This window comes from Molossus molossus, unplaced genomic scaffold, assembly GCF_014108415.1.
Source record: "Molossus molossus isolate mMolMol1 unplaced genomic scaffold, mMolMol1.p scaffold_m16_p_21, whole genome shotgun sequence".
Taxonomy (NCBI): Eukaryota; Metazoa; Chordata; class Mammalia; order Chiroptera; family Molossidae; genus Molossus; species Molossus molossus.
Genome location: NW_023425357.1, coordinates 14,511,113 through 14,655,291, shown reverse-complemented (window position 1 = coordinate 14,655,291; position 144,179 = coordinate 14,511,113). Strand labels below are relative to the sequence as shown.

The 144,179-nt window shown below is 40.7% G+C and overlaps 5 protein-coding genes across 8 annotated transcripts; 2 read left to right on the top strand and 3 right to left on the bottom strand.

Moving 5' to 3' along the window:
- Positions 1–2,207: 2,207 nt before the first annotated feature.
- Positions 2,208–11,450, bottom strand: LOC118638599 (zinc finger protein 569). Its single transcript, XM_036274643.1, has 4 exons — positions 11,418–11,450; positions 8,059–8,185; positions 7,646–7,741; positions 2,208–4,529 (listed from the first exon to the last, which is right to left on the bottom strand). Exons 2-4 carry the CDS (start codon positions 8,090–8,092, stop codon positions 2,704–2,706), a joined length of 1,956 nt encoding a protein of 651 aa, XP_036130536.1. The 5' UTR covers positions 8,093–8,185; positions 11,418–11,450; the 3' UTR covers positions 2,208–2,703.
- A 25,217-nt stretch (positions 11,451–36,667) lies between these two features.
- LOC118638947 (syncytin-1-like) lies at positions 36,668–38,315 on the bottom strand. Its single transcript, XM_036275086.1, has one exon. It carries the CDS (start codon positions 38,313–38,315, stop codon positions 36,723–36,725), a length of 1,593 nt encoding a protein of 530 aa, XP_036130979.1. The 3' UTR covers positions 36,668–36,722.
- Positions 38,316–50,679: 12,364 nt separating this feature from the next.
- On the top strand, positions 50,680–66,014 carry LOC118638610 (zinc finger protein 570). The gene is made up of 5 exons (XM_036274661.1): positions 50,680–50,799; positions 51,409–51,578; positions 55,200–55,326; positions 55,650–55,745; positions 64,581–66,014. Exons 2-5 carry the CDS (start codon positions 51,474–51,476, stop codon positions 65,936–65,938), a joined length of 1,686 nt encoding a protein of 561 aa, XP_036130554.1. The 5' UTR covers positions 50,680–50,799; positions 51,409–51,473; the 3' UTR covers positions 65,939–66,014.
- A 9,310-nt stretch (positions 66,015–75,324) lies between these two features.
- LOC118638598 (zinc finger protein 420-like) lies at positions 75,325–95,091 on the bottom strand. The gene is given in 6 exon segments (XM_036274642.1): positions 75,325–75,451; positions 75,453–77,215; positions 82,190–82,316; positions 86,660–86,748; positions 93,110–93,160; positions 94,968–95,091. Coding segments are annotated over 4 exon segments (1,959 nt in total). The 5' UTR covers positions 86,669–86,748; positions 93,110–93,160; positions 94,968–95,091; the 3' UTR covers positions 75,325–75,391.
- Positions 95,092–102,029: 6,938 nt separating this feature from the next.
- ZNF180 (zinc finger protein 180) lies at positions 102,030–126,130 on the top strand. 4 transcript variants are annotated; one of them, XM_036274639.1, is made up of 5 exons: positions 102,030–102,247; positions 105,138–105,219; positions 113,358–113,432; positions 118,836–118,959; positions 125,996–126,130. In XM_036274639.1, exons 2-5 carry the CDS (start codon positions 105,169–105,171, stop codon positions 126,061–126,063), a joined length of 318 nt encoding a protein of 105 aa, XP_036130532.1. In that variant the 5' UTR covers positions 102,030–102,247; positions 105,138–105,168; the 3' UTR covers positions 126,064–126,130. The 4 variants fall into 4 exon arrangements, with proteins under 4 accessions (XP_036130532.1, XP_036130533.1, XP_036130530.1 ...); XM_036274640.1 differs by lacking the exon at positions 125,996–126,130 and adding an exon at positions 122,596–122,731; XM_036274637.1 differs by lacking the exon at positions 125,996–126,130 and adding an exon at positions 120,083–121,930.
- The last annotated feature ends 18,049 nt before the right edge of the window (positions 126,131–144,179 follow it).

The following is a 144,179-nucleotide window of genomic DNA, read 5'->3' as shown; positions in this document are numbered from 1 at the left end:
AACCAAAATAAAAGACTCAATGCATGTGCTCAAGAGCAGAATGAGAAGACAAAAGAAAGTATCAGTGAACTTGAACACAGAACAAGAGAAATTACCCAATATGAACAACAGAGATGAAAAGTATGCTGAGTCCTACAAAGAAACAGGAAAGATTGTGAGGCTGAAAAAGCACTCAAAGAAATAATGGCAGCAAATTCCCCAATTTTGGCACTAAACATAAGCCTACAGATTCAAGAGGCAGAGCAAACACCAAACAGGATAAACACAATGAGATACGTGCCAAGAAACATCATAATCAAACTTCAGAAAGACAAGAAAAATTTTTTGAAAGAAATGACACATTACCTATAGAGGAATAATGATACTGTACTATAGTTATGCAAAATGTTACCATTAGGAAAAACTGGATGTAGGGTACACAGATTAAATAGTACTATGGGGTATTATTTCTTTAACTTCATATAAATCTATACTTATTTCTAAATAACAAGATTTTTGAAAGTCCTTGTAGAAAAAAATAGACAAAATATATAAAAGGGCTATTCACAGAAAAGGAAATTTGAGTACCAAAAATATTTGAAAGGCTTCAATATACAATGGCTGTGGTAGTGACCTTTCACACTCACTGGGCCCTTAACTGACAAATATTAAATCACAAGCATCTGCATCCCCATTTAAGGATCCAGAAACCAAAGAAACCTTTGTTGAGATACGCTGAAATTGCTTCTGCTCTGATGTGGGCAATGATCCTTGGGCTTGACATTTTAGAACCTTAATCACATTTTATAGTATGAATGGATGGTCTCTTCCCCTCAATTTGAAACCAGCCCAAATGCAGGCAAATTTTTTCCACTGAATGGAGAGTCAATTATCCCAAATACTGAATATTTCTTTTGTTATTTTACTACTTTCAACTAGGGAAAAATAGTGTTTAAAATAAAAATTGAATTGTTAAAAAAGCTGGCCTCAAACAAATGCAATATAGTGCTGAGTTTTATCATCCTAATTAACATTATGAGGACACAGTAAGCAAAACATTATCTTAATTTAGGTTTGGTTTGTGTATTAGCAAAGATAATTCTCTATAAATGTTAGCATTTGATTAAAAAAATGAGAATCCATTTAAGAATTGTTTCTATGGGTCCAGGTTTCTTGCACCAACTCGATTCTTTTTTAGAAAACTAGGTAATAAAGAAAGGCAAGAAATAATACAAAAGCAACATAATTTTGACAATCAGATTTGTTACCACTGTAATTTTCATTCATCAAGAAATATTACAGGTAAATATAACTGCTCCTTCAAAACATTTTCCACTTCCCAAAAGTGAAATCCACAGTAATATATGGATCCATGGTCAACACACACTACTGTTCTTCCCATTATTTTATTTATACAAAAATATCAAGTTTTAGTGTACACTTTGCTTTTTATTAATATTATATATTGTGATCTATCCATGTAACTATGTCAAATTTGTATTCTGTAAATACTGTATTCTATCACAGAAATAATCACATATCAATCTATCTACTAATAGAAATTTATGCTATGTCTAATTCACAGTAATACAAACCATAATACAGTGAACTTATATATCTTTGTGCATATATGTAGGTGCTCTAAAGACAATACACCAAAATAGAATAAAGTGAGCACATATATCTCTTTGTGCACATGTGTGGGTGCCTCTGAAACCAATATACCAAAATAGGATTGATCCATATTTATGTGTGTGTGTGTTTAATCCTGTTACTCTAAAGTAATAAATATATTCCATTTGCATCAGTTTTAGAATTCTGCCTTTTATATTGTTTGTTAATTTATTTGCATTTTATTTTTATATATGGTATAGAGAGCTAACGGCTTTTATTAATATGAATCTTCCATTTATTAAATAGGTCATCCTTTCTCCAATAATTTCCATAGCAGTATCATACAGAAAATCTGCGTATCTTTCCTCCAATCCTCAATTTGTTTCCACCAATTTATTTACTCATCAAGAACATACTGTTTAAATGACACAGTTTTAAATAAAGTATATGATATCTAGTATATTTTTATTTTTCACACTTTTTCCAGCTCTTTGTAATCCTTTATATTCCAATATAAAATTTGAAATCAGTTTGTAAAATTCTTAAACTATAACTAATGAAAACTCTGAGTGGAAGTATTTTATAAGTAATTTAGAGATATGTGAAAACAGTTATTTTACAATGCTAAGTCTTTTCAGTGTTACCTTTCTAAATCTTTAAGGTGTTATTTTATGCTCTTCAAAATGTTTTATAATTTTACACATATAGTAATTCATTGTTGTAGCTATTCTTGGATATTTTATTTCAACACGTTTTCTAATTATTTCTCATATAAAAGGTTATATTTATAGTTTCTCTTTACCCAGTCTTTTTCTTGATAATACATTAGCTAGGAGCCCAAATATCATGTTGATAAGCTGACAGATTTTAATGAGAATGATAAATACATATTATCAATAGATAAGATGTCTACTAAAGGTTTTTGATAATCAGCTTTTTCATTATACAATTTGTAACCTTGGTAAGAATTCTCATGTTTCACAAATGTGTGACTTCTTCAAAAGGCTTTCCCATATTCATAGTTTTCTGTTCTAGAATCGATTATATAATCTGAAAGGAAGTATTAATTCCTTCTGAAGGTTTTTTTTATTCACAACAATCATGGGGTTTCTATTTCAAATGAGTATGAATTTTCTGGTGTCTAACAAGATGTGACTTTTGGCTGAAAGCCTTACCACACTCATTACAATGATAAGGCTTCTCACCTGTGTGTTTTCTCATATGAAGTGTAAGAGATGAGATCTGAGAGAAGGCTTTTCCACATTTACTACAGTCAAAGGGTTTCTCACCTGTATGACCTCGTATATGTATAGTAAGGGATGAGCTCTGGGAGAAGGCTTTTCCACACTTATTACATTCATAGGGTTTTTCACCAGTATGACCTCTCATGTGCACAATGAGGGAAGTTCTTTGAGAGAAAGCTTTTCCACATTCATTACATACATAGGGCTTCTCACCTGTATGACTTCTCATATGTAAATTAAGCAATGAGCACTGAGAGAAGGATTTCCCACATTTATCACATTCATAAGGCTTTTCCCCTGTGTGGCTTCTCAGATGAAGAGTAAGGGATGCAATTTGAGAAAAGGCTTTACCACATTTATTACAATCATAAGGTTTCTCTCCAGTGTGAACTTTCTGATGTGTAATAAAGTTTTGCTTTTGGCTAAAGGCTTTACCACATTCATTACATTCATAGGGTTTCTCTCCAGAGTGAATTTTTTCATGAGCAATGAGATTTGATTTCTGGCTAAAGGCTTTGCCACATTCTTTACATGTATAGGGCTTTTCTCCAGTATGAATTCTCTGGTGTCTAACGAGATTTGACATCTGAATAAATGCTTTTCCACATTCATTACATTCATAAGGTTTCTCTCTAGTGTGAATCTTCTGGTGTGTAATGAAATTTTTCTTGTGGCTGAAGGCTTTTCTACATTCCTTACATTCATAGGGTTTCTCACCAGTATGACTTCTCATATGTACAGTAAGGGCTGAACTTTGACAGAAGGATTTTCCACATTCATTACATTCATAGGGTTTCTCACCTGTATGAATTCTCACATGTATAATAAGCATGGAAAACTGAGAGAAGGCTTTTCCACATTTATCACATTTATAAGGTTTTTCTCCTGTATGACTTCTCATATGTAGAGCAAGGGATGCAATTCGAGGGAAAGCTTTACCACATTCATTACATGCATAAGGTTTCTCCCCAGTATGAACTTTCTGATGTGCAATGAGGCTTTGCTTCTGGCTGAATGCTTTTCCACACTCATCACACTCATAAGGTTTCTCTCCAGTATGAATTTTGTCATGATCAATAAGATTTGATTTCTGGCTGAAGAATTTCCCACATTCCTTACATGCATACGGTTTCTCTCCAGTATGAATTCTTTGATGTCTAATGAGATTTGACACTTTAATGAAGGCTTTCCCACATTCAATACATTCATAAGACTGTTCCCTACTGTGAATTTTCTGATGTTTTAGGAGTTTTTCCTTATGGCTGAAGGCTTTTCTACATTTGTTACATTCATAGGGTTTCTCTCCAGTATGAATTCGCAGGTGTCTGATGAGATCCAAGGTTTGACTAAACCCTTTTCCACAATGATTACACTTAAAGGGGATTACTACAAGATGTGATGAGTTATTGCCAGATGACTTTATAAGTTCATTATAGTCACAGTATTCCTTTTTGATAAGGATTCTCTCATTATTATGACAATCAAAATTATGTTCTAAACATTTCCCAAATAAGTTATAGTCATAGAAGTTGTGAATAGAAGGAAAAAAGTCTGAGTCTGGAGAAAATGCATAAGAAATTTTCTTATGACATTCACTGACTTTTTCTTCAGTCAATGTTTTGATGAACTTATCTCCAAGTTGTGTCAAGAGTCTGTTCTGTATATTCTGGTCATCAGTTCTCCACATTTCTCCTAAAACAGATTACAAATAAATGTTACTTCTAAATTTTTCCAATATTATGTCAAGAAAATTTCAAAATGTATGCTATTATAGGATTGATTCTTGGCTTAAGCCCTAGTTTTCCATTATTAAGTAAATTCCAGGAAAATATACTTTCTATTTCCTAAGCTTTAGAAAATTTTAGGAAGGTAAGTATGAGTAGAGGCAGATATTTATTAATACAAACACCCTCGACTGCTTTTAAATGGGCTCTTTAAATTGGATTAAATTGTTTGATAAATAAAAGAAAATGCAGAATTTTCAAATAAAGTAAGAAATGATAGAGAAAAAAACAAAGACAGGAAGCTAAAATTCATAAAACTATTTTGCAGGATTCTATTGAAGTACATTCTTACAAAATATTTGACAAATATTTTCTGGAAAATGTAAATGACCAAAATGACTATAAAATATAGAAAACCTATTAGTCCAATTTCCACAAAACAAACAGAAAAACATAAAAAGAAATCCCCTAAAAAAAAAAAAATAGAGCCCTGGCGGGTTTTGCTCAACAGTTAGAGCGTTGGCCTGTGGACCAGAGAGTCCTGGGTTCGATTCCCGTTAAGGGCACGTACCTCGGTTGCAGTCTGTCCCCGGCCCTGGTTGGGGTTGTGTGGGTGGCGACCACTTGATGTGTTTCTCTCACATCAATGTCTCTCTCTCTCTCTTCTTCCCTCTCTCCCTCCCGTTCTATCTGAAGATAAATGCAAAAAAGTGTCCTCGGGTGAGAATAAAAAAAAAAATAGAAAAGAACAGATTGACATGGAATTTAAACAAACATTTAAGGGACAACTCTCATGCTATACAAAATGTTATAAAAGAAAAAAGAAGAATTTCCCTTTGTGTGTGTGTGTGCGCACAATATTAATACCAAAACCTGATAAAGTCAACCAAAAAAGCAAATTATACACCGATTTAACTTATGAATATCAATATTAAAATTCTACATGAAATATCAAAATGACTCAGAAGGAAAATAAAGGGATCCAGAAGCACATTTAATATAAAATATGTCATAGCTGAGATCTTCATCCAGGAATATTTGTATGTTTCAACGTAGAAATATTTTTTCAATAAAAAATTCATTTACTATATGTAAATATGTCAAAAGTGAAAAATCAAGTAATGATTTCCAAAGATATTACAGAGATGATAAAACTCAGCATCCATTTTCCATTAAAAAACGCTTTATAAAATGGGACTAGACAGACACCTTATTTAACTTGAGAAATAAAGCTCAGTACAATCTAAACAAAAGCACCATACTTAATGGGGTAAATCCTATAGCAAACACATTAAAGTCAGGAAGAAGATGAGTACTATATCACTATTACTACAGTGCTGGACAGTAATAAATAGAGAAAGAAATCAGAGGTATAAAAAGTTGGAAAAGAAAGGTAAGATTAACATTATTTGTCAACAATAAAACAATTGTTCTGCAGAAGCAAGTCAGTTGACGTCATACCTGAAGAAACCTGAAACACTAATTCGAAAGAATATATGCACCCCTATGTTCATTGCAGCATTATTTATAATAGCCAAAGTGGAAACAGCCAAAGTGGCCATCAGTGGATGATTAGATAAAAAAAAGATGTGGTATATTCACACAATGGAATACTGCTTGGCCGTATAAAAGAAGGAAATCTTACCTTTTGTGACAGCATGAATGAACCTGGAGGTTATTATGCTATGTGAAATAAGCCAGTCAGAGACAAACAAATACCATATGATTTCATTTATATGTGGAATATAGTGAACAAAGTAATTTAACATACAAAATATAAACAGAAGCTTAGATACATAGACCAGACTGACAGCGGTCAGAGGGAATGGGGTTTGGAGGGCTGTAGGGCTTAGTGAAAAAAATGTGAAGGGATTAACCAAAATATTTATTTCCTCTCTCTCTCTAAAAAATAAAACCTTTTTTTTTTAAACAATTTTTTTAATTATTATTTTTTAATCCTCACCTGAGGACATTTTTTCATTTCTTGTTCAGATAGAGTGGGAGGGAGGGAGGGAGGGAGAGGGAGAGAGAGAGAGAGAAACATCGATGTGAAAGGAACACATCGAGTGGCTGCCACCCGCACGACCCAACGAGGGCCAGGGACAAACTGCAACCTAAGTACGTGCCCTTAGCGGGAACCGAACCTGGGCCTCTCTGGATCGCAGGCCGATGTTCTCACCGCTGAGCCAAACTGGCCAGGGCCTTTTTTTTTTTAAAAAAAAAGATGCTTGCCTTTACTCATAATAAAGGAAATGCAAATTCAAACTACCAGAAGTTATTTTTCACCTACCAATTTGGCAAATATTTATTAAATGCCAATAGCCTGTGTTGGTAGAAATATAAATAGTTAAAATCTCCTTAGTGGGTAAATACAAGACTTGGCAATATCTATCAAATAGAAATACATGTATGTGTATGAATATATATGTGGGTATGCATGTATATATATGTATATACATATTACACATACACACAGAAATACGAATATATACACATGACAAATGTAGCAGAAAATGTGAGCTAACAGAATAGTATTGTCTTAAAAACTTTTCTTGAAGTAAAATGTAGCCATTACTGAAGTATGAGAACAAAAGCTAACGATACAGTGGAAGTATAATTATGGGTACAAAATATGATGCTAAGGCATTTACAATGGAAGGAACAAAAAAATTTAGAAAAAGGACTATAAATGTTAACAGGTTTATTTGAACTATAATTCCATGAATATCAGAAAGCAAAAAGAAAGGATCCTGTGTAAAAAGGTGGGCAGAGACACTGAAGATGTCAAAAACAGAATGATTATGAAAGTAAAGCTGGAAATGTGTTAGGAAATATTGATATCTAACACACAGGTAAAAAGGCCAACTGGTCCTTTAAATTCCTTGGAAAGAAGTTCTGAGGAAAGAAGAATCTTATCTAGAAATGACTCCTTCAGCTTATAAAGAATTAACACCAATTGTCACTATAAATGTCTAGTCATTAGGGAAATATCTTTGAAGAACATTTCAGAGAAATCAACTATTCACATACTAACCATTAAAAGGGCCTGGCCCCTCCTCACCTGTCTGGTTCCCTCCCACTAACCTGAACAGTGTCTCTTTAACACTTCTTCCTCCACCACCCATGGTTCCTTTTCTTGCTCCAACTTATAAATCACATCAGGTTTGGTGAATGGAAAGCCTGTCAAAGGATAATTACATAAGATTTAGGCATAAATACTAGAACAAAGAATCATTTAAGAATTTAGGCTGGCACAGGGAAAGCATGCTTTCTAAAGGACAAGAAATGTGTGGTTTCCGGGGACTCTGCCCCCTGAATCATAACCAAAAAGGACCCTTTGTTTTGAAAGCTGCAGCATGCACATACACGTAAGTAAAAACATCTAAAGACCAAATTCGCTCTAACACTTAAAGGTCCCACACACTTCAGAAAACTGGGGGAAGGAGGGGAAGCAACTTTACTCCCAGAATTTGGGTTATACAGGAAACTACCCTTACCCACTGTGATTAAGTTGTTATAGTTTTCTAGCATCACATTCCGGTACAGGTTCCTTTGAGCAGGATCCAATTGCTGCCACTCTTCCTGGGTGAAGTCAATAGCCACATCTCTGAATGTCACCGTTCCCTGTAACAACAAACTCCTAACTCAATCTGAAGTCATTCATTTTAGATGATGTGGACAAAACATATTGAACTATCTTGTCATGATATGCACAGATAAGAGGTTATGAAAAATTTACCTGTTTTTTTAATTTCTAAAAGAAAAAAAAAATCACACTAGCAACAATCTATCAGTTTATGTTCATTTACTGAATTTGTAAGCACCTATCTTTAATAACCACCATGGGTTAAAGAGATCTTGGGCACCAATTTATATTAAGTGTGGAAGATGGGAGAATATAAAACTTTATTCAAGTTAACTGGTTTGGGAACTCACTAGATGCTTGTGATTCAATAAGACAGAAAAAAAAAAAATGAAAACAGGATTTGGATGGAAACAGAAGAGGGGAGAGAGGATATGCAAAGTTTGTGATATGGTAGAACATCCAACTAGAGATATACATTTATATATTGTTGGACATATTTTCATTAGATCAGAAGTCTACAATGAAATGAGGATTGCTCATTAGTTGTCTGCAGCCATGAAAATGGGCTATGATTGCTCAGAGTTCACATACATTGAAAAATGAGGGCTACAGACAGAATCATACAAATACCACCAAAGAAAAAATTCCATTAATAAATTTTTTTTAATGTTCTGAACTAGAACTATAAGCAGAACTAGGAGAAAACATTATCAAGAAAGCTTTGCCCTGGCCAGTTTGGCTTAGCGGTTGGAGCACCGGCCTGTGGACTAGAGAGTCCCAGGTTCAATTCCTGCTGGGGGCACACAAAAAAAGAGAAAGCTTTAGAATAAGTTTCAGAAATGAGCTATTGGTGACAAATTTCTTAAAAGTAATGTGATTTAAATATTAGAAATATATTATATTTTTCTTAGTTAAAAACTGAAGTGCCTAAAGGAATATAAACATAAGGCAAAAATCTTCAACAGCACTAGAACAAAGGAAGCTTATTTACATATTTCCTGCCCTTTGAGGAATATCTATGAGAGACAGGTGAAATAGAAAGAAATCACCAGGAGTTAATTCACAATCACTATTTCTAAGAATTTATTTCTAGGTCTTAAAGTATTCTATGAACATAAACATTCACTAACACTAAGGGTTCAGAGTAGGCTGTGGGACTAAAGAAATAATATTCTGGAACACTTTTCTGTTAAAGAGCGAGGCCTTTGAAATAAACAGGTTTAAGAAACCAAAGTCATTTATGGCTGAGTGACGTCCCTCATATACTTCCCCCTCTCCCACAACAACAATGTAGCATCCATCCATGGACAAAAGTGCCTTTGTGGGAATTTTGGGATCCAGCAATATATACCAAGGGACTCCTGAGGATTCTCACCCACCCATGTATTGGATAACGGGTATGCAGACCTTCATCCCAGCTGTAGACCCTACAGTAGCTCATGAACCAACTTTAGTCCCTCTTGGCTATGATCCAGGAGCTCCTGGAAAAAACTGTCTCAGACAATCACCCATGGATGACAGGTCTCCAGCAGTAAAGTTCCAGCAAACCACTGGAGCAAAACATGAGTTTTGATTAATCAGAAATGGTAAAAGAAACAGTTTGACTTTACTCCCACCACCTCTGTGGCACAGATTAGAAATATGAGAGATCCTCCTGGCCTGTGAGCTCATCCATAGAGGAAAGTGAGAGAGTGTGAGTGAGCATTTGGCTTCCTAGCTGCGCAGGATAGTGCCAAAGAAGCTCATTTCTCTTTTGTCTCACCCATAGTACTGAATTCTAAGCTACACGATGAGGGAAGGAAGAGTCTGAGAGAGTGGAATAAATCTCTTATGAACATTAACAGGACACAGATCCTACTAACTGCATTGCAGAGCCAATCAAGAAGCCTGTCCATGAGCTTCTGGGTATGCTTTGCCTATAGATTCCCCCAAATGCTCCATGGGCACCATAGAACTCTTCAGCCCTCACCTGCGCGCGCGCACACACACACACACACACACACACACCCTTGTGGCTGTCTCCCTGTGCAAGCTCCCGATGATGGTAGTAAGAGTGAGCTTTGGCAGATGACTACTATGCATGTGCAGAGTCAGCCTGAATCTACAGGCTAGTGAGAGACCACAAGCGTGAGCTTTAGCACTATCTTTGGGGGAAAAAAAGAGAGGCTCTCAGCAAGTATCCTGCCTAGTGTGTTGCAGGATCAAGAAAAGGCATACAAACTTATGAATTCTGCCACAAGAGGGCGAAGAAGAGTGGAGTAGGTATAGTCACAGAAGCTTGGAGAAAGCCTCAGAATCCCTAGCAGAGTTGAAAGTTATTTCTCTCCTGACAGTAGTTAATAAAGACTGAAGGAGGTCACTGTTTTCTTCAATGCAAAACTTCAAAGAACATGAAAATTCAAGGGAACATAATACCACAAAAGGATCACAATAATTTTTGAGTTACTGATCCCAAAGACATGGACCCCCTCCCACCAAAAATACAAAATAGAGGTTTTAAGGAAACTCAAAGAGCTATATAAGAAAACACAAAAACACAATTCAACAATATCAGGAAAACAAAACATGAACAAAATAAGAAGTTAAATAAAGATGTAAAAAAAGAACCAAGCAAATTCTGGAGCTGAAGAATACAATGAATAAAATGAAGAATTCAATAGCAAAATGCAACAGCAAAATGGATCAAGTGGAAGAAAGAATCTGTAAGTTAGAAGACAGGAAGTGTGAATTATTGAGTCAGAGGATAAGAAAGAATGAAAAAAATGAAGACAACCTCTGTGAATTATAGGATATCATCAAATAAAACTATATTCACATTATGGGAATCTCAGAATTAGGAGAGAGAGGGGAAAGGAGTAGAAATATTATTTAAAGAAATAATGCCTGAGAACTTCCCAAATATAGGAAGAGATTTTGATATCCAAGTTCATGAAGCTCATAGGTTACCAAACAAACTCAATTTAAAGAATCCTCTCTAAGACACATAGATAAAAATAAAAAATAGAAGAGAATCTTAAAAGCAGCAAGATAAAAGAAACTTGTAACTTATAAAGAACCCCCATTAGGATAACAGTAGGTGGTTGTTTTTTTGTTTTTTAGCAGAAACCTCACAAGCCAGGAGAGAATAGGATGTTATATTCAAAGTACTGAAAGGAAGAAAAAAACAACCCTGCAAACCAAGAATATCTACTATCCACCAAAGTTGTTCTTCAGAAATGGAGAGAGACTCTTCCAACAAAAGATGAAAGAGTTCCTCGCCTTTAGACCTACCTTAGAAGAAATGCTGAAAGTTCTTCAAGCTGAAATGAAAGGATGCTAATTAGTAACATAAAACATAAAAAATATACACACACTGGTGAAGGTAAGTATATAGTAAAATTCAGAAAACTGATACTGAAATATGGTGAGGGTGTTAAGCATTTAACTCTGATATAAAGGTTAAATAATAAGTATTAAAAATAACTATAGCTAAAAAGTAAAGAGGAAGATATAAAAAAGCGGCAGCATCTACCATGTTCATGAATTGGAAGAATCAACATCATTAAAATGTCCATGCTACCCAAAGCAATCTACAGATTCAATGCAATCCCTATTAAAATACCAATGGCATATTTCACAGATCTAGAACAAAATTTCCAGAAAAAGAGCTAAATAAAATGGAGGCAAGCAACTTACCAGACATTGAGTTCAAAGTAATGGTTATAAGGATGCTCAAGAAACTTAGAACTACAAGAAACTTAATGGAAGCTATAAGGAACATAGTAGGAACTACATCAGCATGAAAATAGAACATAGAAAACATAAATAAGAATGAGTCAGAAATGAAGAATCCATATCTGACATCAAGAATACACTAGAATGAATTAAAAGTAGGCTAAATGAAGCAGAGGATTGAATCAGCAATTTGGAAGACAAGGTAAACCAAAACATTCAATCAAAGTAACAAAAAGAAAAAACTAAGAAAAGAGGATAGTTTAAGGGAACTTTGGGACAACATAAAATATAACAATATCCACATCAAAGGGGTACCAAATGGAGAAGAAAGTGGGCAAGGGATAGAAAATCTCTTTGAAGAAATAACAACAGAAAACTTCCCTAATTTGGTAAAGAAAAAAGTCACACAAGTTCAGAAAGCACAGAGAGTCCCACCCAATAAAGACAAACTCAAAAAGACCCACACCAAGACACATCATAATTAAAATGGCAAAGGTTTAATTAAAAAGACAAAGAGACAATCATAAAGGCAGGAAGAGACAAATAGTCAGTCATATTCAAGGGAGTTCTCATAAGGCTGTCAGCTGATTTTTCAACAGAAATATTTCAGGCCAGAAGAGACTGGCATGAAGTATTCAGAGTAATGAAAAACAAGGACCTGAAACCAAGACTACTCTATTCAGCAAGGCAATTGTTTAAAATGGAAGGCAAAATAAATAACTTCTCACACACAAAAAAAAGGAAAAGGAGTTCATTGCCACCAAATGAGCATTGCAAGAATTGTTAAAGGGACTGCTTTAAGGAGAGAAAGAAAGAGAGAGGGGAGAACATAGATATAAAGAAAAATGGCTATAAATAAGTATCCATCAATAATAACCTTCAATGTAAATGCATTAAATGCTCCAATCAAAGACATAGGGTAGCTGAATAAGAAAACATGACCCATATATACGATGTCTATAAGAGACCCACCCCCGAATAAAAGACTCACACAGGATGAAAGTGAAGGGATGAAAAAAATATTCCATGAAAATGGAAATTTTAAAAAGCTGGTGTAGCAATACACATATCTGACAAAATAGACTTCAAAACAAAGGCCATAACAGGGGACAAAGAAGGTCACTACATAATAAAAGGATCAATTTAGCAAGATGACATACCCTTGAAAACATATATGCACTCAACATAGGAGCACCTAAATATATTAAAAAAAAACTCTTGGTAGACTTTAAGGGACAAATCAGCAACAATACAGTAATAGTAGGGGACATTATCACCCCATTATCATCTCTGGTTAGATCTTCCACATACAAAAATCAACAAGGAAACAGTGACCTAAACAACAATCTGGATCAGATGGATTTCATTCATATTTACAGAGTATTTCATTCCAAAGCAGAGATTATGCATTCCTCTCAAGTGAATATAAAATATTATAAAAGATAGACTATATATGTTAGAACACAAAAGAAGTCTGAACAAATTCAAGAAGACAGAAATCATACAAAGCATCTTCTCTGACCACAATGGTATGAAAGTAGAAATCAACTACAATTTTTAAAAAACATTAAAAGACTAAATCACATGGAGGGTAAATATTGTGTTATTAAACAATGAATGGGTTACCAAGGAGATAAAAGAAGAAATAAAAAATTTCCTGGAAATGAAAATAAACATATAACAACCCCAAATCTATGGGATACAGTGAAAGTAGTCCTGAGCACAAAGTTCATGGCATTACAGGCCTACCTCAAGAAACAAAAAAACTCTCCCTGGCCAGTTTGGCTCAGCGGTTGGAGCGTCAGCCTGCAGACCAGAGAGTCCTAGGTTCGATTTCCGCTAGGGGCATGTACCAAAAATATACATATATAAAAATAAAGAGTCCATATCTCTTAAAAAAAAGAAACAAAAAACTCAAGTAAACAATCTAACCCTACACCTAAAAGAATAAGAAAGAAAGAAAAAAAAGAAAGAAGGAAAGAAAGGCCCTGAGTAAGTAGAAGGAAGGAATTAATAAAGATCAGAGCAGAAATAAATGACATAGAGTCTAAAAAGAATAAAAAATATCAATGAAACCAAGAGTTGGTTCTTTGAAAAGATAAACAAGATTGATGAACCTTTAGCCAGGCTAACCAAGAAAAATAAAAGAAAGAGGACCCAAATAAATAAAATCAGAACTGAAAGAGGAAAAGTAACAACTGACATGACAGAAATACAAAGGACTGAAAGAAAATACTATGAACAATTATATGCCAACAAATTGGACAACATGGGTGAAAAGGACAAATTCCTAGAAACATACAATCTTCTAAAACTCAATCAGGAAGAATCAGAAAACCTGAATAGAATGATGACAACTAATAAAATTAAAGCAATAATAAAATAATAGTAATAACTACCAGCAAATAAAAGTCCTGGACCAATGGCTTCACAGGCAAATTTTACCAAACATTCAAAGAAGAACTAGTACATATCTTCCTCAAACTATTCCAAAAAATTCAAAAGTAGGAAAGGATCCCTAACTCTTTTGATGAAGCCAGTATTATCCTAACCTATACACACCATACACAAGAATAAACTCTAAATGAATTAAAGCCTTAAATGTCAGCCCAGCTGGTGTGGCTCAGTGGCTGATCATTAATTCATGCAACAAGAAGTTGCTGGATGATTCCTGCTCAGGGCATATGCCCAGGTTGTGGGCCAAATCCCCAGTGGGGGACATGCAGGAGGCGGCCTATCGATGTTCTCTCTCATCAATATTTCTATCTCTCTCTCCTTTTCCCTTCCTCTCTCTCTAAAATCAATAAAGAAAAAAAAATTTTTTTAAAAAGACTTAAATGTCAGACTTAAAACCATAAAAATCATAGAAAAAACATAGGCAGTAAAGTCTCAAAATTTTCTCATAGAAATATATTCTCTAATATATTGCCTTGGGCAAGTTACACAAAAGAAAAAATAAACAAATGGGACTATATTAAACTAAAAAGTCTTTGCAGAGCAAAGAAAACCATCAACAAAATAAAAAGACAAAGCACTGAATGGAAGAAGATATTTATCAATGATACATCTGATAAGGGCTTAATATCCAAAATTTATAAGGCACTTATAAAATTCAACTAAAAAAACACACAAAATAACAATCCAATTAAGAAATGGGCAAAGGACCCGAACAGACACTTCTCCAAAGAAGACATACAGATGGCCAAGAGACATATGAAAGGACATTCAAGGTGACTAATCATCAGAGAAATGCAAAATAAAGCTACGATTAGATATCACCTCATACCTATCAGAATGGCTATCATCAATAAATCAACAAACAACAAATGTTGGCAAGGATGTGAAGAAAAGGAAACCCTCGTGCACTGGAGGTGGGAATGCAGATTGGTGTAGCCACGGTGGAAAGTAGTATGGAGTTACCTCAAAAAATTAAAAATGGAACTATCTTATGACCCAGCAATCACACTTCTGAGACTATATCCAAAGAAACTTGAAACACTAATTTGAAAAAATATATGCACCCCTATGTTCATTGCAGCAGTATTTACAATAGCCAAGATTTGAAAGCAGCCCAAGTACCCATTAGTAAATGAGTGGATAAAAAAAAGCTGTTGCACTTTTACACAATGGAACACAATTCAGCCTTTAAAAAGGAAATCTTACCTTTTGTAACAGTATGGCTGGACCTGGAGAGTATTATGCTAAGTGAAATAACTCAGTCAGAGAAAGACAAGTACCGTACAAGTTCACTTACAGGTGGAATGTAAGGAACAAAATAAACTAACAAAGTAGAGACAGACTCATGGATACAGAGAACAGACTGACAGCTGTCAGAGGTGGGTGAGAAAGGTGAGGGATCAAGCAAAGAAAAAAAAGGACTCATGGACACAGACAACAGTATGGTGACTACCAGAGGGAAGGGGAAGTGGGGGGAGGTAGAGGAGGGTAATGGGGGCATAAATGGTGGTGAAGGGAGACTTGACTTGGGGTGATAAACACATAATACAATATACAGATGATGTAGTACAGAACTGGATACCTATATAATTTTATTAACCTAGGTCAATTTAATAAATTCAATTAAAAATTTTAAATAACTAAAATAACTGAAACATCTTTGATTTTAAAGTCTTCTGAGCTCTACAGGGGTTGGCAAAAGTAGGTTTATAGTTGTTCATACAATATGAACATTATATAAAAAATAATACAATAATAATACAGGAATAAACTGTTTCACATACTCACAGTAGTAAACCTACCTTTGCCCACCCCTGCATATTCAAATCATAGATTTTGTAGGAAAACAACAAAACGGGCATGATGTTGAATGCTATTTTTTGTGTGTGGTAAACCACACAGCAAATTCACCATTTTAACCATTTTATTTTTATTTTTTGAATTTATCTTCAGATAGAGCAGGAGGGAGAAAGGGAGGAAGAGAGAGAGAAACATTGATGTGAGACACATCGACTGGTTGCCACCCACACGACCCCAACTGGGGCCAGGGACGAACTGCAACCAAGGTACATACCCTTAGCAGGAACTCAACCCGGGACTCTCTGGTCCACGGGCTGACACTGTAATCGATGAGTCAAACTGGCCAGGGCCATTTAAACCATTTTAAAGTGTACAGTTTAATGGCATTAAGAACATTCACATTATTGTAAAATCATCACCACTATTCATCTCCAGAACATTTTCAGCATCCCAAACTGAAATTCTCTATCCTTTAAACAATAACTCCCTCTTCCCTCCTCCCTCTAGCCCCTGGTAACCACCATTCTACTTTCTGTTTCTGTAAATTTGTGAAGGCCATTTTTATTTGTGCTAAATATTGATATCCACTATTAATAGTAACAACACAAGAAGATGAGAAAGATCTGGTACTGGAGGCAAACACTTTCTGCCGTTTTCCAGTTTGTTATATGGACTAAATTATCTAACTTCTCTGAGCATCAATTTCCTCACTTCTTAAATGGCTCTAGTAATTTAGTGGGCTATTGGGAAGATAGGATAATGTATGTAAAGTAATAATAGGCACTCAAATAATTTTATATATAGAATGTTCTCAAAATATTAACTCATTTTTTGGTTAGATAATTTTTTAAATATGTTTTTATTGATTATTTTTTTTAAGATAGAGGAAGGGAGAGATAGAAACATCAGTATGAGAAACATCAATGGTTGCCTCCTGCACGCCCCCTATTGGGGATGAAGCCTGCAACCCAGGCTTGTGCCCTGACCCGGAATCGAACCAGGACCTCTCATTCCAGGGGATGCTGCTCAATCCACTGAGCAACACTGGCTGGGTTAGACAATTTTTAAATGACTCTTACAGAAGCCAGTTAAAAAAATAGTTAATATTAGGGTATTGTGGATTCAAATCTGTGCAATTCCCAGGTATTTTACAATATGCTATAAATGATTTTTTTTTTTTTACTTGAAAAGTAGAAATAGCAAATTACTGCATTTACAAACCAAAGATGTAAACAGTATTTTGATATACTTGCATAAAAAATGTTTTAGCTATTGCCAGTAGAAAAGTAAATAGTGATTTAATTCATGGATTTTATTTTTGGTCAGTTTTTTAAAAATCATTTGTTATTTTTCCTATTCAAATTATCCTGTTTGTAAATAATCCATGTTGTGTCGTCCAATTCACTAGTTGTCAGTTCCATCTTTGATCATATAGAGGGGGAAAGGTTTAACATAAGTCAGCCAAAATTTTGTTAGCTCTGGTTAAGATTTATAAAACAGGTCTTCAGTATAAAACACCTAGACAGAGTTAAATTGTGATAATTTTGTCAAATTCCTATATGGTTAAGTTACATATTTAACTAATTTTTAAAAAGTTAATCTATATTTTATTTTATTTTATTATTTTGAAATCCTCTTACCAAGTGTATTTTATTTATTGATTTTTCAAAAGAGAGGGCAGGAGAGAGAAAAAGCATTGATGTGTGAGAGAAATATTGATCAGTTGCCTCCTGTAAACACCCTGAAAAAGAAACAAACGCGCACCCTAGGTATGTGCCCTGACTGGGAATTGAACCCACAACCTTTTTGCTTTATGGGACAATGCTCAATGAACTGAGCCACTCTGCTGGGCCATATTTAACTATTTTTTATTTATCCACTGACAAATATTTACTGAGCATTTTCTTACTATAAAGCATTAGGGATTTTAAAAAGTCTAAACTTTGGTCTCTTCCCTCAGTGTTTACAATTCCCTTGAAAAAGGAGGCCACCTGTGCATGAAAGTTTAAGACTTTTGCTAAGAAATGTTCATTTTTATCCTCATGTACAATATAAATTATATACTGAATTTCTGCTCTGGTTTGCTTTACCTATAATAATGAAATTCAAAATTGAAGCTGAACTAGAATCTCTCTGAATGAACACTTTCCTACATAATCATGTTTTAACTCTTTCCTGGTTTTAATCTTCCAAATCTATTTCCTATGAAAATATGTTATCCATATACAATTTTCCAATGTATTGTCTGGATTACTGCAATCCTCTTAAACTACACTGTAGAATAAAGCATGGAACAAATACACTATTTAAAATTTACCTGGGACTCGGTCATTTCCTCCTCTTTCTGGAATGGACAGGGCCTGAGAAGGCAGAGCTGGAGAAGAAAATAAACGCCATTAGACCAGGCTTGCTCTGTGGTTTCAGAAACATGCACCCACAAGGTTAAGGTAATGCTGTAGCGAAATGATATTTGAGTCCATCAGAAAGGTCATGAATATTCATACCACAGATGTGCTAATAAGTACAAGGATGACTGGTATGATCACGTAAAGCTTAAGCATAAGGTGGAAAGGAATAAGACTGCATATGTGGAATAGGAGATGGAAAGGAATAGCAGGTGGAAATGAATAGGAGATGCCCCATGAATTATCTATAGCTCTGTATTAGAGAATAAACAGTTCACATGGAGCTAGCTAGTTTAATGAAAGCACATAACCAAAAAAATTATAAAACTGATGAAAACATAATGTATTTTAGTGTACTGAGACATTTAAAGACAAATATGTACCAACTAACTGGGAATTTAACCACAATGGCAATTAAATGGGAATTTAACCAAAATAGTGACATAATTATATTTCGAGGAAGAAGTAGTGTGTGAGAGTGAAGTGTATCAGAGATATTGGTGGTGAAGAGTTAAATTTTTATTTTCTATAGTAAAAAAACAAAACAAAACAAAAAAACCCAAATCTGAAAAGTGTCAAATAATATCAGGATAAACATATTATTTAGAAAAATGGAATGAAAACAAGAAGTTACACTTGCAATTAGTGGTTCTCTCTGGGAACAGGAATTAGGAATGGGTAGAAAAGAAACAAGGTATTGTTTTTCTTATTATTACAAGTCTAATAGCACTATTTGATTTTGTTAAAACAAATCCACATATTCTTTTCCCCAAAATACAAATTTAATCAAGAAAACATACATCATTGCAATCGATTCAAGCAATACTGCAGTGTATAGGGAACAACACAAGATGTCCTCACCCACCCCCATGCACAGTCCCTTTCCCAGTTTTAATTTGAGTAAGGAAAATGTATCTATTTTACTATTCTGCTTTATTTCTTTTTACTTTTTCTTTGTTTGGGCTTGTTTTAATTGATTTTTGTTACTTATTTAGGTGATTTTTTTCCTAAAGGATCTTTTAAAAGAAACTTTAGGAAATTCTCTCTCTCTCTCTCTCTCTCTTTCTCTCTCTCTCTCTCTCTCACACACACACACACAAACACACACACACACAAACTCAAACACATTCCTGCACCTCCCCACTTCCACCCAGGTGTGTTTTCCTTGCCTCTCTCTCCCCTAAGCTCCAAAGGCCCTTCTTTAGCCTCCATAACTTGTTTCGCAAGCCCATTTTTTCCTATGGTTCACTTCTTCTACCTCTGTGACTTTTTCTTTTTTTTTTGCATTTATCTTCAGATAGAGCAGAAGGGAGAGAGGAAGAGAGAGAGAAACATCGATGTTAGAGACATCGACTGGTTGCCACCCACACAACTGGGGCTGGGGACAAACTGCAACTGAGGTACATGCCCTTACCAGGAACCGAACCTGGGTCTCTCTGGTCTGTGGGCCAATGCTCTAACCGCTGAGCCAAAGCGGCCAGGACTATGACTTTCTAAATAAATTTTCTCTTATAGTCTAAAAAAAAAAGAAAAGAAGAGAAAATAAAGATTAAAAAAAAAAAAGGAACTTTAGGCCAGATGAATTATAGTGGGAAAGAACAGTGACCTGGGAGCAAAGAGATTTGCCTTCTAGCCCTCTCTACCAGATAAGCATAGTGACACTGGGAACCCCACTTTCTTCGAAGCATTCTAATCCATTTGTAAGAGGACAGCAGAATAATATGGTATCTCAGTAACTCTCTGATACCAGCATTGTGAAATTCTGTCAAAAAAATTTGATACTTTGCAAAGGATGGAGAACCAACATATTCCTAAAGGCCAGATGTGGCAGAAAATATTACTACCTAAAAATACCCAATGTTCCCCCCATCCCCTGCCTTATTCCTTGGAAACTAGACCCTTGTTTTATCACAGTGGCAATATACCTTCTCCCAAGGGTGTATCATGATTGAGGGTAATCCTATTCCCCTTTGCCAATTACTCGCTTTCCCAGCATCCCTCCACAGCTTTGTTAACACGACACATTGTTGGCCAATAGGAGTTAAGATAATGCCTACTGAGGGTGTGGGTGGTAATGGAAAATTTTCTGGCTTTAAAAAAATATGTAAGAGCTGTCCAACTACAGAAACAAGGTTCAGATAATTCCTAAGATCTACTTTTGATCATTTAAAGATGCAATTAAACGTCCTCTATTGGGGGGAAGTGGACACTGTTTTAAAAAATTACTTAGGTCAGTTCCTTTCTTCCATATCACCTTCAGTGAGGTCATGTCATACATTTGTAGTACAGTTAAATACATTTCTCATATTCTGCATTCCATTTTCTATCTCCATACTCATTGATCTCTGTGCTAGAAATTTGATTAGAATTGTGTTCAATCTTTAGTTCAAATTGAAGAGAAATGAAAACAAGTCTTCCAATGCATGAATGTGGTATATTTATTTTATTTCTTTCATCACAGTTTCTTTCCATTTTTGGTACACAGTGCCTGCACATGTTTTGTGAAACAATTATTTAATTTGGGGGGATGCTAACAATATGACTTCTTAAATCTTATTTCAAATTTCAATTGTTCATTTCTGGAATATAAAAATGACTTATCATTATGGGAGCTTTCGTAGATTCTTTGGGGTGTTCTACTTAATTAATCATGTTGTCTAGAAAAGTGTATTTTTAAACATATCCTCACCCAAGGATATTTTTCTATTTATCTTCAGATAGTGTGGGACGGAGGGAGGGAGAAACATTGATGGGAAAGAGACACATCAACTGGCTGCCTCCTGCACGGCCCCAACCAGGGACAGGGCCAAACCGCAACTGAGGTATGTACCCTTGACCAGAATTGAAGTCGCGACTCATTGGTCCACGGGCTGACACTCTAACTGCTGAGCCAAACCAGCCAGGGCTAGAAAAGTGTATTTTTCTTCCTAATGTATAGTTTTTATGTCTTTTTTTTTTTTACTTTATTGCACTGGCCAGTACTAACAAAATGATGGTGAATAATGAGTAGTGACAGAGGATATCCTTGCCTTTTTCCTAATCTTAGGGGTAAAGCATTCATTATCTCATTATTAACTACACTGTAAGCTCTATATTTTGTTTGTTTTTAAGATGGCTTTTATTAAAGGATGTTCCCTTCTAGTCTTAGTTTGGTGAGAATTATTTTGTATGAAATGTTGAATTTTGTCAAGAGATTTTTCTGTATCTACTGAGATGACACGGTTATTCTTTAGTCTTTTATTATGGTGAATTACCATAACTAATTTTCAAATAATGAACTTGAAATTCATTTTACATTCCCAATATGAACCCACTTGGTCATGATATGTTATCCCCTTTGTATAACGCTAGATTCAATTTTTTAAATTCATTGTTGAGAATTTTTGTTTCTAAGTCCATGAGAAATCTTGGCCAGAAATCTGTAGTTTTCTTATGTCTTTGATTTCGGTATCAGGGTAAGACTGGCCTCATAAAATGATTTGGAAATTGTTCTTCCATTTTCAGGAAGAACTTATAAAAGATTGCTGTAATTTCTTCCTTAGATGTTTGCTATTTCAACTACGAAAGAATATGGGCATGGAATCTCCTTTTCAGATGCTTTTTTAAAAATTGAGATAAAATTGACATATATTAGTTTAAGGTATACAACATAATTTGATATTTGTGTACATTAGAAAATAATCTAATTAACATGTTACCTTACATGGTTACAAATTTTTTTTCTTGTAATGAGAACTTTTACATTCTACTCTATTAGCAACTTCCAAATATGTAGTAAAATGTTATTAAATATAGTCACTATGCTGTACATTAGATCTCCACGACTTATTTTATAACTGGAAATTTATATTCTGAAACTCTTCATCTATTTCTTTCACTACCAGCCTCAGCAGATCCCTTCCCCACTGGCAACCACACATCTGTTCTCTGTATTTATGAGTTTGGTATTTTTGTTGGGCATTTTTGCTTTTTTTTTTTTAAGATTTCACATATACGTATAGTATTTTTCTCTGTCTGAATTATTTAACTTAGCATAATGCTTTCAAGTTCCATCCATGTTGTTGCAAATGGCAAGATTTCATTCTTTATTATGGATGAATAATATCACAATGTGTACATAAACATTTTAAAAATTCACTCATTCATCAGTAGACACTTAGATGTTTCCAAATCTTAGCTGTTGTAAATAATGCTGCAATAAACATGAGCTGTAGATATCTTTTTGAGTTACTGTCTTTGTTTTCTTTGGATAAACAGCCAGAAATGGAATTGCTGGATCATGTAGTAGTTCTATTTTCAAGCTGTTGAGAAACTTCCCTATTGTTCTCCACAGTGGCTGTACCAATTTACATTTCTACCAATAGTGCACAAGGGCCCCCTTTTCTCCACATCTTTGCTAACACTTACTTGTTTTCTTGACTTTTTGATAATAGCCGTTCCAACAGGTGTGATATCTTTTTTTTCCTTCTAATTTTCTTTATTTATTTATAGAGAGGAAGGAAGGAGGAGAGAGAAATATCAATGAGAGAGAACATCGATTGGCTGCCTCCTGTATGTCCCCCACTAGGGATCAGGCCCACAACCTGGGCATGTGCCCTAACCAGGAATCAAACCAGCGACCTCTTGGTGCATGGGTTGATGCTCAACCAGTGAGCCACACCGGCCAGGCTCATTTACCTTTTAGAACAAAGTTTTGTTTGTCTGAAAGTCTTTATTCTTCATTTTTGAAGAATGTTTTTGCTTGGTATTGAATCCTGGATTGACAGCTATTTTTCTTTCAGAGAACTTGAAAATTTGTCTCTATTAAATGTGGTAAGAATTCTGCTGTATGTGATTCTTATCCTTGTTCTTGAGTAGTAATATTTCTTTTTCTCTTACTGCCTCCAAGATTTTTTTCCTTATCTTTGTTTTTCAGCAGTTTAAACATGACATACTTAAGTGTGGGTTTTGTTTGTACTTACCTACTTGGTGGTCTCTGAGTTTTTTGGATCTGTGGTTTGATGTCATTAATTTTAAAAGAGCCTCAGCTATTATTTATTTAAACAATTTTTTCTTCCTCATTCTCTCTCCTCTGGGATTCCATTCAATACATACAGGAGATTTTTGATATTGTGCATACCTCTTGGATGCTCTATTCTGGTATTTCTCCCCCTTCTCCCCCTTTTTCCTCATTGTATTTCAGTATAGCTAATTTCTATTTATCTATATTCAAGTTCACAGATTCTTGCCCCAGCTGTGTCCAATCTACCAATGAGTATGTCATACACATTATTCATCTGTTGCTGTGATTTTTATTTCTATCATTTTTATTTTATTCTCTTATAGTTTCCACCTCTCCCCTGAAATTCCCCATCTGATCCATCATAGTTATTTTAAATTCCTATAGAGTTATTCCAACATCTATGCCATATCAAAGTCTTGTTCTAATTATTGCTTTGTCTCTTTTAGGTGTTTTGTGTTTTTTTTCCTTGCCTATCCACATCATAACTGGACATCTTGGGTATTAGAGCAGAAATAAATTTAAGTATTTCTTATGCTTAGAGATGAGCATGCCTTTCCTTCTGCTATGTGTTTAATGCAGGGGGTTATGCTAATACAGTCAGCAGTTGGGCAAGGTTTGAGGTTTGGTTTGTCATTGGTATGGTTAACCTTGGTGCATCACATACTTTCAACTCCTCTAAAGGTACCTATGTTTAAGTTATGGGTTGGTTTGCCAGTCTTTACACAAAGTATGTTCCCCCCTTGGTTTTAGGTATTCCATTTGTGCTGCTCCCAAAAGAGAATCTCTCCTGCAGGTCTCCCAGGTGTATTCCACTATTATTTTCATTTGATACTTGTTAGTCTAGTGGGGGGATTCTCTATCTCCTCTATCTTCCCTATGAGCTCCTGGTGGGATTCCTGAAGGAAAAGCCTAAAAGAGATGAAAAACTCCCCAAATTTGCAACTCCCTCAGTGGTTTTACACTCTTGTTAGCCTACTTTCAACCTTTAACAATTTTTTTAAAGATTAGCTTTATCTTCTCACTGGCCTATATGGTGTCTGGAGGTGTCCATCTCAGATGAGTAACGGCTCAAGTCCTATTTCTCCCAGGAGGCATCTGTTTTTCCTCACATTTCAGGTTACCTAGTTGCTCTGTGACCTACGTTCTCTGATGGGTTCAAACAAAGTTGTTAATTTGCAGTTTGTCTAGTTTTTTCCTTGTTGTAAGAATGGAAGCAAAGCTCTTTCCAATTCTCTATGTCCCTGAGCAGTAACCCAAAGTCCTCCCCATTACAATAAATTTTTGAGAAGTGCCATGTTTAGAAAGCACACAGCAAAAGTCCCTCAGCTTATTTTGGGATGAAGCTCAAAAACACCTGCAACATGAAGTTAGGATTAAGATGATATGTTAAAGTTAAGTAAATTAGTTATGTTGGAGTGAAAATGAGGTGGAGAAGTGTTATAAGCAAAGCAGCAGCAACTGGCAAGGCTTTGGGGGGGGGGGAAGAATATAGTATACTGAAGGAATTTAAAGTTAAGCAAACTAACTGGGGAAAACTTTAAAAATAAATTCTCAGCCCTGGCCGGTTTGGCTCAGCGGTTAGAGCGTTGGCCTGCGGTCTGGAGAGACCCGGGTTCGGTTCCCACTAAGGGCACGTACTTCGGTTGCAGTTTGTCCCCGGCCCTGGTTGGTCGTGCGGGTGGCAGCCACTCGATGTGTCCCTTCACGTCGATGTTTCTCTCTCTCTCTCCCTTCTTCTCTCTCCCTCCCACTCTATCTGTACAAAAAATGGAAAAATGCCCTCGGGTGAGGATAAAAATAAATAAATAAAAATAAATAAAATAAAAATAAATTCTCAGACTAGATGTTCTATTCATAGGAAATGTTATTTTTCATCCCCCTTTACAAAGAACTTACTGTGAAGTATATGAATTTATTCAGTTTCTAAGCTACTGTGCATAATACCCTCCTGAAATGAGCTATGATACAATTAAAATATACCTAACAACTTGGGCACTACTACTACTACATAATCATCATCATTAATATAATTATCATCTCTGCCTGCTTGAATCTAAATTTTGCCAAAAACCCAAAAATCACTGAGAGCCCTATCAAAGCAATTGTCTAGATAGCCTGAGCAAACTTGCACAGAGATATGGCTCCAGAGTAGATATTGAATATTTTCTATCACCACCCCAACTCTTCCTTAGTCTTTTTCACCATTTTCATGTGTCCATGGATTCCAGGTCCTACCACTCCATTTGGTAACACACGTTTAAATCAGAGGGAGGGGGCACATTTATAACTGTGTGCTTTTCTTTAAAAGAGCACCCATTACCTTAAAAGTCACTGCGTATCATTTTTTCCTGCCTGGAAACCATCTCCTGATAGTGGATCAACTCTTTCACTTGATCATACCTTCTTGTTCTTAAAGAAGTCTAATTAAGAACTACTTTAACCCTTGATTGGGATATCCCTCTATCTGAATCTATAAACTATATTACATGAGCATACTCAACTTGTGGCATTTATCACTCTGCAATAATATATGTTCATTTGTGTGTCTCCCTAAATCTATAAACCACTTATGGCATGGATTGCTTATATGGTTTCTTTATGGCCTGGCACAATAACTTGAATATGAAAGGGTTCAGTAGAGGTTTGTTCAATGAATTTAAAGTTAAAGTAACTATAATTAATATGTTGAAGGCTCTAAAGGAAAAATTAGGAGAATAAATGGGTAATAAAAGCAGAAAGAAAAAAAGAAATGTTAGCAATTAAAAATACATTAATAGAGCACTGACTGGTTTGGCATCAATGTGTGGACCAAAGGGTCATGGGTTTGATTCCTAGTCAAGGGCACATACCTGGGTTGTGGGTTTGATCCCTGGGCCCGGTCAGGGTCATGTGAGAGGCAACCAATCGATGTGTCTCTCTCACATCAGTGTTTCTCTCCCTCCCGCAGTCTCTTCCACTCTATCTAAAAATCAATGGAAGAACATTCTCTGGTGAGGATTAACAACAAAAACTAAAAAACATTAACAGAAATGAAGAATGCAATGGCCTCATTGGTAGACTCAACATGGTTGAGGAAACAATCAGTGAACTTTCAGATAGGTCAATAGCTCTGGCCCGTTTGGCTCAGAGGTTAGAGCGTCGGCCTGCGGACCAGAGAGACCCGGGTTCAGTTCCGCTAAGGGCACATACCTCGGTTGCAGTTTGTCCCCAGCCCTGGTTGGGTCGTGTGGGTGGCAACCACTCAATGTGTCCCTTTCACGTCGATGTTTCTCTCTCTCTCTGTTCCTCTCTCTCCCTCCCACTCTATCTGAACAAAAAACGAAAAAATGTCCTCAGGTGAGGATAAAAAAAAAAATTTGAAAAAAAAAAAAAAAGATAGGTCAATAGTGACTTACCAAACTGAAATGCAAAAAGAAAAAAACAATAAAAAGCAAAGTAGAAGAGAACATTCAAACTATGGGATAATATAACATATCTATAACTGGAATACCAAAAGGAGACCAAAGCAAGATCAGAAGAAATATTTTAAGTAATAATGGTGATGAATTTTCCAAATTAATGACAAACATCAGATAATACATCCATGATGCTCAGAGAACAGCAAGCAAAGTAAAAAGACAAAAAAAAACAAACAAAAAAAACACATCTAAGCATATCATACTAAAACTGAAGAAAATTAAAAAAAAAAAAAAGAGAGAGAAATCTTTAAAGAAACAAGAGAAAAATAACACCTTACCTATAAAGTGACAAGATTAATTACAACAGAATTTTCATCAGAAACCATATAAACAAAAAGAAAATGGAGTAAAATATTGGGAGTGTTAAAAAAACAACAACCCACCAATCTAAAATTCCCTTTCAGGGAAATTATCCTACAAAAGTAAAGGAGAAATAAAGACTTTTTCAAATGAACAAAAACTGAGGGAATTCATCACCAGTAGACTTTAACTTACAAGAAATGTTAAAAGTAAAGAAAAACTATATAGGTCAGATATTTGAATCTACATAAAGAAAGGACGAGCATCAGAGAAAGAGTGACGAAGGTAAAATAAAATCCTCTGGTTCAAACAAAAGCCATGTAAGAGCCTTGTTAAGAAAATCCATTCAATGTGTTGATGGTCAAAAACTGGTCCTAAATAAATAACATGCTTAAAAATAGAAAAGTCAGCATGGTGAAAATGTCAGTTTTCCCAATATTATCTAGAAAGTTAATATAATTCCAATCACAATTCCCAAAAGGGTTTTCATTCAACATGTCAAGCCATTCTTCAAATGTATTTAAAATGAAAGGGCTTAAAAATGTGAGAGGAAAAAAGACATAAATATTAAGCTACAATTTATCTAAGATGGGTGGCATTAATATAGACACAAAACATTTTTTTGCTTATATAAAAAATGGAATATAACCCCCAAAACTTTAAAAAAAAAAAATTATAAAGTCATTAATAGGAGCAGAGAAGAAACAAGGTGATAGATAGACAATATAATAAAAACAAGAGTGTACTTTATTTTGTATATACTTTAATATACTTTGTTTTGTATATTTGACTTTCCAACCATCTAAATGTTTTCTGTAATTATAAAACAAATATAAAAACAAAATCTATGTCTGGCCCAGTGTGGCTCACTGGTTGAGCATTGACCCATGCACCAAGAGGTTGCTGATTCAATTCCCAGTCAGGGCACATGCCCAGGTTATGGGCCCAATCCCCAGTGGGGGGCATGCAGGAGACAGCCAATTGATGTTCTTTCTCATCGATGTTTCTATCTCTCTCTCCTTCTCACCTTCCTCTTTCTCTAAAATCAATAACAAAAAAATATTAAAAACAAAAGAACAAAAGTTAAACCTAAAAATCAAAAGCAAAATAAAACATGCCCTGGCTGGGTGACTCAACTGGTTGGAGCATCATCCAGTACACCAAAAAAGGTTGCAGGTTTGATCTCCGGTCAGGGCACTCATGGGAAGCAACTGATTGCTGTTTCTCTCTCTCACATTGATCATTGATGTTTCTCTCCCTCTCTCCCATGCCTTCCTCTCTCTCTAAAATCAATAAAAACATATCCTCGGGTGAAGATTTTAAAATAAAAAGCAAAGTAAAATAAGTGAATCTAACAATATATCATGTTTGTGGCTTAACCACATAGAGAAATTAGTTGTCATTACTTTAAAACACAATAATTGGACTATAATTCCCTTGAAGGATACAACTTAAGGACAAAAAAAAATCTATAAAGAAATATAAAATTATTTGTAGTTGAAATATTTTAAATATTGATAGTATTGCTCTAAAACTATCTTATTTATATATATGTCCATAGATGGATGGATGGATAAATCAGCTAATAAAAAACACAAAAATAAAACCAAAGAAAATGTCTTGTAATTCTAAATATTTTCAATTGGAAGTAACAGTTTGAACTCATGAAGCCTATACTGTTAAGAATCTATTTCCTTATACAACCTTAATGAACCTTGAAAACATGCCAAGTGAAAGAAGTCACAAAAGACCACATATTGTATGATTTCATTTATAGAAAATGCCTGGAATAGACAAATTTATAGAAATTAAAAGCAGATTAGTACCAGATTAAACTGGAAGGAGGAAGGACAGTATGAGATTAAATACTACTGGGTATTTTTCTTAGGGAGCACAACAATGCTCTAAAATTACAATATGGTGCCCTGGCTGGTTTGGCTCAGCGGTTAGAGCATCAGCCTGTGGTCCAGAGGGACCCGGGCTCGGTTCCTGCGAAGGGCGCATTCCTCGGCTGTTTGTCCCCGGCTCTGGTTGGTCGTGCGCGTGGCAGCCACTTAATGTGTCCCTTTCACATCGATGTTTCTCTCTCTCTCTCTCTCTCTCTTTCTCTCCTCTCTCTCTCTCTCTCTCTCCCTCCCTCTCTCCCTCCCACTCTATCTGAACAAAAAATGGAAAAATGTCCTCAGGTGAGGATAATAAATAAATAAATAAATAAAATCACAATATGGTAATGGGTGCACAACCCTGTGAGTATACTTCTTTTAAAAAACACTGAATTGGTCCAGTGGGTGTGGCTCAGTGCACCAAGTGTTGTCCCATGGATTGAGAGGTCCCAGTTAGATTCCGAGTCAGGGCACATGCCCAGGTTGCAGGTTCAATCCCCAATAGGGGGTCTGTAGGAGACAGCTGATGGATGTTTTTCTCTCACATCGATGTTTCTCTCTCTCCCCCTTCTTCTCTCTCAAAACAACAACAACAACAACAAAAAATATGTTGAAAACAAAACATGGAATTATAGACTTTAAATGTATAAAATGTATGGCATGTGAATTATATTTAAATTAAGCTGTTAAAAAACTAAAAGAATATATTTCCTAGCTCTGTCTACCCCCCCCAAAAAAAAAGATCTAGAAACAATGACCATTTCAGTGGCAATAAGCATTGTAACTGTGGTCTCAAATAACATTTCCTAATAAAAGAAATCAGGTCACCATATACAAATGCCTGATTCCATGCCTAGGGACAGAAATATTCAAAATAATCCTGAAATAATCTGTCACACCAGAAATGCAGTATACTATCAAAGACTTCTAGGGATGTGTTAAAATACTCAGAAGCCATCTTGAAGAGATAGCCAAAGATGGGAATATCTGAGCTTCAAAAAGAAACTAATTACAATGGTTTGAAACATGTAAAATGTGTTAAGATCTATGTATATAATATTAACAACAACCATAACTCATTGGGAGAGGCTAGGGAACCAATTTAATAGCCTAAAAACCTAAAAGAAGGGATCAATTTATTCTGTCTTTCCTATATAAACTGTACCTCAAAGTAACAAAAGTTGATGAGGAAATTTTTTTCTTTAGAAAAATATTTCAGACAGTAAATGAATAAGGAGTGATAAAATTCATACATTACCATTTTGCAACCACTACTGAAGTATAGCTTATAGTCACCCATGTTTTCTAAAACCAGTATGGGGATGGAAATAGGGATTTTTCTATTTTAAAAACATTTTGATGATTGAAGGGAAAATATGCTTCCATATCTTCACCTCACTTCTAGTATTCCCACCCCATTAGGAACTTCCATTACTTATTCTACCAATTTTTCACTGTCCCTTACCCTCTTCCTAATCTCACTTTTCTACTTACTGGGCCTAAAATCAATATAATATATTCTTGTCAACTCAGACTCCCTTGCCTCTCTCACATTATTCCTACTTCATGAAACCAACACACTGGTTACATCCCTACCCTGTCTGTGGCTACAACCATGAAGATGAACACTGCAGGAAAAAATTTTCAAAACTATATAGAATAAGCTCACTTTAAAGTCACAAAATCCTATTTCTCTACTCTATTCTTGTCCTACTCTCCTAAAGGATTATTTTATTATTTTCCTCTCTTGTCAAACCCCTAACATTTGCTCTTGCTACTTAAAGACGTTTATAATATTTCTCCTCTTTCGCTCCTGCATAATCAAATTTCTCTATTGAATCATTTCATTCAGTATTACACAGTTATTATATACTTTTTAACTCCATTTCACTCCTTCCATTTAGAGAAAAACTTAAAAGTTGTGCATACTTGGTATCTCCAATTTATCTTCACCAGTTCTCTCTCTGGTCCCATATGCCACTGAAACTGCTCTTCAGAGTCACCAATGACTTTCATGTTGCAAAATTCAATGTTCCTTTCTCAGTCCTCATTTTACTTAGTTGGCCTATAAGCAGCATCTGACACAGTTCTCATAAACACATTCTCCCTTGGTTTTCAGGATATCATACTCACCTACTTTTCTTCCAACCACTCTAAGCTTGTCTGTTTCAGCCTTTCACTGGTTCCTCTTGATTTCCCAGACTTTGTGATGTTGGAGTGACCCAGAGATAAGTCCTTTACCTCTGCCTTCTATGTGATCTCATCCAAATGACATAAATATCATCTATACGCTAATAATTCCCAAATATATGTTTCCAGCCTTTTTTTTTTTTTTTCAAGGTACGTGCCCCTAGCGAGCACCGAACCTGGGACTCTCTGGTCCACAGGCCGACGCTCAACCTCTGAGTCAAACTGGCCAGGGCTCCAGCCCAAATCTTAAATGTTTCTTTTTAACTTCACACTTATATATCCCACTACCAACTTAATACCTCTACTTGAATATCTAATGGGTATCTCACACTTCATATACCATATTCCAAACTGAAATCTCACTATTTCCCTAAGCCCCAGCCAGTTTTTCCTTCTTTCTTTCCCTTCTCAGTTAATGATAACTCTATTATTCAAGTTTCTCAGATAAAAAAAATAGTGTGTCATCTTGTCACACACTCCATATAAGATTTATCAGCAATTATGTCACTTTTGCCTTTAAATTATACCTAGTACATGATTACTGCTCACCATTTTCCTCTGGTCCTGGTCACCAACATCGTTTCCCTAGATTATTGCAATAGTTTCCAAACTGGTCGCTCTGCTTCTGCCCTTTCTCCATTCTTCCTCCCACAGTCCTCTCATCAGAGCAGCCAAAGCAATTATCTTAAAGTATACAAATATCACTCCCATGCTCAAAACTCTCCAACAGCTTCCCATCTCATTTAGAGTAAAAGTCAAAATCATTAATATGGCCCATAAGGCCCAACCTGATCTGCCCTCCTTCCTTCCACTTATCATTTTGCTCTCATCTCTCAACACTCATCCTCTCATTTGCTCTATTTCAGCCACTCCAGCCTCTTCATTGTAACTGGCATGTTACCACCTCAGGGATTTTTAACTGCTGTTACCTCTGCCTGGAATAGCCTTCCCTTGATTATATGCATAACTAGCTCCTTTACTTCTTTCTTATCTTTATTTATTTTTTAATGTTTTATTGATTTTTTTTTTTTAGAGAGAGAGGAAGGGAGAGAAAGATAGAAACATCGATGTGAGAAAGAAACATCAATCGGCTGCCTCCTGCACACCCCCCACTGGGATGGAGCTCAAAACCCAGGCATGTGCCCTGACCCAAAATCGAACTGGGATCTCTCAGTTCATGAGACAACGCTCAATGCACTGAGCCACACTGGCCAGGGCTTATTTTTATGTTTTAGGATCCCTTCCCTGGCTACCCCATCTAAAACTCCAACTTCCATTCCTAATTCTATTTATCTTCCTGCTTTATTTTATTCTTTTAGTATTTTTCACTACTTAATGTATGTTATATTTAAATTACCTCATTTATTACCTGGCCCACAACAATGTAAGTACCATGATACCAGGAAGTTTGTTTCTTTTGTTCAATGCTATATCCCAAGCATCTAGAATTGTTCCTGACCCACAGACAGCATTCAATAAATGGTGGAGTAAATGAATGAATGAATCCTTAATACATGAAGAACTCTGGAAAAGAAAATTAAAAATAGAACACCACTTTAGAAAACACAAAATTCATAAAAAGATTTTTTTAATCCTCACCTGAGGACATGCTTAGAGAGAGAGAGAAATATCAATGTGAGAGAGAAATATCAATCAATTGTCTTCTGAAAGCTCACCAACTAGGGATCAAACCCACAACCCAGGTATGTGCCCTGACTGGGAATCAAACCACTACCTTTTGGTACGTGGAATGATGCTCAACCAACTAAGCCACTCTGCTGGGCCATAAAAGGATTTTTAAATGCTTGCCTTCAGTTGTAATCAACTGCAAATTAAAGAAATTATTTTATATCTATGAAGTTAAAGATTACTAATATTGTGTGTGTGTGTATGTTAAGCCTGTTTATTTATAACAGGTGTTAGAATTTGACATTCGGTTTGACTTATGCATACTTTTGAAGACTATAAGATAAGAAAGCATCTGAAATATGCATTAACTTGTTACGTAGAAAGATACTTACAGATATATGGGTAGAATAAAAAAAATGTTTCAATAAAACTCTTTTTACTTTAGGCTTGAAAAGGCTTGATACTTTGCTAATGGTTCTCAACTAGCTGATTTTAATCCAGGAGGCTGAGTAATATAATAAGAAACCTGTTCAGTTTGAAATAAGTTTGAGCAAGAAGGTTTGTTGAGAAGCCTGTTCTCCGAGAGTCTCCCTCCTGGGTTCTTCATTCCAGGAAGCTTCCTCCATACCCAAATGGGTATCTGAAATTTCAGTGATTTTTTCCATTTATTACTATTAAATAAAAAATTGGCAAGTGGGTTCAACATGTCAATAAAGTCTAGTGACACAGCAGTTCTAACTTGCTTCTGATATACTGTCTGGATCAATTCAACATGGTTTTGCCATTCTTTAGAGCTGATCTTTGATCTTTAAAACTTAGGGAATACTGCAAGTATTTCATGGCCCTCTCACCACTGCATACCCTCTGCACCACACTACACTCAGCTGTGAGGGCAGGACCACTTTCTGCCTTGTTCTCTACTGTATCCTCAAAGCCCCCCAAAATGCCTGTCACATGGAATGTGTTCGGTGAAAATGCATTAAATATCTGAAGGACCAGCACACAATGGTCTGTCTGTGGCATCCAATTTTGAGAATTCAAAACCCAAACCAGACTCTAGGCACTATTTATCCAGAATTTACCATATTGTGCCTCTAGCATTTATTCATTACAAAGATTGCTAATATTAATGATACCCATTTGTTCTCAAGGGTGTATGAATACTGGCAATCTTATGCTAATAATACTGTAGGTCATTGGAACCTTAGAGAATAACTGGATGGATTTTAGGGAGCCTGTAATAAGAGCATACATTTTGACCCATCAGTTCCACTTCTAGGAGCCTGCACCCCCGCCTCCCACGACCCTAAAACACAAGTCTGGTGTTTATCAGCAACTTTCTGTATAATGAGATTTAGGGCACGGAGTGGGGGACAAGGAGCATGAAGTTAGCATATGTCACAAAACAATGTGGCTGATACACAAAAGTAAAATAAATAAATATTCAAATAAAGGGTTGGGGCTATTGACGTCTCTCATAAAAACATATTTTCTATTGCCATAACTGTAGAAATGATACACTGGTGCAGTCTCACAAATCTACACACACTACCGTCCTCTCCTTTCATCCAGAGTTTCTAACTCACTCTCGATCCCACCAGTCAGGCACGCTCGCACCCACGATCATCTAGAAACCTAAAAGGAAAAGCGCATCCACAAAATACTCTTATACACACGATCCCACGGACACACTCAGTCACAAATATCTGGCAAATACAGTAACATCACGCCACATGTTGTCTGTAACTCGCCAGTCTCGCGGCCTCAGGGAACCACCCGCCCGGGGATAGCCCAGCCGGGTGTCCGCCCCCAGCGACAAAGGCTCCGGTCCGCAGGGCCCTAACCCCACCCAACACCAAGAGCCCCGGACTCAGAGCTCGCAGCTTCCCGAGGACTCACCCCTGAGCCCGCGGGCACAGGCCCCGATTCCACAGGTCAGCGCCGCCCAAGAGGCACAGCGGCTGCGGGCTGAGCAAGGGGCGCACTAGGGTCGGTGCGGGCTGTGGCTCGACCGCCGCACAAGCCTTGGGCCGTTAGACAAAGAACAACACTTCCCAGAGCCCCACGCGGCTCACCCGGGCCGAACTGTCCTTTCTGTTTACAAACAGTGTTAATAACCAACCGCGGCGTTTATAGGCGCCCAGACCTGCGGAGGAGGCTCAGTGTGAGTTTTATGAAGCAGCTTCCCTTGATCCGGGCACTCGGAGTCTGTGGGAGTGCAACTGGGCGTGAGAAGCTGAAAAAGTCCGCAGCTTTCCGGCACCGGACTACATTTCCCAGAGGCCTTCGCGGCCCAAGTCAATTTCTGCAAGAAGTCACTTTGGTTGGATCTTCGGATTCCTGGGGTTATGGAGTCTGGTCCAATAAGGTTTAGTTCCGTCTGGTGTGAGCTTCATCCTGGACCTCGGATTGAAAATCAGGCCCGTTGGTGGGACGGGACCAGCCAGTCAGCCTCGAGCTCTGGCAGCGGTCGGAAAAGGGAGGAGTTGCTTTGTGTAACCATGCTGAAAATTTTGGCAGTGGATTTTGTGATAGGGGGTTTATGGGGTCGAGAGATTCTGAGGTCCAGTGACCTTTGGGGTCGTGCGATTTGACGACCATTTGTGTGACCATGGGCGCGTCGTATCTTGTGACCCTTTGATTCTGATCCTGCAGTTTTGTGAGAGACAGTGTGTTGTCAATTCTTTGTGTTTCTGCTTTTCTGACTGGCTCTGTTACAATATTGAAACTTACGAGGTTAAGTTAATAAACTAGAGTCACCAAAACATTAAATGGGAGAAATTATAGAGACTCGTGAATCAGTATTAATCAAATACTCATGCTTTTTCACACTGTGTTGCTCAAATTCAGTGTGTTATATGAACGAAGGTGATACAGGTAATTTAGAAAGGCCTTGTTTAAGAAGGTAAGAACAGTAAGCCATCAAATGAAAATTCATGTCAAGAATTCATAGTCTCATCAACAGCAGTGTAAAGTGTTAAATGGGATACTAGAGAAGTAACCAGGACCAAAAACCTAAGAATCTAGCAAACCAGACTATATGTCATGCCTGCACTAAAGAGACCTCATTCTTTTTCAGCATTTCATATGAGTTTCACTCTGACTTCAGAAGAATTAAAAAATAATTGACAATGAAAGTTGAAGACTTACTGGAATAATTTTGAAGTAGACACTAAAATGGAGAAAATATCTATGAAAACAGTTCACCCTTTTCTGTAATGATAGCTGACAAAGAGAACAAAATACTGGAGACTACAGCGTGCTAAATATCAGGAACTTGTCTCCTTTAAGGTATTGTTACGGAGCGCGACCCTCACGAGACAGACCACTACACCAGAAATCACAATTCAGAAACGTTTATTTTCTGGTTCGAACCAGGGCTACTCCACCAACCCAAACACAATTCGAGGCGGAGAGCCCCGATTTCCCGCTTAGGAAGCCTTTTATCCCTTCTTCCCGGGCGAGGGCTATGCTGGCAGGGTCTGATAGGGCGAAGGTGGTCCTGTTGTTACCTGATTGGCTAAGTGTGATGGAGAGATGTGGGGTGACGTTGAAACCTGACTATCTCTTTGTCTCAATTTTGCTGCTGCTGCCGCCATCTTCCCGACGGCTTGTGGCTAGCCTTGTTAGGCCCTGGCCGGTAGGGACCTTCCGCGGGAACTTTCTAGTTCCTTATCTCCTCCTCCCCTCCTACCCTAAGATGGGGGCTCTCATTCCCTACTAGTCTTAACGGAGAATCAAATCCTTGATTCTTCTCCTTCTTCCCCTGGCAGGGGCTGGTAATAGGTACTGAGGAGCATAATTCGCAAATCCTGTGTTCTGGACTGGATCATATTTACTAGGGCACGGAAGACGCAGGGTCCCACTGCTAAGATGATGAGGAGTCCGGCCAGAGGTCCCAACAAGGGGAGTAGATAGGGGAGGAAACCATTCAGTCCCGACCACAGGGGGTTATCTAGGAGTTCCTTCCTTCGCTTAATTAGATCCTCCTGTAGCGTTTTGATCTTATCTCGGACTATCCCCGATTTGTTGGCATAGAAACAGCATCGTTCTTGTAGGGCCAAACAAATCCCCCCTTGCTCTGCAGTCAGGAGATCTAAACCCCTTCTATTCTGCAAGACTACCTCGGCTAGGGAATCTATCTGGTCTTGAAGGTCGTTTATGGTCCCAGATAGAGCTTGGACATCATCAATTAATTGATTTGACAACTTCCTGTAAGACTCTACTGCAACTCCCAGACCGGCAGTTCCTGAAGCAACTGCCCCCGTTATCCCTAGCCCTACAAGAAGGGGCACAAGCTGAACTGCTCTCTTACTCCTACCCGCTATGTATTCCAGGTGGGGTAGGGGTACAGGTTCATCCCCTGGGATTATGTCAAGGTCTGGGAGAATGGCTGCTGTTATGCAGAGGCCTGTCCAGTTTACAGGGAGAGCAGGGTAGGCCATGTTTCCCCCACAGACAAAGGCCTGCCCAGGGGCTGGGCAAAGGGATTGGGAATAATTAGTTAAGCTAGAGCAATTAGTAAAAGTTATAAAACCTACATCTAAATCAAAGCTGTTGTTGATAGGTAACCGTTGAAAGCAAGCAGATGTATTGAATCCAACAGGTTGGACCCTGAAAGGGGGGCTGATTGGGCAGTTCCCTCCCTCTACTACCGAAGAGTTTATAGGTGGGATGGCTAGCGGCATAGGGGTCCCAAGGGTCATACATAGCCAGCAGTCCTCTGCTAATTTAGGGTTGGAAAGGTTCAGGGCCCGATGCGTGGCCGCTAGAATCCTGTTGGTCTGTACATCTGGGTCGGGGCCCCTGGACTTCGGGAGTGCTAAGGGATGGTAATTTAAGGGGGGGTACCTTGTCCTAATAATTTCTTCAATTTTTGTCCTCACTATCTCTTCCTTGACTTGGTCCGAGGGCCCTCCTCCGTCGGATATGTGTATCGGGGCCGTTGCGGGCCAGCAGAGGGGCTCTCCTACCGTCCCCACACAGGAGGCCTGACTATACTTGGAGGACCGCCCTGAGGTAAAGTCCCAATCTCCCCCAGATGACCCCCTGTAAGTTCGCTGGAGAATCGCAGTGAGATATTGTTTCCCGTCTACATGCGTACATTGCTGGGCGTCCTGGTAGCAGATAGAGTGCATCTGACTAGCTACCTTGCATTCTGTTGGGCAAGGGCCCGGTTTGCCATCGTCTGACACTGGGATAATGGTTGGCTTTTCAACACATACCCAACTTTGGGTATATCCCCCTCCTCGTCTAGCTATGTATTCTAAGTAGGCGGTTTTTGTCCCGCAGTCTACAATCCGAGAGGATGAGGTAGGTATCACCTTCATGGTTCCCCCCTTACAGTTACAGGGACCCCCATATAATCTTAGGAGTAACTCCTCCTTGCTTATTGGCCCTCCTATTCCCCCCTCTCCAAGCGGAATAAGGGTGGTAAGGCAGAACAAAGTTAGGGGGAGGAAACCAGTCTGAGTCTTAGGGGATCTGGAGTCCGCTCCACTCGCCATCTCCGGTCGTCCTCGGCGGCCGCGGCCTCTGGAGCCCTCTTAAGGCGAGTGTGATGGATCCAGGCGCTCTTTCCTGCTACCTTTACCGCTGTTGGAGTGCTGAGGACTACCGTGTAAGGTCCGTCCCAGCGGGGGGTCAGCTGCTCCGGATTCAGTCTCTTTACCAGGACCAGGTCACCGGGCTCGAAGAGCAGGTTCCGCTTTCCCTCTGGGGCCGTAGTTCCTGGTTGTTCATCCCGAACCGCAGCCTGCGCCTTCCCTCTGGCGACCTGGAGGGCCTGTAAGGACTTAAGGAGACTCTTACTTCTAAGTTCTGCAATTTGTTCTTCCCCCACCTTCGGGACTACAGGAGGAGGACGACCGTAAATGATTTCAAAAGGAGTATACCCCGAGCAATAAGGAGTGCACCTAACCCTTAAGAGAGCAAATGGAAGTAAGCTTACCCAGTCCCCGTCAGTCTCTATTTTATATTTAGTAATTATTTCCTTAAGGGTCCTATTCATTCTTTCTACTTGACCTGAACTCTGAGGGCGGTAAGCACAATGAAGCTTCCAGTTAATTTTTAGGACTGTAGCCAATTGCTGGGTGACTTGGGCGGTAAACGCCGGTCCATTGTCAGACCCCAGATAGATAGGCAACCCAAACCGGGGAATAATTTCATTGACCAATTGCTTGACTACTACCTGGGAAGTCTCTCTTCTTGTTGGAAAAGCTTCTGCCCATCCGGAAAAGGTGTCTACTAATACTAGGAGATACTTGTATCCTCCCCTTGCAGCCGGCATTTCAGTAAAATCAATCTCCCAGAATTCTCCGGGTTCAGTCCCTCTAGCCCGGATCCCGGGCTCGCTTACCGCGACTGGGTTTGCATTTACCAGTGCACAAGTTGGGCATCTTCTGGCCACGTCCTGGGCTATCCTGTAAATCCCAGGGATGAGGTAGAATTTCCTGACTAATTCAGCAAGCTTCTGTCCCCCTAGGTGGGTTTCCTTGTGGGTGTTACGGGCGACCGTCCTGCCCAAAGCCTGTGGCAGGAGGACCCGGCCGTCTGGGAGAGTGATCCAACCAGAGGGGGAGCTAGCGCCTCTGAGTTTCCGGCCTAGTTCCTGTTCCTTCTTGGAATATTCGGGGGCTGTGGGAAGATCGAGGTTCCCAGAGATGACCATCACTGTTCCCTTCTGCCCTACTAGTCTTAGGGCAGCATCTCTGGCTGTTTGGTCAGCAAGACGGTTGCCTCTAGTTACTTCGGAGCTGTCTCGTTGGTGCCCCCGACAATGGATGACCGCTACCTTCTCTGGCCCCCAGACGGCCGCAAGGAGGGCTAGAATTTCAGGGGCATGCTTAATTTCCTTTCCCCCCGCAGTTAGCAAGCCCCGTTCCTTGTATAAGGCCCCATGGATGTGTACGGTAGCAAAGGCATACCTGCTGTCAGTGTAGATGTTGACCCTCTTCCCCCTTCCCCATTTGAGTGCCTCCGTTAGCGCTATAAGTTCAGCTTTTTGGGCTGAGGTGCCCTGGGGAAGAGCTTCGGCCCAGATAATGCCCCCTTGATTCACTACTGCTGCTCCGGCGTATCTTACCCCTTCCTTGATGAAACTGCTCCCATCCGTGAATAGGGTCTCGTCAGCCTCGCAGAGGGGCACGTCTGTCAAGTCCGGTCGGGCGGAGGAAAGAGTCTCTAATATTTCCGAGCAGTTATGCAATGGGAGCTGCTCGTCAGACATGGGCAACAGGGTGGCTGGGTTCAGGGCTGCAGATAGCCGAAAGGTGATCCGAGGGGGGTCGAGAAGGAGAATTTGGTACTGGGTGATTCTGGCGTTAGACATCCACCGCTCAGGGGGCATCTTTAATAGCCCTTCCAGGTGATGGGAAGAGGTGACTTCTAGGGTCTGGCCGAAGGTAAGTTTGGTGGCTTCCTTCACAAGGAGGGCTGCTGCAGCAATGGTTCGTAGGCATCCAGGCCAGCCGGCCGCGGCCGGATCTAGGCGCTTGGACAGGTAGGCAACCGGTCTGTTCCAAGGGCCTAGGGCCTGGGTGAGGACTCCTTTAGCTACCCCGCCAGCTTCCGCAACGAACAGCTGGAATGGTTTCTCTAGGTTGGGGAGATTGAGAGCCGGGGCACTCACCAAAGCCGTCTTCAGGGCCTGGAATGCCTCTTCCTCCACACTGGTCCAGACAAGCTCTGCTTCTTTCCCTCCAGTGGCCGTGTAGAGGGGTTTCGCAGTCTCTGCAAACCCTGGGATCCAGAGGCGGCAGTATCCTACAGCCCCTAGGAATTCCCGCACCTGTCTCTTTGTAGTGGGAGTGGGTATCTGTAAGATGGCCTGTATCCGGCTTTGGGATAGAGTCCGTTGACCTTGGCTCAGCTTGTAGCCGAGGTATGTTACTTCCTGGGAACATACTTGGGCCTTCTTGGCCGAGACCTTGTACCCCAGTATCCCTAGAGTCCTTAATAAGTCCTCTGTTGCCTGCTTACATTCTTCCCTAGTCCCGGCCGCGATTAGTAGGTCATCTACGTACTGTAAGAGAGTAATTCCTGGATGCTGCATGCGGTATTCCCTTAAGTCCTGACTGAGAGCCTCATCGAACAAGGTCGGGGAATTCTTAAACCCCTGTGGGAGCCTAGTCCAAGTTAGCTGTCCTGATTCTCCCCCGTCGGGGTCTGTCCACTCAAAAGCAAAAATGGGCTGGCTCTGGGGAGCTAGTGGGAGGCTGAAGAAGGCATCCTTCAGGTCTAGGACACTGTACCAGGTTAAACTCGGAGGCAGCAGGCTGAGGAGGGTATACGGGTTGGGCACCGTTGGGTGAATGGTGTCTACTCGGCTATTGACTTCCCTGAGGTCTTGTACTGGCCGGTAATCGCCTGTCCCAGGCTTCCTCACTGGTAGCAAAGGGGTATTCCAGGCCGACTTACATGAGATTAGGACCCCTGCAGTCCTTAATCTGTCAATATGAACCTTTATCCCCCTCCTGGCCTCTTGGCTCATAGGGTATTGTCTGACTCGGACAGGGAGGGCCGAACCCTTGAGTTGGACTACAATGGGCGGTCGGTGGCTTGCTAGTCCTGGAGGATTGCCTTCAGCCCATACCTCGGGAATCTCCCTCCTCCATATCCCTATGAGATCCTCTGTTGTTTCAACTCTCGGGGGCTCATATAGGCGATATTCTTCCTCTACTGGAAGGGTGAGTAGAATTTTTCCCTCTGTCTCCACCCTAGTTTCCCCAGTCTCGGAGAAGGTTATGGTAGCTCGGAGTTTCTGTAGTAAATCCCTCCCGAGTAGGGGCTCAGGGCACTCAGGAATTACTAGGAAGGAGTGAGTTACTAATCCCCTTCCTATATCTACGAGCCTCCCTTGGGATTTGGGATAACTCTTGGGCTTTCCAGTTGCTCCAACTATTCTTATTGTTTCTTTAGTTATTGGTCCGACGGGATGTTGGACCACAGAATGGGTGGCCCCGGTATCCACCAGAAAGTCTATGGGTCGGCCCCCTACCGAGAGAGTTAGCCGGGGCTCCCGAGGGCCTAGGGAGCCTCGATGTCCCTAATTTATTTCTTCAACCAGCACTGAGGTGGCTTGGTATTTCATCAGCTTTTTAGGACATTCTCGCTTCCAGTGCCCTTCCTCCTTGCAATATGCACATTGGTCCTTCTTCAGTCTGGTCCCGTCTCTCCCTTTGTTCGGTTTATTGCCCTTAGGTCTCTGCTCCTTATCTTCCCTGGCTAGGAGGACCCTAGCCATCTTCTGAGTTAATTCCTGGGTAACTTTAGCTGGGTCCTCCCGGTTTTCAAATACTCTTTGGGCTATCGCTAGTAACTCAGAGAGAGACTTCCCTTCGAACCCCTCTAACTTCTGCAATTTCCTTCTAATATCTGGGGCTGACTGGGCTACGAACTGGAGGACCACTGCCGGCTGATTTTCCGGCGCCTTAGGATCTATGGGAGTCCAGGTCCTATAGGCTTGACAGAGTCTCTCTAAAAAGGCAGTGGGGCTCTCGTTCGGGCCCTGTTTGGTTTCAGTCACCTTAGTCAGGTTAGTGGGTTTTCGAGCTGCCGCTCGAATACCCCTTAATAGAGTCTGGCGGTACCGGACTAAGGCCTCCCCCCCAAAAGCGGAGTTTGGATTCCAAGTTGGGCGCGCGGCCGGGAAAGTCTCTTCTATACGAGTCCCGTCTGTGGTTGGTTCGCCGTGAGGGTCCCTAACCTGCTTCCGACTCTCCGCTTTAATTCTCTCTCTCTCCTCTGCTGTAAAAAGGGTACTAAGAAGTTGCTGGCAATCATCCCATGTGGGCTGATGAGTATAGAATACTGATTCCAGCAAGGTTATTACCCCCTCTGGGTCTACCGAAAAAGGAGGGTTCTGATTTTTCCAGTTATACAAATCTGAGGTGGTGAAGGGGACATATGTACGGAGAGACCGGCCAGCGGCGTCCGTTTCCCCTATTTCCCTCAATGGAAAAACCCCTTCAGGTTTAGGCCCAAACGCCGTGCCCGCCCGAGTGTGGGGAGGACTGGTCGTAGAGTCGGGTGTGGGCAGCGGGGGATACAGGGGGCCGGCCTCCTTCTCCTTAACGGGCTCGGCAGTCCCTTCCCCCTCTGCATACGGCGGAGGCGCCTGCACTTCCCTGCGTTTTGTTGATCGCATGGGAGGGGTCTCGGGAGGTGCCGGGAGGACCGGGGCACTTGGGGTCTTAGGAGACCGGGCCACCATCACCCGAGGGGTCCGTCTCTCTCCCTTTTTCCCCGATTGGCCCTGTGGGTAGGCACAGGTTTTGATATAACTAGGTTTGTCCCAGACAATATCTAACCAGACGTCTATGTACGGGATCTGGTCAGGATGGCCAGGATTCCCGTGACAAATTCGCCTGACTGCCTCACCGATGGCGGCATCAAAGGTGCCCGCGGACGGCCATCCTACTCCAAATGTGGGCCATTCTAATTCACAGAACTTCCTTAAATCGAAAGCGTTTACTGACGCCCCATACCCATCGGCTCTGTGTTTGAAATCAGAGAAATTTTTAATTAAACACTCAAGGGGACTTAGAGGGGTTTTAGATCCTTCCTGCCCCATTTCTCTCTTCTTACCTTCTCGTATGACCCCCCAACAGCACAAGACGCCAAAACAGATCCAGAAAACACAAAGTATTATCACCCACACCACATGTAGTCGCGGCCGCTCACTCACACCGTTCACCATCCAGCCAGTCCAGCCACACTACCTGTGACTCTCGGGGGTCGTCACCCCTCCGAGTCAGGCCTGGGCCCCGAAGGTGGCGTCCCACCGACCACAGGCCCCCTCTTCCGCGGAACCAGAACCAGAGACAGAATATTCTAGGCCTGACTTACCGGCGCCGTGCAGATTCCTCGGTTGAATGGTCCGGACCTTTGGCAGTCTGTCCGGGGACGACAAGGGTCCCCTAGTGGGGGATCTCGCTGGGGCCTCCAAATGTAACGGAGCGCGACCCTCACGAGACAGACCACTACACCAGAAATCACAATTCAGAAACGTTTATTTTCTGGTTCGAACCAGGGCTACTCCACCAACCCAAACACAATTCGAGGCGGAGAGCCCCGATTTCCCGCTTAGGAAGCCTTTTATCCCTTCTTCCCAGGCGAGGGCTATGCTGGCAGGGTCTGATAGGGCGAAGGTGGTCCTGTTGTTACCTGATTGGCTAAGTGTGATGGAGAGATGTGGGGTGACGTTGAAACCTGACTATCTCTTTGTCTCAATTTCTGCTGCTGCTGCCGCCATCTGCCCGACGGCTTGTGGCTAGCCTTGTTATTTCCTGGCCGGTAGGGACCTTCCGCGGGACCTTTCTAGTTCCTTATCTCCTCCTCCCCTCCTACCCTAAGGTGGGGGCTCTCAGGTATCAGGAGCTTCTGGCTCATAAGCTTACCTTGTAGCTACACAAAGCCCAAAGGACTATGTTATCTTTAGGATGCAGTAGAAGATAAGTCTTCCTTTCACTAGATGATAATTGGCACTGTTTTAGTGTGAAGCTGTGTCTGGGAAGGGACAAGGGACTCTCAGTCAAACACTATGTAGAGAGAACAGTCCTCCAAATAAGTTTTGCTTATTTGTCTCATATGTCTTTACCAACAGTAAATGCTTTTCTGTCTATTATAAGAATTGTTTTTTCTAATTGTTTTGTTAATAGATGAGAAAAGCCCCAGCCAGTTTGGCTCAGCGGTTAGAGCGTCAGCCTGCAGACCAATGTGACCTGGGTTTGATTCTGGCCAAGGGCACATACCTTGGTTGTGGTTCTTCCTGGCCCTGGTTGGGGTTGCATGGGGAGGCAACTAGTTGATATGTCTCTCTCACATCAATGTTTCTTTCTCTATCTCCCTCTCTCTCTCTCCCCTCCCACTCTGTCTGAAGAAAAAAATATATATATTGTATAAATCAAATCATACAGTAGTTAATTTTGATATTTTTTTCACTTAACATAATTCCCTGAAGATTCACATATGTTGTTACATGTGTTAAGTAATTCATTTTTTTTTTATTCCATGTGAATATATCAGTTTGTTTAGCCGTTCACTCATTGAAGAGCATGGGTAAGTTTTCAACTTTTGGCTATTATAACTAAAGCGGCTATATGCATTCATGTAGTTTTTTGTATGAACAAAATTTAAATTTCTTTTGGATAAACAACTAGGGAAATTTTACAAGGAATTTTTCAATTTATACCCCCCCCCAATTTATCTTGTATTTTTATTAAATATATAGATAAATTTGGGAAGAATTTACTTCTTTAAAATGGTGAAGCTCATGACCTGTGAACATTATATGTCTCCATTTATTTAAATCTTTCTCAGAAATATTTTATTTAAATCTTTTGCCAGATGTAGCCCTGAGTATTTCAGAGTTTGATGCTATTTAAGTGGTGTTTTTTAAAGTTTCAAATTCCAAGGGTTTATTGCCAGTCTTTAAAAATACAATTGCTTTGTGTATTTTGATCTTGTAGCCTGTTACCTTGCTAAAAGATCATTGCTATTTCTCCTAGAGTTTTGGAAGTCCCATCAAATATTCTACATAGATGATCATGTCATTTGTGAAAAAAGACAGTGGTATCTATTTTTTTTTATTTTTTTTTATTTATCCTCAGATAGAGTGGGAGGGAGGGGGAGGGAAAGAGAGACAGAAACATTGATGTGAGAGAGAAACATCGACTGGCTGCCACCCACACACCCTCAACCAGGGTCAGGGACAAACTGCAACCAAGGTACGTGCCCTTAGTGGGAACCAAACCTGGGACTCTCTGGTCTGCAGGCCGACGCTGTAACCGCTGAGCCAAACCAGCCAGGGCAATGGTATCTATTCTTACCTATTGTTGCCAATCTGCAGGCACAGGATGGACCCCCTCCAACCCAAAATTTGTTTGGAATGTTGAAACTTATGACCCTCCCCCCAACACACACCAAAATAGTATGAAAAGTTTAATTACTTGATGTGGATTTTAGACTATGTAGAGTTCAAGTATCAGACAAGCATCAGCAGTTCTTCCAACTACTTAGATGCAACCTCCCTCAATGAGTGGAATGACTTCTTGGAATCAATGTGATATGCTTTCTGCCTGAGTCAACTGAAAAAACACAGTTGTGAGGACGAAAGATACAATGGGACTTTGAATACAGGCTTCTCTTGGCTGTGACGGCTTCTTGGACTTTCCTTCTTTTTGATGTCCTTTACAATTTGGAGGCATTCTGGTGAGTGAGTTGTCAATCTTCCGAAATCTTGTGAACACAGAGCTTAATAAGGAAAATGGAGGCTGAATAGGCAGACCTAAGAGACTGCTCCACTTATCACATAAAGCCACCACAGGAAGACTGGGAGGCATGGCAGATTGATCTAATACCTAGAAAAAAATACAAAGGGACAGGAAAAATGGGGAGAAAAAGAAACAATCCCAAATGAAAGAAAAAAAAAAGCAAACTATAGAAAAAGAGCTAAATGAAATGAAGACAAGCAATTTATCAGATATAGAGTTTAAAGTATTGGTTATGAGGAAGCTCAAATAACTAAGTATTTCAAGGAACTTAGTGAGAACTATATCAGCATGAAACAAGAAATAGAAACCACAATAAGAATCAATCGGAAATGAAGAATAACATATCTGACATCAAGAATACTTTGGAAGGAATCAAAATTGGATTGAATAAAGCAGAAGATTGGGTGATTTGGAAAACAAGGAAGAAAAAACACCCAATTAGACCAGAAAAAAGAAAAAAAATGAAAAAGCAGGAGAGTTTAAAGGAACTTTGGAACAATATGAATCATAACAACACCTGCATCATAGAGGTAACAGAAGGAAAGTGAGCAAGGAAATAGAGAACCTATCAAAAGAAATAATGACGGAAAACTTCACTAACCTGGTAAAGGAAAAAGTCACACAAGTTCAGGAATCACAGAGAGTTCCAATCAAGATGAACCCAAAGAGACCCATTCAAAGACACATCATAAGTAAGATAGCAAATGTTAAAGACAAAGAAAATCTTAAAGGCAGCAAGAGAGAGATAGAAAGTTACCTACAAAGGAATACCCATTCGAATTTTAGCTGATTTCTCAACAAAAACACTTCAGACCAGAAGAGATTGGCATCAATTATTCAAAGTAATGAAAAACAAGGACTTGAACCCAAGCCTACTCTATCCAACAAGGCTATCATTTAATTGACTTTTTTTTTCTTGGTATGTGCCCCTAGCGGGAACTGAACCCAGGACTCTCTGGTCCACAGGCCAGTGCTCCAACTGCTGAGCCAAACTGGCCAGGGCAAGGCTATCATTTAAAATTGAAGGTGAAATACAGTACACAGGTTCTCAGACTAAAAATGGCTAAAGGCGTACATTACCACCAAACTAGCTAGCATTGCAGGAAATGTTAAAGGGAGTGCTTTAACAAGAAAAAGAAACCGAGCGAGAGAGGAATATAATTATTTTTTAAAAAATGGCGATAAATATGTACCTATCAATAACCTTAAATGTAAATGGACTAAATGCTCCAATCAAAAGACATAGGGTAGCTGAATAAGAAAACATGACTTATTTATATGCTATCTACAAAAGACCTACTTCAGAACAAAAGATTCACACAGACTGAAAGTGAAGGGATGGAAAAAAAAATATTTCATGCAAATGGAAATGAAAAAAAAAAGAAAAAAAAAGCTGGGATAGAGGCATATCTGAAAAAATAGACTTTAAAACAAAGGCCATAACAAGAGACAAGGAAGGACACTATATAATACAAAAAAGATCATTCCAACAAGAGGATAAAATGCTGGTAAAAATATATGCTCCCAATACAGGAGCACCTAAATATATTTTTAAAAATACTTTTGGAAGACTTTAAGGGAGAGGTTGTTAGCAATATAGTCATAGTAGGGGATTTTAACACCCCACTGACATCACTGGATAGATCTTCTAGACAAAAAATCAACAAGGAAACAGTTACCTTAAACAACAGACTAGATCAGATGGACTTGATTTATATCTACAGAATATTTCATCCAAAAGTGGCAGATTACGCATTCTTCTCAAGTGCACATAAATCATTCTCAAAAATAGACCACGTGTCAGGACACAAAATAAGCTGTAACAAATTCAAAAAAACTGAAATCATATCAAGCACCTTCTCAGATCACAATGGCATGAAATTAGAAATCAACTACAATAAAAAAAACTGAAACACATGGAGACTAAATAGCTTGTTAATGATAAACAATGAATGGATTACCAATGAGATCAAGGAAGAAATACAAAACTTCCATAATAACTCCCAATTCTTCCTCTCCCCCAGGCCCTGGTAACCTCCAATCTGTTTTCTTTCTCTATGAATTTGCCTAATTCAAATATTTCTTACAAGCAGAATAATTTGTCCTTTTGTGTATGACTTCACTTTGCATAATTTTTATTCATTTATTTTTATTTTTTTATTTATTGAATTTATTGGGGTAACACTGGTCAATAAAATTATACAGATTTCAGGTGTGCAGCTCTATAATATATATGTATATTGTGTATAGTGTATTCACCTCCCTAAGCCAAGTCTCCTTCCATCTCATTTATACCCCCTTTACCCTCTTCTACCTCACCCCTTCCCCATTTCCCTCTGGTAATTACCATACTGTTGTCTGTGTCCATGAGGTTTTTTCCCCTCAATCCTTTCGCCTTTTCTACGCAGCCCTCTCAACACGCCTCCCCTCTGACAGCCATTAGTCTGTTCTCTATATCCATAAGTCTTTTTCTATTTTATTGGTTAGTTTATTTTGTTCATTAGATTTCACAAATAAGTGAAATCACATGGTACTTGTCTTTCTCTGACTGACCTATTTCACTTAGCTTAATATTCTACAGGCCATCCATGTAATTGCAAAGGATTTTTTTAAGGCTGAGTAGTATTCCATTGTGTAAATGTACAATTGCTTTTTTTTTTTTAATCTTTACCTGAGGATATTTTTCTATTTATCTTCAGATAAAGTGGGAAGGAGGGAGAGAGAGAAACTTCGACCTGAGAGGGACACGTTAACTGGTTGCCTCCTGCACGACCCCGACCAGGGCCAGGGATGAACAGAAACCGAGGTATGTGCCCATGACCAGAATTTAACCCGGGACTCATTGGTCCGCCGACGCTCTAACCACCGAGCAAACCAGGCAGGGCTTATTTGCAAATTTTTAAAGTTTATTTTCTCTGTGTCTCTCCAAGCACTTCAAAGAGCACTTGGCACACAGGAGGTGCTTTCTAATCAGTTACCACAGGGAAGAGTTCCACACACAAACCCCTATCCATTAGTCTTATCCTCATGGTCTGTCACACAATCATAACACACTCCTACTCCACTCTCCCCCAGTCTGTCCCTTTCTATTGCAGAAGATTCTCAGAGGTAAATCACAAATCTTGCACACACTATCACATGGTCACAGAAATGCAGCATGCTCACTCTAACACAGAGTTTTACACACTCATAGAAACACACACACACACACACACAATGACAGAATCAAAGGGTCATGCACCAACTCACAAAATGACAGTCTTGTGACAGAAACTTGTGGGTAGACAATAAACAAATGAAATACTTAAAATATAGACAATATTGTACTAAGGGGGTAGAGAGTTACATTAAGGAGACATGGAGTGCCAGGGGAGAGTTGTGATCAGGTAAAACCTCTTTGGAAATGTGACATTTATTGTTGTTGTTGCTAATCCTCACCAGAGAATATTTTTCCCCCTTGATTTTTAGAGAATGGGAGGAAGGGAGGGGGAAAGAGAGAGAGAAATATGATGTGAGAGAGACACATGGATTGGTTGCCTCTCCCCACCATGTGCCCCAACCGACCCAACCAGGGGGACTTTACCTACAAACCCCAGTAGCGCCCTTGACCAGGAATTGACCCCCCCTCACACACCCTTTAGCGGGCAGGACAATGCTCTAACCACTGAGCACACCCTCCAAGGCTGAAAAGGAGACATTTTTATCTGAATGTAGGGAATAAGGGAAATGTGAAGATACTGGCAGGAGGGTCATTTTTGGAAGAGAGGACAAATTCACTCCCACCATCACCAGATCTCGAATAGGAGAACCGTCTGCAAACGGTTAGGCTTTCTACCCTGACCCTGCCGTCTGCAAGGTAAGTGGTTCCCTGAACAAGAACGCCCTAGACTAGAGGACGGGGGGACTGGGAGGAAGTTTTAACGCGCTTGCACACTCTGGTCCCTGTTCCGCACACTCGAGTCCCCGTTCTCCACACTCACCTACTGTTTTCGGGTACCCTTCCGCAATTCTAGGAACTGGTCCTTCTCCCACTTTCTGCAGACGCGCGCACTAGCGCCAGCCACCACACAGACCCCGCCCCCTGCGACTCACCCGGACTCTAAATTCTTCAGGCTAAGGGTTGAGGACCTGGTGTGCGCGCACTTTAGTCCTAGACCGTCTAGTGTGAAACTCGGCTCAGTCCCTGTTGCGGACCCAGGCCCGGAGCTACGAGGAATAGGAACTTCTGAACTCCTTCTGGAAGACCTGAGAGAGGCTGGCGCGGGAGGGCCGGGGGCAAAAGGGGTGGCGTTTCGAACCCCTAGTGCGGGTGCAGTCGGACTGCAGCGCCGCCGTCTTTTCTGGTCTGGACTACATTTCCCAGTGGACACCGCGTGCATTAGCCGGCGTCCCTTTTGTGTCCTCCGGAGGACTTGTCCCTTCTTTCCGGGCCCGCGGGGGCTGGGTTCCATCAGACCCTAAGGATTGTACCTGGGCCGTAGTAGAAATTGCCTGAGCCTTGGGGGCGAGGACGGGATCTCCCCGCAGTTCAGTTCTGCAGGTAGGGGAGTGGGCTGAGGAGTGGCCGCGGGTCCCCGGGCCCTCTGTGTGACGTGGTGGTCGATACGGAACCGTGTGAGACTGTCACTCGATATGCCTGCAGACATCGTATTTGTGTGACTGTGGGTGTAAGGCAGGGGTTGGTGCCACGTAGTGTGAGACTGTGAGTAGGGGTGGAAGAGGATTCACTGTCCCCTTGTACCCGTACCTTCGGCCTCTTTGTGACTGGGTTTGTGAGTGACACCATAGGCTGGGGAGTATGGGAGAGAGGGTGACCGTGGAAACTATGTCCATACCCATGGCCACTGACTGTGCTGTGTGCAAAACGGTGGTTGACGCTGTCGTTTTTAAGAATCGGTGTCTATGGAGATTGAGTAAGACTGTGTGCCACCAGTGATCTATTTAAAGGGACTATGGGATCAGAAAGACCTTTATTTAATCTTGGTGCTGTTATTTATTAAAGTTGTGTTGTCTTTATATAAATGATTATATTGCTTGGAGTTTTTATTTGTAAAATCTATTGTTAAAATAAGTTAGGAAGTGATTCGGGCATGGATTAAATTGTATGCAAGCAAATTCTGAGGTTTCCATTATGCTTCTCTCTTAACAGGAAGAGAGAAGCTGCAAACTTCTAGGCTGATGATTCTGGATGCTGCAAGGAAAACCTAGTTTCTCATGTTCTCTTTCCCATCTCAGTCATCTAAGGACACTGCCATTTCCCAAGGGAAGAGTCAAGAGCAGGAAAGAATGGCTGTTGGACTTCTTAAAACCATGTACCAGGTGAGTTGGTGTTTTTCTTTCCTGAAATATTTTGCTGCTTTTTGAAACAAGCAGACATTAATTTTACTTCTACTGAGACTTTTTCTGGGTAACCAGTTTTGTTACTTCTTAAAACTTTCCAGTGGATTCCCACTCATTCAGGATAAATGCTGAAGACTTTGCCTTGGCCTACAAGGCCATGCATAATCTGGCCCTTGACTATCCCTCTGACCTCATCTAATTATTTCCACCCTGTCTGTAACTTACTTGGTTCCAGACACACTAGCTTCCTTGTAGTGAGTTGGATATATTCTTAACACTTGTTCTTCCCTCTGCCTAGAATGCTGTTCCCTCCAATATAGACCAACTTCTTCATTCTGGTCTCTGCCCAAACATTCATTCATTCAACAAATTTTTATTAAGTACCTATTAACTAAGAGGGTTTAGACCTTGGTCCTCTTCTGTGCTCTATATACAATCACTCCTTTGGTGATCTTATCCTGTCTCACAGCTTTAAATACTATCTATATGCCAACAACTACCAAACTGTATACTTCTCTCCTGTAATCCAGACTTGTATATCCAACTACCTACTCAGCGTCTTCATTTGATTATATAATAGATACCTCAAACTCAGATATCTCGAACTGAGTGAAATGAGCCTTTGGGAGTTTTAGGGCATAGGAATCACATGATCTGATTTTCATTTTAATAGGATCACTCTGACTGCTACTGAAAATAAACCTAATGGAACAAGGATAGAAGCAGGGAAACCAATTGGGAAACTCTTACATATTCCCTGTCTCAAGTGCTTAAGCTAGAAGTGTTCCATGAAGAAGTTATGTTTGTTCTGCCTTCAGAAGATATGCAGATCTGACCAATTTATAATATCAACATTGCTTTTTTTTTGGGTTTTTTTGGTCAAATCATTACCTCTCAACTAGATCATTGCTCTACCCTCCTACCTTGTCTCCCTACTTCCACCCTACTCTTTGCTAGTCTATTCTTAACAAAGAAGCCAAAGTAATTCTGTTACACAGGTCATTTCTCTTCCTGGCGGGGATAGAAATAATAAAAAGTATAGACAACTTTATAAAATAGTTTAGTTGTAAGCTAAAAAGAGAAATGGGTGGTGACTGAAGGAGAAACTATGGTGGACAAAGTTTTTAAAAAATAAGTGTCTTATGCTGATGTTGATTTAGCAGACATGGAGATTTGAAGGTGAAGAAGAGAAAGGAGAGAATTGCTGGAACACTGTACTTGAGTAGGTCAGAGGAGCTGAGGTTTAGTGTACAAGTGAAGAGTTTGGCCTTTGGTAGGAAGGCAGCCTGTTCATTTATAGTAATAGGAACAAGTTAGAGTATCTAGGCACAGGTGCTGGTAGAAGTGTAGATGCTGTGGGAGTTTGTGGAAATTCTCTTAGAAAGGCTTTAAAAAAAAAAAATTTAGAAAAATCGTCACCTAAAAATAAGGATGGGGGAGGAGGTATTGAAGATTTGAGGAGAGAGAGGAAAGTATCAAATGGTCATTTTAGGAGAGTGGTGGAATGAATGGACTAGAAAAATATATTGTGTACATAGCATTTTGGCCCACTTGAGATTAGTGATCATGACTTTAAAGTAAGACCAGTTAGCATGGTTGGTATGATTTTTCTCCAGCAAAGTTCACCTATGTACAGTACAGAAACAGGATATATGCTGAGAAATGGCTGTGGTTCGGTGAATACAGTTAACCAGGTGAATACAGTTAAGTGAGAGAGGAGCAGGAAAGTTGAAGGTATATGAATGGGGTGATTATAACAAATGGTTGTGCTAGGAAGTGAGGGTATGCACGGGTGAGGAGCAGTGAAAATGTGGCAAGATCAATGATCTGTACATTCTGTTGGGTTGAAAGAATTATCCTGATTGGGGTACCATAGGGCAAAAGTTGGAATATAGGAGGTGGAAGTCCGAGTTGGAGAGTTGAGATTATGGAAGGATTGGTAATGACAAGGTCTGGGGTATAACAATGGAAGTGAATTACTATAGAAGTGTGGAGGACAACATTACTGGTGGGGAGGGGGGTTGGAGAACTGAGAGGCCAGGTGGTTGGGAGGATTATTTATATGGATATAAATAATATAATGTAATGAGCAAAATTTATAACAGGAATAGCATTGGAGAAAGTGATGTGATAGTGAGCCATGTGTCCAGGAATGCCAGAGAATTGGTGTCTACCAGGAATTGGTAGATAACTGAAATGAGGGATAGTGTGGTTGACATAAAACTAGGTCTCTTTTAGAGAGAAGGGAATGGTCTAGAAACAAGTGTAATGTGGAAAGAGGTCACTTGCCTCACTTTTAGGTGCTGTAGTACAAGGAATGTGGGAAATAAGACAGTCACCACATGGCAGGACTTGAGGGGATGTATTCTCAGCTGGGAGCCATGTTTCTGTAAGGGTATCATGGTGAAGGGAGCTGTTATTATGCTTCAGACTGGTTTGATTATAATTATGAATGAATTTTGAAACTGAGTATTATGATCATTTGTTAGAGGTAAAATATTTTAAGGTTAGAATTTAAACTCCGTATATTGACATTGTAATTCATTTCACTGACTGTATAAATTAAGTCAAAAAATGTGTATGTTATATATAAAAATGTTTATACATTTAGTAAATTTATATAAGCTAAAAAACATTTTTGACAGCATATATACCGTATGAACCAAACTCTTAACAGGAATGTTTCTGCAACATATGAGGTATGTTGCTAGAATAGGGAGGCAGAAATTTACAAATTACTTAATATAATTAAGAAAGAAGATTGTGAAAAACACTTTAAGAATTTTTATTTGGTAGAGGCAGTTTTTTTAACTATGCCAAAATTCTATCAAATAATAATGAAGTCTTTTCTTGCCATGACAGATATACCTCTTTCAATTTTGTAAAAACAAATTTTACACACACAAACATATGATATATGTTAGTTTCATTAGCAAGTGGTCGCATTATAGAAATCTGGAATCCAACTGAATCCCAGCATGGCTCACAAGTTTTTAAGAACTTTGCCCAGCCCATTTAGGCAGAAATAGTATTATGAGTGGAACATCCATATCTCTACATAAAACTTAAGGTACTCTGGATTGAAGTATTTGAATTTGAATGGAATTGATGATCTATTTGGTCTAGCACATTTTTTAAAGAAATAGCAAGCACTTTCTCGTCCCACCTTTAGTCCTCTTACAGCTTCTTGAACTCTTCAAACCATTAATTTATTAACTCAGTTTATTCAGTGAATGTTTGAATATCTCATGTGTGCCAGATACTGTTCTGTAACTGGGAATATAGCAGTGACCAAAACAAAAACATACTTTGTCCTCCTGGAGCTTACATTTTAGTAGAGGTAGAGGACAGACAATAAATAACAACAACAGTAAGTGCCATAGAGAAAAATTAATCAGGGTCAGGGGAATAGAGAACTAGGGCAGGAGCATTGCTCATTTTATACAGAATGATCCGGGAAGTACAAAAGCCCTGATGGTAACCATGCTTAACATAGTTGAGGATGTAATATCAGAGAGAGCCCAGTGTAGCTGAGGCAAAAGGAATGAGGTAAGTATGGTAAGCGATGAACTTATTTTCCTTTCATTTATTTCATTTCAGGAGTTGGTGACCTTCAGGGATGTGGCCGTAGACTTCTCCCAAGAGGAGTGGGATTGTCTAAATTCTTCTCAAAGGCATCTGTACAGTAATGTGATGTTGGAGAACTACAGGATCTTGGTATCACTGGGTAAGAATATTTGCAGTACTGAGCTTCTGTTCATAAGGGGCTCTTTGCTACCACCAAATGATTTTTTGGATAGTATCTGCTGTGTTTGGTTGAATGTGTGTTGCCTGTACCAAATAATGATTTAATATTTGTGGAGTTGGCAGTAGACAGGTCTATTATTAACCTATGTCAGAAGCTTCAAATTCTCTATGCATTGAATACATATCTTTGACACATTTTTCCCTGGCTTACTATTAAGTTCCCTCTTCCCTGATGATCAAAAGACTGGATGTGAATTCTGGGATATCTACAATATGACCAAATTTTGTTTCTTATATATGCAGGACTTTGCTTTTCTAAGCCAAGTGTGATATTATTGTTGGAACAAGGGAAAGAGCCCTGGATGGTGAAGAAAGAGCTGGCAAAAGGCTTGTGCTCAGGTAGGTGAAGAAGAAATAGGCAGACAAAAACCTTTGCAGGGTACATCTCAGCCCAGCGCAGAGGTGTTGCCTCTGCACTTTTCTTTGTTGGCATGATCTCAAATGCTCTAGATCTTAGTAGAAACTTGGGGCCTTTTAGGATGTTCTCCCAAATTTGTTATTCATAACTGTCTCCTTTAACACTTTGCCCCCTTCTTTCTAATAACTCCCTTATCTATTCTCTGAGTCCTATTTCCTCCCAGTTTCATAAGCCTCTTTCAGTCTTTTAAAAAATATATTTTCCTAATCTGATCAATTTTTGAGCTTGACAGACAGCTGTAACTGATGTACCAGGTTTAAATCCTGACACATGCAGTGAAATTTGGGGCAAGTTACTAACCTCTCTCTGCTTTTGTTTTGTCATATGTAAAATAGAGTAATACTTTAAAGCGCTTTGAACAGTTCCCACCTCATACTATGAACTCATATTAGGTACATGCAAGATGCAAAGGTGTTATATGTTCGATAAACAAACAATTAGTAGGCTAGTTGCAGAGTTATGATAGAACTGTAAATGGAATATACGAAGATAAAGATGACATAAATGGGACCTTCATTAAAATTGTAAAGCTTTTGCTCATTCCTTATAAAGATTATTTGTAGGGTATTTTCTGTCTTCACTGTTGCTGTGATCAATGTTAAAGGTATCTTCCGGGGTTAATTATTTTCTTTATGCTTTCTTTTGTTGCTTTTGTAAAATAATTATAACATAGTGAAATAATATATTAAAAATAAAGAAGCATAAATAGTACAGTAATCTTCCCATAATTTCTACATTCTATTATGTGCCTTTTATTTATCTAATGATTTAGTTATAGTGTTTTACAAGTCAATATATACATAATTCTTTCTAATGGTTACTATCATTAGATGTTTCTATTATTAATTATTTTGTGATTTTTTTGTTAAAAAGAACTTTAGCCCTGGCTGGTTTGGCTCCATGGTTAGAGCATCGGCCTGCGGTCCAGAGAGACCCGGGATTGGTTCCCGCTAAGGGCATGTACCTTGGTTGCAGTCTGTCCCTGGCCCTGGTTGGGTCGTATGGTGGCAACCACTCGATGTGTCCCTTTCACATCGATGTTTCTCTCTCTCTCTCTCTCTCTCCCTCACACTCTATCTGAACAAAATATGGAAAAGTGTCCTTGGGTGCGGATAAAAGAAAGAAAAAAGAACTTAAAATTTTTTTAATTGCAGTTTTCATTCACTAATATTTTGTATTACTGTCAGGTGTGTATCATAGTGTTTAGACAATCATATACATTATAAAGTGTTCCCCCTAATATTTCCATTAATCACCTAACAGCTTACATAGTTATTACAATATTATGACAATATTCCCTGTGCTGTACTTTGCATGCCCATGGCTGTTTTATAACTACCAATTTGTACTTTTTGATTTTTTAAAAAATTAATTTGTTTTTGTTTCTGGTACGTGCCCCTAGCAGGAACTGAACCCGGGACTCTCTGGTCTGCAGGCTGACGCTCCAACCGCTGAGCCAAACCAGCCAGGGCCAATTTGTACTTTTTAATCTGCTCATCTTTTTCACCCAGTTTCCCAACCTCTCTCCCCTTTAGTAACCAATAGTCTGTTCCCGTTCTCTATGAGTCTGTTTCAGTTTTGTTATTTTTTTCATATATTAGTGAAATTATATGGTATTGGTCTTTCTCTTAACTGACATATTTCACTTAGCATAATACATTCTAGGTTCATCCCTGGCATCACAAATGGTAAGATTCATTCTTTTTTATTTGCTGAGTAATACTCTATTGTATATATGTACCACAATTTTTATATCCAGTTATCTGTTGATGGGCACTTGGGTCGCTGCCACATGTTGGGTTTGTTTGATTACATTCCCAGAAGTGGAATCACTGGGTCATAAAGCACTTCCCATTTTAATTTTTGAAGACCCTCTATACTGTTTTCCATAGTGGCTGCATCAATCTGCATTCCCACCAACAGTGCATGAGGGTTCCATTTTCTCCACATCCTTGCCAGCATTTATTGATTTATTGATAAGAACCATTCTGACAGGTGTGAGGTGATATCTCATTGCAGTTTTAATTTGCATTTCTAGACAATTAATGATGTTGACCATCTTTTCATATTTCTATTGGCCAAATATGTGTCCTCTTTAGAGAAGAGTCTATTTAGCTCCTCTACCCATTTTTAATTGGACTGTTGTCTCTTTGGTGTTGAATCCTATGAGTTTTTTATGAATTTTGGATATCAACCCCTTATCAGATGAATCACTGGTGAATAGCTTCTTCCATTCAGTAGGTTGTCTTTTTGTGTGCTGGTTCCTTAAGAGGGTACTTGGGGGACAGAATCCCCACTGATTTTCACAGTTGGGTGTCTGGGCTCCTCATTGCAGCTCTGGTGTTCTTTGCTTGGGAGCCTGGCATGGGGTTGAGACCCCACACTTCTCAGAGGGGACCTTTGTAGCTGGGATATCCCTCCAGATTCTCAACTGCCACATGTGGGTGTGGGGCCAGCCCTTTTCATGTCTCTGCTTTTCCTACCAGTCTTGATGTGGCTTCTTCTGTAAATCCTTGGTTATTCAGGTTGGTTGGTTTATAATTTAGTTGCCATTCCAGTTTGGACTTTGGAGGAGGTTTGTATAACTGCCACCTGCTTCACTGACATTTAGGGTTTTATTTTTGTGTAATTTTTAAAGTAATACATGGGTAGGCAAAAGTAAGTTTACAGTTTGAGTATGTAAAACACAATAAAGTTATTCTGATAATCATGACCTGTATGTCTTTTGCCATACAAACAACTGTAAACCTACTTTTGCCCACCCCATACATTCCAGTACTATGTGTGCTATTGTGATAGTGTATTTTTTTCAGTAGAAATTATTAAACAAGATGATTTTTTAAATATATTTTTATTGATTTTTTTTAGAGAGAGAGGAAGGGAGAGAGAAAAACATCCATGTGAGAGAGAAACATCAATGGGCTACCTCCTGCATGCCCCCCCACTAGGGATCAAGGCCATAAACTGGGCATGTGCCCCAACTGGGAATTGACTGAGACCGCCCTGTCCATAAGATGATGCTCAGTCCACTGAGCCACACTGGCTGGGCAAGATGATTTTCACTATAACTTTTAATTTAATATCATATGGTATTAATGTCCTTACCGTTATTTTTTTGTTTATGTTTGCTCCTTCTCAATTTTTTGCTTTCTTCTTTTTTCTCAAATATCTTAATATTCGTATTCATTTCTTTCTCTTTTCTTTTCCCTTTATATACCCTCATTCTCCTGGTAATATATTATCTTTAAATACCATCTATATGCTGGCAACTCCCAATTTTAAATCTCTTGTCAAGACCTCTATCTTAAGCTCAGTCTCATGTGTCCATCTGCCTTTCTTAATATTTGCATTTCAAAAGTCTAAAAACACTGTAAGTTTATTATGTTAAAAAATGAACTCCAGCCTGGCTTTTGTGGCTCAGTGGTTGAGCATCGACTCATGCACCAAGAGGTCACCAGTTTGATTCCCGGTCAGGGCACATGCCCAAGTTGTGGGCCTGATCCCCAGTGAGGGGCATGCAGGAAGTGATCAGTCGATGTTCTCTCTCATCAATGTCTCTATCTCTCTCCCTCTTCCTTCCTCTCTCTCTAAAATCAATAAAGAAAAATGATTTTTTAAAAATTGAACTCCAGCCCTGGCCAGTTTGGTTCAGTGGTAGAGCGTTGGCCCACGGGCCAATGAGTCATGGGTTTGATTCCGGCCAAGGGCATGTACCTCAGTTGTGGTTTCAACCCTGGCCTTGGGACGCAATCAGTTGATGTGTCCCTCTCATGTCAATGTTTCTCTCTCTCTCTCCCTCCCACTGTATCTGAAGATAAATGGAAAAATATCCTCAGGTGAGGATTTAAAAAAAAGAACTCCATATCTTTCATATCTCACTACCTAAACCTACTGTAAACATGGCCTTTCCTATTACTATTGATGGCTTTTTCAACCTTCCATTGCTCACATGATAAACTTTGAAGACATACTTGTCTCATCTCTTTCTATTACATTTCATATCCAATCTGTTAGAATATGTTCTTGTTTTTTCCTACAAAATACACCTAGAAAATGATCACTTACTATACCTTCATTGATATCTCTGTGGTCTAAAGCATTAGCATCTCTCACCTTGATTATTACAGTAATAGGTTCTCATGCTTTCCCCCTTGCCTCCCAATTTCCACTATTTTTTAAAAATTAATTGATTTATTTTTATTATAGATGTTTCTCCTTTTCCCCCACTGTTTCCCCTTCTCCCCGCCCCCCCGACCCTGTCCCCAGCTTTGTTGTCCATGTCCATTGTTCATGCATACATGCATCTAAATTCTGTGGTTTATCTCCCCCACACACATCCCCTCTTCTGGGGATTGTCAGTCTGTACCTCACTTCCACATCTCTGGGACTACCCCCTTCCTCAGACTGTTATGTTCATTATATTCCATAAATAAGTGAGATCATATGATACGTGTCTTTCTCTGTTGGGCTTGTTTCGCTTAGGATAATACTTTCCAGGTCCTTCCATGTCGTCTCAAAGGATAAAAGATCTTTCTTACAGCTGCATAGTACTCCATTGTCTATATGTACCACAGCTTTTTAATCCATTCGTCTACTGATGGACGTTTGGGCTGTTTCCAGATCTTAGCTATTATAAATAGTGCTGCTATGAACATGGAGTACATATATTCTTTCTGATTGGTGGTTAAGGTTTCTTAGGGTATATTCCTAGAAGTGGGATTACTAGGTCAAATGGCAGTTAAATTTTTAATTTTTTGAGGTAACACCATATTGTTTTCCACAGTGGCTGCATCAGTCTGCAATCCCACCAGCAGTGTACTAGAGTCCCCTTTTCTCACCCTCGCCAACACTTGTTTTTTTTTTTTTTTTTATCCTCACCCGAGGATATTTTCCATTTTTTTTTGTACAGATAGAGTGGGAGGGAGAGAGAGGAAGGAGAGAGAGAGAGAAACATCGACGTGAAGGGACACATTGAGTGGCTGCCACCCACACGACCAACCAGGGCCGGGGACAAACTGCAACCGAAGTACGCGCCCTTAGCGGGAACCGAACCCGGGTCTCTCGGGACCGCAGGCCGACGCTCTAACCGCTGAGCCAAACAGGCCAGGGCAACACTTGTTGTTTGATGATTTGTTGATGGCGGCCATTCTGACAGGTGTGAGGTGATAACTCATTGTTGTTTTAATTTGCATCTCTCTGATGATTAGTGATGATGAGCATTTCTTCATATGTCTCTTAGCCATTTGTATGTCCTGTTTGGAGAGGTGTCTATTTAGTTCCTCTGCCCATTTTTTAATTGGGTTCTTTGTCTTCCTTTTGTTGAGTTGTATGAGCACTCTATATATTTTGGAAATCAACCCCTTATCTGATGTATCATTGGCAATTATGCTCTCCCTTAGGGTGGGTTGCCTTTCCATTTTAGTGGTTGTTTCTTTTGCTGTGCAGAAGCTTTAGAGTTTGATATAGTCCCATGTGTTCACTTTCTCCCTTGTTTCTGTTGCCTTAGGTGATGTATCAGTGAAAATTCTGCTGCGTATGATGTCCAGAATTTTGTTGCCTACATTTTTTTCTAGGATATTTATGGATTCATGTGTCACATTTAAGTCTTTTATCCATTTTGAGTTTATTCTTATGCAGGGTGTAAGTTGATGGTCTGGTTTCATTTTTTTGCATGTAGTTGTCCAATTTTCCCAACACCATTTGTTGAAGAGGCTGTCTTTACTCCACTGTATGCTTGTGCCACCTATGTCAAATATTAATTGAGCATATTGTTTTGGGTCCATTTCTGAGTTCTCTATTCTGTTCCTTTGATCTATCTGCCTGTTCTTGTGCCAGTACCAGGCTGTTTTGATTACAGTGGCTTTGTAGTATAACCTGAAATCTGGTAATGTGATCCCGCCAACTTTGTTCTTCTTTTTCAAGATTGCTGTGGCTATTCGGGGTCTTTTTTTGGTTCCATATGAACTTTTGAAGTATTTGTTCTAGTTCTGTGAAGTATGTTGTTGGTTTTGTTTTTTTTTTTCCTCACCTGAAGATATTTTTCCATTTTTTGTTCAGATAGAATGGGAGGGAGAGAGAGAAACATCGACATGAAAGGGATACATCGAGTGGCTGCCACCTGCACAACCCAACCAGGGCCAGGGACAAACCGCAACCGAGGTATGTGCCCTTAGCGGGAACTGAACCTAGGTCTCTCTGGACCACAGGCCAACGCTCCAACCGTTGAGCCAAACCGGCCAAGGCTGTCATTGGTATTTTAATGGGGATATCATTGAATCTATAGATTGCTTTGGGTAGTATGGACATTTTAATGATGTTAATTCTTCCAATCCATGAACAAGGTATGTGCTTCCACTTTTTTATATCTTCCTCTATTTCTTTTTCCAGTCCACTATTTTCTTTTCATTTTTTTGTTCAGAGCATTATAGATGACCCCAATTATCCTCATTTTAATTAGCATTTATTTTGTCTTGCCAATAAAGTAAGGTCCATGAAGGTAAGGACCTTTGCTTTGTTTACTGTGATATTGAAAGCTTCTAGAACAGTACCTGTCACAATGTTAAGTGAATGTCCTTAAAAGAAGCAACTATGAGCCCTGGCCAGGTTGGCTCAGTGGTTAGAGCGTCAGCCTGCGGTCCAGAGAGACCGGATTTGATTCCTGCTAGGGGTGCGTACCTCGGTTGCAGTTTGCCCTGGCCCTGGTTGGTCGTGCAGGTGGCAGCCACTCGATGTGTCCCTTTCACATTGATGTTTCTCTCTCTCTCTCTCTCTCTCTCTCTCTCTCTCTCTCTCTCTCTGCCTCTCTCTCCCTCCCACTCTGTCTGAACAAAAAGTGGAAAAATGTCTTTGGGTGAGGATGAAAAAAAAAGAAGCAACTATGAGAATGGAGCTTATTTCAGTGGCTGTATTATTTATACATGCATAAAGTTGTAACTGAATCCAACCATCTGCATTCATAATTTCTCCTTTTAAAAAATATATTTTTCAATTATAGTTGACATATAATATTATATTACTTGCAGGTGTACAACATAGTGATTAGACATTTATATACCTTAAGAAGTGATTGCCTCAATAAGTCTAGACCCATCTGACACCATGTATAGTTACTAAATAATTATTGACTATATTCCCTATGCTGTACTTGATATCTGTATCACTAGTTTTTTTTTTTGTTTGTTTATTTCCCTTATTTGAGGAAACATACAAAAACAATATTGCTAAGAGTGATGTCAAAAAGTTTACTGCCTATGTTATTTTTTTCTAGGAGTTTTATGGTTTCAAGTCTTACATTTAAGTCTTTAATCTATTTTGAGTTTATTTTTAGATATTGAGAAAGGAGGTGGTCTGGTTTGTTTTTCCCATGTATGTCCCGTTTTCCCAACAACATCTACTGAAGAGAATGTCTTTACCCCATGGTATATTCTTGCCTCTTTTGTGTAGAATAATTGACCACGGATGCATGGATTTACTTCTGGGCTTTATTCTGTTTTATTGATCTTTGTGTCTATTTTTATACCAATACCATGCTATTCTGATTACTATCCCCTTGTAGCATAGTTTGAAGTCAGGTAGCATGATACCACCAACTTTGTCCTTTCTCACGATTGTTTTGGCTATTCAGGGTCTTGTATGCTTTTGTATAAATTTTAGGATTATTCTAGTTCTGTGAAAAATGCCATTGGTATTTTGATAGGGATTGTATTGATCGTGGATTACTTTGGGGAGTAAGAGTGTTACTTTTTAAAAAATCTATAAGCATGGTATATCTTTTTATTTACTTGTATCTTAATTTCTTATAGTTCTTTTACTTCCTTATTTAAATTGTTTTCCTGGATATTTTATTCTTTGTAATGCAATTGTAAATAAGATTGTTTTCTTAATTTCTTTTTTTGGTATTTCATTGGTGGTATATAAAAATGCAACTGATTTCTGATATTAATTTTGTATCCTGCTATTTTATTGAATTTATTAGTTCTAAAGTTTTTTTTTGGAAGCTTTAGGATTCTCTATATGTAGTATCATGTTATGTGCAAATGACGACAGTTTTACTTCTTTCTTTTCCATTTGGATTCCTTTTACTTTTTTTCCTTGTCTGATTGCTGTGGCTAGAATTTGCAATACTATGTTTAATAAAAGTGGTGAAAGTGGCAATCTTGTCTTGTACTTGACCTTTTTAAGTATTTTTTATTGAATTTTTTTTTTTGAGAGGAAAGGAGAGATAGAAACATTGATGTGAGAGAGAAACATCAATTGGCTGCCTCCTGTACAATCCCTACTGGGGACTGAGCCTGCTATCCCGGCATGTGCCCTGACCGGTAATCAAACTGAGACCTCTCAGTCCATGGGACAACACTCAATCCACTGATCCACACTGGCCAGGCGTTGTTCCTGATCTTAAAGAAAAATCTTTCAGCTTTTCGCCATTGAGTATGATGTTAGCTGTGGGTTTTTCATATGTGATTTTTATGTTGAGGTATACTCCCTCTATTCCCACATTACTGAGAATTTTAAGTCTATAATTGCTTCTTGACCTGAGATTTACCTTACTGATTTTTCTATAATTCTAATTATTCCTCCTCAAGTTTCTGTATAACCTATTTTAACTTTTTGTTCTTACACACTTCAGAACTATGAAAGTTAATGTTTTTGTTGGTTTTATTTGCTATTAAACTCACATACTTCTCTCTATGTACTTTCATAAATGTACCTCCTGCTACATAATAGAGAAGATATTTTTTATTATTCTTTTTCAGGCTGGAAATTTGTGTATGAGAGTGAAGAATTAACCCCAAGGCAGGACATTTACAAAGCACAGTCATCTCAGAGGATAACAGAAAAACTTACAAGCTGTGATCTTGAGTACTCCGATTTGAGAGAGGAATGGAAGTGTGAGAGCCATTCTGAAAGGCACCCAGGGAATCAGAAGGTGCATTTCAAAAAAGAGACAAATACTAATGAAGAAGCCCTTGTTTATGAAAGAGGACAAGAATATAACAAATCTTGGCAAATATTCCATCTGAACACACTGCTTCATACACAACAGATACTTCCAAAAGAGGAGAAAGTACATAAACGTGACACATATAAGAAAAGCTTTAAAAAAAATTTAATGGCTATTAAACCCAAGAATATCTATACAGAGAAGAAACTTTTGAAATGTAATGACTGTGAAAAAGTTTTCAGCCAGAGCTCATCCCTTACTCTTCATCAAAGAATTCATACTGGAGAGAAACCCTATAAATGTGTAGAGTGTGGGAAGGCCTTCAGCCAGAGATCAAATCTTGTTCAACATCAGAGGATTCATACTGGAGAGAAACCCTATGAATGTAAGGAATGTAGGAAAGCATTTAGTCAGAATGCTCACCTAGTTCAACATCTAAGAGTTCATACTGGAGAAAAACCTTATGAGTGTAAGGTGTGTAGGAAAGCCTTCAGCCAGTTTGCCTACCTTGCTCAACATCAGAGAGTTCATACTGGAGAGAAACCCTATGAATGTATTGAATGTGGGAAAGCATTTAGCAATAGATCATCCATTGCTCAACACCAGAGAGTTCATACTGGTGAGAAACCTTATGAATGTAATGTGTGTGGGAAAGCATTTAGCCTTCGTGCATACCTTACTGTACATCAGAGGATACATACTGGAGAAAGACCCTATGAATGTAAGGAATGTGGGAAGGCCTTCAGTCAGAATTCACACCTTGCTCAACATCAGAGAATTCATACCGGAGAAAAACCTTATAAATGTCAGGAATGTAGGAAAGCATTCAGCCAGATTGCTTACCTTGCTCAACATCAAAGAGTTCATACTGGAGAGAAACCCTATGAATGTATTAAATGTGGGAAGGCTTTTAGCAATGACTCATCCCTTACCCAACATCAGAGAGTTCATACTGGAGAGAAACCTTACGAATGTAATGTTTGTGGAAAGGCTTTTAGTTACTGTGGATCCCTTGCCCAACATCAGAGAATTCATACTGGAGAGAGACCCTATGAATGTAAGGAATGCAAGAAAACCTTCAGGCAGCATGCACACCTTGCTCATCATCAGAGAATCCATCTTGGGTTGTCACTTTCACTGCCTAATTCAGTCAATCACCAAGTCTTGTAGACCCTATTATAAATATTTCAGGAATTTATACTTTTTTCTCCATCTTTAATGTCACCCTAATTTAAGATCCATTTCATTGCTACACCTTTTCTAACAGGCCTTCCTATATCAATTTTGGTTTCCTTAAATTTATTTCTCACCATGCACTAGAAATGGTATTTTTTGAAGTGTAATAATACATACATTATTGCCTCCAATTAAAATGTTTTTGACTTGCTATTGTTCTTAAGCTAACATCTATGGTCTTTAAAATTGTCTGTGAGGTGCTTTATTATCTGGTTCTTACGTACATCTCAGCCTTATTTTATTTTAGTGTTACTCTCTGGGCACTAAATACTTCCCGGAATGAAAAGCTTAGATTCTAGAAAATTATAGCTCTACCACTACTGTGGAACTATGTGACATTGAGTAATTTGCTTCACTTATCAAAACCTCAGGGTTTTCTTTAATTTTAAAATAGGGATAATAGCCCTAGCCGGTTTGGCTCAGCGGTTAGAGCATCGGCCTATGGTCCAGAGAGACCTGGGTTCGGTTCCCGCTAAGGGCGCATACCTCAGTTGCAGTTTGTCCCCAGCCCTGGTTGGTCGTGCGGGTGCAGCCATTCAATGTGTCCCTTTCACGTCGATGTTTCTCTCTCTCTCTTCCTTCCACTCTATCTGAACAAAAAATGGAAAAATGTCCTCGGGTGAGGATAAAATAAATAAAATAGGGATAATAAAGGATACTGTATTTTAGAGATGTATTAAATGAAATAGTATATGTTGTAAATTGATACATATTTTTCACATAAAGTACTTCATATAGTACATTAAATATAGCACATATTCAGTAAATAATGATAGCTAACATTTATTGAGTGCCTACTATGTCAGACATTGTTCTACATACTCAACATATATTAACCCACTTACCCCTCATAGCTAGACAATTAGAACATACCTGAGAAGCAACAAGTCAGAACTGGGAAACCTAAAAATTTTAGAACATAAGTGATGTCTTTGTACTCTAGGTGAGTAATCAATATAGACACAAGTAGTAGAAATATAACACTTATAACCAGTTTTAGGAAGTATCCAGAGAGGATGAATGGGATAAACCAATTAAAATGAGGATTTAGTACAAATACAGAGCTTACATTTAGATAAAGAAAAACATAGAGCATCACAACTAACTTTAAACAACAACAAATCAAAACTCATAAACCTAGAAATTTATACTAGGTTTATGAATTTCATGTTCCATAAAAAGGTGCCCTGGCCAGTTTGGCTCAGCGGTTAGAGTGTCAGCCTGCAGTCCAGAGAGACCCGGGTTCGGTTCCTGCTAAGGGCACATACCTCGGTTGCAGTTTGTCCCCGGCCCTGGTTGGTCGTGCAGGTGGCAGCCACTCGATGTGTCCCTTTCACATCGATATTTCTCTCTCTCTCTCTCTCTTTTCCTCTCTCCCTCCCACTCTATCTGAACAAAAAATGGAAAAATGTCCTTGGGTGAGGATAAAAAAAAAAAAAGGCACCATGTCCAGGTAGTTGTATAACTGAATCTAGGTAATTTCAAAGCATTTAAACTATTTCATGCTGTAGGGAAAAAGTGTAATATTTATAAATATGTTAATCCAGTGATTGTAAAATTGAAATCAGAAGGAGACTTAGGGAAGAAAACTATATATTCATTTATTACTTGAATATTGAGTAGCTACGATTTGCCAGGTACTTTCACTGTCTTAGGCATGAAGAGACAATGATGATCAATACAAACACCGTGTTTCTCATGGAGTAGAATTCCAGAGGCTGAGAGTGTAAATACTTAAATATAAGCATAGATTTTCACACTCAGAAAACTAAAGAATAATGAAATTGAGGACTATTATATAGTCTAGACTGAAAATTAAAAAGTTACCAGTTATTCCTAATTCACAGATTTACTGCATTTTGAACAAAATTTCTGAATGGGCCCTTTCCTCTTTTATTTTTACAATTTTGTTCTGAAATTCATCTGTGTAGTATGAATTCTTAAGAATGGCAAGAAAATTCTTGGGTATTATATATTTGTAGAAATTTTGCCTATGAAAAAAAATGGTTCTGCCCTGGCCAATTTGGTTCAATCGTTAGAGCATCAGCCTGCAGACTGAAGGGTCATGGGTTTGATTCCCGGTCAAGGGCATGTACCTGAGTTGCAGGTTTGATCTCTGGCCCCGCTTGGGGTCATGCAGGAGGCAACCAATCAATGTCTCTCTCTCTCTCTCTACTTCTCTCTCTCTCTCTCCCTCCCTCCCTTTCATTCTATCTTAAAAAAAAAATCAATGGAAAAAATATTCTCATGTGAGGAATAACCAAAAAAATAATTGTTCATACCAGTAAAGAAAGGATAGAATTGAGGATATTACAATAATTGACTATATTCATCACTAGTAGTAAGGGAAATGCAAACAAAATGTCAATGAACTATTTCAAGATCATCACATTGGCAAAAGCATTACATTGCCAATGATAAAAAATATAACAGCAATAGGAATGTTAGTAGAATGCTATTTGAAATTAGTTGTGTTCAGAATAGTTAGGCAATATCTAGTAAAGTTGAGGATGTGGATACTCTGACGCAACAAATTCACACTTAAACCTCTGTAGAATCTCTCCTTGTGTTCAGGGAGATGTACTTGAAGATTCACTTAAGCATTGTTTGTGAGAATGTAAGTTGAAAGCAATCACAATAACCATTAGGGTGAATATAAATTAGAACCCAAATTAAGATGAAGGAACTAGATATACTTCTATCAACGTGGACAAACCCCCCAATTGAACCAGAGAGTATTTTGTATGGCATGGTACCACTTTATATAACATTTGTAAATGTGCAAGTCAGCACTTATTTTCATTGCTAAATACCATATAGAAATAGTGTCGTAACATTCATGGAAATAATCATCAAATTCAGAACAGTGGTGACCTCTGGAGACAGCGAATAATGAGATTGAGGAAAGGATGCAAATGTTAATTTGTTTCTTCAAAATATAAGCAAGTATGGTCAATTATAATTTGATAAAGCTGGTCAGGTTTTATAGATAGGTTCTTATTCTCTGTATCTTTTGTATATTTAAACTTTCATAATAAAAATATTTAAATAATATTTGCTTTTGTCAGTTATTTATTTACCATTCCTCAGGTTTGCTGATGCTGTTCCCATTGATATTCACCATTCTCTTTAGAAAAGCTCACCTATAATCTACTTCCAGATGCAATCACTGTTAACAATTCGGTGACTATCCTTCCATGTCTCAGAATTTTGAGTGACTATATTTTTAAACTGAGCATTTTGTAACCTAGTTACTACGTTTTCCCATCATTCTTCCTCACTCCCAAGTTTTTTGTTTCTTGAGGTATGATTGACAAAAGTGGATATATTTAAGTTGTACATGATGTTTTGATTTATTTATACATTGTAAAATGATTACTACAATCAAGCTAGTTAACATCACTTTACATAGTTATCACTGTGGTGTGTGTGTGTGTGGGGAAGAACACTGGAGATCTACTTTTTTAGCACATTTCAAGTATACATTATTAACCATACTGTACATTATGTGTTCATAACTTACTCATCTTGTATCTGACATTTGTACCCTTTGTTCAGTATCTTCCCTTTAACCATCCCCCAACCTGTTGATAACTATCATTCTCTACTTTCTGTTACTGAGTTCAACTATTCTTTTGAAGAGTTCACATGTGAGATTATATGGTATTTGTCTTTCTGTCTTATTTCACTTAGCATAATGTCCTCCGGGTTCATTCATGTTGTTGAAATGACAGAATTTCCTCTTTACTATTTTTTTTAACACTCACCAGAGGACATTTTTGCATTTATCTTCAGATAGAGCGGGAGGGAGAGAGAAGGAAAGAGAGAGAAACATCAATGTGAGAGAGACACATCAACTGGTTACCACCCACACAACCCCAACCGGGGCTGGGGACAAACTGTAACCAAGGTACATGCCCTTAGCGGGAACCAAACCTGGGACTCTCCAGTCCGCGGGCCGACACTCTAACCGCTGAGCAAATCAGGCCAGGACCAGGGCACCATTTTTTTATGCAGCTTTATTTATTAATTCTGTTGTTTCTAACCTAAATATCTAGAGTTCTCATAGACCAATTACTACCCTTTCTGAAGTCACTTTTCTTAGATGTTAAAGGGAGATAATTCTACCTTTGTCATAGAACTGTTTAATGAATTTATCATAACACATATTAAATGCCTAGTAGTCTTAATGGTAGTTATTATTATTTTATAAAATGTATGGAGTAGGGGAAAGGAAACAAGGAAGCAAATAATGCAAGGCCATTACCATATAAATGGGGTGGAGACTAAATTTACTTAAAATAGGTATGTAGTACAGAGAAGCAAAAATACACTATAATTCTGGATTTCAAGATGTATGCCTATGTTAACTTAGTCACTACAATTATAATCAATATCCAGCATAATTTTTATTTCTGAGTGCAGTTAGTAGTAATTAGAATGCCTTATAGTATTTAAGGAAATAAATGCCAAATTAATTAATTAATTATTTGTTTGTTTGTTTTTTAATCCTCACCCAAGGACATTTTTCCATTTTTTTGGTTCAGATAGAGTGGGAGGGAGAAAAAGGAAGAGAGAGGGAGAGAGAGAGAAACATCGATGTGAAAGGGACACATCAAGTGGCTGCCTCCTGCATGACCCAACCAGGGCCGGGGACAAACTGCAACCGAGGTACGTGCCTTTTAGTGGGAACCGAACCTGGGTTTCTCTGGACCGCAGGCTGACACTCTAACTACTGAGCCAAACTGGCCAGGGCTGAATTTAAATATTTTGTATATTTAAAAATATTTAAATAAATTACATGGATCTGGAACATCACTGTACTGCTTAAATTTCATGCTCATCAATAGCTTTGAAGTAGGCTTTCAGATGTTAAACTAATATACTGCATAGATTTTAGACTGAAAGTGGATACAAAGAAGAGACTTGCCAAATGGAAACTTCCCAGTACCTAAGGCAAGTCTCTCTTCAACTACCTCTATTCCTACTGGATAAACAATTATATTGGATTACAAATTATTAGAGAAAAGTTAAATTAACTCTGAGCTCTTGCCTTCTTTTGTCTAGAGACTTTCCAATCTTCAATGGCTTTCTTCTCAGCTGTAGTGAACAAAGTAGATCAGCACTGCCCAACAGAAATATGATGAGATTCCAAGATGGCTGTGGGGTAGTTGTAAACTGAGCCCACTTGCTCTGAGGCCCACACCAGATTTACAGCTAAATTACAGAGCAATAAACCTGAAAAACCAATTTAAGACTAGCTGATATGAAATAATATTATCAAGAAGTACAGAAGAAGCCACATAGAAACTGGCAAGAAGGGCAGAGAAGTGGAAAGGAAGAGCCCCCTCACACAGGTATGGCGGTACTGAAAAGCCAGAGGGATACCACAGCTACTGAATTTCCTCGCCCTTGGAAGGTGGGATCTCACCCCCCATGTGGGGATCCCCAACTCAGAGGAAGAGAGATGAGAAGAGGGGCTCACACGGCATATGGCGGTGGGAGTCTGGGGATTTGATCTGCCTGAGGACTCAAATTGCAACCTCCCAGGGAAAGAGCACTCCTAAAGTTACACCACCAGACTGGGGAGTTCACTCCAGATTCCAGTGAGGTCATGCTGTCATACTCAGGCCCTGTAGAGGGGTAGACTGGCTGCACCCAGCAGTGACTTTAAAGTGCCCTGTTTCCTGGGGAGGCTTTTGGTGGTGACCAAAACAGTGACTAAACTGTGTGGCTTGGAAAACAGGACCAGTCTCCTCCACTTTGAGCTCACAGCCAAAGCCCCTCCACACTTACTAAGCTACTTTGCCTGCCCCATCCTGTTGCATTTGGCAGCGGGAGGGAGCCAGACTTTGTGTGCTGTCCTACTAGGTACAGAGCCCAAGCAGAGTTGGGACTTTAAGCCCCACCCTGCAGACCAGCCACGCAGAGAGATTGGAGTGAGGTGCAGGGCTGACCCATGGTCCTGTCCTGTTTTGTTCAGCAGCACGAGGCAGGGATGCTGGGAAGATGCGCAGAGCTATGATTTCCAGACTGGGGCCCAAGGAGGCTTCTGCCTGGGAGCCAGATAGGGAAGTGCTGTGCTGTGTGGCTATATTGTAGGGAGGCAAATCCAGACACTCATTTGAGTTCAGCCCGTTACACCAGGAAGAGCCCACTTGTCTTCTACAGTTTGTGAGCCCCACTCCAAAAGGAGATTGGATTAGCCCTCCAAGTCCCAAATATCCCTGCTGTGCACAGTTCCATGGGGGATAGGAGAGTAGTTAGAGCAGGGACATTCAAAGTGTGAGATCCTCAGAGTCTAAAGTCTGACAGCCCCCTCCTACAGGCTGGGCTGATAACATCCTTAACAAGAAATACTTTAGATCTATCACCTTGAGTCCAGGGCAGCTGAGCCTGTTCCTGCAGAAAGGATGGCTGGTTGTATCCAACCTAAACCTGCAGTGTGCCCCCTTAGTGGGAACTAGAACTGGAGACTGGCAGAGACTGAGGGGCTTTGATTTGAAACAGGAGCTCCTTTCCCCTCATTCGGTGCCTGAATGTGTGATTCCCAAGTAGGGGGCCCACTGCCCTAACTCAGCTAGCCTGGGCTCATACTACAGCTAGCCTGGGCTCTAACTCAGCTAGCCTGGGCTCATACTACAGCTAGCCTGGGCTCATACTACAGCTAGCCTGGGCTCTTACTCAGCTAGCCTGGGCTCATACTACAGTCTAATTTCAGAAGACTCTGGAGGAAGACCAGGCAACCTCAGGGGAAGCATAGTAGCTGACAGGTAGAGGCAGACCTCAGACCTGCCCACATCTCAAAGCTGGAAGTAGCCAACGTTTTTACGCAGACTGACTCCCTTCCATGCACATGCAGATCCAGTAGATGCAGACACAAACAGTAAATATCATGGGAGCAGCAGAATGGTAGCCCAAGGCTAGTTCAACACAATGTGTGACGGCAACCAGTACTTGAACCACACTCAACTGGACCCAGAACCAATACAACCAGTGGTGGGCTTCAGAATATACCACTGCTCAACCCAACTAGTCACACAAGTAGCAAACCACAAGGGAGATTCTGGCAGGCACCAGACCCTGCTGGAAACAACCCTGCCACAGGGGACAGCCCCGGCACAGTGTCTCATGCATGGTGATTGGGATTTACCCTTATAGTCACCCAGCCTAAAGGGTTAACGCCACCCACAACAGGGCCAACAGCAAGCCTTGAGTACAAAAGGGAGTACACAAAACCCACAAGAAACATTCCTGGAGCACACAGCTGAGATGATCTGGAAGATTGTGTAACTGAGCCCAACAAGACACCTCAAGATGTCAGTGGCAAAGCAGTTTGCATGCTGTGGTCAGGGTGGAGGCTCACAGTCAACCAGCCTGATTGTCGATCCAAAGCATGAACAGGGCAACAGCAATCAAGACCCAATTACAACAGAGGACCCACATAACCAACACAAGGGACATTCCTACAGCATCCAGCCCAGGAGATCAGGAAGATTGCAACAATGGGTCTACAGAGCACTTACTACATAAGGTTACCCCATGAAGACAGGGAGTCATAGTACAAAGGCTGCCACTTTAAATCATTGTAAGTGATTTCAGTTAAAGACAGTTTGGCATTCTGAATCCCACAAGGATCAAAGTTCTTAAATTTACCATCAATCTGGATTAAGCACCTGCATCCCTTAACAAAGCAATATTGTTTTCAATCTCTGCAAGCAGTCTCTGTAGCTAACTTGACACTAAATTTCCTTCACAGGACATTACTGAATGCAGAAACATCCAACACACACATTTTGAGTCACACCTATCATTTCCCCTAATATCATAGTCTTGATTGGCACAAGATATGCCTGTGAGACAGAGTGGGAGTCTAACCAAATGTCTTGTGTATAAAAACAATCTTCAATTTTCAAGTCTGAGATGGGTAGATACTCATTCTCCATAGCCCTAAGGCAATGTGATATTTGAGATTTTACCCACAGCACTCCATATCCAGATACAAGATTTTATATCCTTAATAATTTTGTCAACAAGGAAATGACAACAGCAGCAATAAATAAGTTTATTTTCATTTTTATATAAAGAAATACAGGAGGCAGGAAGACCAGAGTTGTTATGGCTGTTCCATAAAATCAGGAGAGGTGTGTATTTGTTCTGAATTTCTGCTCCACCATCCTTAATACCCATTTTCAAAGTTCTCATAAAACTGCCACAGCTGCAGATTAAATGTCCACATTGTAGGCAAAGGGGAAAAAAAATAGAGAAAAGATTTCTTAAATACCATTTCCACCTTAATGATCTATAAGGGAAGATGACATAGGTTTTCAACCAAGAATTCTATTACTAAAGAAGAAAAGTGACTATTGGCAGAAAAACAGCAGTCTCTGACATAGACTCTCATTTCTTCATTGCAAAAACGTCTGTAATATCAGTTTTTATTTTCAGTTTAATCAAAAGCTGTAAACCCAAGTTTTAAAACAGTCCCTGGTAGAAAGATTTATTTTGGATATCCATTTTTTTAAAATTTCTAAATAATATTCTTGAATTGTGGTCAGAAATAGTAGGAAATAGAGTTTTTGGACTTTGTTACAATTCACTTAACACTTCTTCAACAATCAACTGGTTAAACCTACAGTGTTTTTTGTACAATATGAATTTCCTCTTTTATCATATTGGGTAAAATCTAAATGAAAGCTTTCTCACATTTATTATAGCATACAGTGCCCCCCACTCAAATTGGGGTTAAGTGTTAAATGAAATATTTCTCAATATTCATTATACTTATAAGTGTCCTCCTCTCATGCAAATGATCTAACATTATAATGATAGCTAGTATTGTGCTATGCTATGTTCAAGGCACTGTTCTAAAAGCTTTACATGTAATAACTCACATAATACTTTCAAGAATCTGATAAGAAAGGTATTATTGTGTTTTCTTACAAATGATTAAACAAGGGTGGAAGTTAATTATCATAACAAATGTCACAAAGGAAAGCAACTGGTAGAGTCAAAATAATGTTGAAAAAGACATGTGCTAAGGCAAAAGGCCTTCCTACATTTACTACATTAACAAATTACTGTCTATTAAAATTCACTAAAGTTTAATCAGTTTCCAGTAACGATCGGTTTTTCTACATGGATTACATTATCATTATCTTTCCCCCATAAATTCACTGATGCTGTGTTTTATGAGGCAAGTGTGCTCCCATATTCACATTTTAAGAATTCTTTGATGGTAATGGATTAATGACCACAGAAGGCTCTCTATATCAACCACAAAGATTCATATAATTCATATATAAACTTGTGAGCCATGAGTAAAGTCTATTCCACATTCCTTATATTTAAAAGACTTCTCACTGATATGAATCCTCTGATGTTGAGTTAGTTGTGAACCACGAGTAAAGGCCTTCCCACATTCCTTACATTGATATGGTTTCTCACCAGTATGAATTCTCTGATGTCGAGAAAGGTGTGAGCTCTGAGTAAAGGCTTTTCTACATTCTTTGCATTCATAGGGCTTCTCACCAGTATGGATTCTTTGATGTAGAGTAAGTTGAGAACCATGACTAAAGGCCTTCCCACATTCCTTGCATTCATAGGGTTTTTCTCCAGTGTGAATTCGCTGATGTTGAGTAAGTTGTGAACCACGAATAAAGGCCTTCCCACATTCCTTACACTGATAAGGTTTCTCACCTGTATGAATTCTCTGATGCTGTATAAGTAGTAAGCCACGAGCAAATGCCTTCCCACATTCATTACATACATAGGGCTTCTCACCAGTATGAAGTCTCTGATGTTGAGAAAGATGTGAACTCTGAGTAAAGGCCATTCTACATTCTTTACATTCATAAGGTTTCTCTCCAGTATGTATTCTCTGGTGTTGAGTAAGCTGTGAGCCACGAATAAAAGACTTTCCACATTCCTTACATTCATAGGGCTTCTCACCAGTATGAATTCTCTCATGTTGAGTAAGTTCTGAGCCACGACTAAAGGTCTTTCCACATTCTCTGCATTCATAGGGTTTCTCACCAGTATGAATCCTCTGATGCCGAGTAAGGAGTGAGCCTCTATTAAAGGCTTTTCCGCATTCCTTACATTGATAGGGTTTCTCACCAGTATGAATTCTCTGATGTTGAGTAAGTTGTGAACCATGACTAAAAGTCTTTCCACATTCCTTACATTCATAAGGCTTCTCATTGGTATGAATTCTCTGGTGTTGAGTAAGTTGTGAACCACGAATAAAGGCCTTCCCACACTGTTCACATTTATAAGGTTTTTCACCAGTGTGAATCCTTTGATGTTGCATAAGTAATGAGCCACGAATAAAGGCCTTCCCACATTCTTTACATTCATATGGCTTTTCCCCATTATGAATTTTCTGATGTTGAGAAAGCTGTGAGCCACAAATAAAAGCTTTCCCACATTCCTTACACTCATAGGGTTTTTCACCCGTATGACTTCTCTTATGCAGAATAAGTTGTGAGAGCTGAGTAAAGACCTTTCTACATTCTTTACATTCATAGAGTTTCTCACCAGTATGAAGTCTCTGGTGCAGAGTAAGTTGTGAGTTCTGAGTAAAGGCCTTCCCACATTCTTTACATTCATAAGGTTTCTCTCCAGTATGGACTTTTTGATGCCGGGTTAGTTGTGAACTACGAATAAAGGCTTTCCCACACTGTTCACACTTATATGGTTTTTCACCAGTATGAATTCTATAATGTAAAATAAGTTGTGAGCTCTGAGTAAAAGCCTTCCCACATTCCTTGCATGCATAGGGTTTTTCACCAGTATGAAGTCTCTGATGAAGACTGAGCTGTGAATCACGACTAAAGGCCTTCCCACACTGTTTACATTCATAGGGTTTTTCACCAGTATGAATACTCTGATGTTGAGTTAGGTGTGAGGCTCGTCTAAAGGCCTTCCCACATTCCTTACATTTATAGGGTTTCTCAGAATGACATGTGGGATATTGAGATAAGTAAGTATGCTGATTGAAAATGGACATTTTTTCATATATGATCATTCCTTGCCTGAAATACTCCTTCTGATTTTCCAATGTGCCTCTGACTTCCAAATAATCTCTAGAACTGGACTCCTTAAGATCATAGTTTTCAAGCCTGTCACTGATTTCCCATTGAAATAATTCTGTTTCATGAGTGTCCTTTTTTGGAGGTAAGTAATTATTTGCACACCTTGAAGGCAAATCTGAAAATTAAAAAAAAAAAAAAACAATAAAAAATTTTGGTTGTCATTTCAGAAAAAGTAGAACTCCCATAGTAAAAAAACACTACATAGAAATATATATATAGGGAAATGATACCCATAAGAAATAACTGGCTTACATCAGTGTTTTTAAAATATTATTTACTATGACCTATAGTAATACCTACTTACCTTTCACAGCACAATCAGCTACATTTATAGTTTCATTAAACAATACCTACCATTTTCTATTCTAGTTTTGTCTCTCTCTCACACACACATGCATAGTAAAAACCCACTACTTTCATATTGCAGTAATGTTTTGCTACCTATAATTTGACAAAGTATTAGCTTAGAATGACCTCATATATATTAACATGTAGAAAAGGACACATAAGCCCTGGCCAGTTTGACTCAGCAGTTAGTGTGTCAGCCTGTGGACCAGAGAGTCCAGGGTTTGGTTCCCACTAAGGGCATGTACCTTGGTTGCAGTTTGTCCTCAGTCCCGGTTGTGGTCATATGGGTGGCAACCACTCGATGTGTCTCTCTCACATCAATGTTTCTCTCTCTCTCTCTCTCCCCCCACCCTTCCTCCCGCTCTATCTAAAGAAATGCAAAAATGTCCTCGAGGGAGGATAACAACAAAAGGACAAATGAGCCCAGCTGGTGTGGCTCAATGGATTGAGTGTTGTCCCATGGATTGAGAAGTCCTGGTTCAATTCCCAGTCAGGGTACGTGCCCAGGCTGAAGGCTCACTTCCCAGTAGAAGGCATGCAGGAGGCAGCCAATCAGTGTTTCTCTATCACATCAATGTTTCTATTTCTATCTCCCTTTCTCTATCTCTAAAAAAATCAATAAATAAAAATAGGAAGATACTCTGTGGTCATGGATTGGAACATTGTTAAAATGGCACTAGTAACTAAAGCAATATACAGATTCGATGTAATCCCAATGGCATTATTCACAGAAATAGAAAAAAACAATCCTCAAATTTATCCGAATCCACAAAAGACCCTGATTAGCCAGAACAATGCTGAGATAAAGAACCAAGCTGAAGGTATCACACTCACTAATTTCAAATTATACTACTAAGCTACAGTAATCAAAACAATAATGGTATGGCAGAAAAACAGACCACAGACCAATGGAACAGAATTGAGATCCCAAAAATAAGCCCACATGTAAATAGGCAACTAAATGTCAGACAAGGTGCCAAGAATATACAATAGAAAAGAAAGTCTCTTAAATAAATGGTGCTGGGAAAACTAGAAAACCATATTCAATAGAATAAAACTAAATTGCTATGTACTACCATACACAAAAATTAGCACAAAATGGATTACAGACTTCAGTGTAAGAACTGAAACAATAAAATATCTAGATAAAGACATAGGCACTAAACTTATAGACCTTGGTCTCAGAGGGATTTTTGTAAAGTTGACCCCAAAGTCAAGGGAAGTAAAAGAAAAAAATAAATGAATGGAATAATATCAAATTAAAAATCTTCTGTACAGCAAAAGAAACCATCAATAAAACTAAAAGACAACCAACCATATGGGAGAAGATATTTGCAACAATATCTCCAATAAGGGGCCAATATCCAAAATATATAAAGAATTCGTACAACTCAACAAGAACAAAATCAATTCAACTAAGATATGTGAAGAGGGCCTGAACATACCTTTTTCCCAAGAAGACATACAGATGACCAACAGATATATGAGATGATCAGCATCACTAGTTATATGGAAAATGCAAATCAAAATCATAAAGAGATATCATTGCACACCTGTTAAAATGGCTTATCAATAACACAAGAAATAAGTGTTGGAGGGGATTTTGAGAAAACAGAGCCATTGCACACTCCTTTTGCAAATGTAAAGGTACTATGGTGAAGGCACTACAGAAAACAGTATGGAGGTTCCTCATTAAATTAAGAATAGAGCTACCATATGACCCAGCAATCCCTCTTCTGGGTATCTACATGAAAATCTGAAAATACTTCTTTGTAAAGATACTTGTATCCCTATTTTCATAGCAGCATTATTTACAAAGGCCAAAACATAGAAAAAAAACTTTAAAGTATCCTTCAATGGATGAATGGATAAAATGTGATACACATATACAATGGAATACTACTTAGTTTTAAGAAAACATTAAATATTGCCATTTGCAACAACATGAATAGATCTTGAAAGTGTTATTCTAAGTGAAATTAGTCAGATGGGAAAAGACAAGAACCATATGATTTCACTCATATGTGGGATATAAAACAAAAAGCAACAAATAAAAATAAAAAACAAACTCATACCTACGGACAGCATAATAGTGGCTACCTGGGGGAAGGGAGATAAGAGAAGGACAAAGAATGTAAAGGGGGTCAAATATACAGTGACTGAAAAAAACCTGAGTTTGGTTCCAGAGCACATAGTATAATATACAGGTGTCATATCATAAAGTTGAAAACCTACAGACTGCTGGTCAAAATGGCAGAATTGGCAAACTATGCTCCCCTCCTCCCATGACCATATCAAATTACTAAAGTATAGAACAACCATCATTGAGAACCACCTGAAGATTATTTGAGCAGAATTCCTATAACTAAAACTATAAAGAAGCCAACTCCAGACAAATAGGAAAGGCGGAGATGAAGAAGAGGCAGGACCCACAACCCTGGTGGGCAATTTAAAATCAGGAAGGATATCTCAGCTGTGAAGGTCCATCCACCCTGAGTAAGGAGTCCACATCTATACGTGGCTCCCCAGCCTCGGGAACTAGTGCAGGGAAAAGAAATCCCCATAACATTTAGTTGTGGAAAATTGTGGACTGCATCAGAAAAAGTCTGAGGGCTGCCAGAGAACAAGGCATAGGTCTAAAAGGGACCACATACAGACTTACTTGCTCACAAACTCACTAGCTCTAAGATTGAGTGCAGGAGCAACAGCTCAAAGAGCTCCAGGGACATAATGGAGTACCAAAATTCACTAACTTCAGGGAGAGGGATGGAGGGGCAGGGGTTGGGCAACTCTTTCTGTGGGCAAGCACTGGCAGGCACCGCTGTTCTTTTGTTGAGCTTTCCCTGACCCAGCCAGCCCAGTGCAGGCAGATGGGAGCCAAATCTAGGCTTTCCATTAATCTGCCTAAAACCATTCGCCTTGCTCTGCTGAATCCTAGACCTCAGTCCACCCAACTTGCTCTCCCAGCCTAAGCCTCTTCAAGGGGCTCCCCGATATAAGCAACCTACCTCGGATCATGCTGCAAACTCTCCCAAAATCTCTAAGGTCCACAAACCTCAAATAAGCAGCAGCCAACCTCAGCATGCTTTGTAGTTCTTGCTAAGCAGCCCTAGGCTCTCAGAAGTAGTGACTGGTCTTAACTTGCATTGTAACTACCATCAGGTGGCCTCAAGCCTGTCATAAGCAGTGGCCAGTCTTGGCATGGAATGTATATTCAAATAAGCAGCCACAAACCAGGCACAAGTGGTGGCTGGCCTCAGCTCACATCGTGGTGCCGACCAAATGGTCTGAAGCCCAGCACAAGAGGCAGCCAGCCGGGATTCACAAAATAGCTTCTCCCAAGTGCCTGCAGACTCAACATAAGTGGCAACCAACCACAGATCACTTTTTAGTTCCTACCAAGCAACACAGAGCCCAGCACAAGTGGTGGCTGATGTTGAGCTGCACAGAAGTCCCTCCCAAAAGGCTCCAAATTCAATACACATAGAGGTCTGCTTCAGAACATATCAAGCACCACCCAACCAGTTCCACAAACAACACACCTGGAAGGCAAATTTGGCTGGCACCAGAGCCCCAAGTAAAGCAATTACCACTATGTGAGGTCAACCACCACAAAACATGCGGCTGTATTAACAACAAGCCCTCAGAGCCAGATAGATTGAGGGTCAAAGCTAACCACTGATGTGGCAGCAGCAACTGAGGCCAAATGACAATAGGAGGGCACACACAAAACTCACAGAAGACACCCAACAACAACAAGAGGGCACAAAACAATACTCACAGTGGACACCCATGGAGTACCTGCTTTGGCAAAGAGGGAGGCTGTACCACTGGGCTCAACAGGACACATAAGGCTACTATGTCAAGACGGGGAGACATAATAGATCCACCAACACACAGAAACAAACACCGGGTTTCAGCCAAAATGTGGAGACGAAGAAACTTGTCCCAAATGAAAGAACAAGGCAAAACTCAAAAAAAGAGAACAAAATGAAAGGAGACAAGCAATCTGTCAAATACATACTTTAAAACAGGTTATAAAAACACTCAATTAAATTAAGAAAAGAATAGATGATCTCAGTGAGGACTTCAACAAAAAGACAGAAACATAAAAAAGGAGATCACTCTGGCCACTTGGCTTACCATGAAGAGTGCTGGCTCATGGACTGAAGGGTCATGGGTTCAATTCCCAGTCAAGGGCACATACCTGGGTTACAGGTTCAATTCCCACCCTGGTCTGGGTCATTCAGGAGGCAACCAATCAATGTGCTCTATCACATTGATGTTTCTCTCTAACTCTCTCTCCCCTCCCCTTCCCGGCTCTTCCCTCTCTCCTTTCCATTCTATCTAAGAAGCAATGGAAAAATATCCTCGGGTGAGAAAAAAAAAATTCCTGCATTTATTTAATAAAGATATTTAAGCTCCTTTAGCAGATCTGAATTGTAACAATGCATAGCCCACTTTTTCTGACAATCTTGCAAAAATGTCCCAGTATTCAAATCTATCTCCTTGATCATTAAGGAAGATAGGAAGAGGACAGAAGATAGGTAATTAAATTTGAAAGATGGGCAAGATAAATGTGCCCTATGAAACTATCTATGTCTACTTCCAGTAATTTAAAACCGTTCATTTGAGAAGAAGAAAATCAGTTAATTACTTTAAAAACAACCTTGAAATAACATCAGATAAGGCAGCCATTCCAAAGATAGATCCTAAAATACTATGGAGTAAATATCCTTACCTAGTGACACCAAGTTACTATAGTTCTCCAACATCACATCTCTGTACAAATCCCTTTGAGCAAAGTCCAGGCATTCCCACTCTTCTTGAGAGAAGTCAATGGCAACATCCCTGAACATCACCAATCTCTGAAACAACAAACATAATACTAGTAGTGGAAATAAAGAAAATGTATTTTCAATGGAGAGGGAGATGATATAACTGAGCAACCATGCTAGGAAGTCTCTCACATGGATGAGACATTACAAAAATTGGTGCTTCTGAAGTGACATGTTCCTTTTAAATTCTTGTTGCTGTAGACATTTCCTGAATATAGAATATCTTATTATACACATAGTCTGGGAGTTAACGTTAATTATATAAATTTTAAAATGCAATGTCCCGACTGAAAGAAAAAGCATACAGAAGCACCCTGTACAATATGTATCTTGTACATCAAACATTCTCAGTAAATGAGTTTCCCTTTCCTATTCTCTATTAAAGAGACAAGAGTCTCTGAGACCCCACTTCACCCAATTTGCATGGCCACCCAAGCTGTTTCCAGTGGTTTTTCCATACAAATGGCCTGTATTGGCTCATGCTGTGGACTTTCCTAAATTCTCTCAAAGGTTAACAACCCCAAACAAGCAGCATCTGTCCTCAGCATGCCATGTGCTTCTTGCTAAGTGGTTCCAGACCTGGCACTAGCAGCAGTCAAACTCAGTTAACACCTTGATTTCTACCAGGCATCTCCAAGCCCAACACAAGTAGCAGTCATCTGCAGATCACTTTATAGCTCATGCCAAGTAGCCCCAGGCAAGGCACAAGCAGCAGCTGACCTTGGTCTGAACATTCCAAATGGCCCCAGAGCCAGTGCACCCTGTGGCCAGCTTCACAATAAACTGGAGCACCACCCAACCACTTCCACAATCAACACACTCAAGGGGCAGATTCAGCAGGCAACAGAACCCCACTGTAGTGAGATCTAAGTGGCGGGGTCAGCCTCTGCATTGTAGTTCCTCCACTATAGTTGTGGCCAGGCAATCCCTCCCTCTGATGTACCAACAGCAATCAAGGAAGCTGCACATGGCCCACACATGGGCATGCATAGACTGCTCAGCTCAGATGACAGGAGAGGCTGCTCCACTGGCCCCTACAGGATACCTATTACATAAGGCCACCCTACCAAGACTGGAGATATAGCAGATCTACCTGATACATAGAAACAAACAAAGACAGGCAGCCAAAATGGTGAGAGAAAGAAACATGTCCCAAATAAAAGAACAGGAGTCATCACTAAAAAAAGAAGTAAATGAAATGAAGGTTATCAAACTACCAGATACAGAGTTCAAAACAATGGTTATAATAATGCTCAAGGAACTTAGTAAAAATGTCAATGGCATTAAAAAATGTAGAAACCCCCTGGCCGGTTTGGCTCAGCGGTTAGAGCATCGGCCTGCGGTCCCGAGAGACCCGGGTTCGGTTCCCGCTAAGGGCACGTACCTCGGTTGCAGTTTGTCCCTGGCCCTGGTTGGTCGTGCGGGTGGCAGCCACTCGATGTGTCCCTTCACGTCGATGTTTCTCTCTCCCTCTTCCTCTCTCTCCCTCCCACTCTATCTGAACAAAAATGTCCTCGGGTGAGGATAAAAAAAAAAAAAATGTAGAAACCATAAAAAAGAACCATTCAGAAATGAAGACTACAGTAACTAAAATGAGAAATATGCTAGACAAAATCAACAGCAGATTAGATGAAGCAGAGGATCAAATTAGCGATTTGGAAGACAAGATAGCAGAAAACACTCAGAGTAGCAAAAATAAATAAATAAGTAGGACAGTTTAAAAAAAATCTGAGACAACAGCAAACACACCAACATTCATATCATAGGAGTAGCAGAAGAAGAGAGCAAGAGATTGAAAACCTACTTGAAGAAATAATGACTGAAAACTTCCCTAACTTGGTGAAAGAACAAGGCACACAAATCCATGAAGGCCAGAGTCTCAATCAAGGTGAACCCAAAGAGGCCCACACCAAGACACATGTAATTAAAATGCCAAAGGCTAAAGACAAAGAGAGAATCTTAAAAGCAGCAAGAGAAAAACAGTTAGTTACCTAAAAGGGAACTTCCATAAGACTATCAACTGATTTCTCAACAGAAACTTTGCAGGCCAAAAGATTGGCATAAAATATTTAAAGTGATGAAAAGCAAGGACCTCTATCTAAGATTACCCTACCCAGAAAAGCTATCATTTAGAATCAGAGGACAGATAAACAGCTTCCAAGACAAGAAAATACTAGAGTTCATCACCACCAAACCAGTATTATAAGAAACATTAAAAGATCTTCTTTAAGAAGAAAAAAAAGATAAAAAATATGAGTAATAAAGTGACAATAAATATATATCTATGAACAATTACTTTAAATGCAAATGGATTAAATGCTCCAATCAAAAGATACAGGGTGGGTAAATGGTTAAGATAACAACACCCTTACATACGCTGTCCACAAGAGACTCACTTTAGATTGAAAGACACACACAGACTGAAAGTAAAGGGATGGAAGATATTTCATGAAAATGGAAACAAAACAAAACAAAAAGTTGACGTGCCCTGGCCAGTTTGGCTTAGCGGTTAGAGTGTCAGCCTGCGGTCCAGAGAGACCCAAGTTCTGTTCCCGCTAAGGGCACGTGGCTCGGTTGCAGTTTGTCCACAGCCCTGGTTGGGTTGTGTGGGTGGCAACCAATCGATGTGTCCCTTTCATGTTGTTTCTCTCTCTCTCTCCCTCCCAGTCTATCTGAACAAAAAATGGAAAAATGTCCTTGGGTGAGGATAAAAAAAAAAAGCTGACATAACAATATTTATACAGTCAAAATAGACTAAAACAAAAGCTATAACAAGAGACAAAGAAGCACCAAGTAATTCCACTTCTTGGTATTTATCCAAAGCAACACAAAACACTAATTCGAAAAAATACATGTATCCATCCATATGCTCAATGCAGCATTATTTACAACACCCAAGATATGGAAGCAACCTAAATGTTAATCAATAGGTGACTGGATAAAGAAGACACGTTATACACACACACACACACACACACACACACACACACAATGGGATATAACTCAGCCATAAAAAAGAATGAAATCCTGCCATCTAAAGGGTATTGTGCTGAGTAAAATAAGTCAGACAGAGAAAAAAGAATTGCATATAATTTCTAAAAAACAAAAATAAATGAACAAGCAGAATAGAAACAAACTCACAGATAACATTTTGACAGAAGGGAGGAGGTTTAGGAGTTTGGGTGAAAAAGGTGAAGGGATTAAGAGGTACAAATTGGTTGTTACAGAACAGTTACAAGGATGTAAAGTATAGCCTAGGGAATATAGTCAATAATACTGTAATAACTTGTATGGTGTCAGATGGGTACTAATTTTATCAGAGTGATCATTTCGTAAGTTATATAAATGCCCAAAAAGTATGTTGTACAACTGAAACTAATACAATATTATACATCAACTGTAACTGAAAAAAGTTTTTTTAATTATTAAAAAAGACATAAAATAATTGGGTAAATATTTCTGTAAAACCTTATAAAATATCTATCATATAAAATAAGATTTGCATAAAATTGAAGAATATATTGAAACTTCAGGTTTGTTGTTATATCAGAATATTACATCATAAGCATTTTCCTTGTTACCAATAATTTAGTAAGTATTTTTAATAGGTTGCATAATTGCTCTATATAATGAATATATCTTTACTCAATAAGTGTGCATATTTGACATTTTTAAGTTATATAAAAATATCATAAGCAGTTTTTGTTTTGGGGAGTTTATAATTCTCAACAGCTTTTCCATGTGAATGATGATCTTTCTTGTTATTAATCACCAATGAATATAACTTTTTCTTGTTCTAAGCAAGAGAAAGGTGAAAAAGATAATACAAACTTATACATTCAAGATTAGCACATAATATTGAATCTCAAAATCATCCACATTACTGGTATCAATTATGGATTCCCAGGGAAGATTCTTGATCTCTTTGTATTCAATCTTTAATCATGTTCCTAATCTTAAAAGCTCACAAAGCATGGGATTTTGCCATTTATGGAGACTAAGCAGAGTCAAGACAAACTCCTACCTTGCCTAACTGGGAAAGTTAGGTCTAAAGAGAAGATCAAAGTTTTCTTATGTGTGGTGTCATTTAACATCCTTCTCTATCTTATAAAATCAGGAAATGTACTTATGTTATATATGTCAGTGTTCCTAGTCAAAGATGTTCAATGGATTTCTGAATATAGGTTAGATTAGAAAGACATACTTAGAGAAGACACTATCATTTATAAGAATGGAAAAAACTGGTGAGCACATTCCTGAGTGGGGCCGCTTAGGAAAGAAGGTACAGGAATAAGGAATGCAAACATGTACATACTCTGAAAAAAAAAAAAAAAGTGACTATTTAAAGAGGACAGGAGACAATACCAATTTACCTCAGCCATGATTTTTATAGCTGTAAGAAATGATCAATCCTTTCCTGGATTCCTATCTTGGCGAAGCACAACGTCTGGAAAAGACAGTGCTGAGGAGGAGAAAAAAAAACATGAGACCATGCTTTTCACAAAGCTCCAAATGAGTTAAATTCAAATTACCTTTGTTGCTCTACTCTTCCAGTCTCCTGCTCCCATTCCCAAAATATACAGTAAGCAGGGGGATATAGGTGGTGGTTCTTACCCCTGTCAAACTCAGTGATCTCTATATTCAAAAAGAAAATGTTGACAAAAAACTTCTCTACCATTTCTGAAATAAAACTTATGGATGATGACATATTTATACACTATGCCAAATATAGATAATGATCAACTGTTATATTTCAATATATTACTGATCATACACAACTACAGTAGAAGGCACAAATAATTAAATGCTTACAACTACCTGAAATAAACAAATTTAGATTTCTAAGATGACAATATTTAACTAAGTATTGTTGACATATTTTAAATTATATTTGACATTTTGAAAAACAGCTATATATGTATATGTATGTATGTGTGTGTACAAGTATGTGTGCAGAATAAATGAAATTCGTTATCTACAAATGGAGGATTCTACAAGTGTGTGATATTCACAAATTAAATGTCACGGCAGTGTTGTCATCAGTGCTGAGATTTTATTTTTTAATCCTCACCCAAGGATATTTTTCCATTTATTTTTAGATAGAATAGGAGGGAGGGGGAGGGGAGGAGGAGAGGGAGGGAGAGGGAGACATCGATGTGAGAGAGACACATCAACTGATTGCTTCCTGCAAAACTCCGACCAGGGCCAGGGTCAAGCCACAACAGAGGTACATGCTCTTGGCCGGAATCAAACCCGGGTCTCATTGGTACATGGGCTGATGCTCTAACTGCAGAGCCAAACTGGCCGGGGCAGTGCTGAGGTTCTTTTTAAAGCTGTTTTTTTTTTTTTTTTATCCTCACCAGAGGACATATTTCCATTTTTTTTTGTTCAGGTAGAGTGGGAGGGAGAGAGAGGAACAGAGAGAGAGAGAGAGAGAGAAACATCAACATGAAAGGAACACATCGAGTGGCTGCCACCCGCACAACCGACCAGGGCCGGGGACAAACTGCAACCGAGGTATGCGCCCTTAGCGGGAATCGAACCCAGGTCTCTCAGGACCGCAGGCCGACGCTCTAACCGCTGAGCCAAACCGGCCAGGGCAAAGCTGTTTTTTAATATCAAATTTCTGAATAAAATAAAGTTTATATGATATATCTTTCTCAAACTAGCATTCCTAAAAGATTTATCTAATAGTAAAACCATGCAATAATACTAAAATAGATAAATTCAGTAATGTGACAAAAATCATGCCACAAAAAAAAAATGCTTTATGTAAGAGGTTCTAGACCCATATACTTATGAACTTATTTTTTTCCTCAATTATAATCCTCATTTTGCAAGTCATAGAACAATTCTTTGTTGTGCACTGCAGGACACTTAGATTAGAAGTTGGCCCACCAATTAGTTTTGTAAATAAAACTTTACTGAAACACATCTACATTCATTTGTTTATATACTGTCTTTGGCTACTTTCACACTACAGTGGCAGAGTTGAATATTTGCAAAAGAGACCATATGGCTAAAAAAGCCTAAATTATTTATTGTCTATTCCTTTACAGAAAAGCTGTCTAGCCCTGGCCAGTTTTGCTCAGCGGTTAGAGCGTTGACCTGCGGTCCACAGAGACCGGGGTTCGGTTCCCGCTAAAGGCACGTACCTCAGTTGCAGTTTGTCCCTGGCCCCAGATGGGGTTGTGTGGGTGGCAGCCAGTCGATGTGTCTCTCTCACATTGATGTTTCTCTCTCTCTCTTCCTCCCTCTCTCCCTCCCGCTTTGTCTGGAGATAAATGTAAAAATGTCCTTGGGTGAGGATAAAAAAAAAAAAGAAAAAAGAAAAGCTGTCTAACCTGTGATCTATATCCATGACTTTCAGTCCTTCAAAAGCCAGAAGCCTTCACCCTCAACCTAGTTATTTCAACATTCAAAAGCACTCAGATATATTTATAAAACATCACCTAGGAAGAGTCACTGCTCCTCCAAAGAATCACTGCTATAGGTGCTCAATAGATATTAATTAGAAATTCCACTTCTTCCAGATACTGGAAAGGTACAATAAATAACTGTGCCTATTCCATCAACCAAAAATAATTCAGATTAAGATGAAAAATCATAATTCCTTTTAAATTCATCACAGAGATGAAGGCATAAAGAAATTTATTTTTTTATTATTATTATTATTTTTTATCCTCACCCGAGGACATTTTTCCATTTTTTGTTCAGATAGAGTGGGAGGGAGAGAGAGGAAGAGAAAGAGAGAGAAACATCGATGTGAAGGGACACATCGAGTGGCTGCCACCCGCATGACCAACCATGGCCGGGGACAAACTGCAACCGAGGTACGAGGTACGTGCCCTTAGCGGGAACCCAACCTGGGTCTCTCTGTACCGCAGGCCAACGCTCCAACCGCTGAGCCAAACCGGGCAGGGTGGCATAAAGAAATTTAAATGAACTAAACTCTAAAAAGTGCCAAGCTCTTCTTAAGAAACATATATGGATGCTCTCATCCCTGGCAGGGCTTAAACTACATTGCAATTACCTTAAAAAAAAATAGTCCAACCATTCCAATAAAAACATAATATGGAGACAAGATATAAAAGCAAGTTTCAACTATATGCTCTCTACAAGAAACAGACTTTTAAATATAAAGACATTGCCCTGACCAATTCTGCTCAGTGGTCAGAGCATCAGCCCATGCACCAAAGGGCCACGGGTTCGATTCCCAGTCAAGGGCACATGCCTGGGTTGCAGGTTTGATCCCTGTGGTCAGTCAGGGCACTTGACAGGAGTCAATCAATTGATGTGTCTCTCTCACATCAATGTTTCTCTCTCTCTTTTTTAAAAATATGTTTTTACTGATTTTTTAGAGATAGAGGAAGGCAGAGAAAGATACAAATATAGATGTAAGAGAGATACATCGATTGGCTGCCTACTGTGTGGCCCCTACTGGGGATCAAACCCACAACCTGGGCATGTGCCCTGATCGGGAATAGAACAGGGACCTCTCAGTCCATAGGATAATGCTCAATCCACTGAGCCACACCAGCCAGGCATATTTTTTTTTTTTATCCTCCCCCGAGGACATTTTCGCATTTATCTTCAGATAAAGTGGGAGGGAGAGAGGGAAGAAGAGAGAAAGAGAAACATCAATGTAAGAGAGACACATTGACTGGCTGTCACCCACACGACCCCATCCGAGGCTGAGGACAAACTGCAACTGAGGTACGTGCCCTTAGCAGGAACTGAACCCAGGTCTCTCTGGACCATGGGCCAACACTCTCACCACTGAGCCAAACTGGCCAGGGCCCAGGCATCCTTTTTCTTTTCTCTCTCTCTCCCTCCCTCCCTTCCATTCTCTTAAAAAAAAAAAAAAAAAAATCAGTGGAAAAAATGTATATATATTTTTTGGATAAGGGTAAAATATATTAATAAATATAAAGACACTGACAGGTTTAGAGTAAAATGGTGACAAAAGATATACATACCACACAAATACTAAGCATAAGAAAGCTTGCGTACCTGTATTAATATGACATAATAGATTTATATTGTATGTCAAATGTGACTGAAAATAGAAAATTATTTTTAAAAAATAAAAAATAGCCCTGGCCAGTTTGGCTCAGTGGTTGAGCATCGGCCTGCAGACTAGAGAGTCCCGGGTTCAGTTCCTGCTAGGGGCACATACCACAAAAAAATTAATAAATAAAAATAAAAATAGCCCTGGCCGGTTTGGCTCAGCGGTTAGAGCGTCGGCCTGCGGTCCGGAGAGACCCGGGTTCGGTTCCCGCTAAGGGCACGTACTTCGGTTGCAGTTTGTCCCCGGCCCTGGTTGGTCGTGCGGTGGCAGCCACTCGATGTGTCCCTTTCACATCGATGTTTCTCTCTCTCTATCTCTTCCTCTCTCTCCCTCCCACTCTATCTGTACAAAAAATGGAAAAATGTCCTCGGGTGAGGATAATAAATAAATAAATAAATAAATAAATAACAAATAAAAGGGGACTGGGCTGTCAGTGCCTGGAGGCAGCCAAACAAAACTGCCCAAGCACCCTTCCCAGCCCAGCACCTGCTTCCACCTAGCACTGGCCTGGTATACATCATCCAAAGGTCTCTCATGCCCCCTACCAGTAGCCTGAGTAAAAAGCAGGGCAGGCGACAGCCTGAAAAAAAAAAAAAAAAGAATATTTCACAGTGTAAAGATAAACTGACTTTTTTGTAAAATTAGGTAAGAGAAAAAGATACGAGGGGGTAAATGAGGAAACGCGCCAATTTCATTATTACTTAGAGTTGTAATTCAGGTAGAATTTATGTCAAAAGCATTAAAATAAACTAAAAGTAGGCTATTTCTAGAAATTTGCCCCAAAGAGAAATCTCAATAAATAAAATCCATATACACAGTGATTGGTTGCCGCATAACAGTATACATAGAACTCTCCCTTTTAATTAAAAATGAAGTCCATAAAATATATGTACATATACATACAAACACATAAACATATATATATCTTTTTTTTAAATGGAAGAATAAACCAAAGATAATCATAGGTAGTTATCTATAGGGAGAAGAGGAAAACAGGGTGGAGGGGACAGGAATGGACACCAGACTTCTCTGAATTCATCTTGTTCTATAATTTAGACTTTGGAAATATATAAATATTTTAAGTAATTTTAAAATAAATTCAAACGGAGGTGGACAATTTCTAAAAGTAGAAACAAGGTGAAACAAATGAGCCTAACTCTGTCTCTCAGGTTGGTGGCTAAACTATACAAAAGATGTTATTTTAGGTGACTAAAAACACAGTAAATTGATTACAGATCCCTAGTGGATTATATCCTATTAAACTCCAGGAAGTTTTGATTGTTTTCTGTATTTATAATGTTAGTAAAATATTAGTACTGTTATTTTGAAACTCTCTCTCTCAATCCAAAGGCAGAAAAGAAGGAAAAGATAATAAAAAACAGATGGGAAAAATATAAAATGAATGGCAAGATGATGGATTTGACACAAATCATATCAATAATCACACTAAATATAAATGGTATGAATATGCCAATTAAAAGACAGATATTGTCTAACTGGATAAAAATACAAGATTCAACTAAATGCTGCCAACAAGAAATGCACTTTAACTATCACAATACAAATAGGTTAAAAGTAAAAGGATAGGAAAAGATATACCATGTTAACACTAATGAAAAAAGCTGGAGGGGCTACCTTAACTATCAAACAAAGTGGATGTTTGAAGCAAAGAATATTACTGGGATAAAGGATACCATTTCATAATGATTAAAGGGGCCAATCCACCATTAGAACATGTAATCTAAAACAGTTATGTACCTAATAACAGAGCCTCAAAATACATGAAGCAGAAACTATAAGTAGAAAGAGAAATCCAACAAACACACAGAGAATCATTAAAGGTACTGAACAGTATCACCATGAGCTAGCTGACATTTATAGAACACTCCGACCAATAATAGCAGTCATTTCAAATGTACACCAAACATTTACTAAGACAGACCACACATTCTCAGGCATAAAACAAATCTTAATAAATTCAGAAGAATTCAAGTTATACAAAGTATATTCTCTGACTACAATAGAATGAAATTAGAAATCAGTAACAGGCAAATATCTGAAAGATCTTTACGTTATTTGAAAAACTAAATAACATATTTCTAATAATCCGTAAGTCAAAGAAGAAATCAAAAGGCAAATTAGAAAAGACTTTGAACTGAAGGCAGAATAAATTAAATTAGATGGGAAGTGATCATTTTTAGCAGGGCATATATAATGGTTCATTATACTTCTGTGTACATTTGAAAAAATTTAAATGTTAAAAAACACAATGCTGCTAGGTCAGAAATAACACAACAGTACCCCCTTTCTAAATTTATGAATCTCAAATCCATTCTTCCTTAATTTAACCACTATTGGGAAGCATCTATCACAATTAACTGCACATATTCCCTGCTACCAACCTATAGAAAACTGCCTTGCCCCTCCATCATTTGAGAAAAAAATTTTTTTCTTTATTTTTAGAGAGAGAAGTGAGAGGGAGAGATAGATAGAAACATCAATGAGAGAGAACACTGATTGGCCACCTCCTGCATGCCCCCAACTGCAGATCAGGCCCTCAACCTAGACATATGCCCTGAACTGGAATCAAACTGGCAACCTCTTGGTGCATAGGCCAATGCTCAACCACTGAGCCACACTGGCCAGGCACCCCTCCATTATTTGAAAAGGCTTAGCTAGGAAATTTCAAAAAGAAAACAAAGATTCCTATGTCCTGAAACAAACAAAGGCAGTTCAGGAAACATCTACTCACCTTGGACTTTGCTTTTGAATGAATAACAGCCATTTTTTCCTCCTCTGGGCTCTACTCTCAGGAAAAGAAAATGGAAATATGAGATGGCCTTTCTTAGGGTATATTCTAAATTAGATCACACCCTTTCTGTCTCCCATCTCCTAATCTACCCCTCATTTAACATGGAAGGAAGTCAGAAGGTGACTAGAACAGTTCTCCACTTACTGTGTTTGGAGCCTGTACGTGTCTGACAGAGTCCACAGAGCCTGGAGGTGTTGAGTCAGGGACTTGACCTGCCCCACAATCTCAAGAAATTAGGCTTGCATTGTGTTTGTGCAGCTCGGGGCTAAGTGTGACCCAAGTACCTTGAAATACCTGAGATAAAAGACTGGGTGTTCCTAGGTGCTCCTGTTATCCACAAGGCAAACTAATTCTATACAGCATTGTTGTAGCCCTGGGCATTATATCAAGAAGATTCTATTTTCTTATATCACTAAACTTTTGCTGTAAGGTATAAAAGGCATGTAATAAAGGCTGATCCTGCTGAGGACAGTCCTCCTGATCCCATATCCGTATTGTTGTCTTCATTCCCACCACTCAAACTCAGGGACTCTGTGCTCCGGGCTGGTTCCTGGCATTTCTGTAACAGCTGTCTTGGGCTAGAATTTATTTCTGGATGCAGAGTTGTCCACTGGAGACAGACCTTTAGAGGTTGGTGTTATAAGTTCTTAAGTGTGTGGCTTGCCTCATACAGCACACTCTCTGAAAGTATTCCCACTCCTGGAACCCCATTACATTTACAAGTGGCCTTTCTTTAAGATGTTATCAGCTCTAAAATTCTCTTCTCAAGACCAGGTATGTGGCTTAGAAACAATCCATGTATTCTTCACTCAGAGGCTCAAATTTCTGACTTCCTTTCTGTCATTTCTTGCATCCAATACCCTCAAGGCTGTAAAGTGAGAGGGCACCGAAAAGCTGCAGGAAACCTACTACAACACCAGGGTGAACTAGGGATGGATACAGAAATAAAGCAGTCACTAAAGGCCACGCATGAATGGGGAAGGATAATCACTGTGGCCAGAAAAGAAAGAAGTCCTCAGTGGAAGACAAAGCCAGGTGGGACTCATGATCCATAGGCCTACTCTACCCCAGAAATACCAAAACACAATTTTACCTCTGTACCCCACTGAACTCTCACATGGGCACAGACTATAAAATACACAAATGACGACACAAAAGGACACAATCACATTTCCACAGTCACACAGCCAGAGTCACATTCACCACATTAATGCTACATTGTCAGACTACCAAGTCTTAAAATCACACACGGAACATACCCACAACCTCACTCAAGCACATCCATGCACCCTGTCAGGGACACACAATGGCCAAAAACACCCTTTCACAGCAGCGTTTTTATTATCTTCCCAGTCACCAAAACGGCACAGACACACAAAGTCATCCAATCAGATAGTCAGAAAAACACAACCAAGTACCTGGTCGAGGAAACAAGCAGTCACAAACAGTGTCACAGCAACACTTGTACTAACTCAAAGTCACAGGGAAACCTCAGTAATAGACACAATACGATCATATACACAGCCTCAGTGTGACACAAGAACATCCAAAGATGTTCCGTCTTTACAACAGCACCGTCGCACACCTCAGTCACAAGCCACCCCTGTCACTGCAGTATTATCACCGCCTGAGTCATAAACAACTCACACGAACACTTAAACCCACAGTCGCACACGCCCATTCACCTATTCAGTCAACGGCACGACTCAGGATGCTTGTTGTCTCACAATACAAATCCGCAGGAGACACGGCCACACATGCACTTCCAGCGACGCTCCCTCCGAGCATTCCCGCCCACCTCGACATATGGTACAGTTCAGGGTCCAGGGGCTGACGCTCGGGAGCCAGGGCGATTTCGGCGTCGTGGGCCCCACCAGCGCCGGCCCAAGATCCTCCACAGACACAGCGCTCTCCCGACTCGAGGCCCCCAAATCGCGCGAACAAACGGAAATGAAGCTGCGTTTGGAACCAGGTGGCTCTGGGAAATGTAGTCCAACGCCGAGAAGGCTGTGGCCGGCCGACACCGTCCACCTAGCGGGGCTCGTGGAACCCGCTGCCACAGCCCGCTCGCACGGAGGGCCACAGGGATTTGTGGGAGGGCCCGCCAGCGCTCAGTACGCAGGCGCCGAGCGCGCTGCTGGGGAGGTTGAGGCCGGAGACCCGGAGTCCTATGCAGTGCCAGGGACTTACCCAATCATATGGTGGGACTGGCCGGAGGGGCTTGTGCAGGGGAGGAGCTAGAGCGGGGCGGCGACCGGCCGGAGCCTCCGACTAGCAGGAGACCCTTTCTGTGCCTCGCTTGGCCCTTTGGTGTGTGAAACAACGCGATATGTTGTCGGGCGCACGGAGTCCCTCGGTGGCCAGCTGCAGTTCTACCTGTGAGATTCTACGTGTTGGGTGTAGGGTGATCCGTACTTGAAGCCATATGATGTTTGCATTTTTTATAACTGTGGGATTGCCTGACAGAGTAGGAACCTCTGCTGTTGTCATGTGTTTTGTGTCTATAGTTGAGTGTGATTGTGTGACTGGTGATTTGTTTATGTAAATGTGCGTTTCTTGCGCCTGTGTTTCAGAGTGTAGACTAGTAGAAGAGCATTGTGTGACTGAAAAAACTATGGTCAAATTATTTACTCCTTGAACACTAATTTGATGATCTAGAAAAGATTATCAGTTTATCTGGCAAATAAATGTGTGGGTTTTTTTTTTTGTATCAGAGAAAATGCATATATTATGGGGAAGACTACAAAATAAACTTTTTTTTTAAAGAAAGATGATTTCAAAGCCAGTCATAGAGTAACTGCTTTTTCCTCTGCTCCAGCCCCCCAAAATAAGCATCCATTCTTTTCTACTATTAGGGGAATATTATTGGGTAAGGTTCAGAGGCCATCAACTAATTAAATAATAATATGAGTTTATACATAAGAAGAGTGAATTTTCGCAGAGTCAAGCATTAGTCAGATTTCCTGAATTCCAGGTCAAACCCTTGTCCCCATTTTCTGATGAACAAATCTTGCCTCACGAAGAGAAACAAACTTGAGGATATATGGCTTGTTGGTCATTTAAACTTATCTTCACTTTAAGAAGTCATGGCCTTTTTAAAAAAGATAATCACAAACTTTTTGAAATTCCAGCACAGAGAAGATAATAGTTATAATTCCACCACTCCTCCAGTGGGGAGTGGAATTAATAAAATTTGCTCTGACTTGTAGGACCCTGCACCAAATACTTTGATTTCTTCCCAGTAACGCGACTGGAATAGCAAATTTGGTAACTCAGATTGTTGAATGAATGAACCTGTGTGCATGATTCAGTACAGCTATGTGAAATAAAGATGGTCAACTTGCACTGACTTAGAGTGGATCAAAATGGAGCAGGACTTTTGTTAATGTATGCATGAGAGATTTAGATTTGGGTGTTTTGTTTTGTTTTTTTTTTTAGAGGGGACACATTCTGGTTTCAAATTAGACAGGATGCATTAATCTGAAGCCACATCTATTTGATTCTGGGTTATCTCTTTTTGCTTCTGAATAGTTGTGATAACTGCTTACAAGAAAAAGGAGGCTATTGTTTAAAAGTGAAAAACTGCTCAGCCCTCAACCCTCTGACCCACAGGGCCCGCTCCGCTTAGGTCATGGTCAGAATGGTAGATGAGTCCTTCAGGTGCACTATCTTCCCCTGGGGCACAAGTAGCTTTTCCTGGCCTCAGGGTGTAGAAATGAGTGTACTGCATGAACAGTTTGCCAATCCAGAGCTGTTTAAGTCCAACCCCTAATGTTCAGGTCCTAGGGCCTCTACTTCCTAGCTCTGTGCCCTGGAAAAGTCTGCTCTGAGCCTCAGTGTTCCTACCTGTAAATGGGGGATGTGATGCCTGCCTATCTTGGCTGTTTAGAAGTACAATGAGTCAGGGAAATAGCCAGTGAGAGAATGAGTGATCTGGTGGGGAATCAGGAGTTATAGTAATAGCATCTGGGTGTGACTGGCAGTGAGTCCCTGTATTTCTGTCTTGAGTTCTTGAGCAGGCAACACTGTGTCACTACCAGCCAGGGCTCACACCCTGACTCCAATGCATATGAGCTATGTGACCTTGGGCATGCTACTTAACCTCTTGGGCCTCTGATTTCTTATCTGTAAAGCAAAAATAATAATTATGCTTATAGAATGAACTGCTGTTGGGTTTGACTGATTGTAGATGGGTTCTGGTGTGGTGTGCTGAAGGCTACTGAATGCAACTTATAATGCTAAATAAAAATAGTTATTCTTTTAGTATAAAAAACTAATTATGCTTATATATACCATAGGACTGTTGAAGATTGATTAACATGTGTAAAGTTCTATGGTAGTACCTGGCATATTGTGTTTGTTAAACAAATAAAATTATTCTTTATTGATCCTGTGCCACATGCCTGAAACAAATCTTCCTATATATAAAATCAGCAAATATTTTTTGGGTACTTTCTGCCTGCCAGCTGTGAGGCAGGCCTGTATCTCCATTGTACAGTAGAGACTGAGTGCTAGAGACTCCAACCCTGTCCCTAGGGTTGGAAACCAGGCTGGCTGCCTCAAGAGTATTGTTCTTAGTTGTCCCCTAAGCAGAGGACCTCAAACGGCTTCCCAAATTACTTCATTTGATCTTCAGAACAATCCCCTGGCCTTGTTAGGACCATCTGATGGATGGAAAAACAGAGGCTTAGAGGAGGAGCCAGTGAGTTTGCTTGATGTTCATGGGGAGGTAGGTTTTTAATTAGATTGTGTATAAAAGTCTCTTAGAGCTTAAAACTTGGATAGCAGTTTCTATCACCATCATCATCATCATCACCACCTTTTATCAAACCTAGTATGGTACAGGCACTATCTTGGTACTTTCCCCTCGGATCTCATTTCATCTCTTAAAAAACCTATATGTGTCCTGGCCGGTTTGGCTCAGTAGTTACAGCGACGGCCCGTGGTCCAGAGAGACCCGGGTTCAGTTCCCACTAAGGGCATGTACCTCGGTTGCAGTTTGTCCCTGTCCCTGGTTGGGGTTGTGTGGGAGGCAGCCACTTGATGTGTCCCTTTCACGTCGATGTTTCTCTCCCTCTTCCTCTCTCTCCCTCCCACTCTATCTGAACAAAAATGGGAAAATGTCCTTGGGTGAGGATAAAAAACCCCCAAAACCTATAGGGTTATGAATTGCTATGCTTGTTTGACATACAAAGAAATGGAGGCTCACCCTGGCCGGTTTGGCTCAGCGGTTAGAGCGTCGGCCTGTGGTCTAGAGAGACCTGGGTTTGGTTCCCGCTACGGTCGTGTATCTCGGTTGCAGTTTGTCCCCGGCCCTCGTTGGTCATGTGGGTGGCAGCCACTCAATGTGTCCCTTTCACGTCGAAGTTTCTCTCTCTCTCTCTCTCTCTTTCTCCCATTCTGTCTGAACAAAAAATGGAAAAAATGTCCTCAGGTGAGGATAAAAAAAAAAAGAGAGAAATGGAGGCTCAACAAATGAAACTAAGAACCCCCTCAGGCATTCAGAAAGCCCTCTGTGCCTCCAATGCAGAGCCCCTTTCTCATAACCCGACCCTACTGCCTGCCTCCTCAATCCTATGGTAGGCCTTCACCCCTTTGAGAAAAGTTCTGGGCAGAAGCAGAATTGGGAAACAGCAGAACAATATTAATAACAACTGCTGTTTATTAATCAACCACCTACTGTGTGCCCAGTGTTAACATTTATGATCTCATTTCATTTTTACAACATCCCTGTACAGTGGGCACCATCTCCCTCACTTTGCAGATGAAGGAATACAACTCAAAAGGGGAGGCACTGGTCAATGATCACAGAGCCCCAGAGAGTGAAAGGTTACTTCGGGGAAAGCCAGATTTCTGGTTGTCCAAGCCTTTCCTATAGAAGCCAGATATGACCCATCATCCTAAGCAGTATCATCATCACACCAATACAACCATGTGAAGTAGGCCCTATTATCCTCATTTTACAGAAGGGCATGGTCAGGGTCACCCAGCTGATATATGAACCTAGGCTGTTTAACTCCGGAAATGATGCTATTAATACCAAAAAAACCTTGCCTCTCAGTGATTGGAAAACCAGTGCTCATGAAATAAAATGGAGATAAAGCCACAAGGTTGGGAATAGGGATGGGAACAGGGATGAGAGTGTGTCAGGCCCAGGTCCTGATTCTCTCTCCTGGCCCAGTTCCCCAGTCATCAGTGCAAGGCCCATTGCTGGCATTGCCATTGGGATCCTGACAGTTGTTGCCCTGTCCATAGGGCCTGGGCTATTTCCCCTACATCAGAAATACTGGAGAGTAAAGCTGGGAATGGGAATGAGATGGGAGGTGTGATCAAGGGAGCCTGCCCCACAGGAGTGTTGCTGACCATGGTGCTGAGCCGTGTCCCTGGGAATTCAGAGGGTTTGGGGCATTGCCTATGGATGTGGGATATGGGTAGAGCCTATGGAGATGGGAAGGACTAGATGCACGGAAGTATGAGGGCTTTGGGGTTTCAGGTCCTCCAGGAAAATAGCAAAGGACCCCATCTATGAGGTCACCACAGCCTCTGAAGAGGAGCACTCTGTACAGTGCAGTTCCAGTAAGTGACTTTGTAGCTGATGCCCAGGGCAGCACTGAGGGCTGGGAAGAGGCTGGTGCTGGGAGTCCCTCTGCTCCCAGCTTTACCACCAGGCCACCACATGATAATAGGCAAGCCCTGCTCTCTCCGAGCCTCAAGGTCCCCATCTGGAAAATGGGTAAGATTGGAATTGAGAACTCTGAGGAGTTCTGCCTTTTCTGACAGCCATAGCAAAAATAGGGCATTGTGCAGCCATTTTCTTCTCCTACCCTCTCAGAAAACTTTAATTGAATTGCTGTAGACAGGGAGAACCAATCACAACACTGTTCCCTGCTGAATCCAAAACCAGCCTCATAATCCATCTCAACACAGTGCCCCAAGCATCTCTACTGATGGGTAAGAATTGACCAACAGTAAGGTGAAGCATCTTTGCCATCTCTGGCCTAGGATTCTGGAAGGATGGGCCTCATGAGATGGAAGTCTTCTAGAGACTGTCCAATTCCACTCAGTTTTACAGAGAGGAAACCCAAGGCCAGGAAGGGTAAAGGACAAACCCACACAACCAGAAACCCACTTATGCAACTGGGGTTAGGTCTTAGATTTCTGGTCTTATCTGTTTTATCAAATGGTCTTATCTCACCTAGAAATAGCTTTCTGTGGCATCCCAGGTCAAGCTCATTGGAGATGTGATGAGGAGTCCTGGGGAGAAAGACAGGCAGGTTTCTGTCACCTCTTTCCTGGGAATAGAAATGACCTGGAAAAAGAGCCCCTTCCTCTTATCTCTTCTTAATTCCAGCCCTGGGTTGGCATTTGCTTTCTTTAAACTGGCCAAGGTCTATGTGTGCTAATATACCCGAACTGCAAGGACAGGTCAGAGTCAAAAAGGTGGGTGATGCTTCAGAGGGATCCACCCTGCTCCCTCAACTGTCTGGCCCTTCCCTAGCCCAGAAGGGCTGTTCCAGTCCCATTTCTTGGGGTGGGAGAGTCACGCATGTTCTCTTGAGGGCATCAATGCCAGCTTGGATCTCTGCATTTCCTCCTTTGCCTTCTCTGGGGATCCCATTACCCTCTCTGGCTTTTCCATCTCTTCTTGTCCTCTTTTTCTTCAATATGACAATGCCTTGAACCCCTCTTGGAATCAGAGGGATGTAGTTTATGTGAGGAAAACCATAGGAGTGTTTTGGAAGCATTTAAAGAAACTTAAAAATACCATATTTTAAAAAACATTTTCATACAGCAGAACTCCAATTTTCTACTCCCTCCCTGGTTGGGTGGAAATAAATATCACATTTTTTCAGCGTGCTTGGGCTGGTTAATGAGATTCTGGCTGTTAAAGTGTTTAGGAACATTTATTTATTCTAAACAAAACAAATATTTTTTTGAGCATCTATTACCTGCCAGGTACCTGGGGATACAGCAGTAATCAAAATAGATACAAATCCTCTCTCTTATGGAATTTACAGTCCAGTGGTGAGGGCAGATGGACAACAGACCACATAAACCCCTAAAATATATAACGTGTTCAATAGTGAAAAGTTCTCTAAAAATAAAGATGAGGTGAGAGGCAGGGATTATGTGGGGGAGTGAAAGTGGGTTTTTTTTTTTTTTTTTGCAAGTTTACAAATGTTGGTGGGGGCATGCCTCATGAGAATGTGACATCAGTTCAAAGGCTGGATGGTGGGGGAATCCTCAAAGGAAGAGCCTGCCAGGCAGCATGAACAGCACATGCAAAGGTCCTGCGGTGTCTGCTTGAGTTGTTGAAGGTAGAAGGGCCTGCATGGCTGGAGTTGAGCCAAAAAAACAGTCAGATGAAGGCAAAGAGAAGGGGGGAGGCGGTACAAAACATATCAGATTCTTGAATGGCTTGATATGAGTTCCTCGGACTGTATAATGGTTTTGTAGCAACTACCTTTGGCCACGAGGACCAACGGAGGTGGTGCGCGCTAAGCAGGCGGTCAGGAGGGGTCCTGGCGGTTTCCAGGATCCCGTTTTCTCGGCCACTCCTGGGCGTCAAGCCAGGCCCAGGGCCAGCCTTTCCCAAGTCAGCCACTCCTCAGCATCGCCGCCTTGACCTTGGCCTCAGAGCCCCGCTTCTCGTCTCAGCGCCCCACACAAACTAGGACACGCACAGACGCACCGCCGGCCGGGACCCTAAACGCGAAGCCTCTTCAGGTCCAGCTGCGTCTCCGCGCCACTTGCCCTGAGGCGCTGGAACCCCGCCCAAACACGGCTCGCGCCGCCGAGGCTTCTGGGAATTGTAGTTCGGAGTCGCGAGGTCCACACGCGCTTCCGGGTTCGGCTAGAAGCGCAGCCATTGTCCCCTGCGCGGACGCTTGCTGTCGCCGTTTACCCCGGCCCTTCGGAGGTTAACCCGAACGGCCCTGCTAATGCTGAATTGGGGAGGGAACCGAACTAGCGTAACCCGAGTCTGTCGTGTGCATTATCCGGATACGGGGTCGCTTCACTGAGGTCTGCCGGAGGCTGGGACAGGCCGGCCTTGGAGGCGAGCCTGTAGACACCCAGGTTGGTGAAGGTTGGGGCCGCTCTGGGTGTCCCGTGCGCGCACGCGCATTGTCTAGGCGGGAAGCTAGCATTGGGGGTGTGGGTGGGCGATACGGAACCTGCGCAGGTGGCGGTCGGCCTCTGGCCACCGAAGTTGGAAGTACTGGTGCAGCTACAGAGTCCGGACTGTGCTCTGTGCGCGTGCGCGGGTGGTGGTGCTCTTGTCTCTGTTCTGAGGATGCCCAGGTTGATGGAAGACCAGCCATGAGCACGGGTTTTTGTGTGTGTGTGTGGGTGGGTGAATTTCTGAGAACCCACCCACTCAAGGCTGGGCCTATTTAGTGGAGAACCTGAGGACCAGTGGGTTGATGAAGCACTCATTTGCAGATTCTGGTTTCTGGAGGTGAGGGCTTATGTCAGTCCCCAGACCCCTGAGCAGGTGTTTGAGTAGGAAGCACGAGGTGGGAGGTGAAATTCTGGGCAGTTGGCTCTGGGACCCTGGAGCAGACACTACTCTTCTCCCAGGGCTGGGAGCAACATGGGTAGTGGAGAGACCAGGTGGTAGTTGGAGATTCTTGACCCTAGAGAGGCAGTGTTTCTTCCGGGCACCCTCACTGGCAATGGCTGATGGACTGCAGACTCTCAGGTCGAAGGAGGAACCAGGGCTTAGAGCAGGTTCCAGGCAGAGCGCTCCTTCCACATGCTGGGGTTGGGGAGGGCTTCTGAATGAGAGGTGGGAATTTGGCCTGGTAATCTTGGGACCCTTGTAGGATCTTGCAAAGCCTTGGGGCATTTAGGTTTGGTGGAAATGCTAGGTTGGAGGTACAGAATCAGAGCCCAGGAAGGATAGAGCAGCAGCTGCCATCAAATGGGTAGCTGTTTGGGGAGGAAGTAAGATGCTGCCAACATGAATATGAAGTAGGTGTTCCTGGGACCTTTGATCAGGGCTACTCTGCTTTCAAGCATGATAATGCCCAGGTTGGTAGAGGGACAGTCTGAGCTGCAGATTTGGACCTGGAAGGGGCTGTATTCAGCATGGCACTGAGATGTTCACATTTGGGTGGGAGGAAGTGGAAGGTCCCAGTTCCCATAGGAGCTGGTCCCTCAAGGGTTTGACAGCTGCCAGGCCAGTGTCCAAGTCCTGGGCTGCTTCTGGAGCTCTGTGCTCAAGCTACTGTTTAGGTATTATTATGTTTTAATGACAAGCAGGCAGTGGATGCAGGCGACCCCAGAACCCTCATGGAAACTTGCAGGTGACTTTTGTGTCTCAGGTAGGTTGAGGCACAGAATGGGAGATACTGATTCTCATCTGAAGAACAGGGTCTGCACAAGACCTGCAGGCTGGCAGAGAGAGGGCCCAGGTCCTGGATGCAGATTCTAAGTATGAGCCTGCTCTGTGTATGCCACCAAGAGGAGGGAATCTGGGTGGTGGCCTCTGTGCAGTGACCCCTGCAAAGAGAGCCATGACAGGCCCTTGGAAGTAGAGACTTGGGTCCTTCATTTTGGAGCTAGACGTTCTAGTTTGGTGCTGCTCCAGTTGCACTCTGCACATGTGCTGGCATTTAGACAGAATAGGGAGGATGGACAGTCCTAGGATCCAGGTATTGCCTGAGGATGCTCAGATGGGTAGAGGGAACAGCTGCAAGGGGTAGGGCTGTACCACATCTCTCTGCACACTCACAGGTGTTTGGGTGAGAAACAGAGGCTGGTCATGGGTGTTAGACAAAGGGTGCTGGAGTCTTTGTGCAGATGGCACCCCATTCACACTCTGATGATGCTCAGGTTGATAAAAAGACAAGATCTTTCTGAGCTGCAGGTGACCAGGGAGATGTTTGAGCAGGAATCTAGGCAGATGCAGCTCAAGTAGGGGCCTGTAGAGGTTGGTGGAGGAGATAGATTGGGTACAGGTTCAGGGTACAGTTTCACTATCACCCACACTATGCTGTTTAAATGAGAATCCACTAGAGGAGACGGGGTGGGAGTGGGATGTATAGGGTGGGATTTGTCAGGGGCTGTTCAGCCCAGAAATACATAGTTGGTACAAAGACAACTGAAGTATACATTCTGGGCCTGGGAGGGGCTGACACATGCTGGGGTCTTTCAGGAGGTTACCAGTGCCATGCTGGCTCTGTTGCCAGTTTAGACCTGAGGACACTCAAGTTGGTGAAGGGACCAGGACAGAGCTACAAATTCAGGGCCCAGGAGGGCTTTGGGGTGGGAACCTGGGCTAGCACTGGTATAGGCTGACTGACCCCAGATTGGTGGAAGGACCAGGTCTGGGGTGCAGTTCAGCTCTGTGCATAGGCTTGGCTATTTGAGCAGGAAGTGTGAAGCAATCTGTGACAGATTGCTGGAGGGTCAAGCCTGGTTAATGGGAGGCTAGGATCCCAGGAGAGGTGGGGCTGTGTCACGAGCTTCCTGCATGTAGTCAGGGAGTGTGATTTAGGACCATCCATTCCAGAGCCCCTCTGCTTGCCCTAGGAAAAGGTGCTGGTTTGGACCTACAGATTTCAGGTTGGGGAGAAAGGGGTTCACACTAGGGGGTCCTTGATGTTGTAGGTGTTTGTGGGAATTTCAGGACCCAGAAGAGAAGGGAGGGACTGATTTGTGCTACAGATGTTGGTGGTAGGCCAAAGCTGTGTTTGAGCATGAGGTGGGCTTACTGGTACGTGATCCAGAGGCCTAAGATAGTGGAGGAACCAGTTTGGAGTTTCAGAGTCTTGACCTGGGAGAGGAACCAAGGAAGGAATTCTAGGTGCATGCGCAGCTATTTGTTCTGGAATCTGGGCAGGAACCTCTAGAAGCACCCTTCTCATTAGGAGTACATCCAGAAGCAAAGACTATTTCAGGGATGGGGGTCCCAAGGTGGACCTGCAGGAGGGCGCTGTACTCAGGGCTTGTCCCCTTGCAGCTCAGGACCTCAGGCGTGCTGGGAGGAAAGCATGGAAGAGCAGGAGGAGAAGCCCTCAGGGCCCCTGAAGGCCTATATGCAGGTGAGTGAGCTTCCCTTCTCCAGGAGACCCAGAGCTTGCTCTGACCCAGGCCCCATAGCCAGACCCTCTAGGCTTGGGAGCTATCTGCTCTCTGCAGTGTGTTGGGGGCTTTTGGTCCCTTCTGACATGCAGACTTCTAACACTTGCATACTATGCATTTAATGAGGCTCCCTGCATTTTTTCACCCTTTTAACCCAGATAATTCTTTCTGGGAGGAATTTGGCATGCTGTATCAAAAGCCCTTAGAATACGGATTGCCCTTTGGCCAACAACTCATGGCTTTGCTTGAGAATGAGCACTTGGAAAGAATGTTTGAGAATATGCAATGCAAGAGGAAAGTTCGATGAGTTATGGTAAGACCATGAAATGGAATACACTGTAGTCGTTGATGTATAATGCATATTTACCAGCATAAAAAGATATTTATGTATGATCTATGTTAAGTCAATAGCATTTAGAAAAGACCACCTTTTTAAAAAGGGATGTAGTTTGTGTGTATATAAAAACTATGTTAGAAGACAGTATATATACCAGTTAACAAAGATCTGTACGTTACATTCTAGGACACTTTATGTTTTCATTTTTTTCTCTCTATTGATTTTAGAGAGAGAGGAAGGGAGAGGGAGAGAGATAGAAACATCAATGAGAGAGAACATCGATTGGTCACCCCCTGCCTGCCCCCTACTGGGGATTTGGCCCACAACCTGGGCTTGTACCCTGATCATGAATCAAACCAGTGACCTCTTGGTGCATGGGTTAATGCTCAGCCACTGAACCACACTGGCTGGGCTTGTATCTACACTTTTGTAGTTTTGTACAGCACATGTTAAGGTTAAGAAATTAACCGTTTAAAGCATTTTGGTACAGCAAATATTATTTGAAAATGTTTAATTTTTTAAAAATGTTAAATTAGGATTTCGCCTTCACCTTCCTGGACAGTGCAGTTCCAAAGCCATGTGGGGCAGAGCTAGGCAGCCCTCTGCAATTTTGAGGGAGGGCTCCTGGTTGTAGGGTATCACAGCCTGATCAGGGTGAAGAGAGCATCTCTGTGTGGGGCCTAAGTGGCCAAACGGGGCGAGGAAGGTGGTGTCAGGAGTCAAAGCCCAAGTAGGTGAGGTAAGTGTCCAAATGGAAGAAGGAATCTGTTTCGGGGTGACGGGGCCAGAGCAAGTAAGAAGGGCATCCACAGAGGGGAGCCCAAATGCAGTGAGGGTGCCCAGCATGGGGTATCAGAGCCAGAGCAGGGTGACATGTGCACAATGTTGGGAGTGGGGGGATGCACATTTGGTATAGCGTGTCACAGCCTGAACAGGGTGAGGGCATCTGTGCATGAGGGTAACCTGGCATGGAGGATCAGAGCCCAAGAAGGATGTTGGGGGCTTTCCCACAGAGTCCAAGTTTAAGGAACATGAGAAGAAACCACTGGCCTGCAGAGTCAGAGCCCAAGCAGGGTACAGAGGGCCTCTTGGCAGAGGGTGGCTTCCTGAGGGGCTGCAGAGCCCAGGTCGGCTGAGGAGCATCTAGCCATGGTTCTTACCCTGGAAAAAGAGAACACTATAATGAACTGTGGTGTTCAGTGAACATTGAAGGTATTGATGTGGCTCATGATTTTCACTATGTCAATGTAGAAATACATAGAGATGTGTGTGTACAGACACGCACACCTATATTCCCTATCTCTGTCCACTCTGAGTGCCTGGGAGCAGTAACATTCTGATACCACTGTGCCCAGATACACCTGGTGCCCAGATTTTAACTTCTAAATGAATGCCGTGGATTTTATAGACTACTGTTAATAACTATTTAGTGTTCAGTTTTTTGCTATTACAAATAGCACTGCTGTAAATATTTTTGTATATGCTTCCTTGTACACATGCACAGTAGTGTGCAAGAGAGTTATGCAAATATAAATTTACATTCACATCTTTGTCAAAACTATAGGTACAATGCATTTTGATGTGACCATTGGCATTCTATAAGATAGTGACTTCGTGTGTTTTCCGGGAGTATATATTTTTTTAATCCTCACCCAAGGATATGCTTATTGATGTTAGAGAGTGGGGAGGGGAGAGAGAGGGACAGAGAGAGAGAGAGAAATCGATTGGTTGCCTCGCTTATGCACCCCAACTGGGCATTGAACCCACAACCTTTTGGTATATGGGATGTTGCTCCAACCAACTGAGCCACACTGGCCAGGGCCCTGGGAATCTTAATGGTCCTTCTTCTGTGTCATATGTCATACAACTGAATTAGCAATCTGTTCATTATCATTTTTACTTTCCTTACATATTGATTGATTGTCTAACCAGGGTAAGGCCCTATGTGAGGCACTGGGGAGAAAGTTGACTTAGTTCTCATAGAATTGTGCTTGTATATTCCAAGGTTACATAGGAAAAGCAAAAACATCTTTTTTTCTTGTATTAGTTACCTGTGGTTGCCTACTCTGGAATTTAGCAGCTCAAACCAACAAAACTTTATTAACTCACACATTTTCTGAGGGTCAGGAATCTGGGAGCAGCTTCTCTGGATGTTTCTGGTGCTTGGTCTCTGGTGAGGGTGCAGTGTTGTTGGCTGGGGCTGCTGCCTTCAGAAGGCTTGACTGAGTAGTAGCAAGGTCACTTATGTGGCTGTTGGTGAGAGGCCTCAGTTCCCCACCACGTAGACCTCTCCCCAGCAGTGCACAAGACAGTGGCCGGTTTCTTCCAGTGCAAATGATCTGGGAAAGTGAGAGAGAGAGAGTGAGAGCTTAAATGGACACAACCAAGATGGAAGCCACAGTGTCTCTTATCATCTGATCTGAGAAGTGGCACACCATCACCTCCTCTGCAATCTATTGGTCACACGGATCCACTCTGGTACCATGTGGGCAAGGACTACATAAGGTTCTGCCTGCCAGGAGGTGGGATTGTTGGGGGGCCATCTGGGAAGCTGGCTACCATACTTCTCAAATCTGAATGTCCTCTAGTTAATTTTAATCATTATCAGAACATGGACAGGTACTTTGTTTGGGCCTGATGGATATTGAATAGAGCCATGGCAGGGAGAGAAATCAAGGGAGCCCAGGTCTTGGCTTTGAATCAGGGACATAAGTCTAGTGAACTGACCTAGGAAGATACCATATTGGGACATCGCCTGAGATATTTCAGTGATTCACACACCTGGAAGTAGCTGGGCCCCCTGGGGAAGGCCTTGAGGTGGCTCTGAGCCCTGCCTGCCTTCAGGGGCTGACACCAAAAATCCTACCAAGGTGGGTGGTACAGGCTCACCTGTCCCCTGTCATTCTCAACATTCAGAGACAGGCAGGTTGTTGATGAATTGGTGACTCCATGGTGGAGAGTCTCTTCAGTATATTTAAAGTAAATGAGAATTATTCATGATGATGTTGTGGGATAGAGAGAGAATTTTCTCATGTGTCAGAACTAGCCAGACCTTCTGGTCAGAAGGATCTCTGAGAAAATAGGCAGGGAATCTTCCGCTTTCTAATTTGAGCAAGAGTTGGTTTTACTCCAGGGCCCCATATATCACATCCCTTGAGCTGAAATGTGAGCTCTGCCCTTCGTCCCCCATGGGCAAGAAGAGAAATAAACACACAAAGAGGGGAAATCTCCTGCTATGATGCCTATTAGAGTTCATATTCTGAACCCCTCACAGACAGAGGGTTTCCAGCTGGCAAACCCCAAATGCAAAGCTTCGGGAACTGAGTTCAGTGCTAATTCTGTGATTTGACTGTAAGTTTTGTTTTACCCCAAGAATCCTACCTCCTACGCCCACGGTGGGAATGGTGTATTTGGTCAACTTTGTTTACAGGTGAGGAAATAGCAGGATCCGAGGTCCGATTTGACGACAGGCTCATGTGAAGTGGGCAGGTCACTCCATGACACCTCTGCTTGTCTCTGTTCCTCTGCTCTGGGTCACAGTTCCACCAATGTCACCGAGAGAACAGTTATCTTCCGCCTATTACTCTTCTCTGTGTGGAAGTCAACAGTCTGATTCCTGTTCCCATTCTGTCAAGTATGCAAAGAAAAAGGGACTGTTCCTTCATTATGTGGAGAAGTGACCGCTGAACAAAAGGAATGATTTTAAAATGCCCCAGGACAGATGCTTAGTGAAGTAAGCCAGACACGGAGAGACAGATACTGCATGAGCTTGCTTATATGTGGAATCTAAAGCAGTTGAACTCATGAAAACAGAGTGGAGTGGTGGCTGCCAGGGCTGGAGGGTGGGGGAACATGGGGAAATGTTGGTCTCAGGGTGCAGAGGTTCAGTTAGGTGGGATGAGTAAGTTCTGGAGGCCTAATGTACAACGTGGTGACTATACTGTGAACTTGAAGTTTGCTAAGAGAGTTGATCTTAAGAGTTCTTACCATACAAACTAATGGTAACTGTGTGAAGTGATGGATGCGTTAGCTTGATTGTGGTACTTATTTAACAGTGTATATGTATAATCAAAATGGCATGTTGTATGCCTTACATATATGCACTTTCTATTTGTCAAATATACCTCCAAAGTTGCAAAATAAAATAGTGGGGGGAAAATGGTCCAGAGGACACAGAAGTGGGGGTAAAGACTTTTAATTTCGTTCATATATCCCAACCTGCACATTTCTCTAGTCCTGTAAAATTCAGATAACTCAATATTGAGGAGAGTACAAAGTTTAAAAATACACGGCTTTTTATAGTATAGAAGTCATAAGCCAGGGAAGAGGTATATAGATAGAAGTAATAAGACGAGAATGATTTTACTGGAATAGTAAGGGTTCAGTAAAAACAGCCAAGAAATCTTAAGGAAAGAAGAGATGAGACTTTGTGCTACCTGGGACTGCTTCATGGAAGAAGTAACATTTTATGAGGGGCTTGAATGATCAGACTTTGAACTGTGGGGCAGTAGGAAGGGAAGGAGTGGGGATCAGGCAATCAGTGTGTATACCATCCCTGGTGAACTCCACGGTGAGTTTACTAAACTATATTACCATTAACTTCTGTGCTGGTGAAATAGACCTCACTCCTTCAAAAAAATTAAATAATTGTGTGAGATATTCTATGCTAAAGTACTACGTGTGTTGTTAAACATAATAGGCAAGCCCTGGCTGGTTTTGCTCAGTGGATAGAGCGTCAGCCCGCGGACCAGAGATTCCCAGGTTCGGTTCCTGCTAAGGGCATGTACCTTGGTTGCAGTTTGTCCCAGGCCCCTGTTGGGGTCGTGTGGGTGGCAACCAGTCGATGTGTCTCTCATGTCGATGTTTCTCTCACGTCAATGTTTCTCTCTCTCTCTCTCTTCCTCTCCCCTTCTGCTCTATCTGAAGATAAATGCAAAAATGTCCTCGGGTGAGGATAAAAAAAGATTAAAAAAAAAACACCACATAATAGGCAAAAGATAGATGGTAGGAGCTAAGATATAAATAAGATGTAAATACAGGAGATATTCCTAAAGCACTCGGTAATCCAAAGTGGCTAGAAAGATTGTAGATGTGTGTGTTTTTTTGTTTTTTGTTTTTATCCTCACCCGAGGACATTTTTCCAATTTTTGTACAGATAGAGTGGGAGGGAGAGAGAGAGAGAGAGAGAAACATCGACGTGAAAGGGACACATTGAGTGGCTGCCACCCGCACAACCAACCAGGGCCGGGGACAAACTGCAACCGAGGTACATGCCCTTAGCGGGAACCGAACCCGGGTCTCTCCGGACCGCAGGCTGATGCTCTAACCGCTGAGCCAAACTGGCCAGGGCTAGATGTGTGTGTTTTTACACACTTTAGTGACAAGATGGTTTTTAAGTATTTAGTTTGAAAAAGTTGAGAGTATATTCTGGAGGATGATGCTTTGAATTTTCTGAGAAGGAAAAGCTCCCAAAAAGTTTTCTTCTAACCAGAGGAAGGACTTAAGCTCAGTGTGATTTGAACTGACTTCTGGAACCTTTCTCAGTGGTTATGTTACTGCCAGCACCCATTTATGAAGTACCTACTTTAAGCCCAGTGAAACCATGGTGAACAAGAGAGCTCAGCTTTTACTGAGCCCACTCTCGTGGAAGTGGAATAAAAAAAAAAAAGTATAAAGAAACAAAAGCATTCCGGCCGGTGTGGTTCAGTGGTTGAGCATCGACTCATGCACCAAAAGGTTGCCGGTTTGATTCCTGGTCAGGACACATGCCCAGGTTGTGGGCCAGATTCCCGGTGGGGAGCATGCAGGAAGCGGCCAATCTATGTTCTCATCAATGTTTCTATCTCTCCCTCCCTCTCCCTTTCTCTCTCTCTAAACCTCTCTCAATGAAGAAAAAAATTAAAAAGAAACAAAAGCAGATCAAGGAGCAGAATGGACTTTTTGGGTGGGGGCAAGGAAGGATATTTGATGCAGAGTTCACCGAGCAGAACTCATCTCTCTTTTATTTTCCCTGTGAAAACTTTTTTTAAAAAATCCTCATCTGAGGATATGTTTTTATTGCTTTTTAGAGAGAGAGAGAAACATCAATGTGAGAGACACATCAACTGCCTCCTGCACAACCCCGACCAGAGCCAGGGACTGAACCTGCAACCCAAGTATATGCCCTTGACCAGAATCAACCCGACACCCTTTGGTCCACAGGCCAATGCTCTAAGTGCTGAGCCAAACCAGCCAGGGCCAATTTCTTAGTTTTGACAGTGAAGTGGTTGTGTCCGCTACTAGCATTTGGGGAAGCTGGGTGAAGGGTACAGAGAAATTCTGTTCTATTTTTGCAACTTACTGTACGTCTTAAACTATTTCCAAATGAAATGTTATTTAAAAAAATATATTGCTGCCCTGGCCAGTGTGGCTCAATTGGTTGAGCATTGTCCCATGCACCGAAAGGTCAGAAAGATCTCTGGTTAGATTCCTGGTCAGACCACATACCCAGGTTTCAGGTTTGATCCCCAGTCGGAGCGTATACAGGAGGCAACCAATCAATGTTTCTCTTTCACATCAATGTTTCTCCCTCTCCCTCTCCCTCTAAATTCAATCAATATATACATACGTGTATATATATATACATACACACACACATACACACACACACTGCCAGTCTGGTCCTGGCCCAGTGGCTGAGTTGTCTGGAGCATCATCCTGTACACCAAAAAGATTATGGGTTTGATTCCCAGTCAGGACACATACCTGGTTACAGTTTGATCCCTGGTCAGGGTGTGTAATGATCGATGCTTCTTTCTTCTTTCCTTACACTCTAAGAAATCAATGGAAAAATATTCTTGGGTGAGGATTAACAAAATATATATATTGCCAGTCCAGAAAGGTTGTATCAACTTAAACTTCCACTAAGAGTATAAGAAGCTCTTGACCAGTGGGCCACCATGGGAAGAGTTGTTAGCAACAGGTGGAAGAAACACTCCACATGGTTGGGATTTATACAGGGGCTTTGAGCAAATCAGTAAATATAAAGTGAATAATGGGAGCAGGAGAAGGAAGATGCAAATATGGACAACAGGAAGGCTGGAATAAAATGTGTTGAATTGTAATTGGAGGTACCAGTGTGAATTTATAGAGAGATAATTATAGAAATAGAGATTTAGTTTTATCTGATGTAAAGAGTTGAGCATCTTTTTGGATATTCACTGGCCATTTTATTTCTTCATAGTTGAGCTACATAGCATTTTTTTTGTCCATTTTTCTTTTGAGGCTACCTTTTTCTTACTGATTTGGAAAAAGTCTTAACAGTAGATTTTTACTGCTGGTGTCTTTATTGGTGGTGGTTTTTGCCAAACTTTTTATGAAGTTAATTTATTGATTTCCCCCTCTCCCCCGATCATTCTTTGGTGATGCTATATCTGTCTTACTTGCTTACAATTCTGAGATCCAAGAATTCAGGCAGGGCCCAGCTGGACAGTTCTTTTCTACACAGTGTCTGAGGTCGCTCACTAGACTGACAGTTAGACTGACCTGGAAGATCCACAAAGACCTTGTGCCCATGTCTGATGTTTCACTGCCCCTCCAGATGTCCCTTCTTTCTCTCTACATGGCTCACTTGCGCTTACCAATGGGAGGGAGCAGAAGTTTGGTGGGTGGGATACATTAAAACAGGTGGTATGTCAAATCCTAGCCTACTCACAATGAGAGTTTTGCCTCTGACTTACCTCCCTTTATTTTCCTTTTCTCTTATCTGTTTTACCTCCTTAGGACTCTCTCCTTTCTCAAAAAATTATCATCAAGGTCGAGAGAGAAGATTCTGGGTTACTGACCATCCCATCCCAGGTATGTTGGACACAAGGCCTCTTTACATTGAGAAATGTGTGTGGCTGGTTGGTGGCAGAAGCCAGGTTGAAGTGAACTGGGAAGTGAGTAGAAAGTGATAGAAATGGAGGTAAGAGTGGGACACCTTTTACAGAAATTTGGTGATCATGTGAAAGATTGAACAGAGTGATAGCTGTCAGGAAATTTGAAGTTGAAGGGCTTCCTCCCCATCCCCCCTGAAAGATTTGAAAAGATTTGACTCCTATGTGGTTGCAGGAAGGGGGTTCGTGGAAAAAAAGAAGTTAATGATCAGAAGAGAAGAGAAAGAAAACTATAAAGCAGAGTCCTTGATTAGTGCCAGAGGAATTAATTTAGAGCATATGAGAATAAATTGGCTCAACAGAGGAAGAAGGACTCGTATAGGACAAATGAGATTGAGGGAGTTATGTGAAAGCTTGGATTTGTCTCTGCAAACAAGCAGATGGCGTTATCTGCTGGGCATGAGGGTAGGCATTGGAGTGGAGAGATGTTCGACAAGTGTGGAAAAGTCTTAAAATACTAATTTTGGATTATGGGAGAACCAGCTGTCCCAGGAGGCATATCAGTGTTGCTGGTGCATCTGAAAGGATCATTCCAAGATAGTGACCATTAATTGATAATACTCTATTCCACTAAGGAGGGGCATTCTGTAATCTACTTTCTATAGATGGCAGATTGACATTCAGATTTGTTTAGTTTTTGGAGCCATGTGCATTCAGTGGAAGCCCCATAGGTCAAGGTAATATTTGAAAGAGCATTTCTTAGTATATTTAATAGGATTAAAATGAATGATCCCTGGACTCTAAACTGAATAATTAAGATGGAAAAGATAAAATGGACACTAACTAGAAAGGAGAAGAATATAGACTGGTAGATAGTAATAGCAGATATTTCAATAGAGTAATGGACCCAAACCATCCAAGGACGAGAAAGGTAAAGGGAGCAACTGTGCAAGTCAAGTGGAGAGGCCTGCCAGTGGAGGGGGTGGGGGGACTGGGCAGAAAAGGCAAAGGGACTGAGAAGTACTGATTGGTAGTTACAAAATAGTCACTGGGATATAAAGTCAATAACAATGTAACAACTATATATTTCAAGTGCCAGGTGAGTACTGGGAATATTGGGGGGACCACTTTGTGAAGTACGTATATGATTGTCTAACCATTTTGAGAAGGATATGATTGTCTAACCACTATACTGTACACCTGAAACCAATATAGAATAATATCAAATATAAACTGTAATTTTAAAAAAACTTTTTAATCTGACATTGTAATAAAAAGTAATAATCTGATATAATCAAAGAGTGGGCAGTTCTTTGTGTGTCATTTGAGAGATGGAGTACTTTATGTTAAGTCTGGGTCTTACCCTAAGACTTAACATGTGAATTGATGACTGAGAACACAGCCTCTGATGTCAGGTGACCTTGAGGTTGTAGTCCAGCTCTCAACCTTAGGCATGTGTGTTAATTTCTCTAGTTCTTCGTCTGAAAATGGTGCTGCTAATAGAATTTTCTCATAGGAACTTTGTGAGAATTAAGTGAATGATAATTTGTGACATGAAGAGCACACTGCCTGACACCACACAGTAAGTGCTTCATTAAATAGTCTTATCAGAGAACTCTACAAGTGGGTGCTATAGGCCAGTGATTTTCAACCAGTGTGCCACTTGAATTTTTAAAACATGCAATCCCTGACTATTTAGCCAGGGGTACTGACCTCTTTTCCCTTGGATTGTCAAATAAAAAATGACAACAGTCAACACAACAATAGCCTTCCACTGTGAATGCTCTGTCCTAAACCATAAATATATAGGCCATATGATAGTTAATTCTTGGTACCAGAAATTCTTATATACAAGTGTAAGCACTTTGGAGCAAAAAAGAGTAGGTACTTACTATTACTATTATTGTTTTTTAATCAAAATTATAACTTTTTTTGTCTGATCAGCAAAAATGTATTTTTTTGAGTGCCACAGAATTTTAGTAATTAGTTTATATGTGCCATGAGATGAAAAAGAGTGAAAATCTCTGCTATAGACAATGGAAGATGAGCAATTCGAGTTCTTGAAATGGAGGATGAATCCTTGGTATTCAGGGAAAGGGGTGGTGGTTCAAGAGGTTGGTAGGACAAAGCTCTAAGAAGTGAGCTAAATAATAAGGGTTTCAGTGTAACTGGAAGGACTCACATCTCCCCCTTTGATTCTGAGACCCCAGGATGGGGGAGCATGACCAACCTAAGCCTGCGAGTATGCAGAGGAAGGAGTCCACAGTGGGAGGGTAGGTTTCCATTAATGCAGGGATGTAGAGGGAATATTTGGTGAAGTTGAAGCTGTAGGATTTCATTATTATAGATGAGTTCCCAAGGGCATAGTTGAAGGGTTCAGGAAGGAATTGGAGGAGTAGAGAGTTGGGTCCAGGTGAGAGGAATAATAGAATAAGTGGGGATAGAAGTTCAGAAAAGCAAGTCCATGTATTGAAGGACTTTTACAAATGAATATGTGACAGGCCCTGTGAGTTTCAGGTGAGAAGAGAAGATCTAAATCAGAATTTGGACCAGGGTTATTTTGATATGTTATAAAGTCTATTAATTCTGTTGATTCATGTGTTGACATAATTTACCAAATATATATTTAGTATTTACTATACACTAACACTATGCCAAGCACTAGAATTATAGTTGCAAACTATAAATACCTCATACTTGCTGCTGTGGACTGTAGCCTAGTGACAAAGATAACCATTATGCAGATTATAAGAACGTGTGGAACTTTAAGAACATGTAACTGGGATGGAGTGGGAGGTGCTAATCCAGTCTAGTATTATTTGACATTTGACCAAGTTTGATATTAAAGGTACCTACATTAAATAGCAAAGAGGAGTACAGGGGTGGGCAAAGTAGGTTTACAATTGTGAGTATATAAAACACAGTTTGTTCTTATATTATTATAATCATAACCTGCAGTTTTTTTCCATATGAACAACTGTAAACCTACTTTTACCCACCCCTGTTTTATTAAAAGGAAGCATGGATTAGAGGTTGGAAAACAGTACTGCAGATCCATATTCAACAGAGGTTAGTTTTGTGGGGGGTTTTTAATGTGTTTTTGTTGATTTTTTTAGAGAGAGAGGAAGGGAGAGATAGAAATATCAATATGAGAGAGATACATCAGTCGGCTGCTCCCTGCACGCTCCTTACTGGGGATTGAGCCCACAACCCAGGCATGTGCCCTGACCGGGACCTTTGAGTACATGGGATGACGCTCAATCCACTAAGCCACGTGGGCTGGGCAAGGTTGCAGTTTTAAATCACATGTCTCAATCCCATTTTGAGCTAATCATGAAAACCTATGAGATTTTGGTGAAATTTATGGCCCCAACTTAGAACAATGCAGTACATCAGCATTTTGCATGGAGTTTTATGGGATTTGCAGACCCTGTATCCTATTCATGAATTACCGCTTAATAACACCTTGTCTTTTTTAATAACCTTTAGTGGACGCCTGGCCAGTTTGGCTCAGCGGTTAGAGTGTCCACCTGCGGTCCTGAGAGACCCGGGTTCGGTTCCCGCTAAGGGCATGTACCTCGGTTGCAGTTTGTCCCTGGCCCTGGATGGGTCATGCGGGTGGCAACCACTCGATGTGTCCCTTTCACGTCAATGTTTTTCTCTCTCTCTCTTCCTCTCTCTCCCTCCATCTGAACAAAAAATGGAAAAATGTCCTCAGGTGAGGATAAAAAAAATAAAATTAAATAAATAAATAAATAAATAGCCTTTAGTGGAAAGTGGCATTTGACTTCCCCAGCTTTTGCTGCCTTTGGGTAAGGACAGATCACTCAGCACTTCTTATTTGGATCCAAATTCCCACCCAGTAGTTTTAGAAATAGATCCTTTCCTGCTCAGGAGGCAGTCCTTTTTATATGGCAGTAATGACTGAACATCTCCTAAAGGCTTTGCAGTGCAGGTCTGTGTGGACAAAATAGAACTGTCTTCTGAAGACTAAAGGTTCACTATAACGATCCCATTGGCTGTCACTTAATTTCTCAGGATTTTCAGACATGATAATTGCCAGCCTTTATATTTTGTTCAGTAAATTCTGTTGGTGGCTTTATATATATTATCACAATTGATTGACTCAACAACCCAATGAATTGAGTATGATTAAGCCTAATAAGAAGAAATAGAATAAACTCCATTAAAATACAGATTGTCAGATTCTTTTTTTTTTTTTTTTTAATTCCTCACCTGAAGATATTTTTCCATTTATTAGCTAGAGGGGCAGGGAGGGGGAGAGAGAGAGAGAGACAGAGAGAAACATTTATGTGTAGAGCCACATTGACTGGTCACCTTCCACACGCGACCCGACCAGGGCTGGAGACGAACTATAACTGAGGTACATGCCCTTGACCAGAATCGAACCTGCAACTCATTGGTCTGCAGGCCAATGCTCTAACTGCTGAGCCAAACCAGCCAGGGCAGATTAGATTTTTTTGTTGTTGTTGTTCTGATATATTTATAGGTGAGAAAACCCAAGTCTCTTTTCTTTCAAATTCAGTACTCTTAACCTCTACTTCATTAAAGCCCCCGTTTTATCTTCTACTTCAGGCATCAGCAAAGTAGAGACTGAGAGCCAAATATGGCCTACCACCTATTTGTGTAAATACAATTTTTTTCTTCATTCTTTTAAAATATGTTTTTATCGATTTTTGGGAGAGGGAGATAGAAACATCGATGTGAGAGGGAAGCATCAATTGGCTGCCTCCTGCATGTCCCCTACTGGAGATAGAGCCTGAAACCCGGGCATGTGCCGTGACTGGGAATCAAACCGTGACCTCTCAGTCCATGGGACAATGCTCAATCCACTGAGCCACACCAGCTGGGCTGTAAATAAAATTTTATTGTAATAAAGCCACACCCATATGTTTATGTATTTTCTGTGGCTGCTCTCTTGCTACAGCTGAGTAATTGTGACAGATTGTATAGTTTTCAAAGCCTGAAATATTTACTCTTTGGCCTTTGATAGAAAAAGTTTACTGATCCTCATTCTGTTAATTTCCTGGAAATTTGGAAGGAATTTCTATGTGGTATTCTATATATTAGTACAAAAATCAGAGTAAGCATTTTCTTTATGGTGGTCAAGAGAGACAATTTATATTAGTTCTTATCTGGTATTCCTCTCTGGGGTTGTTAAATGAATCCAGCATTCAGAACCTGAAGGGGCTCACCTAAAAGACACATGTACACCTTGACTAGAATCCTTTGAACACTGACTATCTCAGTACAACTTCTAGATCATCAAGTTTTGTTTCTTCCATCTGTCAAACTTTTCTTCTTCTATGAACAGTAGAAGGAAGTGATGCCCTGCTGAGCAGGAATGTGTGTCCTGTTTTAGGAAGGAGTGAACTTCAAAATTGTGACTGTGGACTTCACTCAGGAAGAAGGTATTTTGAACCCTGCTCAGAGGACCTTGGACAGAGATGTGATCCTTGAGAACCACCGGGACTTGGTCTATTGGGGTAAGGATATAGTCCTTTTTAATGAACTCTGTATATTGAAAGTATTTCTTGTTTCTGTTGATTAAGAGTTGTGGAGTTCAGAGATAAAATTTACTTTGGTCATACATGGATTTTGTTTGTTTTTTTTATTCGCCAATGAAGATTTAATTTTAATTTGTAGGATAAAGAAGGTATAGCTTCTTGGGTTTGAGCTTGTTTAATCTTCATGGTTCCCAAATATCAAAGTCTGGGACCAAATTCAGCAGTAAATTTCTTTTGTCTGTAGCCCAGACACTTCAAGTCCTACCAGCATTTCAAACCAGACACCATTTTCTAGTTGGAACAAGGGGATGAGTATAAAAAAGAATTTCCCAACACATATATCCTGGTGAGAAACAGACACAAAGGAGTCATTATAGGTATAGAAGGTTTAATTGAAAAATTTCCATAGGGCATACCACATTTTTCTTCATTTTCTACCTCCTAGTGGACTGTATATATCACCACTTTTTCAGGTACTCTCTGATGCTTGACTTAGCCACCCATGCTTCTGCCTATGAACTTACCTCCATTCTCTGTCACTAGAAATCACAGGAATACACGGGGCTATATTAGTCCCTAAGTCATTTAGGGAACTCTGAGATAACAGTGTCTCCATTCTTATTCCTGATTCACAGTTGTAGTTTGCTTGTGTCTTACTGACACAGGCAATGCTGGCAAATTTCATGCCTTCAGAAATTCCTTGAAATGTAGACATTAATTTCTATTTCAGTGAACATGTGTTTAGCACTAAAGAGGGTGGAAAGGACCCTTTATTACTTTGCTCAGAATTGCAAAATTGTTTTGAGATCCTTTGAGTCTGTATAGGTGACCTTATTATGGAATATGGAGATTTAGATTTGGTATCTAAAGTCTTATATATTCGGTAAAACTAATAGTAAATTGTTCCATTTTAATGCCATGTAATACTATTGGGCTGTGGTAGTTTTCTGCTTACTTCTTCATCCCACCCTTTTGCTTCTCAATCCAGGTTATAATCGCTGAAAACAAAACTACATGTATTTTGGATGTTTTTTCAGCTTTATTCCACTATCCCAGCTCTTAACATTTTTTGGCTAGGATGTTTTATTTTGCTTTCTTCCAGACTCTGCAACTGCACTTGGAGGAAGAGAAACAACATCAAAGCAGAGAATTGTTGATGATGAACCATCCCATGGAGTGAAGTTAGAAAGGTTGACAAGAGACGATTCTTGGTTATCTTCAGGAGAAGTTTGGGTTTGTAAGAACCAGTTGGAGAAGCATCAGGAAAAACAAGAAAGACTTTTGAAGAAAATGGCATTCACTCAAAAGAATGATCTTACTCATGAAAGAGTTTGCAAAAGTGATGAACATGAGGAGAAGAGTGGTCTGAATTCTAGTGTTCTTTCACCCCAGATGATACCCATAAGAAATAAATTTCATAAACATGCTTCACATGTTAAAAAATTACATCATTCTGTGGTGAACAGTCATCAGATGATTAATGACCATGAGAAACTATGTGAAAATAATGAATATGGGGGTAAAAAACAGAATAATCACCTTATTCAGTTTACAAGAACGCAAACAGAAGATAAATCCTATGGATTTAGCAACAATATTCAGCCTTTTAGCCATGATACACCACTAAATGTACATAAACTTGCAAGGGGAAAACCCTTTGATGTTAAGGAATGTGGGCAAGTTTTGAACCATAGCATATCCCATAATAAACAACAGAAAATTCCTGTTGAAGAGAGTCGATATAAATGTAGTAAAATCTCCAAGAATTCATCCCTTGCTCCAAACATGAGAAATCATTCTGAAGAGAAACCCTTTGAATGTAACCAATGTGGGAAATCCTTCAGCTGGAGCTCTCATCTTGTTGCACATCAGAGAACTCATACAGGGGAGAAACCTTATGAATGTAACGAATGTGGGAAATCCTTCAGCCGGAGCTCTCACCTCGTTTCCCATCAGAGAACTCATACTGGAGAGAAACCTTATAGATGTAATCAGTGTGGAAAATCCTTTAGCCAGAGCTATGTCCTTGTTGTGCATCAGAGAACTCATACTGGAGAGAAGCCTTACGAATGTAATCAGTGTGGGAAGTCGTTCAGGCAGAGTTACAAGCTTATTGCACATCAAAGAACTCACACTGGAGAGAAGCCCTATGAGTGTAATCAATGTGGGAAATCATTTATCCAGAGCTATAAACTTATTGCACATCAAAGAATTCATACTGGAGAAAAACCCTATGAATGCAACCAATGTGGAAAGTCCTTTAGCCAGAGTTATAAACTTGTTGCCCATCAGAGAACTCACACAGGAGAAAAACCCTTTGAATGTAATCAGTGTGGAAAATCCTTTAGCTGGAGTTCTCAGCTTGTTGCACATCAAAGGACTCATACTGGAGAGAAACCCTATGAATGCAACGAGTGTGGAAAATCTTTCAACCGCAGTTCTCATCTTGTAATGCATCAGAGGACTCACACAGGAGAAAAGCCCTATGAATGTAATCAGTGTGGGAAGTCCTTCAGTCAGAGTTATGTTCTTGTTGTACATCAGAGAACTCATACTGGAGAAAAGCCCTATGAATGCAATCAGTGTGGGAAATCCTTTAGGCAGAGTTCATGCCTTACTCAACATCAGAGAACTCATACTGGGGAGAAACCCTATGAATGTAATCAATGTGGAAAAACATTCAGCTTGAGTGCTCGACTTATTGTACATCAAAGGACACATACTGGAGAGAAACCTTTTACATGTAATCAATGTGGTAAAGCTTTCATTAACAGCTCTAAACTTATTAGGCATCAGGCAACTCATACTGAAGAGAAACCCTATGAATGTAATTAGTTTGGAAATTTTTTAGCCAGAATATATCTCTTCCTCTGTCCCTCCTTCCCTCTCTTCCAAGGAAGCACATATATTGGGAATAACAAGTATGAAAACAATGTAGGTAGGAAGGCTTTCAGTTAGCCCTTTGTTATTGTGTATCTGTAAATGTGTCCTGGAGAAGAAAGGGAAGGACTATGGATCACACATTTTATTTAACAGCTCCATATGCAAATCAAACAGTCTTTATGACACATCCCAAACAAAAGTAATAAACATTGGCACTTTTCCTTGCAGAAAGCACTCAGAGAGAATTACCATGAAATGGACAATATGCTGTAGAGTCATTGCCAGTGAGGTATACCTCCTTTCCAGTAAACAGTGAATAAGAATGCTAATACCAGTGGTGGTATGGAGAAGGTTAAAAAATTGCTGTAGTTAATTAAAAAATAGGCTGGAAAACAGTATTTTAGTTTTTACAACATGGTTTCCTCACTATTTTATATTCTCTTTCATACAGCACTTTCTCTTACATATGAAGATTTTCTAAAAATTAGGAAAATGGCTATGATGCAAAGTTATAAATGCAGGACAAGAATAGAGAATGTTTATTTCTAGAACCCTTGTAATTGTGTATAGATCAGAATTAAAAGGGATTCTAGGTGTATCTATTTGATTTTTAGATTTATGCCTGGTCTTTTTTTCTTGGATGTATATTGTTTTGATATAATAAATGATATGAGTAAAAATTAATCAAAAGCAAGAAAGAAAGATTGATTTCAATTTCCTTTCACCATTTAGGAATGACTGCACAGCCAGATAACAGAGATTCCTCAGGATTCTAAAATTTTCATTTGGATTAGTATGAGTAGGTATTTAGGTAGGACTTAGAGTCTCCAGGAATATTCCTCATTGAAAATAAAATATTTCCATTCTGACCAGTCGCTCAGTGGTTAGAGCATCATCCTACAGACTTAAAAGGTTATGGGTTCAATTTCTGGTCAAGGGCACATACCTGGGTTGCAGGTTCAATTCCCGGCTCCAGTTGGGATTGTGCAGGAGGCAACCAATTGATGTGTCATCTCTCTCATATCAATGTTACTCTCTCTCTTTCCCTGCCTTTTATTCTATCTAAAAATCAGTGGAAAAATATATTCTTGGAAGAAGATTGACCAACAAAACAAACAGAGAATGCAAGAAACGAACAAAAATATTTCCATGGGCAGGTGGAACTGGAAATTTAGGTCAGAAAGGATTTTATGTGAGGGACTGAGATGCATAGGCAGTGTAAGGGTGCAAGTGGGCTTTTTTTTTTTTCCAATGCAGTGTAAAGGAGCTCTATTTTGAAGGGTTTTTTTCTCCCTCCCTTCATGTAGATTATGTTTTTTCTCAGAAATATGTTCCTTAATGTGAGACTCTTCTGAGTGGAAGGCACTGCCCTGGCTAGATGCTCATCACCTAAATTAAACTTGCTGGAAAGCTTTTAGTGAGGTAAGAGTAGTAGTCTCATTTATTTATTTATTTATTTTTTAGATTTGGTTCACATGTCTTTCTGGCCTTTCCCCTAAATCATGAATTCTAATCCTGTGGACTATGGATCTGGAAACTCTGATTCCAGTTAATAAAAAATAATCTGAGAGTTGAACTGAGAGACAAGAGAATAAAGGTAAATTCCCTGGACAAGTAAAGGCTAAAATGACATCTGATTAGGAGTTTCCTAGTAAAATTATGTCCCTATGACATGACCCTAAGTGGAGCCATCTCTGGAGATTACGCCAGAGAGTGCAGCACACCTGGTGGTGACTGAAATTCTGGGAGAACACGTGTTAATGGCTGGAAAACTGGCTCCCCATCCCAAGAGAATCTTCAGGTAGTTCATGACTGTACAGATAGAGGAACAGCAGGAGTTCTCCATGCACTGCCTTTTGGGGAGGATATAAAATTTGGAAACACTTAAGTTAGTAATAGGACCTGATTAGCTCCCCCTCAGTTATAGATAAAACTAATGCCAATGTTGGGTACAAGGGAGTTATTTTCCCTGGGCATGTTGAATCTTACTTTGAAGGCAAGGAGCTATGATTGCACAGGTATGTGTAAAGCCAGATGGCCTAAGAAGGACGGCTCTTAAGATTTCAAGTTTGGGAACTGATTTATTACAGAGTAATGTCTTGAGTAAATGTTAAAAATATTTCATTGAAAATGTGAAGTTGATAAAATGGCAAAAAAAATTTGAAGTATGTTTTTGAGTGTGTGTGTGTGTTTTCCTGGCCAGGTTGACTATGTGAGTCATCTGTGTGTTATATCAGTTCCTAGGTGGTGATTTGTGGCTGCCAAGTGTTTTGACTAAGATAGAGTCAATAAATAAACAAAAACATTACTATCTATCATTTACCCAATAATTATTTTTTTGGAAAGGTAGTGTTTTAATTAAAAAATGATCAACCAGAAATGAAAAGAAGTTAAAGTGACAACATACCAAAAATATGTAATTAAACTCTGAACCTAAAATTTAGGGTTAAAAAAGGGAATCAGCCTGGGTGGTTTGGCTCAACAGTTAGCACATTGGCCTGCAGACCAAAGGGTCTCTGGTTCAATTCCCAGTCAAGGACACGCACCTGGGTTGCAGTTCAATCCCTGGCCCTGATCATTCTTGGTATTTAATGTGTTAATAAAGAAGCACAGCCCTGGCTGGTTTTGCTCAGCGGTTAGAGCGTTGGCCTGCCATCTGGAGAGACCTGGGTTCGGTTCCTGCTAAGGGCAAGTACCTTGGTTTCAGTTTGTCCCTGGCCCTGGTTGGGTCGTGTGGGCAGCAACCACTCGATGTGTCCCTTTCACGTCGATGTTTCTCTCTTTCTCCCTCCCACTCTATCTGAACAAAATATCTTTTTTTTTTTTTATCCTAACCCGAGGACATTTTTCCATTTTTTATTCAGATAGAGTGGGAGGAAGAGAGAGAGAGAGAAACATTGACATGAAAGGGACACATCCAGTGGCTGCCACCCGCACAACCCAACCAGGGCCGGGGACAAACTGCAACCAAAATACATGCCCTTAGCGGGAACCGAACCTGGGTCTCTCTGGACCACAGGCTGACACTCTAATCACTGAGCCAAACTGGCCAGGGCTATCTGAACAAAATATCAAAAAATGACCTCGGGTGAGGATAAAATAATAATAATAATAATAAAAATAAACACATATTGGTGTTTTAATAGTTTTGAAGGTTATATTTCAGTGTAATTAGCTTTTGAAATAATCCTGTGTGCTTTATGCATTTGAAACATTATTTTGAGTGGGAGTCTATAAGTATTATCAGACTGCCAATGGAGGCCTGGAACAAAAAATGTTATAAATTCAGATTTAGGAAACATTTGCCACCCTGTATTATGATTTTTAGATTGCTTTAGGGTAGGGATGTGGTTTATTTTTTATTTTTGCGGCCCCCACAGTATTGCATTATTAAAGCTTTCACATTATTAAAACTCTGGGTTTTCCTTCACGGGGCACATGACCCATATGTTTGTGGGGTCTCCACACACTTCTGTAAAGCCCTGTGTCTCACTATGAGTCTTCTCTGCAGATAGTTCCCTGACTGTCCTTAGCCATCTGCAACAACATTCTTGGCTGTCTGGACTATGATTTCCTTCAAAACAGAGATAGTGCCTATAGCTGCTCAGTAAATGTCCCCTGAATGAATGGTATCCAGAGGGTGTGAAGAAAGAAAGGGGCCCAGAAGAAAGAACTTGGATAAAGTCAACTTCCCTCTTAAGCCCACAGGTCCCTGGAGCATGGGAACCAACCATGCTATAGAGAGTGCAGGCAGAGGCAAGTACTTGTGACCTCAGGTACCCAGTGTACCCAGTGGTCTTTGTCAGAGCATGGAGCATCTCAAGAATGAAGAAGGCCTGGATCTTCTGCTTTTCTGGCTTACGAAGATCAGAGAATAAATAAAATTGCTACTGCTCAGAAAACTTTGGAGACCATAAAGACTTTGACCTTAAGATATGGGGAAAGAGGTGAGAGTTAATGAATAGTGTGGGATGGGGAGGTATCTAAATAGGATGTGGAGGGAGAAAAAGTTAGGTGGATGAGGAATTGTACCAGGTAAAAAGAAACCAGTGTAAAAGGGCAAACAATCCTGAGAGCACAGGCAAACAACCAACAACTCCAACCCCCATCTCACGGCTTCTTTCTCCTCCAGCTCTGCATTCTCAAGCCTCAGCCCTTTCCCAAAGCAAGGAGGATGAGACCATGTTTCAGCCGGATTGAGGTTTTTTGTCTCCCTGGAAATACCACTATAGGCATCAGAGTAAACATTATCTCCCTATGCTGATAAAAGGAAAATAAGATATTGGCTGAATATATTCCACTCCTGATTGCATCTATTTACAAAATAGCTAGTTTTCAAAAGATCTTACCCATCCTAACCTTAGTCAAAAGGACACCTTCATGGTTTTTTAAATATATTAAAATCTCTAATATTACTAATTTATTTTTGTAAATGACATATGGTTGACATTTAACTTCATTTTCTTCAAGGTGGAGACTAATTGTGACAATGCCATTTATTAATCATTCCTTTGGATTATATGGAACAGCATCAGGTGGATTTTATAACCAAGAGAACAAATACAGACACCTCCCCTGCCCATCAAACCTTCAAGGTTTATGGTTAAAAAGCTTAACTTGCTCAGTGGATTTCCAGAGGTGGACAGCCAATTCTTAAAGTTGACTTTCTGGCTCTGGCCAGTTTTGCTAAGTGGTTAGAGCATCGGCCTGTGCAACAGAGAGTCCCGGGTTCGGTTCCCGCTAAGGGCACATACCTTGTTTGTGGTTCGTCCCTTGCCAGATGGGGTCGTGTGGGTGGCAGCCACTCGATGTGTTTCTCTCACATTGATATTTCTCTCTCTCTCTTTCTCCCTTCCACTCTATCTGAAAATAAATGCAAAAATGTCCTCTGGTGAGAATAAAAAAAAATTAAAATTGTCCTTCTGGGCAGTGTCTCCCCCATGTTCTGGAGATGGCTCTCAGATGTTGGTTGTGGCTAGTCATTTCAATGGTGGACTAGGGCTTTTAGAGGGTCTACTTCCACGATGGCTTTGGGCATCATCTAGCTTTGAGCAGGAGGCCTCAGTTCCTCAGTGGCTATTGACAAAGATCGTAGTTCCTCACCACATGGGCTTCTCCACAGGGCTACCTGAGGGTCTTCATGATGAAACACTTTTCATTGCACACACAGATTTGTAACATGGGATTTTTAACCTCAGTTGAAAAGAATCTAGCAGATAAAAAGACTCCTCTTCTGTCTAAAAAATTATTTCAGTGCTCACAAGGTATACAACCCTCAGGGTTGACCCAGAGATATTATAAAAGGCAACTGAAGTATATTGGGATGGTGGCATTTTGGGCTATCAGATGAGGGAAGTACCTCAGGATGACATCTAGCTGATGTAATGCTTTGTTTATCAACTGCCAAAGGCCAGGATGTGATGGCAGTCAAATGGCCTTAGAAGGAACTTGTACCCAACAAGGCGTCTGGAAGACCATCTCCAACGTAACTTTCCCAGATGCTGGCAAACCTGAGGTACTCTGTGGGACTGGTTTTCTAGAAGCCTAAATCCAAAAACCAATAGACTCTACATTGATTCCAGAGTGTCTGGGGTCAAGGAAAGCACTCAGTGGTCCTAGATGGTGATGGCACTAATGTGACAAGAGTTCTGACAGAGGTAAATAAATTTTCTCCCCCGAAAGGGCTAAGTACTCCAAAAGTAGTTCGTTGGGCTGCATTTGAGGGAGGCTACAGATCACATAGTAACTGGCAATATGAATCAAGTTGCTCTAGGATAATGCTGTCCAATAGAAATATGCAGAAAATTATGGGGGTTTAGTAAGCTGGTCTGTATAACATAATCATCAATAACTTCCTTGTACGAATAATAATGGATTAGGAAATAAAATGGGAAGATACACCATTCATAATAAAAAAAACTAATATTCAGCAATTTTTGTCTGTTTTATTCACTGCTATATATCATACTATTTTTTTTTTATCCTCACCCGACGACATTTTTTTTTTTTTTGCACTTATCTTCAGATAGAGCAGGACAGAAAGAGAGAAACATCAATATGACAGAGACACATCGACTGGTTGTCACCCACACGATCCCAGTTGGGTCGGGGACAAAACTGCAACCGAGTTATGTGCCCTTAGCAGGAACCAAACCTGGGATTCTCTGGTCCACGGGCCGACTCTCTAACCGCTGAGCCAAACTGGCCAGGGCGCTTTTTATTTTTTATTTTTATCCTCACCCGAGGACATTTTTGCATTTATCTTCAGATAGAGTGGGAGGGAGAGAGCAAGGAAAAGAGAAACATCGATGTGAAAGAGACACATCGACTGTGCCACCCACACAACCCCAACTGGGGCTGAGGACAAACTGCAATAGAGGTATGTACCCTTAGCGGGAACTGAACCCAGGAACTCTGGTCCATAGGCCAACACTCTGACAGCTGAGCCAAACCGGCCAGAGCATATGTATTATACTCTTAATGCTTAGAATGGTAACTAGCACATAGTAGGTGCTCAGAAAGTAGATATAACAATGAACACAATAAACAGAGATTCCTGTCTGTGGCGATTAAATCCTAGTATGGGGAGATAGGCAGTAACCAAAATATGTAAGTAAATTATATAGTATTTTAGAAGGTGAAAAAGCCAAGGGAGGAAGAGAAAGTGAGGGAAGGCAGATGGTGAAGTGCCAGGGGCTGTTACAGTTTTTAATAAGAGGGTCATAGCAGATCTCACTGAGAGTGACATTTGGGCAAAGAATAAAAGAAGGTGAAGCAAAACTGGTGGCCATCTGAGAATAAAGCATACCAGCAGAGGGAAGAGATCTCATGTTTGAGAGACAGGACGAAGCTCAGTGTGGTTGGACCAGAAAGGGCAACTGAGAAAGTAGTAGTAGTAGATGAGGTCAGAGAGGAACAGGCTGAACTTAAGTGTGAAGGAGCCACATATTTATTGAAAGTATTACTGGCCCTGGCCAGTTTGGCTCAGCGGTTAGAGTGTCAGCCCGTGGACCAGAGAGTCTTGGGTTCGGTTCCTGCTAAGGGCATGTTCCCCGGTTTCGGTTTGTCCCCGGCCCTGCTTGGGGTCGTGTGGGTGGTGACCAGTCTGCGTGTCTCTCTCTCACATCAATGTTTCTCTCTCTCTCTTTGTCCCTCTCTCCCTCCTGCTATACCTGAAGATAAATGCAAAAATGTCCTCCAGTGAAGAGTAAAAAGAAAAAAAGGCCCTAGCTGGTTTGGCTCAGCGGTTAGAGCATCGGCCTGTGGTCCAGAGAGACCTGGGTTTGGTTCCCACTAAGAGCACATACCTTGACTGCAGTTTGTCCCCAGCCCTTGTTGGGTCGTGCGGGTGGCAACCACTCAATGTGTCCCTTTCACATCAATGTTTCTCTCTCTCTCTCTCTCTCCCTCCCACTCTATCTGAACAAAGAAATGGAAAAATGTCCTCGGGTGAAGATTAAAAAAAAAAAAGTATTACTGGCATATTAAAGAAAACATCCTCCCCATTCAATAAAAACATCCTCCCCATTCAATAAATTCTGTCAGAATTAAGGATGAGTCCTCTCTCTGCGGCACATCTTACTAGATTTGTTTTTAAATCACTATGAAACAAATGTCAAGATACCAAAAGAGACAGAACAAAAGGATTTTACGGTCCCCTTTATGAGCCCTAAGTTACAATGTCAAGCTTTAGATGATTCCTCCAGCTCCTGCCCAAAGCTTGCAGGTGGGAGTTTTCACTTGTCTGTCTAGTCTAGGACTAGAGCTGGTAGAGAGAGGTTGTTCTTATCTGTTTCTTGGTGTTTTTCTCCAGACCAGAATTGCGGGCCTCCAGTGCAATACTTACTCAATTTTCTTACTCTGTTAAGTTACCGAAAAGAGATGTTTTATTGAAATCTTTTTTATTTTTTATTTTTTTTCTTTATCGATTATAGAGAGAAAGGGAGAGAAGGATAGAAACATTAATGAGAGAGAACATTGATTGGCTGCTTCCTGCATGCTCCCACTGGGAATTTGGCCCACAACCTGGGAATGTGCTCTGACTAGGAATTGAACAGGCGACCTCTTGGTGCATGGGTCGATGCTCAACCACTAAGCCACACTGTCCAGGCTGATTGAAATCTTAATATACAACAAAAAGCCATAAGTCCCAATAAGGGAGACTTCTCAAAGAGAATGTGAAAACTTTCAGTGTTTTCATGATGTCTTGCAATAAGTCTGTCTTATGAGACCCCCACAGACTCATACTACTGATTCAAGACGGAAGGCACTGATTGTTCATTCTTCTCCAGAGAAGGGGAAACATTACTGGCTATAAGTCCGTTGTCAGGTGTGGAAGATTTTCCAGAGTCCCCTTCAAAAAAAAAAAAAGCTGTCAAGTATTGAATACATTTGCAAATTGCTTGTTTATATAATTAATTATATAATTAAAGGGTACAAGTCTACAGAAAAAGTACCTAGAAGGATTTTTCACAAAAATGACAGCACATGCTCATTTCCAGGTGGTAAGATATTGAGTATTCCCTCTCCTTTTTTAAATCACAGGTGGAGAATAATTTCTTTCTAATTGTCTTAAGATTTCACTCTTCCATCGCTATTGTGATTGTTATTATTTTAGACAAGTGATTGTAAGCCCAGGTGGCCCCAGCTAAACTGCAGCCTTGCGCGCAGCTGCGGCTGCCGCGCAGAGACTTCTGGGGATTGTAGTCCATAAGCTTTCTTGCGCATGCACGTTGGTCCAGGGTGCGAGCTGAGGGCAACGTTGTTGGCGGCTCTGAGGTGAGTGTCTGGTCTGAACCGCGCCGGCTCAGAGGCGTCTTGGGAGTTGAGGGTGTAGTATGTGCATCTGTGGCCAGCTCCCTGTCAACTGAGGTAGGAGGAGTTGGAAGCGGGGACTGGTGACCGATGATAGGGCCGTATCGGCGGGGCGGAGTGATGAAGGTCTCCAGCCCGGCCTCCCTGGAATAGGGTAGGGAGAGCTTGGACTCGGTTTGGGGGTCAGTTCTGGGTTTGAAGGAGGGGATGTCGACTCAGGTAGTGCATCTGAAGATTTCGGGCTTGGCTGTGCACCCCCGAGTCGGGAACTGGTATCAGTCTTGGGACGTGCATCTCTCGAGCTTGGCGGGGGCGGGGGGCGTTGGCTCAGGTTGGGGGATATTGGTTTAGACTGTGCGTCCCTGCCTGCTGGAGGGATTGACTCCAGCACTTCATCTCCGAGCGGGCGGGCCGGCGCGGGCTGTTCAGTCCTCGGTTTGGCAGGGGCCAAACCTGCATTCTCCGAGTCGTGCATTCTGAGCGCTGTCTGGGTTTTGGCACCTCTGACTCTAGCGGGGCATTTTTTTTTTTTTTCTTTTTCCCTTTATTGATTTTAGAAAGAGAGGAAGTGAAAGGGAGAGAGAGAAACATATGAGAGAGAACATCGATTGGCCTCCTTCTGCATACCCCCCACTGGGGATCAGGCCCACAACCTTGGCATGTGTCCTGACTGGGAATTGAACTTGCGACCTCTTGGTGCATGGGTCTAAGCTCAACCACTGAGCCACAGGGGCTGGACTAGCGGGGCATTCTTGACTTTAGGGCGGGGGTTCTGGCTTCTGGAAATAAGGGAACAGTGCAGACTGTACATCCCCTCTCTCTACTAATAAATCTGGAGTAAGCCTCTGAATACAGTTTGAAAAGAACTGCCCCAAATGATTAACCCCATCCTCACCTTGCATGCTGTGAACCAGGGAATGCAAACTTTGAGGATTATAAGGACACCTGGCAAATTATAAGTTGTTAAATTACAGTTAACACTGACTCTACACTTGATAAAATTAAAGAATTAATACTATTTTAGGTGTAATATTAGCATTTAAAAAATAATTTCAAATCTTTCAGAGCTACCTAGTTAAGTATTTATAGATGAAATAGTATATCAAGGATTTGCTTCAAAATGATACGTGAGGACATGAGAAGGGATAGAGGTATATTTGAAATAAGTAATCACGTGTTGATAATTGTTTAAGCCATGCAATTGGTACATGGGAGTTCATTATACTATTTTGTCTACTTCTGTATGTTTGAAATTTTAATAATAAAATGTTTTTGAAGCAGTCTTTCAGTTAACAAACTAGAAGGTGCCTGAGGCACAAAGAGTTGGATCCCACAGTATGTGGGGGGTCAGACCTTGGGAATTCACCCTCAAACTAGGACCCTCTGCCCTGGGAGTCACTGTAACTCAGAGATGCATTCAGAGCTTCAGGCCTTTCAATAAAATTCTGTAGTTTTCTTCCTTAATGAAAGTGATTCATAGGTATTTTATAGCTTTTGTCTCTTAACGAATGAGATGCTTTTCTTCTCTGTTTCTGTGAATATAGATGTGTTTTTCAAAATCTTAAACCTAATATGTTCAAAACTGAACCCCTGATCCTCTTCTACAAAACCTGCCTTTCCTATGGTCTTTCCCCATCTCTGTGAATGGCAGCTACATCCTTCTAGTCACTGAGGCCAATGCCTCTGCTCCTCCTTTCTTTCCCACCCCACGTGGAAGTGAGCAGCAGGTCCTATTGACTGTATCTTCAGTATAATTGAAGAACCCATCCACTTCTCACTTTCTCCACCTCCACTGTCCTGATCTAAGGCACTATCATACCTTGCTGAGATTTTATTCTAACTTCCTAACTGATCTCGCTATTCCTCCTCTTGCCACTGTTACTCTATTCTCAACAATAGCCAGAGTAATACTGTTAATACCTAGGTTAGATCATGTCACTCCAGTGTTTAAATTTTTCACTTTGCACTTGTCTAATGAGAGTAACAGCCGAAATCCTCTAAATGGTCTGTAGGGTCATATACCATCTGGTTTCCATTGTTTGATTTTTTTTTTTTTTTATCCTCACCCGAGGACATTTTTCCATTTTTTGTACAAATAGAGTGGGAGGGAGAGAGAAGAAGAGAGAGAGGGGAAACATCGATGTGAAAGGGACACATCGAGTGGCTGCCACCCGCACGACCAACCAGGGCCGGGGACAAACTGCAACCGAGGTACGTGCCCTTAGCGGGAACTGAACCCGGGTCTCTCCGGACCGCAGGTGGATGCTCTAACCGCTGAGCCAAACCGGCCAGGGCATCCATTGTTTGATTTTTATCTCCTATTGCTCATTCCCTCGCCCGCTCTACTTTAGCCACATGCCATGCATGCTGCCACCTCAGGGTCTTTGCAGTTACTGTTTCCTCTTTCTAGAACACTCTTCATACAGATATTCATATTACTCACTCCCTTACTTCGTGAAGTCTTTACTCACATACCACCTGACCACCCAGTTTTCCTCCCTCCCCTTTCTTCGTTTGTTTCTTCATAGCATTTATCCCTTCTATAGCTTCAGTGTCCAGGTCTCTGCCTGGCACACAGGGGGCACTTAATAAATATGTATTGAGTGAGGGAATGCTGTCCTCTCCGAGCTTATAGCCAAAGGCAGAAGATAATTAAGCATCCACAGTATAGTGCTGTAAGAGAAGTGCCAGCCACAATGGGTACCTGCTGTAGTCTGAAAGTTTGTAACCCACCAAAATTCATAACTCATTGAATTCCCACAACTACACTATGAAATAAGTTCTCCTCATGTCGTGTCTTATACAGATGAAGGTTCTGAGCCACCAGGAGGCAGTTTGCTCAAGGGCACACAATCCATGAATGACAAAGCCAAGCCTTGAACCCAGACATTCTGATTTTATTTATTTATTTTTATCCTCACCCGGGGACATTTTTCCATTTTTTGTTCAGATACAGTGGAAGGCAGAGAGAGAGAGAGAGAGAAAGAAAGAGAAACATTGATGTGAAAGGGACACATCGAGTGGCTGCCTCTCGCATGACCCAACCAGGGCCGGGGACAAACTGCAACCGAGGTACATGCCCTTAGCGGGAACTGAACCCGAGTCTCTCTGGACCGCAGGTCGACACTCTGACTGTTGAGCCAAACTGGCCAGGGCCAGGCATCCTGATTTTAGAATTCACTTTCTTTTCATGTTTTTATTGATTTTCTAGAGAGACAGAGAGAAACATCGATGTGAGAGAGAAACATCGATCAGCTGCCTCCTGCACACCCCCCACTGGGGATTGAGCCTGCAACCTGGGCATTGCCCTGACCGGGAATCGAACCAGGACCTCTCAGTCCATGGGACGTCGCTCAATCCACTGAGCCACACTGACCGTGGCTAGAGTTCACTTTCTTAATAACACCTAGGCTCTGCTGCCTTTTCCCATAGTCACCCTTGACAAAATAGGTCACATATGAGCAGTTCTCTTTGCACTTTTGATCTCACATCTGACCTCTTCAGTCTAAGAATTAATCTTAGCAAAGGCCCAGACTTCTCCATTCATTCATTTGGCACCTTATCACATGCTAAACTTACCACATGTACTTGATTAATAAGATCTGTCTTCATAAGGAACACGTTACAAGGAAGCAAAAAGTAACCAGAAAAATTGCAGTACAATATAAAAAGTGTTACAGTGGATATCGGTACAAAATCCAGTGGTCTAACCATAGAAGAGTGATCCCCATGAGTGGGATATATGGGAAAGTCATTAGAAAAGCCCTCCCCTAGTTGGAGTCACTTGTACTGGCCAGTGTTAGGCTTTGTCCTGTGCACACAGCCATGTCTCACTAGTCTTAGGTTTTGGACTGGCTTTCTGAGGGCTGCAGTGCACGGTTGTGTAAGTCAGGTACTACACAAGGGGACCACATCGAAAGTGTGCCATTTGCATTATAAGATACATGTGCACACACAGTTTTTCAGCAGGTAGCAGTAAGAGTGGCTTGTTCTAACCAAATCAGTATTAGAATACTTTTCCAAAAGGTGGAAGAAAAGCATCTTGGGGAAGGGGATGTATTTTTCTAATTTGTCCAAAGGCATCACGGGGACTAGGGATAGCCCTGTCTACAGTCCCGCCATAGGCCCTTAGGACTGAAGTTGATCCTGTGGTGTCCTTTGGCTCAGATATGCACAGATCACAGATGTACAACTTTGAAATGATCACATGACATTCACTCACACACACACACAGCAGGTCTTTATCCTGCTCCCCAGAGTACACCCCCAGTTACATACTGGAAGGTGTACCTAGCTCAGGTCAGTCTCTCTTCTCAGTTCTGCAGCCCCTAGAACTGAGGGAAAGAGCCAGGAATCTGGAAGCACTGTTTTGGGGAGGACTTGGAGCTTATACTTCTAAGCAACTTCTGAAATCAGCTGCAGCTTTCCCTCTAGGTCCTCTTCCCTCAAAAGATTGATATGGTCACTACTATGGTGACTCAGATCAGGGTGACGGTCAGATTGAGTGAACTAGAGAGGCATTTGAAGTCAGGAGCTGTGTGGACTTCAGCAGGTGAGGGGGGTGGGGGAAAGGGTCTTGAAGAGTCACATGCTGCATTTCTTTCGTTCCCCACCCGTGGATCTACTCTCCTTTTTTTTTTTAAATCCTCATCTCGAGGATATGTTTTTCAATTTTAGAGAAAGAGAAAAAAAAAATCTTTGTGAGAGAGAAACATCGATCAGTTGTCTCCTGTATGTGGTCTGACTGGAAATCGAACCTGCCACCTTTTCGGTGCGGGACAATGCTCCAATCAGTTGAGCCACCCGGCCAGGGTATCTACTCCATCTTGCTACCTGTCCTGAGAAGCCACCATTGCTTTCTGACCTGGTTGTCTTTGGTCAATGGGAAGTCACAACACGAGAGTTTGGAGAGGGAGAAGAATGAATTGGAGTATCTATTCCTCCAATTTTCTCTCTGTGGGCTTGTCATAGGTTGACCGTACCTCTCAACAAAAAATTAGACTTCCTGTCAGGTAGCCATTTCCACACAGCCCTCTCTGTTCCAGGCTCCAGTAATTGTTTCCTCCTCTTACCCCTTCAGGCCCAGGTGTAGTAATGGCACCTCCCTGACACTTCCCCATGGTTTCCTTACATCCATCCTACATCATTGTAAGTAGTAATCTGTTTATTAAATTCCCCTCAAATTTGAATGTACCATCTGGTTCCTGTCAGGGTCCTGACTTGACAAAGGCAGAGAGGGCCTGAAACCAGAAATCTAGGAAACCACCCCGCCACATATGTGTGGGTGCATGTGTGTCCATATGTGCATGTAATCCAACCTGTCCTATTTCTGGCTCTTAGGAGAGAGCAGATGCTGGAAGAGGAGAGCCTACTGTGTTTGTGTCTTTGCACATGCATCTCGTGTATTAGAGTTGCTTCTGTTTCTACATCTGTTGATGTCAGGAAACATTGATTGAGGGCTTGATAAATGGCAGGGTCTTTACCAGGTACAGCAGATAAAAGTCCAAGGCTTGGTTATTTCTTCAAGATTTATTTATAGTTTTCTTGACAGGGTTAGGGAGGAATGTTACTGGTTGGTTTTATTATAAAATGTGTGTGATTAGTGCTATACTAAAGAGTTGAGCAAATCTTTGCTGGAGCCCAGAGTATGGGTGAGTCATGCTCTTTCTTAAAAGCAGAAAAAGAGGGAAAGGAACCTAAGGATTTTTCAAAGGCATTTCATATCCTGTTAATCTGAATCTGTAGCTCTGTGAGCTGCTAGATCATGCAACTCAAAGGGTGGCTGGTGAACTGGTGACAGTTGGGGAACTTAATGTTATTGGCCTGTGACTAGATAATTTCAGAACTTGAGTGTAAACGTTTAAAAAATTGTGTAGTGCCCAACCAGTGTGGCTCAGTGTTTGAGCACGACCCATGCACCAAGAGGTCACTGGTTTGATTCCCGGTCAGGGCACATGCCCAGGTTGTGGGCCACATCCCCGTTGGGGGGCATGCAGAAGGCGTCCAATTGATGTTCTCTCTCATTGATGTTTCTATCTCTTTCTCCCTCTCCCTTCCTCTTTCTCTCTAAAATCAATTTAAAAAAATTGTGTAGCAATTTTAGTAATTGTATGATTGATTAATCTAATAATTTAAAAAATGGGCCTGTAATTTGTATGCCTTTTTATTTCTTTTTTTTCCAGAAATTTCATTTTTACTGTATTTTACCAAAATATTAGTCTACCACAGATTGAAAATAACTGTGAAAATAAAATGAAACTGATCCTTCACCGGAGTTAGTTTGAAGCACAATCCAAAAGAACAGAGACATAGTTTTGGGGTTTTATCTCTTAATCTTTGGGGTTCCCACAGTGCCTAAATCAGCAATTTTATACAGTAAGTTTCTCCTCTAAGGCCAGAGGTCACTTGTGTTTACAAGGCTTATCAGACAGAATCCCAGCAGGAAATTGTCATCCTGAGGTAACTCTCCAAATCAGAAATTCTGGCATCCCAGTAATTAGCATGGAGGTGATGTCAGTACATTCACAAGAATAAGGAAAGATAAAGGATGCGGCAGTTTTGACTAAAAGCTTGAGGAGAAAGAGAGAAGACATCACACAGGGGTTTGGGATAGGGGTGGTAGGAGGCTTGAAGCATGGGAGTTCAGTCCATTAAGAATGAGAAGAGAGCCCTGGTGGGTATGTTCAGTGGTTAGAGCATCGGCCTGCGGACCGGAGAGTACAGGGTTTGGTTCCCGCTAGGGCCACGTACCTCAGTTGCAGTTTGTCCCCAGCCCCGGTTGGGGTCGTGTGGGTGGCGACCATTCGATGTGTCTCTCTCACATCAATGTTTCTCTGTCTCTCTTTCTCCCTCTCCCTCCCACTCTATCTGAAGATAAATGCAAAAATGTCCTCAGGTGAAGATAAAAAAAAAAAAAAAAGAGTGAGAAGAGAGGAAAAGATATCTGGGGAGAGAATATGTGAGAAAAATTGACAGATAATAAGGAACCAGTGTTCATTCACAGCTTGTTAAACCCATGGTCTCATGGATTTTTTCCTCTTTACGGTTCTGCTTTCTCAAGATCCTGCCTTTCCAAAAGGAAGAAAGTATGATTAAGTTTCAGGTAAGTTCAAGTTTCCTTTCTTCCTCTTATATACTTCCTGTTCTAGTCTTAAGATCTATCTCTCTTTTCAGAAAGAAAGTCAGCAGTTTTTGAGGGACAACATGTGTGAGACACTTTTTTACCTTGCTTGTAACAGCTGTGTGAGGTAGGTGGTATTACTCCCCTTGTAGAAATGAAGAAACAGGCTCAGGTGTCTAGTTGTCCAGATGTCTAGCTCGGTGCTACTCCAAGTACAGTTTGCACACCAGTGCTACTCCATGAACTGCTTGTCAGAGGTCCAAGAGAGATGAGCACAGGACTCAAGAGCAAGGGAGTACAGAAACTTTTATAGCAATTTGGTGTTGCCACAGCATCTGGACTCGCGGTCAGCACACACATGACCACACTCTGAGTAGCACTGGTCTAGTCCATGTAAGTAGCAAGATTAGAATGGTATGTATCAGTCAGGGTTGAACCAGCAAAACAGAACCAGTAGGAAATATATTTTAAGAGATTTACTGTAAGGGAATTGATTTATATGCGTGTGTGGGCTAGGCAAGTTGGAAATTCATAGCACAGCCCATCAGGAAGGACAGGTTGGAACCCCTGGATCCAGTGAAGCTACTGTCTACTGGCAGAATTTCCTTCTCTCTGAGGGAAGCCTTAGTTTTACCATTAAGGCCATTGAACTGATTGAAGTAGGCCCACCCAGATTATCTAGAGTAACCTCCGTTAAAGTCAACTGATTATGGACTTTTAGCGCATCTACAAAATGTCTTCACAGCAGCACCTAGATTTGTGTTTGATTCAATAACGGGATTGTAGCCTAGCCAAGCTGATACATCAAACACATTATCACAGGGTGGAGCAAGGATTTTTTTTTTTTAATCATGTAAAATGTTTTAATTATGAAAATATACCGAAAGAGAAAATAGGTCCTGGCCAGTTTGGCTCAGCAATTAGAGCGTTGGCCTGCGATCCGGGGTTTGGTTCCCGCTAAGGGCGCGTACCTCAGTTGTGGTTTGTCTCCTGTCAGGGCACATAGCCAGGTTGTGAGTTTGATCCATGGTCGGGGCACATATAGAAGGCAACTGATCGATATTTCTCTCTCACATCAATGTTTCTCTCTCCCTTGCTGTCTCTCAAACCAATAAAACATGTATCCTCGGGTGAGAGTTAAAAAAAAAAAGAGTGGGTACATGTGATTGAGTTTCAACCAATGGACCGTTATCAAAAGTGATATAAACTACTTACTGACCCCACCCTTACAAATATTTCCTGATGTCCTCTAGGCTTCTCTTTCCTGTCTTGGTGACCTTGGAGGCTGTTTGTTCCAGACTGGATTGATGGAAAGTGGCTATCTGTGTTGGACTTTATTTTGGTAAGAAATAAACATTTATTGTGTTACACTAGTGAGATTTTGGGTGGTTTATTTGTTTCTAGCATTGCCTAGGCTATGCTGACCAGTACAGAGGAATTTAATAGCAACTTATTTCACAGTCATTGGAGTCCACATAAGAAAACAATATTATAATTCAGAGCTCAAAACTTTTTAAATCTTTAAGGCTTTATATGGAGGTGCAGCCAGCTACAATGGTATGGATAGGACTTTTCAGCAAGAATATTCATTCACTGGGTGTGTACATGAAAGAGAAACATTCCAGATGATGTACACGTGGTAAAACTTGACCAAAAATGCAATCTGTAGACATGGGAAATCTCATGCAGTAGAGAAACTCTGTGTTGTGTAATGGTGGAAAAGTTTGTCAGTTCACACCTTAAATTCAATTTAAAAAATTAAGCAGAATAGGTGTCCACAAATAGTCTTAATAAAATTAATTAAAACTAACATTTACTAAAGTGAGCAACAATTTATAGAAGGCCAAAAGTATTTATTGTAGGAAGCAGACACCACTGTTCCTCAGCAGTCTGGTTTAATAATGGGTTTTTAGCCCGGCCAGTGTGGGTCAGTGGTTGAGCATTGACCCATGTGCCAAGAGGTCACCGGTTTGATTCCTGGTCAGGGCACATTCCCATGTTGTGGGCACAATCCCCAGTGGGGGGTATGCAGGCATGGAACAGACTGACATATCTCAGAGTGGGATGTTAGGGGGAGACAGGACGAAACTAACCAAAGAACTTATATACATATATGCATAACCAGTGGATATAGACAAGTGTGGTGAAGACCTGGGGTGGGGCAAGGGTTGGGATGAGGAGGGTAAGAGGGAGGAATTGAAAGACATCTGTAATATGTCAACAATAAAAAAGGCAGACTCTGGGCCCTGGCTGGGTAGCTCAGTTGGTTCTAACATTGTCCTGATATACAAAGATTATGGGTTCGATCCCCGGTCAGGGCACATGCAGGAATCAATCAGTGAATGCATAAAGGGAGCAACAAATCTCTCTCTCTCTTTCTCTCTCTTCCCACCTCTCTCCCTACCTCGCTCTCTCTAAAATCAATAAATTATATAAAAAAATTGTTTAAAAGCAGACTCTAGAATTAGACTTTCTTGTTCAGTTCAACCATTTGTTAGTCGGGTAACCAAGAGGATGCTTTACTTCTTTGTTCCTCAATTTGCTTGTGTTTTCAATGTGGATGATAACAATATCTTAGTTCTTTTGTGAGGGTTAAAATTATATGCCTTGCCCTGGCCAGTTTGTCTCAGCAGTTAGAGCGTCGGCTTGCAGTCCAGAGAGACCCGGGTTCGGTTCCCGCTAAGGGCACGTACCTCGGTTGCAGTTTGTCCCCAGCCCTGGTTGTTGGGTCGTGCGGGTGGCAACCGCTCAATGTGTCCCTTTCACATCGATGTTTCTCTCTCTCTCTCCCTCCCACTCTATTTGAACAAAAAATGTCCTCAGGTGAGGATTAAAAAAAACCTTTTTTTAAAACTATATGCCTGGCATATGGTAAGAGCTCTATGTTGTTAGCTATTATTTTCAACATAGATGTCATTATCACTATATTTATATTGATTACAAAATTCTAAGCCAGAGATCAACAAACTATCGCCCGCTGGCCAAATTTGGCTTGTATCCTTTTTATGTATGGCCCGAGAACTAAAATTTCACAATTTTAAAGAGTTGTAAGAAAAAAGCAAATTATATGCTACAGAGAGACCTTATATGGACTGCAAAGCCTAAAACATTTACTGTCTGGCCCTTTATAGCAAGTTTGTCATCCACTGGTTTAAGCAAATTTCAGGTTCTCAAATGCTGTTGCTCCTCATGTATACACCCAATAATGATGGTAAAAGTAAGTATTACCTCAATTTAGCACTTCTAAAACCTTAAGATTTTAGCCAAACTTGGCTGGTGTGGCTCAGTTTGTTGAGCATCGTCCTGTTCACCAAAGGGTCTCGGTTTGATCAAGGTGTGTGTGGGAGGGGTTCAGTTCCTGGTACATGCCTGGAGGAGGTGGCCGATCAATGTTTCTCTCTCTTCATCTTCCTCTCTCTAAAATCAATGGAAAAAAATAAACATTTTAAAAAACCTTAGGACTTAAAGTTTTAGCACTTTAAATCTTTAGGAGTTTTAAAAATCAGGCAAATGCATATTTTTCTCAAGTGGATCTGGAATATTGAACAGTATAGACTATATATAAGGCCACAAAATAGGTCTTATTAAATTTAAAAACAAATCATACAAAGCATATTCTCTGAACACAATGAAATGAAACTGGAATCAATAAGATATAGAAAATGCCCTGGTTGGGTGGCCCAATTTCTTTTTTATTTTTATTTATTTATTTATTTTGGAGGGAGAGGGAGAGAGAGATAGAAACATCGATGAGATAGAACATTGATTGGCCACCTCCTGCATGCCCACCACTGAGGATTTGACCCACAACCTGGGCATGTGCCCTGAACTCTTGGTGCATGGGCCGATGCTCAACCCCTAAGCCACACTGGCTGGGTGGTGACCCAATTTCTTGAAGCATCCTCCCATACACCAAAAGGTAGCAGGTTCAATTCCCAGTCAGAGCACATACCTCAGTTGCAGGTTCTATCCCTGTCCAGGGTGGGTACAGGAGGCATCTGATTGATTTTTCTCTCACATTAATGCCCCCCTTCCCTCTGTGTCTCAAATCAATAAAAATATATATGTATATTTTTGGGTGGTGATTTTAAAAAAAGAATAAGATATGGAAAACTGTAAAATTCAGAAATATGTGGAATTAAAACCCTTAAAAGCCAATGGGGCAAGACAAAAAGCACAGGAATATAAAAGACTTTGAGATGAAAACATGTCCATCGAGGTAAAGAAAGCTCTCAGGATTATATTTTCCTCATAAAAGATGGTTGATCCATCTTTCTATTCTAAAATTTACTCAGCCTGGGAGGTGGAGCAGGTGTTGCCATGGATCCTCTGGCTGCTCCTCCACCTCCATCCTCCAGGCCACCACCACTGCCTGGTCCTGGCTGTCCTGGGACTGCCTCTGCTTCACATCATCCCCCACTCTGGCTGGAGCCCAGTGTCCTGCATCGATCCAGATCTAACTGTAATGTGATTATAATCACATAAGCACAGAAGTTCAGGGAAAACCCACCTTCACAGCCAATCTGCTTCTTTTCCTTGAAACTTCTGAACAGATAGAGAATTTACTTTTTCTAACTGACCGATCTTGGCCTCTCACATTCTCTTTCTCTGCTGCTCCCTCTCTCCTTTCCCCTCCTACCTTCCTTTTCTCTTTTTTGAAATTTATTATTTGGTATGTGACAGAATTATGTGATCTTCGAGATGTACATTGCCTCTGGCAGAAGAGAGTTGTTCTCCTTATGAATATCCAGTTGTTCCTATACCAGTTACTGAAATGTTTCCTCATTTCCCCCTACATCACAGTACCACTTTTAAAGAAAGTCAGTAATCTGTTTATAACTAGAAGTCTGTTTTGGCTCTCAATTCCCTTTGGTCTGTTCTTTTTCTTTTCCTTTCCTATTAAAAACAAGCGCTAATAGTGCCTGAGAACTGACTGAACTTAACCATATTGTGTGATATATATAATCTTTTATTGGTTTTAGAGAAGAAGGGAGAAGGAGAAACACCCAATGGCTGCCGGCCTTCCGTAAGCCTGCTACTGGGAATCCGCCTACCATGGGGCAAAGCTTAATTAACTGAACTGCCCTGGCCAGGTCTTAAGTGCTTTTTATTTATTAAAAAAAATTTCCTCTTTATTGATGAGGTAGAACATAGATTGCCCCTTCATACCCCTCACTAGGGATTGAGTGCGCAAACCTAGGCATGTGTCCTGACCGGGAATCGAACCAGCGACCTCTTGCTGCATCGGTGGACACTCAAGCAGTGAGCCACACCGGCTGAGCTTGAGTGCCTTTTTTAAGAAAAAGTGGCAACCTAATATAAGCGTTATCTTGTCAAGGGTTCTGGGAAATGTAGTCCAGAAGCGCCGTGTAGTCAGAACCACTTCCGCTCTGGGAGGGAGGAGCTCGAGCCCCTGTTTGGGTGGGAGATTCTGGAGAGACCCGCGCGGGAGTCGTGGAAACCTTATAGGAGGTGAATGAGTGAGCGAGTGCGGATACCCGATCTCTCTTCCTGCTTTGCCTGGTGTCGGACCCGCAGGTGCCATCCTCGCTCGGGGAATAGAAGCAGCGGAGGGCAGGTTTGTGCCTGGTTCCCTCGTGGAGTTGGGGGCGGTCCGGGGTGGCGATTGTAGGTTTCAGGGTCTCTGGGTTCCTTCGCCTGCCCATCATCCGCTGGCTCTGCCGCCTTCTAGTGATATAATGTTTGTAGAGCTATTTAATTTCTCTGTTTTTCCTGTCTAGAGTGGAGTTAACAATAGTATTGACAGAATGGGGACCAAGTTAATAGTAGTGTCACTGGAAGGGGACCTGGCCGAGTCACCCTCCAGCCATCCAATAGTGTGTGGGTTCTTAACTTTCTACAGGTTAAGTTTTCAGAACAGGAGTCCAGCTGATTTTAAGAGTGTATTTATTTAAGCTGGGGACAATAAGAGTTTAGGGAACAGAAAATAAAAAGTTGACGCCTGTGATAAGGTTTGGGAGTGCTCCAAAGAGAGCCCTGGGCTGGCTGCCTTTATCTTGAAGTGTTATATCTTCTTTCCAAGGGTGGATTTTTAGGGGATCTCAATAGAATATTCATCAGCCCTTCCTGGTGTGCCTGTTCAGGGTCTAGTCTCCACTGATTGCAGCTGGCTCTGGCCTCGCTGGCCAGGTTTTGCAGCTTTTCTGGACATGGAGCTGAAATACAACTGAGGCCTTGTTGTTATCTCTGGGGAGGAAAGGTCAGGGGAGGTGGTCTAAACCCATGACCAGAGATATGAAAGGTCACCCTGGGAGCAGGTTCCACACCAGTTTTGCCCTGGGGCTTTCTGCCTGAGTGACCTTGTGTATCTGGCTGTAAATATCTCTGCCACTTTGTTCAGTTATCTATCTCTTTCCCCATT

Excerpts from the sequence above, each read along its gene's own strand:
- LOC118638599 (XM_036274643.1), bottom strand. The coding sequence starts at position 8,092 with ATGCTAGAAAACTATAACAACTTAATCACAGTGG. Across the intron at positions 7,742-8,058 it reads TAACAACTTAATCACAGTGG|GCTTTCCATTCACCAAACCT; the intron begins GTAAGGGTAGTT and ends ATCCTTTGACAG. Across the intron at positions 4,530-7,645 it reads GTTAAAGAGACACTGTTCAG|GAGAAATGTGGAGAACTGAT; the intron begins GTTAGTGGGAGG and ends AATCTGTTTTAG.
- ZNF180 (XM_036274637.1), top strand. The coding sequence starts at position 105,169 with ATGGAAGAGCAGGAGGAGAAGCCCTCAGGGCCCCTGAAGGCCTATATG. Across the intron at positions 105,220-113,357 it reads CCCTGAAGGCCTATATGCAG|GACTCTCTCCTTTCTCAAAA; the intron begins GTGAGTGAGCTT and ends TTACCTCCTTAG. Across the intron at positions 118,960-120,082 it reads CCGGGACTTGGTCTATTGGG|ACTCTGCAACTGCACTTGGA; the intron begins GTAAGGATATAG and ends GCTTTCTTCCAG.
- LOC118638610 (XM_036274661.1), top strand. The coding sequence starts at position 51,474 with ATGTTCTCTTTCCCATCTCAGTCATCTAAGGACACTGCCATTTCCCAA. Across the intron at positions 51,579-55,199 it reads TTCTTAAAACCATGTACCAG|GAGTTGGTGACCTTCAGGGA; the intron begins GTGAGTTGGTGT and ends ATTTCATTTCAG. Across the intron at positions 55,327-55,649 it reads CAGGATCTTGGTATCACTGG|GACTTTGCTTTTCTAAGCCA; the intron begins GTAAGAATATTT and ends TTATATATGCAG.
- LOC118638947 (XM_036275086.1), bottom strand. The coding sequence starts at position 38,315 with ATGAAGGTGATACCTACCTCATCCTCTCGGATTGTAGACTGCGGGACA.